Source organism: Arvicanthis niloticus, chromosome 9 (genome assembly GCF_011762505.2).
Source record: "Arvicanthis niloticus isolate mArvNil1 chromosome 9, mArvNil1.pat.X, whole genome shotgun sequence".
Lineage (NCBI taxonomy): Eukaryota > Metazoa > Chordata > Mammalia > Rodentia > Muridae > Arvicanthis > Arvicanthis niloticus.
The window spans coordinates 74,615,546-74,743,101 of NC_047666.1; the positions used below are offsets into that span (position 1 = coordinate 74,615,546).

Consider the following 127,556-nt stretch of genomic DNA (forward strand, 5'->3'; position numbering starts at 1 on the left):
CACACACACACACACACAGAGAAGGCCTGTATGCTCAAAAGACCCTTACTTCATTAAAATGATGCTTACACGGTGGTTTTGTTCTTCCACCCACCTGTTTAAAGACTTGTATTGAGATCAATGGAAGGGATAAAATAACCAGAAAGAGAGCTGATCCTGTATGATTTGCAAGGAGAAATGGGTCACCTTACACACGAGAATGTTATCCACCAAGTATTTAGAAAAATGTCTTTAAAATCCGCAACACTCAACACCCCACGGGCTGCTCGCAAACCTTCCTTCAGGGCATCCCACTCCAATCTCTTTCGTGTGCACGCTTCTCTTTGCCAATTAAACGTCTGCTTCAACTCTTGTTATCTCCTGATTCAATTCTCTATTTCGAAACGGTAAGAGCCAAGACGCAACCCCCTCCAGTGCAGTTTATTCAAATTAGTGAAAAAAAAAATAAGAAAAAACATAGTAACACCTGAGTTATACATGAATAAAGCAAAGAGTGACGGGTGGGCAGGCAAGAGGGCGCAGCCAAGCCTGACAACACAGTTCGATTCCGGGTTCCTCACGCTGTCCTGACTCCACCACCACACATGGAAGGTGTATGGTTGCTCCGGGCCTTGTGGGTGCTCGTGGACGCGAGTGGGAAGAGCTTTTGGACTCTGAGCATCCAGAGAGAACAGCAATTAGAGGATTCCGACTCTACAACAGGACCCTACAACGGCCGGACTCGGCGGCTCAAAACAAGACGCAGCCCGCGTGACGTCAGCAGCACGGGGCTCTGGACTCGCGCCTGCGCACTCAACTTCTCGTCGCGCTTCTGGGCGCTCCCGCCTTTCTGCCGTCCGTCACTTCCGGCTGACGCGACGCGTCGTGCGCCGTCACTTCCTGCCGCTACCGGTGTGGACCGTGAGTGGCGGTGGGCCGGCTCTCCGGCGTTCCCCTTCCCTTCTCCCTCCCTCCCTGTCCCTCCCTTGGCGGCCGCGGGTCGCAGGGACTCCCGACCCGGCCTCGGCTTGCGTGCGGGGGGGGCCCTTAAGCTGCCTGAGGCTCCGCGGCAGAGAAGGAGGACGACCGCGACCCTCGGTCCCCGCTCCGCGTCACCGCGCTCGCCGCCGCCATGGCCATGAGGCAGACGCCGCTCACTTGCTCGGGCCACACGCGGCCCGTGGTGGATTTGGCCTTCAGCGGCATCACGCCTTACGGCTACTTCCTGATCAGCGCTTGCAAAGGTGAGCTGAGCCCGCGACGGCCGCGGCTCCCGGGTGCCGAGGGGTGGGGTGGGTCGTAGCTGCGGGTTAAAACGACTGCGCTGCTGCAACAGCGGCTTCTGCTCGCCCCTGGCCAGGCTGTATGTGTTCCTCCTCACCACCGTTCTTAGTGCTCCCCAGCACTGCGCCTTTCTACACACACACAACTACAGGATTTGCGGGAAGGAGAAATTAGGCCAGGCCGAGAGGAGTGCCTTTTAGGTCTTCTCATTTGTCTTATTGTGTCAGCCTTTGTGGTGTGAGACTCATTTTTTTTTTTTTCAGATGAAAATGTACGTTAGGTTTATATGATGCAAAGTAAAAGCGTCCGTCTAGATCGTTTTGACACACGTCAGTGGCATCCAGCTTTACGGCTCTTAAAAAGTTTTTATCCATGTGTGCCCGTGTAGTGTCTGTTTTCATGCTTGAACATGTGTGAAGGGGGTGCCCGAAGAGGTTAGAAGGCGGCGTCAGATTGTCTAGAGCTGGAGTTACAGGCGGTTGTCAGCCTCGGTGTGGGTGCTGGGAATCGGAATCAGGTCCAGTGGAAGAGCATTTGCCAGTTTTTTACAGTTGTTTTGTAATCCGAGTTAGCAAAGGTAAGGGAGGCCTCTTATTCTGTCTCAGGATTGTTTATGCTTCCCAGGAAGAGTGACCACAATTCTTTTGTCCAGTCACTGGGACCAGACACACAATGCTTAATGGGAGTAGGTAGGACCAGAAAGAACAACAGTTTTCCAGTTTTCTGCTCAGGATTTGATACTATGTTGCATGCTTCTGAATCACATATGTCTTAAAATATTTTCTAGATGGTAAACCTATGCTCCGCCAGGGAGATACTGGAGACTGGATTGGAACATTTTTGGGTCATAAAGGTGCTGTTTGGGGTGCAACATTGAATAAGGATGCCACCAAAGCTGCTACTGCAGCTGCAGACTTCACAGCGTAAGTGTGACAAAAATGGCTAACTTTTTTCTGTGTGAATTATGTGATGACATCTCAGATTCTCCAACTTCACAGTTAGGCATAAAGTTCTGACTCATCTGGTGTTATAGAGAATACATGGTGTTTGATCTCACCAAGATTCTGTCCTGGTTCTCTGAGCATCCTGTCTTCACTAAGTTCTCGGGCTTGAGATGTTTCAATGACTGACCCTCTCACGGAGACCAGGAGTCTTGGTGATATATAGCTTGGATAATGGATATTGCTGATGTCCTTTACAGATATTTTTGTATATTTAGTGCTATATACTGATGTCTTCAGATACTTCTTCACTCAGTTTTATTAACTGGCTCTAGATACATTTAAAACCGGGCCTCAAACTTACTTTTTATTTCCTATGGTTTTAAAGATCATTGTCTGAAAGATTCTTGGTTTTCCTTAGATCTTCATTGTCTTAGTTAGTTTTCATTATTTCGAAGGGACAAAATGACCTAGGTAAAGGTAACTCTTACAGATTTAATTGGGGCTGGCTTACAGTTTCAGAGGTTCAGTTCATTATCATCATGGTGGGAAGCATGGCAGCTTACAGGCAGACATGGTGCTGGAGGAGCCAAGAGTTCTATATATATTGATCAGAAGGCAGCAGGAGACCGTCTTTGGCAGGCAGCCAGGAGGAGGGCCTGGATCACATTGGCCAGACTCGAGTCTTTGAATACGCACATGCACACGCACACGCGCACACACACACACACACACACACACACACACACACACAGAGACAGTCTTCCAACTACTGTAGTAATAAGTCACCTCATATTAGTTCACTTTTTTTTTTCTTTTGATACAGTCTGAGGTGGACTAAACTGTTGACATAATACACTTTACCTGTTTTTACTTTGGATTTTGTATATATTATCAAACTGACTTATAATGATTCTCTTTGCTCTTTTGAGGCATGTGTCATATTTTATATAATTTTTGATGTATAGTTATTAACCTGTGCTTGTAGTCACCCTTGTTTTTAAATCGATGAAGGTAACTTTTTTATTTACTCTTGTGAGCGTGTGCACACCATGGTTGGGTGGGGTCAGAAGACAATTTTGGGGGTATGGGTTGAGGGATCTGTTTCTAGTTGTCAGGCTTGTGTGCCCAGAAGAGCATCTTGCTGCCCCACAGGCAGTGTGAGAGCTGCTGTATGAGATGGTAGAGCAGAGCTTGGAGAGGGAGATGGCCTTAGTGCTTGCTTGTTTAAAAGAATTCCACACTTTGGAGCAGTTGTAAATGTGTCGCCATGTTTGATTTAAGCAAATTAAAAATAAATGGTTGTTGGATATAGTGGCACCTGCCTCTTTAATCCCTTTAAGCACTTAGGAGGTGGAGGCAGGAGGATCTCAAGGTAGAGACTAGTCTGGGAACATATCAGCTCCAAGCCAGGACTACATAGAGAGTTCCTGCCAAAGGAGAAATGAAACAGAACTAAAACAGATATAAAGAAAATAATTATTGAAAAAAGAAAATTGAGTAGAGATTAGCATTTGAAGTGAGTAGGCAAAGAACTTTGAGGACACAGACGTGTGGGAGCTGAAGAAAATGCACGGCCTGTCTGTGAGGGATGGGTCATAGTTAGAATCTTGGGTGGCTGGAATCAGAAATAAGAGGAGGTTGGGGCAGAGGGTTAAACTAGATTAGAAGAGACTGGAGTGGTTATAAGAGAAATATGGTGACATAATTCCTCTCAAGTATGCAATTAGGAATTGTATCACTAGTTCTGTTTCTTAGATTTGTAAATGTTACTTACACTGTTCATGCAGAATGCTTTGCGTTCCTGGCCCTTGGTGTACTTCTGCTTGCTCCTTTCAACCTGGCTTCTGTTTGGAATCTCAGACTTTTTGTCTGATAGGTTGTGTGCACACTCAGAGCCTTATGCACTTGGAGTGGGGAGATGGCTGGTTTGCTTTCACTTTATTTCTACTTATGTCTGTATTTTGAGCAAAGTTTTACTGTGTAATTAAGGCCAACCTAAACTCAGAATCCTGCCTCAGCACTGTAAAGTGTGTAGGGATATGCCCATTGGCACCTAACCTTCTACATCTTGATTTAAGCTTTATGTGATCTGTATCAAGGTCTAACGTTGTAAAAATTTAAAGTTGTTAAATTTGGAGAAGTTCTTTATATTTTTGCTCTGGCCTGTGGCTAGATAAAAGGATGACTTGGTGAATTGAATTGGTTAAAATATTTTGCAGATTTGGTTAAAAAAAAATTACAGCTCTAAGTTTAAAACTAGGCTAGGTTAACTCGTGAATCTTGCATGAATTATTCTTTTTCAATGCCAAAGAAAATTAAGAGTTAAAAAGGCCTATGGCAAAATTGTCTTTTAGGCTTTTGATAAATTAAGTATCCTAATAATTAGCACTATAGGACAGGCATAATAGGCTTATAAATATTATGCATATAATTATTTTATATTGATCAAAGTTACCATTATATTTAATTTTGTATTAATGTTACATAATATTTATCTATGTTTACATTTAGCAAAGTGTGGGATGCTGTCTCAGGAGATGAATTGATGACCCTGGCTCATAAGCACATTGTCAAGACTGTGGATTTCACACAGGTGTGAGAAAATGGAATTTTGGGTAGGGATGTAGTTCAGTGTGGTATACTGCTTGCATTGCACAAACAAAGGCCCTGAATATCATTTGAGATCAAAGAAGTCTTACTGGGCAATTCTTGTGCTACAGGGAGGGAAGGCGGGGCATCAGCAGAATAGCAGGCAGTTCCTGTGGTGCAGTAGAGGTGAGGGAAACGTGAGCTTGGTGATTCTCTAGGAAGTTCACAATCTCATAGATCCTAGAGGTAGTTGACTAGAGTTGTGTCTGTATTGGTAATTATATTACTGTTAAAGTGGTTACTCTAACATTTTTCTTTTTTGTTTTCAGGATAGCAATTACCTGTTAACTGGGGGACAGGATAAACTGCTCCGCATATATGACTTGAACAAACCTGAAGCAGGTCAGTGCAGCTTATGTATCACTTTGTGGTTTTCCTTTTCCTTTTAGTTCTTTAAAGGACTAAAGAACTCTAAAAATTTGAAAGTTAGGGTTTGGGTGGGTGTTTTCATCTACCTCTCACAGCTGTGCTTTGAAGGTGGTTTTTCCAGTGGCTCAGCAGTAGAAGGGATAGCGATCCATGGAGCTTGACTGTAAGACAGTATTAGTCACTCAGGTGTGTGTTTCTACTTGATCCTCAGACTATATGTAACAACTTCTATTGCCCCATTTTAAAGATAAATGAAATTTCTTTCATGAGAATTGCTTATGCTACTTTAAAATTTCCCTTTCTTTCCTCTACTTTCCTGTTGTATACATGCATGTGAGTGTGGGTTTGTTTGTTTCTTACCAGTAGTTATTACCAACAGTGACTTTGACAAAGGTCCTAGGGTTAAATTTAATGAGGATTAGATCAGTACATCCTTGTTCCTGGGCTCATGTTTTTATCCTTTAGTAGTATGTTTGTCTTAGTTAGGGCTTTACTGCTGTGAACAGACACCATAACCAAGGCAGCCTTTCTAAGGACAACATTTAATTGGGGCTGGCTTACAGGTTCAGAGGTTCAGTCCATCATTATCAAGGCTGGAACATGACAACATCCAGGCAGGCATGGTGCAGGAGGAACTGAGAGGTCTACATCTTCATCTGAAGGCCTCTCAGAGAATACTGACTTCCAGGCAGCTAGGATGAGGGTCTTAAAGCCCACACCCACAGTGACACATCTACTCCAAGAGGGCCACACCTTCTAATAGTGTCACTCCCTGCGTTTAGCATATACAATCACAGTGTTGTAACTTTCAATTGTTTTTGTATTGCTCAGTTTAGAAAGCCAAATATTTATTATTCATTTTAAATTGTTTCTTCTAAAGAACCTAAGGAAATTAGTGGTCACACTTCCGGTATTAAAAAGGCTCTGTGGTGCAGTGAAGATAAACAGATCCTTTCAGCTGATGATAAAACTGTTCGGTACGTCTATTTTTCTTCATTAACTGAAAGTTTGAAAAGTATCTTACCTTGTGGTTTATAAATACTTTTAATAATCATGTAGGAAAATGTGTAACAACGTTTAAGTCACTATAAGTCACAATGATGTGGAGTTACTGTTCTTATCATCACATGGAGTGGCATTCAGAAAGTCATTAAAACTGCTGCTGTGTGGCTGTGCCCAGTGTAGTCATGGACAGACAGAGGCTACGGGGATTCATGGTGCCTTTTACCCTTGTTAAGAACGGGGATATTTTGTGAAAAGATGCATAGCTATGAGATAGACCAGAACAACAGTTCAGATTGGATAAGGCAGAACTAGGTGTTTTATAACATAGTGTTGTTAAGGCATTAGGAAAATAGAAAGTTCATTTCACCTACAGCCTAACAGGTTTTTGTATTTCATTGAAACTCACAATTTAATTTGTAATGAAAATTACTTTGTTAAAATTGTAATCATTTTCTGATGGATTTCTGTGTAAATAAAAGAAGCTTTTTTTCTGGCTACTGAATAAATAATTTACTTATGCATTCATTCTTCATTCATTTATTTGCAGGCTCTGGGATCATGCCACAATGACAGAAGTGAAATCTCTAAATTTTAATATGTCTGTTAGCAGCATGGAATATATTCCTGAGGGAGAGATCTTGGTTATTACTTATGGACGATCTATTGCTTTTCATAGTGCAGTAAGGTATGTCCATCCAAGATATTTCTTCATTTATTTTGGTGGTAAAGAGGGGGAATTAGTTTACTTTAAATGAAGGGGCTGGAGAGCTGGCTCAGCTGGTGTGCCTCTTGTGGAGAGGGTTCGTTCTCAGCATCATCAGGTAGCTAGCTCACAGTCACCTGTAACTCCAGCCTTGGTATCCAGTGGTCTCCCAGGCTCCACATGTACATGCTCAGACACATACACATACACATACACATACACACATGTACATGCTCAGACACATACACATAGAATAATCTTGAAAAAGCTTGGAAGGCTTGTACCAAAATGTTGCATGATTCTTTTAAGGCAGATCCTTCCCTCTGCTGTGTAACTAGACAGAAGGAAGTGTTCCCATACCTTTACAACTCTCTCTTAGGTTGAGTACATTAATCAGGGATTAGCCAAATTTCAACCACCTAGGATTTTGTTAGCACATTTCAAAGGAACCATTGGCATAATGTTGTATACTTCTTACTATGTAGAAATCACTGTGATAATTGTTTTCTGTTTTCTAATTAAAATTTTAGAGAGGCAAGGCCTGGGGCTACAGCTCAGTGAGAGTGCTTGTCTCCTATCGATTGAGAACCTGGGTTTGCATCCCTGGGAGGTAAAGGCAATGAGGGAAGTAATGCAAGCCCATTCACTGTGTGTGTGTACATGCGTGTGCACACTTTGGTTTTCCCTTTTCATTATTAGGACTATGAATGCAGATAATCTTGGTTTTTTAATTAAAGATGTTTTTATCCATTAAGATACCTTTAAAACGTTTTTATTGGTTGTAGTGCATTAAATTGTAAGAGCTTATGTTCCAGTGTCCTGAGCACTGTAGCTGATATTGTGGTACATCTTTGTTCTCAGTACTGGAACCCTGTAAGTACAATGTTAAGTTCAGCTGTAGAAATGACTGTACAGTTCTTTAGCCTTGGTGCTTAGAGGGTTTCTGTCAAGATTAGACCACATTCCCCTCTGACAGCAGTCTTATGATATTGTCTTGAAGAATACTTGTGTTCAGCTTCATTGAACATAGGAGACAAAAACAATGCCATGGGAGTTCTAAAACGTGTAAGGGAGCTCCTATAAACACAGGGAAAGTTATAGTGGAATACTTTTACCCAGACTGAGATTGTACAACCATAACTGCTCATTTCTGGACCATGTATTCCTGCTATAGACTGTTGCCTCAGATCTCATTTGGTAGTAACCAGCCTGTTGAATATTTGAAAAACTGGGACCTAGTCTGTAATGATAGATACAGCACAGCTAACTTTAGAGTTTTTGTGTGTTTGGTTTTTTTTCAAGACAGGGTTTTTTTGTGTATCCTTGGCTGTCCTGAAACTGTGTAGACCAGGCTGGCCTTGAATTCAGATTTACCAGTCTCTGCCTCCTGAGTGCTAGGTGAGATTAAAGCTATCATCATGCCTGGCTATTTATATGTGGTGTGTTTTGGTTGATGGTCTGTGTTGAAGTAGTTTTCAGGATTGAACTGAAAAAGGGCTGGTAGGGAAACTAGGTGATTTTTTTTTTCTTTTTGGGGGGGTTAGTTGTATATTGATAAATACAGCTTTATTATAATGCAATTACTTAATCTCAGTTATTGCTGTGAAGATACACCATGGCCAAGGCAACTAATAAAAGGAAGCATTTAATTGGGAGCTAGCTTACATTTAATTGGGAGCTAGCTTACATTTTCAGAGGCAGGCAGATGTGGCATCAAAACAGTAGCTGAGAGCTTCTATCTGATCCATAGGCAGGAGATGGGCAGTGCTAACTAGACTGGATCTGCCATGGGCTCTTGAAACCTCAGTCCACCCCTCTCTCCCCCAGTGACACATCCTAATCCTTCAAATATCCTAAACCTTCTCAAAATAGTCTATTAACTGGGATCCAAGCAAAAGACTACCGGCTTCATTCTCATTCAAACTTTCACTCCCTAGTTACAAACAGCTGGTGATAATGGAAGCCTGAACTCTGAACAATTGAGAAAGCATTTAACATCTTTTTGTATTGTAGTAATTCCTACTGTAAAATGTCACTTTAGCTTTATGTTTTTATTTGCCTTTTTCAGTGTTGAGCCTTCAACCTGGGCTTTTATATGCTAGGCAAATGCTTATGTCCCCAACTTTTGCTTTTTTTTTTTTTTTTTAGCAGGGTTTCAAGGGTGCCCTTCATCATGTATCTCTGGCTGGGTTCTCTTTCCTTAGCCTCTTGAGTGCTGGTATGCTGATGTGTATGACCCTTGGCCTGTATGGCCCTTTTGTATTTACTAAAATAATCCATATTTGTAGAAAAATAGAGTGAATTTTTTCAAAAGAAAAATAAACTAATCTGGCATTGTCACTGCTAAGTGCGTGGGACTTGGGAGAATGGAACTGATTAAGGAGGCTGACTAAAGTCTTATGCAGTAGCCAACTTTATTCCGAGCACCAGACAATATATGTAGTCCTAGGATAAAGAAAGGTCGTATGGGTAAAGTTGTCTTTGAGTTCAAACTGTACAGTCATAAGGGTAGTGTAAACATGGGATTGAATGACAGCAAGCAATGATGAGTAATCTGAAGTAAGACACTCTATCCACTGCACCCGGGAGGAGCACAAACACATCCCAAGAACAATTCCATGTTTTAAAGAAACTGAAGTCATGAGACTCTAGTTTTCTTGGAGAGTTCTCACAAAACTCATTCCTGGACCATGTTCCAGCATATCTGTAAACCTGACCCCAGTGAGCAGCTCGGGCAAGGAAGATCTTGAGTTGAAGGCCTTCTGGACTCCATACGATTCTGTCTCAAAAACAATAAAAGGTCCCAAATTTGGTATGTCAGCCAAGACACTCATGTCCAGAAAGTGTCTCCTGCTCAGAATACAGAGTTCCCACTACTAAATGGCTTCCTGAGATGAAGTCCACTTGGATATAACAATCTTTGGAACTTTATTGCTCATTAGTTTTTTTTTTTTTTTAAAGCCATTTACATTTAACTTAATCTACATTTACTGTGCATTGGGTTTCGGAATTTAGGAATAATTTTAATGTGGCTAGATAGATTTTTATACAGTATTAACAATTTTATAGACATTTATGTTTTTGTGTTTTTTTCCTTCATAGTCTGGAGCCAATTAAATCTTTTGAAGCTCCTGCAACCATCAATTCTGCATCTCTTCATCCTGAGAAGGAGTTTCTTGTTGCGGGTGGAGAAGACTTTAAACTGTATAAGTACGACTATAATAGTGGAGAGGAATTAGGTGAGTCCCTGCTCTTCCCTTTAATCAGCAGTCTCCTCCCCCTGTGGGTCGGGACCCCTTTCAGGGGTTGCTTAAGACGGTTGGAAAGCACAGATATTTATACTATGATTCATAGCAGTAGCAAAATTACAGTTAAGTAGTAACAAAAATAATTTTATGGTTGGTGGAGGTCACCACACCACCACAACTGTGTCAATGGGTTGCAGCATTGGGAAGGTTGAGAACCACTGTCTTAAATAATTTACTCTCAAAATGTTATGAGTGTCTTGGGTATTAACCTGTGGTGTGTTGAACGTAAGGTTTCTAGCTAACTAAAACTCAAAACTCACATTCAAAACCAAAGGTGTTTTATCCATTTTGGATAGAAATATAGACTCTCAGACAAAATATACTGAATTCATTTCCTCTTGAGTTTTATTTTTATACTGATATTCTGTAGTTTACTGATTTTTGATGCTTTATTGAGATGGAATATTTGTATTTCAAGTCAAATATGAAACATATGTAAGGATATTTTGTTCTAAGGAGAGAACAGGTACAAAATCCTGTTCACCTGGCCTTCTTTCTTCAGGGAATTCCCAAGAGTCTAGAGAATGGTGGGATCACTGGTTTATTGAGGGTTTAGAAAAAGTATTATATATATCATTTACTATATATAATTTTTATTTTAATCTATTTCATACTTAAAATTAATTTGTAATACTAAAAAATATAACTTAGTAATATGTAAAATATTGAAATATGTTAGTTATATTGACATATATAATATATTATTAGTTTAATTTTTTGGAATTTTGCTATTTCCATAAGTTTCATAGTTGTTAAGAAGTAGAATGGTGACTTATGATTAATTTGAAGCAAACATGTCCTGAGTTTACATTGTGTATAGTAGTATGCTAGATAGGTCAAAGTGCAAGACTTTTAGTACCCGCTGACCCAGGCTGTGTGTCCAGAGGCGAGGGATGGGTAGATGTTGGATTTTGGATGCAGCCGTTGTCGTCTCAGTCTCTCTCTGTTCATGGAACTTGGTTGTGGGTGAGGGCTGAGTCCAGGAGGTTTGTGTATGGTAGACAAATATTCCATCCTAGTCCCTCTACTCAGACACTTTCATTCTCTGGCTAGTCAGAGAGGGAGGAAACTCCAGAATAAGCTTATGAGGCATAAGATTGTATATGGGAGATTTGTAAGTAAGAGTTTTCCTGCAGTAGAAAAACTTTCCTGATCTATGCATTCCTCATTAAAATGTAAGGCCAGCATTGAGCCTGTGTCTCAGCATTGTGGTGGAATTAGGAAGCCTGGATAGCCTGATTAGGGAATCAGGGATAGAGTCTGGAAAAGAGCTCCATCTGGTGGCCCTCTGTAGATATGGATGGAACTGGTTCCTCTAGTCTGTAGAATTTAGTTTGTTTGTCTTAACAGCTTCTCAATTTGCAGTGGGATATAAAACCTCATTTTCTGTTTTTGAAAGACAGTCTGTGTTGGAACATGGTCAAGAGTGATGTATAGTGACTAATACCTTAGGGAACCATGAGAAAGGCTGCAGGACACAAGGCAGAGGATGTTTTCCCTCAGTTGCATTTTGTTACCTGGATTGTTCTTAGATGTGATTTTGTTCCTCTGGTATTAAATGCTTACATTCAATTTATAAGACGTGTTTATTCTTGTTGGATGTCAGAGCATAGAGAAGATGCTGAGTGCTGACCTCAGTATGCCCTGAATCTGGATATAGTTTGTGCTTGCCCAGATATAACCTATAGTATGTACCAGGCAATTGGTCCTGAGCAAACTCTGGGAAAGGGCTGCTCTGTTAATGCTTAGTATATGCTGGGCTTATTGGTCTTTATTTACATGTTTTCTGATCATGTTTTTTTTGCACTCAAACAACCTTTCTTGGGTCATTGCTTTCTTTGTTACATTCATGTATAAAAGTCCTACACAGAAACTGCAGTAATGCTGTCCACAGCATCAGTGTAGTCCACCTCAGGTCTCTCTGATAAGATCTGTATGGATCACTGAGAGTTGACAAGTCTGTCTCTGACAGACTGGATTGGAAGGGCTAATTCTAGGGAAATGGTGGAGGTGAACTCCCCAGCAGTGTAGATAGTATGTTTTTAGTACATCAGTATTTACCCTAATAATTAGCTTTACATTTATCTAAATCTGATATCTGCTCTTCACTATTTTCAGAATCCTACAAAGGTCACTTTGGTCCCATTCACTGTGTGAGATTCAGTCCTGATGGTGAACTCTATGCCAGTGGTTCTGAAGATGGAACATTGAGATTGTGGCAAACTGTGGTAGGAAAGACCTATGGGCTGTGGAAATGTGTACTTCCTGGTAAGGACACCCCTCGAAAGTTGTCAAATTATAATGCATAGGTTTTGTATCATTTATTCTGTTTGACTGTGTCTGTTTCCTTTAGATTTTGAATTGTATAATATGGTATAAGCAAATTGAAGTCATGATTCTAACTGAGCAATGTCCTTTATGTGATGGATTGAATGACCTGAATTCAAAATTTATTACAAAGGAACTAGGGAGATGGCGCAGTGGTTTCAAGAGCATACATACAAAAATAAAAATGAAGCATGTTAGAAAAGGCAGTATGAAGAATTTATAAGTGTCTATCCAATTGTTTATAGTATTCCTTGATCCTTACCATTGAATACATGTTTTTGGTTTAAAAAAAAAAAAACAAACCCAAATACTTACTAATAATCCCAGAATGGCCTTTATACTAAAAGTGACTTTGAGATGTCTCTTGAGAATCCCAGTGACTGTTAACTATGCTGTGTGAGTTGTGGGAGCCTGTTCCACTTCATAGTCAGTCACCTCTGCTTTTCTCTTCATAGAGGAAGACAGTGGGGAGCTGGCAAAGCCAAAGATCGGATTTCCAGAAACAACAGAAGAAGAGCTGGGTAAATACAAATTAATTAACTTTTCTAAGAGCCCTGGGTATGTAAAAATTCAGTGTATGAGCATTTTGGTCTATGGCAAAAGAAATTTAGTGAATGTGAACACATCTGAAATACATTATAGGAAGCTAAGTGTGAGTGTGTAAGCATTAGCTCCAGAGTCCAGGCCTCATGTGCGTGTGGACATGGCTGGTGGGCTCCTCGCATACACTCAGAGACAGGGGTTTCAAAGCTCCCTAGATGCTTTATAGCCATGAAGTGAGGTAGATCGCTTCCTGTACAAGTGACATTTAACGTGGGAAGAGACCTCAGGATGGGCAGGGTGGCTGGTGAGGTTCTGAGGATGCGCTGTTGATGATGGACACGAGGGCTCAGCAGACAAGAGAATCAAGGGAACCAGCATGAAGAATGTCACTGTCCACCCTGAAAAGTAAGGGCAAAATGAGACAAGAGAAGCTAGGCCAGCCAGCACCTAGTGTGCTCTGTTACAGCCTTAAGAGTCTGTAAACTAGGAGAATGAAAAACCTTTGATCTATGTGGAGGACTAGGTGTAAATTTAGGAAACTGCCTTGGTGTATAGTGTGAAGAAAGGATTAGACTAGGGACAATAGATCTAGGTTAGGAGATACCAAGACAGAAGGAAGGTAGGTTGTCTTAGATGCATAATGGTTAGATTGGAAGATGGGCCATTGCTCATCTTGTAACTTGGGAGGTAAGAAAGGAAGAGTTGATCACAGACTGTAAGCTTAGCCCCCTGCTTTTGATACTATTAGAGACTGCCTCTCAGCAGCAGTGTTTAATGGTTATGGTTTTGAACTGCATGGCCTTAAATACTAGTATTTGATTACTAAAGGAAAGGATAGGACCCGCAAAAGCATGATTTAATTAAATGCTGATTGGGTAGTTGGAATCATTCAAAGCTTATCCTGAAGGGAGAGGGATGGGGGTTAAACAGGTGTGAAGACAACGAGTGAATGTCTGATCTCTGCTCGAGTGTTTGGTGGTCTGAGTCCTGGGATAATACCATGTTCAGTAGCTGTCTGTTTTCTTCTCCTCACCCAGCAGGTTTGAAAAGACCATATGTCATTTCCTCCCTGTGCAGAAATGTAGATTTCCTTCTTTCCTTTATTAAACTGACTATGGTTTTGTCTTTTAAATGCAGAAGAAATTGCTTCAGAGAATTCAGATTCCATCTATTCGTCAACTCCTGAAGTTAAGGCCTGAGCATCAAACATGTGCTGCAGATACTGTATAGTTCCTGGAGTAAACAAGCAGAGACAAGCGTCAGCCTTCAGAGTTACTCTCTGCCTGTGGCAAAGAGCAGAAAATATTGGGGCATATGAATTAGCTCCAGTGCACGAACAACTACTCAGTGTTGCCTGTGAGTGAGTGTCTGAGGTGCCGGCAGGAGGATTCTGTTCACATAGTGCACAGCCTGCTGTCTGGAGTGAAAAGCCAACTTTACAGTTTCCATTTTACACCTAAATTTCTTGTAGCTGTTTATGTTATGGAGAAGAAAAATATATTGGCCTACTTTTCTGAGTTTTCCCTTAAAGAAGAATGCCTTTTTTGTTTCTTTGCTTAGTTGTGAAGAAGAGGAAATACATGATAACGTAGCTGGTTTGATCTCTTTCGTTGTACACTGACTGCTTCTGAACATCTAATATTTTTTAGTTATCTAAATAAAATGCCTCTAAAACAATAATTTTCTGTTTCTTTGGGAAATTCTGATACATTTGAATATTAAAACTAAATATTCAAAGATTTCTATATCATACACAGCCAGCAATAGCAAAAGACAGTTTGGTTACAGAGTCTGAACTAAACATTTCCTAATTTTGAAATTTAATTATTTAAACTTGAAATTTTCATATCTTGCTGGGTGTTCATTTATATGCTTCCAGATGGATAGAGTTGCTTTTCTTGTCTCTTTAAACATGCATGTTAGTTACTACAAAGAAAAGCAATTAGGAAGAGCAGGTAAATACGTTGAAATCCAAGTTCTGAAAAACTACTGTATGTAGTCAAACATCTGCTTGGTTGTACAAATAGCCACATGATTTTATAAAACTGGGTTAATAATTAATTTGCAGTATTTATGATGTATCAGACTATCACATTTAAATTTGGGTCAGTTGAAAAAGCCAACCTTTAATAAATTGGATCAGTTGAATAAATTTATAGTTTACTATTTTATAATATGAAGAGATTAAATTAGTAATTTGGAAATACAGATGAACAGCTTGTATTAATTTGCTTTCTTGTAATTTATCTTTTGAGTAACCTTTAGTACTTTGATTAGAAGAAAAAAGTTTTAACTGGTTGTCACAACCAGAATGTGACACTACAGGCAGTGCTTGGGAGAGCCAGGGGAAGCCTGTCACAGACTTTGATGAGCCTCGGGCAATGTCGTTCCTGTGTCCATGTTTAACATGCTTGGTTTTCTGCTCTGTAGCAGTATTGTTAATGTATCAAGATTAGACTGAGAGTCTGACCCTAAATAAAATTGAATGCATCTTTTGTAACAGAAGTCGCTTGGATTCATGAAATTGATAAATTAAGGGCATTTCTTCTTTTGTGCCATTGGTTTCCTTTTGCTGCAGCAAGTTTGTAGCCTGAATCAGATGCTTATTAACAGATCACAGTATCCTGAGTCTCACTTGAATAAAGTCCAGGTGCTGCAAAGCTGCATTCTGTCTGCAGGCGCCAAGAGAAGCTTCCTCTGTCCTCAGCTGCTAGGAGTCACTGCAGCACTCGGCTGCCTTCAGCTAAACTGGTTTCTCAGCTTCTTTAGTGACTGATGCTACCTTAAATTCAGGTGTTCAAGTGAAAAGGCTTGGATGACCCTGCGTGTATGTTTGATTCCTACGTGTGGCCGTGTGCTTGTCTTGGGAGCTCTCCTAGATCTGCTCCTGGCCTCCCTTCTGTTACTCCCTCCTCAAGCTGCCCATGGTTCTTGGATGTTGCAGTCTACCATCTCCTGCCTTTGCCTGGTTCTCAGCCTTCAGCAATCTACACTGCAGGAAAGGCTTTAGAATTTGAACCAGGAGGTTGGGGCACTTGGTTTGGTTGCTGGTAGATTCCTTGACCATGTGCCAATTTTTTCATAGCCTGCTGAAACTTTTCAGTGGGGCTGAAACTTCCAAGTAAAAAAGTGTGGACTTGAGAGTCGGCCGAGTGAGTAAAGGGTGAGCTCTGCTGGTATGAACATCTGGGTTTGCCTCCCCAATAGCACATACAAACTTGGATATGGTGTGCACTTCTGAACATGCCCAGAACACACATGGGAGCTACGTATTAGTTAGGGTACAGGATTGCTTGGTCATTGTGGCTAGGGTAATTCTCTAGGTTTTTGTGTTGAGACATGAGTATTTTGGCCATGCATGATGTTGGCATTCTTGGTGATCTAGTGGGTTTCAGATAAACTCCAGGTTTGTAGTGCCTGCTCTAAGGTTTGCAAGGTTAAGTGAAAATAACAGTGGTATTATGAATACTATCTAGACACATCCAAAATATTTACAAGTAGCTACGTGTGGACCAGACTAGATGGCAGCTCTATAGGGGAATAAACAGGCTTCTGTCTAGCTGAGTAATTGTGTATCTGATGCTACCATTAATAACTTCCATTTATCATGTCCTTAGGTATTTATAAACCATACAACTTTGTATGCAAACACATTTTGATTACCCAGTTTTGCAAGTAGACTGTTACATCCTAGAGCCTTATAGTCACTAAGTAGAACTGAAATATGAATGGTTTTAGTTCATTATAGCCCTCTACCAGATTGCTGCGCAATTCTCAAATTTTGGGTCTCTGGGTATATGTACATCTCTGGCAGGACTTTCCTGAGATGAAAATGCTTTCATACTTCTGAAAATACTAGAGCAATTGATTCACTAGACACACTTGTACTTCAGACTTTTAGCTCAGCAGAGGTGGTTCTATGTGAGTACAGATAACAATGGCTAGCCCCCTGTGCTGTGAACCTGGAGTAATTCAGACAAACCAGGCTGAAAAAAAATCAGCATCACCAAGTCTCAACCTTAGAGAGCCAAGAAATTGTCGGGATCCATAAGGAAATGGTTCATAAGATAAGGAAAATGAAGTTCATAAAGGCCAGTAATGTGTCCTAGGTTACATAGTCACAGAACTAAGTTCAAAGAAATCTTTTCAGGGCTAAAGAGAGAACTCAGCAGTTGTTAGTGCTTATGCTCCTTAAGACTTAAGCATGGTTCGCAGCTTATGACTAACTCTTGGTCCAGAGGGTCCTGGTCTGGCCTTTGCAGGTACCTGTACACATGGGCTATGCATACATATGTGTGTGTATACACAAAAATGAAAATAACCATATTTTTTAAATGAAAGAAACCAAGCCTTTTATTGAATGTGGCATCCGCCATAATCCCAGCAGTGGAGAGTCTGGGCAGAGGATTCAACAAAGCAATCTCTGGGCCAGCCATGATCACAGTGAAATTTCTGTCTAAAAAAAACAAGGCAAAAGGGCTTGAGAGATGGCTCAGCCGTTAAGAGCACTGACTGCTCTTCCAGAGGTCCTGAGTTCGATTCCCAGCAACCACTTGATGGCTCACAACTATCTGTAATGGGATCTGATACCCTCTTTTGGTGTGTCTGAAGACAGCTACAGTGTGCTAGTATACTCATATATATTAAATAAATCATTAAAGCACAAAAACAAAAAAGAGAAACCAGATCTCCCCAAGCTTATGTCCTGGCTTCTTTTTCATTGAATCCAGACTAGAAATCCCAGCGTGTTCTAGGTCCTAGACTGCCTTGGCTGTTACCTGAGGGCTCTGGAACACCGCCCACAATTCGGGTCCAAGGCTACATTGCTCTGCCCATGCAAGGAATCCAATTCTGCCACTCACATGATCCTACAGCTAAACTCCCCAAGGCTCATTCTGTCTAGCTCATTCTGTCTAGCAATGTAAGCATTTTAAAATGGTCGGGAGACTTCTGGAGCTGGGACATGCTCACGTTGAGTGCCTGATCCGGAAGGACAAGGAGCAGGTAGTGTAATGTCCTGACTGGGCGCCCGGAAAGTAGTAGGGAAAAAAGGTGGAGTACAGGACTGAAGGGGCGTGGCTTTGGAAGGGTGCGGCTTAGGAGGTGCAGAAGGGGCGTGGCTCGGGGCGGGCTCTTGGCAGGAAGAAGGAAGGCCTGGCCTGTGTGGGGCCCTGGAACAAGAGTTGGCTTTCTGTGGTGGCCACGATGGGAGCGCACTGCCGGGGCACCGAGCTCGGTAAGAGCCGGCGGGTTGCGCTCCCCTTCGCCCGGTCGCGTGCTTGGTGGGTTGGGAGTGGGGGAGGAGGGGTTACTAAGGGCGGTCCACGGAGGGCGGAGACCCAAACTGAGACAGAACCTCGGGACTGCCCTGCCGCCATGCTCATTGCAGTCTTACTCTTTGAGTGGAAGCAAGGAAGGGTTAATTAGATCTTTCCACTTTGTAGCTCTGTGGTCGCAGAAAACAAACCCCGGCCAAAAGCCTGACGGAGTGCTTGTACCATTTACTGCCGGATTCACGTAGCCATTCCCAAAGTTGGCTGCGTTGGTGGAAGAGTGGTCTTGGCCTTCTGCTAAAAATGATTTTAGATGCTTACACAAAATGTTATTTTTAAAACTATTTTTCATCTTCTTGATACTAGTTCAGGTGTTACTGGGGAAAAAAATTTAGAAGTCTGTATGTAATTCAAACGTAGCAAAAACGTGACTGAAGCCAAATGTCAGTGATTTAACTTTGTATAATAGTTTGCTTTATATCCTAGACCCTCTTAGTAGTGTGATTTTGGGTAAATTAACTCACTTTGTGCTTACATCTGTAAAGTAGTTACTAGGAAGCTGCTTCTGTCCGAGGTGGTTTGGGTAGTGTGAGGAGTGGCTACCTGGAGCCTTGGGTAGAGTTCTCTGCACTTAGTTTTGATAACGAATGATAATAAGCCGATAAAGTTCTCTTCCTAGGGACTAGTTTTGAGTAGCTATAAGTGATACACATAGTTACTCTTTTCTCTTCAAAAGGGACTTGCTCTATGAATAAACAGTCTAGACTTTAAGAAGTGTTTAGAATTGCATGCTTCAGGTAGTTTCTGTACCAAGTTTCACATCAGTTTAGCGACTCCTTCCAACAGACGGTGGCTTACAACTTATCCCTGTAATGTAAACTTTAGGAGTGATCAAGCGTACCCTGGATTGGAATATCCTTGAAGATGGGGTCTAAGGGTTGGAGGTGAGAGGTGTCTGCATCTTTGTACGAGGTTGAGGATGTAACATAACTTCCCCTGAACACCTCTTTTAAAAGTTTCACAGTTTCCTTTCATGAGATGCAACTAAGCCATTTTTACTTTCTAACGTGTAAGTCCCAGGCTGGGTGCCGTTGCACACACCTGTAACCCCAGCATCAGGTGTGTGTCAGGTCAGCCTGGACTAGAAGAGCTTTTCTCAAAAAGCCGTCAAAACACTACCTGGAGTGTTGCAAAGTAACAGTGTAGAAACTAACTGCTATTTAGAATAATAGTAAGTGTGCGCTCACACCTGCATCTAAAGGTTATATTTTCCTTACAATTCTTGTCAAAATCAGGGAGATTTTAAGAGTCCTTATCTGCTGTGGTATTAACCCTTAGGAATGACAGCTGCAATCTAAATTGCTAAAGTAAATCCCATGAATTATATATGTACTATGAAAAAATTGCTCTGTATTAATTTCAACATTGCTTTAATTGGTGATTTTTTTGTGTTTTTCGCTGATTAAAGACATCTTAATGTTTTTAATGGACACTACTTTTTTGGGGAGGGGGGACACTACTTTTTTAAAAAGAAATTAGCTTTATCTAAACACATTTGTATTATGGAAATTTTAGGAAAACGCGGTTATCACCAGAGAGACTGTAGAATTCACTAGTCATTGTTATTTACATTTTTTTTTCCGTTTTATTTTTATTTTGTGTGAGTTTTGCCTGTACGTGTTTATTGCGCACATGCAATGCCTGTTGAGGCCAGAAGAGGGCATCCAATCCCCTGGGATTGGAGTTTCAGATGGTCTGTGGCTGCCGCGTGGGAATTGAACTCAGGTCCTCTCAAAGAGCTCTTAACTGCTGAGACATCTCATCAGCCTTTAATCCAGATTTAAAAAAAAGCAAATTTATTTGTCTACTCTGTGTGTGTGTGTGTGTGGGTGCGTGCGTGCATGTGAGAGTGTGTTGGTGTGTCAGGGTGTGTGTGTGTTGGTGTGCGTGTGTTGGGGTATGCGCATGCACACCTCTGGAGATCAGAGGGTAGCTTTCACAGTTGGCTCACCCTTCCCCTTTTGCCATCCAGGATTCAAATTCAGGATGTCCTATGTAGCAGTAAGCATCTTGCCCACTGAGCCACTGGCTGGCCCTGAACTTGATTTTTAGGATGAGAACTCTGCAAGGAACGTTTCTTCCCAGCAGGGCTTTCCAGATAGGGATGCTCTGACTGACTAGAAAATGGAGATCCGACCGTCTGGGGCCAGGTGGTTCTGAAGCACCCTCAGGGAACCGCCATGCTGGTCGATGGTCATTTGTTAATCTCCCCAGGCTCTGTCAATATGTTCTAGACTTTTCTGACTTTTCCATAAAATGTAGGTACCCATAAACATGTTTTTTTCTTTAGTTCCCCAAGTAACCTAGGCAGACAGAAGACTGTCACATGTGGAACTATGGAATACATTCTTGAACTACTGACTGTTTGGGGGAACCTGTCCATGCAGCTGGGTCCCGTGTGTGGACAGGAGCTATGAGGGCCATGCCTTTCTAGTTTTGAATCTCAGTCAAAGGCCACTTGATGACATCTGTTTTTAAAGGTATCTCACACTTATGAGGGTGGTGGACAGTGGTTTTGTCTTGGGATTTCTATAACTGATGAAACACTATGAACAAAAACAAGTTGAGGAGGCAGAGGCATACTTCCCTTTCTGTTCGTCTTTGAAGGAAGTCAGGGCAGGAACTCAACTAGGGCAGGGGGCAGGAGTCACAGAGGGGTGCAGTGCTGCTTACTGGCTGTTTCTCATGGCTTGCTCAGCTTCTTTTTTTTTTTTTCCTTATGGTGTCACAACTTCTAACATTTGAGATTTATTTAGCTACCTTGGTTACTTTTCTTCCAACATACTAATTTTTTGTTGTTGTTGTTTTTCTTTAGAACCCAGGACCACCAGCCCAGGACACCACCCACAATGGGCTGGGACCTCCCTCATCAATCACTGATTAAGAGAACGCCCCGAAGGGCCTGTCTATAGCCTGATCTTGTATAGGCTTTTTTTTTTTTTTTTTTTTTTTTTTCCCTCTGAGTTGTGGTTCCCTCTTCTCAGATGGCTCTAGCTACTGTCAAGTTGGCATGAAGCTAGCAAGCACAACTTCACTTCAAATTTGTGTATCATTAGAGGTATCTGGAAAGTGGGGAGTTTGGACTAGGGAACATTGTAGCAATGTTTTACTCTATGTCAGTCTGTTTCTGTTAAGGGAAAAGTTTCAAGCAAATCTTAATTGTGAGGAAACTGGGACGGTTCAGTGGACACTGTTATTAACAAGAGGCGGATATAGCTATGGTTGAGGGTGTTCAAAACAAAGAGTAGCCTTGGTGTAGCACCAAGGAACACAAGGACAAAGCCAGAGCAGCTCAAAGTTTACTGTTTCTGTAAGAAGGCTGTTCTTGAAGCCAAACCTTGCTAGCAGGCACCCTGGGCAGGAAGTTCAGATGGTGTTGTGTCTTTTCCCCATATGCTGTGGTCCAACTTCATAGTCTTCTGAGGTTGGCTGTTTTTGTTTTTATGCATATGAGTGGCTTATCTGCATATATGTCTGTATACCATGTACATTCTTGGTATCCTTGGAAGCTGAAAGATGTCATCACATCCCCTGGAGCTGGAGCTTCAGACAGTTGTGAGCTCTGGGTGCTGGGAATAGAATTTGAGTCTTCTGTAAGAGCAGGCAGTGCTCGTAAGCACTGAGCCATCTCAACCAGCCCAGTTCAAAATCCTTTTGAAAAAGATTATAAATGTGGTATCCATTCATCTTTTACCTTTGTACATTTGTGAAGTTAGATATATCTAGATTTTTTTTTTTTTGGTGTTTCTGGGATAGTAGTTTAAAATTCTTTTAATATTTATTTTACTTAATTTTATTTATTTTATGGGTATGGGTGCTTTGTCTGCATGTACATTTATGTACCATGTGGGTGCCTGGTGCCCTTGGCTCCCCTGGGACTGGTGTTACACATAGTTGTGAACTGGCATCTGGGTACTAAGACTTGAACTCAGGTTCGGAAGAGCAACCAGCTCTAACCACTGAGCTATTGCTCCCTGCAGTAGTCCCTGAAATGGTCTCATATATTCCAGTCTGGCTTAGAACTCTTTTAGTTGAGTGTGGCCTTGAGTCCTGATCCTCCTGCCTCCACCTCTCAAGGGCTAGGACTCTAAGGAGGCTGGCTGACTTTCTTACTTCGTTAGCCTGTTGGGTAAGTGAGCTGTGATAACAGGTGTTCTGGGTCCCCTTTGTCATCGTCTTTTATTTGTGTGTTTATAGGAGCTCGTGTAAGACTGGGAGCATGGGAAGCGCCTTTCTTCCTTCCTTCCTGTGTCTGGACTCTGGGCTGCTGTATTCTTGGCTGCCCTCCTTACTTGGCTGGTCTTGATTGCCCTACTCTGGACTTGAGGGTACCCTGTCCAAATGGAGTGGCTCAGAGGCCTGTCCTGTTCACCTCCTTCCCTGTCTTTATCCTGGTGGTTTAGGACGGTTGTCTAAGGAAGAGGGGAAAGGAACCAAAGTGCAGTTTACAAAAATGTGTTTATATGCACAGAAATTTGGGGAGTCCAGTGTGGAATGCCTCTTGTTTTGTGGCCCACGGTAGTGATCCCGGAGGTAGCCGACCTGTTCTGATCTCTAAGGGCACAGACTTCCCAGCCAGTCTGTATGTCTAGGACAGTAAATCCCTCAGGTGTCGGCTGAGCGCCGTTGCTGTTCAGGTGCTGTGATTTGATATCAGTACTAGGGCTTGGGGACAAGTGGCTTAACAATTTTCAGGCCAGCCTGGGATAAGCAAAACCACCAGGAAGGAAGAAATGGAATTTTATTTGAGGGGGCAGAGTAAGGAAACCCCCAACTTGACTGCTCCATTATTAAGGGGAAGGTTCTTATTCTGAAGAGTCTAGAGCAGAGAGAGAAGAAAGCAGACTGAACATGGCCCTGGCTGGGGAAGCAGGAGAGAATCGAGGGAGGTGGCAAGGGCTGGAGCTGGAGCACAGGAGAGAGCAAGAGACAGCATTGGGAGAGCCAACAGCAAGGGAGGGACCAGTGAGCGCAGCTGGATTCTAAGGAAGATGTGTGGCTGTGGCGAGGGAGTGGCGGGTGTGTGTGGCTAGGATGGTAGTGTGGAATTTGAAATGTATAACAGGTCCTTGTGATACTAAGGGAGGCTGGAGGCCAGCATGGGCTTTGATATGCTGAGAGCCATATGTCCCTTCACCAGAGGTCAGGGAAATGACTCCTTTGGGGGACAGAAAATCTGTTTCACAAGTTCCCGAGGAACGATGGCTTTTATCTGTCGAAAATCCTTCTATTGTCCAGCCTGAGACCATTTTTGGATATGTGAACTGCCTGAGACCTAACAAAAATGACCTCAGAAACACAGAAGGACAGGAAGAGATGGCGTCAAACCAGTCCAGGGGAGGCTTTCTTTCCTAATGCTGTTTCTCACCGGATAGTTTGTGCACAGGGATTGAGCAGAAGCAGCCTAGAAGGTTCCTTTAAACACAGTGTTCAGACTCTAGTGTAATCTTATTCTGCCGTAGTGGATATGACTAATATATTGAAGAAGATAGAATTATCTCACTCTGTGTATGGATCACACAGTCAGTATGGTGACTGTACATTTCTGTATTTGAAGTTGGGTGCCCTTTTATGAACACTTTTATTCTGCTTTTGATGTCTGCTATCTTTTGTTTATAAGCATACACATAAGGCGATCTTTTAGTATTCTGATACTGTTTTGATAAATAGAAAACTATAAAATAATAATCAGAGTTTGTTGTATAATTAAATCCTCTGTGGTCTCTGCTACGAGGAAACACTTTTTTTTTTTTTTTTTTTTTTTTTTTTTTTATAAAAGTATCCAAGCCCTGTGGATTTTAATTATTAGGAGGAAAGACAAGCGTCAAGCCTCCATTGAAAATGGGACGCCTCTGCCTGGAAAGAAAGACTACTAAATGAGACAGCAGACGGAGCCCTTGAGGACGCGATTGAAACGTGTCACTAGAAATGGTTTAAGTGGAGAGTTCTGGCCCTTTCAAAACACTGCCTGTCGCTTGAGGATTGGGTCACCTTGAAATGTGTTCGTCTTTGAATTAAAGGCATGAAAAGGCACTTTGAAAAATTTCAGTCGACTTTGGTGTGTGTTGCGAGCGTCTGTGGGTGTACCTCTCCTCTGCCGTCTCACTGAAACAGTCGGCTCCCTGGAAACCAAAGTGGTCGCAAGAGGAGGATAAATGTTTAATCTCTGCGCCACAACTGTACATAGTTTTTTAAAATGCCGAGCCTCTCGCATCCCGACTCCTCACTGTCTTTGTATACTTAGGCTTTCCCCTTCAAAGAGATGCCAGGCGGAGAACCAGTGCTGGTGATCGCTCTCTAAGAGGACTCCACGTGGCTGGTGCCAGGGTTGTCTTACACTCTAGTTAATGATGCCAAGTTGCACTCTTTAAAGAAAGGAAGACTACTGAAATTATCTCATCAGAATCCTGATTCCAACGAGTGTCTCTGTTGAACACCTCAGGGACATAGTTTTGTTCGTATAGTTCAGCGTCGGGATGTGTTTGTGTGTGTGAGTGTGCAGTTCGTTTAAGTGTCTACAGCCGGGTCGGGAAGTGGCTCAGTGACTGACAGTACTGGCCACACACCTCAAAGCTTGACTTCAGTCCTGGGATCCTCTATTAAAATCTCACAGGCATGCATGTATTTGTAATCCCATACTCCTACAGTAGGAGATGGAGACAGGGAAGTTACCCAGAAACTCTAGTGCCATCTGTCCTTAAAAATTCATCAGGGAGAAATAAGTACCTGTCTCAAGGGAAAACTCACTGCCCTCCACATATAAGCCACATCCATACCTACTGGTGTACATAGAATGATATACACGCAAGTCATTTAAAACATAAAAAGTGTCTATGCCTTAGCAGAGTCCCTATGTTTTGTTTAACTTTCACTAGCCGCACTGAAACCCGCCGTCTGCGAATGGTCATTAGAGACTCTCTGCTGGGCTCTGTGTGTTTTCCCAGAAGCACTGAAGTTTCTGAAGGATAAAGGTGGCTTTGACCTTGAACAGGGACTTCTGTGCCCTGGCTTGTCCTTTCCTGATCTGTAAGGTGGACTTCCCATGTGCTGCTGGTGAGGCGGATATTGATAACTCCGGAAGATATGCTTGTGTGGACGTGTGGGGCATCTTCGTGCCTCTTGCTGTTCTTGGAAATCTAAAGCTACTCTAAAGATTATGTTCGGAACAAAAGAAGCCGGTGTACAATCCCCGAGACCCTGAGGGTTCTTCCGGTTCTTTAGTTTGAGCCACGTGATCATTCAGTGGCCATTCATCATTCACGCGGCTATGCAGGCTAGCGTTCTTGGGTTTACCCTTTAGACTTCCCTCTTGCTGGTGGTGTGTCTCTCTGGCTTTGCAGACTGGTTAGTCTGTAGGTCTTGTCCCTCTCATGGACTGGATGTGACTAGATACTGACTACGTTGTCCTTTCCTCTAGATGCCTCAGATCTCAAAGTGGGGCGTCTTCCTTAGTTCCTCTCCGCCTCACCATTTCGGCTAGACTAGCGGCCGGCGAGATCCTGGGGGCCTCCTGCCTTCGCCTTGACTGGGGTCCCTCAGCGCTAGGATGATGTGTGCACCACAACACTCTTGTCTTTTAGGTGGAAGCTGAGAGTCTGGAATCAGGTCCTCTAACTTGCAACGCCAGTGCTTCACTGATCAAAGGAGCCGTCCCAGCACAGAGCCTGTATTTTGTATTCATCCCTCTGCCGACAGGCCCTGGTTATAGTCTTAGTGTTTGCTTCCATTAGAGATGTGAGGACTCACTCTGCCCTTCCTGCTCTTCCCAGGCATGTGATACATGGCATCGCTGTGAGGGCTCCAAGACTTCTGATCCACTCCAGGAAAAGCTTCATTCCACTGAGCTCCTTGTTCAAATAGAATAGATTGCATTTATTGTTTCAGATTTTTTTTTTTTAAATTTGGTTCCTGTACAATATCCTTCCGTTTCATGTAACACATATAATCTATGTGGAACTTTTTTTCAGTGTGTTTGTTTGTGAACACAAGTCCTGGTGCCCAATGAGACCAGAGGCATTGGTTCCCAGCGGAACTTGAGTTAGAGACAGTTCTGAGTCTTCTGACGTGGGTTCAGGGAATCAGGCTCTGGTTCTCTAGAACATATGCTTAACTCTCTCCAGCCCACTCTAGTGATTATGTATATGACCGTTGTTTTGATATAACTTAGCTTCAGCATCTAGTGGCCCGAGTATCCTTTGAAACTCGGCAGATACTGTGCGATCTTGAACATCTAATTGAGTGTCTGGGCTTCAGTGTCCTCAATCTGTAATTCCACCCTGGAAGACTGACTTGGATCACTGTCAACTTGATGAGTGATCACTGCCAGTCAAAAATTCTGGCTGCTTTTCTATTTTCCTCTGAAATATCAACTCTCATGACCTCTACTCCTCCCTGTAAGCACCCTTAGTCTCTTCCAGTCCCCTGAAGTGCTCTATCTCTCTGGTGCTGAGGTTGTGTGTGTGTGTGTGGTAGTGAAGTTTACCATCCTGGAGATGGGCTCTCTTTGCCAGGTTTCTATCTCTAATAGTGCTTACAATAATACCATTCATGACACAACTTTCTGCGTGTGCCCAGGCTCCCACGTATCCCAGATGGACCTCAAGCCCTGTATGTAGCTGCGAATGGCCTTGCAGTTCAGATCATCCCCCTTGCCTCCCGAGTGCTAGGATGTATATGTGCGGCACCACGTATGTGGTTTATATGATGCTGATGTCAAACCTGTGATTCCTGCATGGTAGCAAAGCACGTTAACAGCCACGTTGACAGCCCTCATCTCCCTCCACGGTCCTCTGGCTGGTCCGTATACCTAGATTTCCCTCTGTAGTGGGAATAGTAATACTGATTGGTAGTTCCCACGCTACTGCCAGCACTGGCAGGCCACATGACACCAGAGTTCCAAAATGTCTCCACCCAGCTCACTAAGTTCCCACTGGCGGGTCACTATCACGCCATCCCCGTGCTTCAAAACCCCTATGTCCTTTGTGGGGCACATCAGGCAAACCCACGCTTTGCCGTCGTACCTTTCTCTCTTGAACTCAGTCGAGTCGCTGCGAGAAGAAAAACACCAAACAAACTTAGTTTAGAAACAATTATAACTCAATCTCTGGGCACAACAACTGGAATGTTAATATTGTAAGCTATAGTAATTCTAAATAACCGGGAAGGCTCAGTAGCTACATTCCTCTTCTTCTATGGGTCATTGGGACCCACTTGGCTCCTCCTGGCTCCTCGATCCTCTCTCCTTTCTCCTCCTTCCTCCCTCACAGGGATTCTACTACTCAGGCTGTCATGGTCTCTGGCTTGACTTTGGGACTTGCTGCCACAGTTCAGAATGTCCAGGGACCTCATCAGCTCTCCTAGTAGAACCGTCACTGGCCTTAGAGGTCAAACTTAAAATCGTCACTTTGATGAACTTTTCTCCTGCCTTTCTCTTAGGCCGAGGAGGAACCCGGGACCTCCTGTGTGCGAGACGAACACCCTATCTAACCTATGTCCTTAGCCCTTGTGCAGAGACTCAAAGCCAGGAAACAGAAAATTGCTGTAAAATTCAGCCATTTTTGTACGTAGCTCTTTGATAATGTGTGTGTGTGTGTGGGGCATTCTATGGCCACACAAATGGGCCGCCCTGTTTGCATCTATCTTTTCAGGTTTGTTTTTAAAATTTGATTCCTGTATAATATCCTTCCAATATTGTACCCTATTCTGTATAATGTCTCTAACAGATAAGAGCTTTGATGTCAGCTGATGTCAAGAATGGCCCTCAGGAGGATTGTCGAGTTTTGCTTGTGGATGTGCCAGCCTCTTGTTATCATGGATTCTTCCGTCAGTAACGATGTGGGAAGGCAGTAGAATGTTCAGTTCTCTCTAAAGTTCGAAAGAGTGACAGCCTAAAGAAAGCCTTAAAAGGCCGCAAAAATGACACTTTAGTGGTACAGGTTAACATATTCAACTTAGGGGAATATGTGGAGGAGGGGACCCTGCCTGCTGTCTGTGGAACATGCCATTCTTGTTCTTACTGCCACTCTTCTCTGCAACCCCAATCTTAAGGGCTCCTCACCCACCCCCGGCCCCCACCGACTGCTTATCTTTCTGTTTTTCTGGCTGCGAAACCCTGCCCTGCAATGAAGCAGGTCTCTCTGAGTATGGAACAAAACTCAGCTTGTCATGTGGCTTCCACCCACCTTGGGGGTCACTAGGTCAGTGGGGCTGGCAGCACGGAGCCAGCATTCTTTCAGTTACTGTCACAGTAAGGCAGGAAACTTTTTAGTGGGCGTGGCTTTCTTTTGGAGGGGCTTTAAGGTTTTTTGATGATTGTCACCGAGCATCTGAAAGTGCTGGGGAAACCAGCCTGCCTTGTCACAAAGAACTTCCTCCTAAAGAGAGGTGGTGGGAGATCAGGTACTTTGGGAAACAGTGGTTTGAATCAGAGCCCAGCAGGTGGTGATTTCCACTGTAATTCAGTGCAGGAGCATACACTCCCAGCCTGGACTGTCCCTGCTCAGTAAGGCAACAGGGGCTGGTTTGCTTGTTGGGGGAAATAATATCCATTCAAGCCCTGTATGCTTATAGTCCGGATGTTAGCATTTGTTGGCTGCCCGCTGTTGGAGGGGTATGTCTACAGTCCTAGCTGCTTCTATCTATGAGTGTGCTGTATGTGTGTGTATGTGCACATGTATGTGTGTCTCTATGTGTGTATATGTATATGTGCATGCATATATGTGTGTGTGTATATATGTGTGTACATATGTCTCTGTGTGTACATATATGTGTGTCTGCATGTGTATGCATATATGTATGTGTGTGCATATGTGTATGTGTGCATGTATGTATATGTGTCTGTCAATGAGTGTGAATGTATATATGTATGTCTGTGTGTGCATATATATATGTGTGTAAAGTGATTATTAATATTCTATATGTATTGATTAAAGCTGGAAATTAATATGTCAGCAGTTATTCCTTGGCCAGCTAGCTCACCCAATTACCATACAGAGACCTTTTAATATTTCAAAGCTTAGGCTTTAGCTGGGCAGACCCTCAAATAGCTCATCTAAGTTAACCCAACCTCCTAGCCCCATTCAGCCACATGGCCAGCTATACCTTCTAAGCCCATAGTCATGTTTGTCTTCTTTGATGTCTACTGGCAAAAAGGCCTTTGTCTTTCTTCCCAGAGTTTCTTTCTCCCTCCCAAGAAGTCCTTCTTTCTCTACTGTCGAATCACAGGCTTTAGTCTTTTATTGACCAGTTAACTTAGGGAACAAGGTTTGTAAAACAGAAGCTGGTGCAAGTGAAAATTTACTCTTGGGGCAGACAGATCTAGGGGTACAGAATTTAGCATTTGAATAAATAGCAGCACCAAACAACCCAAACATTCCCCACCTCCTTTTTTTTTTTTTTGGTTTTTTTTTTTTTTTTTTTTTTTTTTGGTTTTTCGAGACAGGGTTTCTCTGTATAGCCCTGGCTGTCCTGGAACTCACTCTGTAGACCAGGCTGGCCTCGAACTCAGAAATCCGCCTGTATCTGCCTCCCAAGTGCTGGGATTAAAGGCGTGAGCCACCACCGCCTGGCTCCCCATTTTGTCTAATAAGACGGCCCTTTCTCTTACAATAAAAAGCAACATAAAGTAGGAACATAATGAAACATTCCAGAAAATTATTAGGTAAGAGTTACATTCATAAAGTCCATTCTGTTTGTATTTAGCAACTTTGGATAAAGAATTTTATCATATATCTTATCTTGGTGAATTTAGCATTTTGTATTTAAATAATTTTCTGTCATAACTTGCATTGTTAACCTAAAAACATTTTCTTAAATCCTAAACAACTTAAGCTTAATTGTGACACTATAACTATCTAGTCTTTAACTATATCAGAGACCTGAGAAGGAATAAATATTTCCTGAGTGTGCAGGAAGTGCATACAAGCAACTTCCAAAAACTATAGAAAAGATAGAGACAGCTGATTTCCTGGATAGCTAGGATATTCTCTATACTATTATAATTTTCCCTATAATATTGGAGCATCTATCTTCTCCCCCAGTATATCTGACAGACATATTAGTGAAGCAGAAATTACTAAGGGCTTGCTTACCTGATCTTGGCAGAGCTTGGCAGTTGATTTTGCCTATGTTCAAGGTTTGCCCATTTTGGACAGCATTCTGTCAGCAGATGGTGAAGTTAGGACATTAACTTGCCACAAATTAAGCCATCTCCAAATGGGGGGTCCTTTGATGCTCATCTCTTCCTCCAAGTGGCTTGGGGTGCTGCCTGGAGCTGACACGTCTCAATGTCAAAAAAAAAAAAAAAACCTTAAATTAATAAAAATATCTTTAAATGCCATATTTTATGAGTTGCTGGGCTTTTTGAAGATCATCTATCTATTTATAGTATATCTGAGCAAGCAAGAGTTGCTTATTTCAAGCTGTTTATTATCTGTTCAACCTAGGATGCATATTTCTGTGATAATATAGACTAGTATCTAACATGTCCATGAGTTTGACTGTCTATTAACTTGTATTTCTTAAATATCCTAAACAGATTTTAATAGCAGCCTTAAAAGGCCTGGAATTAAAAATTGCATTTTCAGATGAGTTGCAAATGTCCAATACCTTATACAAGAGTTGAATATAGGTATGCATAATAAGTTGTAACAAAAATAACCTTAAAATTTTTATCAATATACAAAGATTTGTACCAATAAAACCTTAAAACATGTATCAGTATACAATAATCCATATCAATGTAAGCAAAGATAACCTTATTTGAGAATAACAAGAGTTCTAAGTTGAAGAGTAAATTCAATAATCTATCCCTTTTCCCATTATTCCTGTAATATTCCTATATCACCCCCCCCCATTTCTTCTCAAGCCCCTTTCCTTTTCTATGTGTATGTGCATGCATACATGTGGTGAATGTGTTTCTGTGTGTCTGTGTGTGCATGCATGCGTCTCTCTCTCTCTCTCTCTCTCTCTCTCTCTTTCTCTCTTTCTTTCTGTGTGTATGTGTATATTTAAGCTTAGATCAAGGTATGCAAGAAAAGCACGAGACTGGTAAGTTGGTGTCTAGAGAACATTTGATTATTTCTTGTGTTCTTTTTGTTTGTTTTGTGGAGACAAGGTTTATCTGTATATCTTTGGCTGTCCTGGAACTTGCTCTGTAAACCAGGCAGGCTTCATACTCACAGAGATCCTCCTGTCTCTGCCTCCCAAGTGCTGGGATTAAAGGAGTGTGCCACCACTATACATCTCCTGATTACTTCTTGTAAATCAGTGTCGTGGATGACACAGACATGCCACGTGTAGTGGCTGTACAGCCTGTCCTTTGGCTTTCAGTTTGGTTTTGAAGGGCAGTCTCATATCCCAGTTTAAGAATTTGTTTGTGTGTTTGTAGACTACTCTGCTTAAACTTTTTTGTGAGTAAAATTGTTGGGGATTGGCTCTAATGCCTTGAATTAATCGGGAATCTGCACGTCCAAATGCTAAAAGTCCTTGTCCCCAATTGGTTTTTGATCAGTCAATAAAGAGCCAACGGCCAATGAGTGGGTTGAGAGAGAGGGGCAGAACTTCCAGATTGCACGAGCTAGGAACTGCAAGAGAGGAAGGGAGAATCTCCAGGTTTCTGAGAAAGACAGATCAGATTTAGAGCTGCAGAAGGAAAATCATCCAAAACAGCAATTTTGGGTAAATACCTTAACAGATATGATTTCAAAATGCAAATATATGAATTTCAGTTTAAAATAATAGTGATTCTCAATAGACCATTTAAAACCTATTTGCTGGAAATATCAGAGATAATAGGAAGTCACCAATTTTAGGAACTACAAGATAACATTCTCATAAGATCTTATTCATATAGGATACTTTCTTGGAGGTTAAACTTTGAAGTGGTTGTTCCTGAGAAAGGTTATGAATTACCCTGAATTCATGGTAAAGAATAATGGGGTTTTCCTGAAATGAGATTTTCATGGGGTAGTGTGTGGTCAGAACGGGCCATTCAGTACTAGGTGGTGGCCGTACATCTCGTGAAGAATTGGTGCAGACATTATGTCATCATTAATTTCCACCAACATGCTTCTGAATAGTTTCTAGGGGCTTAAAAAAATCAACCTAAATTGAGTTTATTATTATTCCTAATCCTATTCTGGAGCATTTAAATAGGAGTTATGATATTTTCACAGAATTAATTTTATGTAGGTCTGTTACAGCATGTAAATTAGCTCGCAGAGCTTGCCGCAGCTATGGCAGCTCCGTGAATGGTACACTTTGGCGGATCGCATTGGGGGAGGTGTCACAACTGTAATTTAGGAAGCTTCAGCAAGTTCCATTGTAGATTCTTTTATCAGGAGGGAAGTGTTAAAGAGGTTTTCTCTGAAGCTCAGGGCTTCTAGAATAATCCATCAAATCTTTTCAAAGGACTGAGTGTTGAATCTTTACCCAACCCGGTGCTAGAGTTACCCAGCCACTTGAATTTCTCTGTGGGCTAATGATAGATTCATTATCTCTCTGTCTCTCTGTCTCTGTCTCTGTCTCTCTCTCTCTGCCTCTCTCTCTATTCCTTCCTTCCTTCCTTCCTTCCTTCCTTCCTTCCTCCTTCCCTCCCTCCCTCCCTCTTTTTCTCCCTCCCTCCCTCCCTTCCTTTCTTTCCTTTTTTGATTTACGAGTCTCTCTGTATAGCCCTGGCCGTCCAGCTGGCGTCAGCTGGGATCTGCCTGGCCCTGCTTCCCTGGTGTTGGCTGATCCTTCCTGGCCATTCAGCTATTTAGGATCTCCAGGAAGTTCCTGTCAGTAGTTTTGTGGAGCACATTTGTTGGAAGGTTACATATTTAGGCTAGGGCTCTGGGTTCGTGGTAGAGCACTAGCCTAGCCTACCGGTCTGTAGCACCAAGGCAAGGCCACAGTAGCAGCAAATCCTACATGTGTGGAAACCCAAACTGGTGTGGGAATTCTGTTACTAACCCCTTCCCTGCTCCTTGGAATAGCTACATATAAAGATGAGCAATGTTTAAGTTGGTCACTTATCCAGATGGAGGTTGGACTTAGGAGTTATTATCTGCTAAAGATGTGTTAAGCTCTTTGGGCTCCAGCGTGCTGGAACAGGCAGGTTTTGAAGTAGCTCCCTTCCTTTTCAACACATTTCTGTAGTCACCGTTAGCCCTTTGCTTTCGGAGGTACACGCTTGTAAAATGTGGAAATCACAGATAATCAATCTTCCTGAGAAATGGAAATTTACAATTACATTAAATACACTTTTTGAGGCTGCTGGTGGGGGTGCGCGTGTGTATTTGACATTGGAAAGCCTGGCCTGAAGTAACTCATTACAGATTTACAGATGGATGAGTGGTAACAGCGTGGCCTTTAATCTGCAAGGAGTCACCGTCGTCCTCCTTCAGACTTCATGCTTTCACATCCTGCAGCCAGTCCTGCTTGACCCTGCTCGGTGCGGGTCACACCCCTTTGTCTCTTGGATGATTGGACTGCGGCCAGGACAAGCATTCAATGCTTCTCCTGTTGAGGCAGGGGTGGCATCCAGGGCAGCTGCTGTGACATCTTGTTTGGACAGCTGGTACAGGCTGGTATTGTTCTAGTTTGTTATTTATTTACAGACAAGGTCTCACGTACCTCAAGACCAGAGGAGGACCTTAAAGTCTTGACCCTCCTAGTCTGCCTCCACACTCCGAGTGCTGGGATGTCTCAGGCTTGTGCCACCATGTCTGGTTTTATGAGCTACTCAGATGGAACCTAGGCCTTCACACATGTTGAACAACATGAGATGTATCTCTGTCATGTCCTCGTTTGGGGCACTGGTGTTGACTGGCCCCTGTCTGTTTTCTTTGCTTGATCTTCCAGTCACTGCTCAGCTGTGAGCCATTAACACTCTAATCTTTCTGTTCCAGTCACCTAAGTAAGTTTTCATTATATATTTTCAAGTGAAAAAGTTCTAATAAAAGCCATGGAACCAATTGGGGAAATGCTGGTTGAATGCATTGATTTTCCCCGGGGTAAATTGTCTGATATTGTGCTTTTCCAGCCTTCTCACGTCTACAGTTTTCCTGTGTTTCTTTAGGATGGCGCACCCTTTTTATACCTTGTTAGGATGTGTTTCTCACGTCATTTACACGGTACCTGCACTCTGGATGTGCTAAATCAGTGGTTCTTAACCTTCCTAATGTTGTGAGGGACTTTAATACAGTTCCTCATGTTGTGGTGATCACCAACCATAAAATTATTTTCATTGCTACTTTATAACTGTAATTTTTCAACTGTTATGACTCATATTGTAAATATCCGTGTTTTTCGAAGGTCTTAGGCTCCCTCAGGTTGAGAACCGCTGTACTAAATGGAGAGATGGTAGGATCTGTTCACTGGCACTCATGTGTAATCCCCATCCTGCTAAGGAGCTGTGGTCCTATCTGTATAACCATTGCTGCTGCAGACTCTGGGGTGGTCACTGAATGAGCAATCCTGAGGATCCGGTGAACAACTGGACCTGAAATGGCCGACCCAAGAACTATACAGAAAATGCCAGAATAGGAGACCAGGCTTTTTCAGTGCTCAGATCACCCTCCTCTTAACAGCTGATGGATTAAATGGGCAGAGCAGCAACAGATGGGGGTGGCCAGGAGGATGAGGTCTCAGGGAGTGGAGGATTAAGTTCAAGACCTGATGCTGCCAGGCAGAGCATGGGGCAAGACTGGATATACCTTGTGATATGACCCCAGGCTAACTTCTGCTGGGATGATACTCTGAAAGTGTTAAAAACCCATCTAAGTACAGTTATAAAACACACCAGAAACGCCAACTTCATGGAAGAGGACAGACAAGATGGCTGAAGAGGCAGAGCTGGGAGATCAAGTCAGTCTTCATCTTGGTACTAACCGTCTAAGTCGTGATGGTTTGAAGGATATACAGATTTATTCCTCACCAGGTTTGGATTGACGTCTGAAGGTGAAATATTGAAATTTGAGGTTAGGTGCAAATCGCAGCAGGGGCCGTATTCTTAGAAATGTCCTCATGTGCTGCCTGGTTGTAGGGGTTTGTATTCATAACATCTGGATCCTTAGGACCAGATTGACAGGCAGAGGAGTGGCAGATCTGCCTAGTGCCAGAAAGTCCACAGATGCCATCGAACACCCGCCCTCAAATCTGAGAGGTGGGATGCTCTTGGAGGAAGGCTCCTGATGGATCTCACCTGCCCTCAGCTAAGGATGGGCCTCACAGGGCAGTTCCCATCTCTGTATTTTGGGGATAGAAACTAGGCAAGGTGACATCTTCTCATTTACTGTGGAAGCTGAATTTGACGTTAGCGGTAGCTTCCTGGTGTCTTTGTTTCTAGCCAGCCTTTTCCAAGGTGAAAGTCGTGATCATGATTAGACGTGATCATGAAATACTTTACCAGTTTCAGTGACTGATAACCACACTAGTCTGCCGGAGTAGAAACGATCCAAGCGTTTATTGGTGAGCTGTTTCTGAGTTGAACACCTGCACAGCTGGGAGGGCGTGGCTGGTTCCTGGGAGGATGCAAATTAGGCTTGAAAACAAACAATAGCAAAATAACAGACAGCTGGGTGAGTACCACTAGGAAGGGAACTTGGAAGCAGGAGCAAGTATTAAAATATGCAAGTGCACATCAGCAAGCAACGGGCTTGGAGACAGCACCAGAAACAGGTTGGGCAGAACAGTTAGAATTAAAAGAACATTGGAAATTTAGTATCTTATTTACTCCACTTTTGGAGAGTGCTGTGGCAAATAAGGTATCATGATTTATTTTTGACTCTTAGGAGCAAAGGCCAAATCTACATGTTTCTCATCCTGTCTGGTTGTTATTTCACACCACGGGGGTTAGGGATCATGTGATGGACCCCAGACAAACAGAAACAAAGTGCTGCTGAGGCTGAGGCTAGAGCATCCCTGTGTTCACTGAGACTCGAACCAGAAAAATAAAAATAAGAGACACGCATTTGAGAACAAACTAATAACTGACTGAGGGGCCTGAACGTCACCAGCGTGACAATCTGAAAAAGATAGTGGCGTTTTCTTCATCAGAGAGTATGCTGAGGAGCAGGGCTGCCTTCCAATTATGGTTTCATGTCTATTCTCCCCAAAGACGCGTGAACTTGAATCCCCTCTTGGCCTCTGAAGATTCTATGGTCCTGATGAGCGTGTGTGTATTAGACTCGTTTCTCCTGGCAAGGAGACGCTAAAGGGTACTTGAATGAAATATTAAAAGTTATGAAGGACATAACAAAGGCCAATCAGTCCTTTCTTTTCCCCAGACCCTATAATACGAGAACAAGGGTTATTTGACGAAATTAAAGAGTACCAAATGAAGTGCTAATAAAATGAGATAGTCACTTATATAATTCATTGCCATGGGAGGTCACAGAGGCAAATTCTGTGGCTGGATTAAATCTGGGGCTGGGTAATTTTATGACCATTAATGGTATTTTTAGCAGCCAAAGCTGATACGGGGAGAGGTAATTCCTCTTACATTCTCCGGTAGATGTTTCACAGGGACCTGTAGCAAGCGGCATCAGCCGTGTGAACACCAGCCTTGTGGGTCCCAACTTTAGCCACGGTGACTTGGAGGGTACTTTTTAAGGAGACTGGGCCCAGGCATCTATCTGGGTGCCCGTCATTTTTCTCTTCTGCAGATTCAAAGTCATTTTTGTCCTGGGGAGGAGAAGAGGGGAAGGCTTTGGACTTGGAGAAGCCCTCCTCTTACTTGAATGTCACCCAGTGTTCTGTTTGCATGAGATTCTAAAGACTGGTTGGAGGTACAACATGTTTCCCAAGTGAAGGGGTGGGACTGAAAGTAGCTGGCAAAGTCACCTTGAAGAACAGAGCACAGAGAATGTGCAGCGTGTAAACCTTAGGAAGGGTTCCCAGAGAAAGAGGCTGCCCCTCCTCCCCCCTTTCCTCCCCTCTGTTCCCCTTCCCTCCTCTTTTCTTTTCTTTTATGAGACAGGTCTCATGTAGCCCAGGCTAGCCTTGAATCTGCTGTTTTATCTGAGGATGATCTTGTACACTTCTGTTCTCCGAGTTCTAGAATTCCAAGTGTATGTACTGTGGCTAGTTTATATGGGCTTTGGCTTGCTAGTCAAGGACTTAGGCCACCTGAGCTATGTCCTCTGTTCCTGAAACGAGTCTCTGTGGGTGAGGGTTCATTGTTCATACAAGGTAAGGAAGGACCTTCTAGGTAGAAGGAAGAAACAGGACACAAGATCCAGAGACAACATAAAACACCAACTCAGGAAACTGCTGGTGGTTGAGGGACACTGGAGCCCGGTGTTTGAGGGAGGGAAAGGGCGGAAAGGCTTCCTAGGGGAAGCTGAGGGATTGGTTGGTGGACCTTGGGTTGTTTGAGGGCTCCCACCAACAGCAGAACTTGAGCACATCTGAGGAGTGGAGAGGAGCGAGGAACCTTGAGGGAAGAGCCCTGGGCTGGCTTCAGCTTAGCCATGAACCTTATGATTCTACACAACTCTCGGCTCCAGTAGCTTCAATCAGCCTACTGTCCCTACAACAGTCTTTACCATGAACGCAGTCACCTACAGTAGTGGTCAATTGACCAGGTGTTTTATTTTTTATTATTATTTTTATTAAGCCTCCGCTACATTTGGGTGGAGCTAGGTTTTCCAGGTGTTAAAAGTGTTACGTGCATCCCGGTCTCTATTTAATCCTCCTGTCCTGGACTCTGCCTTGAATCCACCTTCTCCTTGGTAGGAAGAAGGGGCAAGAGACTGCCTGACTCAGGCATCTCTTTTCTCTCCAGTTGGCTTCGCAAAGAATATATTCTAAGGGGCAGAACAGGTGGATGGGAATGTTAAAAATCCGTTTTATTAAATGATTTCAGCTAACAAAATAATTTAATCAGAAATGAAAAAACACCATCCGAGCATGGTTCCTACTTTAGTGATATTGAATACTTCTATAACTCATTCTTAACCAGATTTTGAGTTTCTACACCATTAATACTGATTCTTGTAGGAATCTACCAATTTGGAAATGGGGGGACAAAAGCAGATGAAGACCTACGAATCGTCCTGGTGGTCCCAGATCTCATCTCTGTGATGAGCAAATTGTTAAGGATTGTATTAGTAATTACTGTGATGCTCAGTTGTGGGTGTTAGTGCAATAAGATTGATAAAGAACAGCTGTGTACGGGTCTGTGCGAGTCTGTGCGGGTATCTCCAGAGGTAGGTAGATCATGAAGTCTCTGACCGAATGAATGAATGAATGAATGAACCCCTTGATAGACTCGTAAGTCATATGATGGAATTAATGATGGGTGGTAAACTGTAGCAGGTGGGTCTCCCTGGAGGAAGTCGGTCACTGGCAGCATAATATCCCTCTCTGGTCTCCCACTTTTTCTCTTCCTTTCTTTGACTGTGGTGTGTGTGTGAGTGTGTGTCCACATAGCTCTGTATAGAAGTCAGAGGACATATGCGTGTACCAGGGATGGACCTCTCTGGTTGTCAGGTTTCACAGCAAGCACATCCTTATCCTCCAAGCCATCGCAGCAATCTCTGGTCCTTTACTGAGTTTCTCTGTTTCCTGGTTGATGACAAGGTGAACACTTTTTCTTGTTACAAGTTCCTACTGAATTACTGTTAATTACAAATGCACAGAGACATGTGACCATGTGCCAAAGTAAATCCTTCTTCCCTTAGGTCCTTTCCAATAAGCAGTAGTTAGTCAGAAACAGTTGATGTGGCCATCCAGTCTGCATGCATCAGTTCTCATGCATCTCAGAGAGATATGGGACTGACACAGATTTCCTAATGGCTACACTCTGCCCACTATTGTCTTTTAAGACTCTTTTTAAAAACCATGAGGATCCTGGGGAGGGTCTGTGATGTAGAGATGAGGTCAGCAGGTAACTGGATGCACATCTAGCTTACCTGGAGGCCCCATGGGTGATGCTGATAGTCACGGGCACCAGACCCTGGACTCCCGATGGGAGACCATGACATACACTGAACTAAGTACGAGAAGCAGTTCCACCTTTATTCTGAAATCCCATCCATGTTGTATGGTAAAGATGCATCCAAATGCTATGTCTTCCGGAGAGCAAGCTGACTTTCCATGGAGGTCCACTTGCTATGTATAGCCAGGCTCAAACAAAATTGATAACACAGGAGGGGCCACACTGAAGCAGAAGTGCTAGAGATTATATCTCTTGCAGCTTTGGGTGGGATTTTATTTTTTCTTTCCTGGTTTTGAATGCCTGCTACACTGTTATTTGTAGCACATTTTGAAAAATTCTCTTTTGATGGGCTGTATCCTATCAGCATCTAGCAGATATTAATCTTGTCAGTAAGTGGGTAGTGATCAAAGATGCCTTTAAGTATTCACTAATTCACTTAAGTATTTATTAATCATTTGCTCTTCCTGGACTAGACACTCACAAATAAGTCTTCTCTGTCAGAGGTGAGATGTGCGTGCTCAGGGAGGAGGGCACACCCACTGCTGAGCCTATGTGTGTAATTAATCAATACAACGTCTCCTCGTTTTCAGATGCACTTGGTTTTGCACGAAGTATACCTTGTGATGACCGGGCTTTCTACGAGGTTGTGTATTTGTTATTGTCTGAAGAAGAAGCATGACTTTAAGAACGTATTTATTATTATTTTATGTATGTGTATGATGTTCGGGCTCATGCATGTCACAGTGTATGTGCAGGTCAAAGGGCAACTTTATGGAATTATTTCTGTCTTTCCACCAATATATTGGTCCTCGGGATTGAACTCAGGGTACTAGACATATGCAGCAGGTGCTTTAGTGACTGAGCCATTTTGCTGCTCCCAAGACCCATCTATATATTTTAAAAAATATTGAATGAAGCTATGTTCTTTCGCTAGAGATGACAGCGAGAATCTTAAAACTTACAAGTGTCACTCTTTCCTTTGTAGATCTTAGCTGGATCTCCAAAGTTCAAGTGAATCACGCGGCCGTGCTGAGGCGGGCTGAGCAGATCCAGGCCCGCAGAAGCGTGAAGAAGGAATGGCAGGTACGGGTGGGTCCTCATGAACATTCCATCCTGCACCTCACAATTCGAGCCTCTTCCCTCAAGGCCACAGTATTGAATTTCGCTCAAGATGCGTCTAGACTTAAAGGATTGCAGCTGTCCATAGCTTATTTTAATAATTCATTTATGATGATGATGGGTTGGAGAAAGATAACGCATTTATCCAAACAAGCTAAGAATCTTATCGCTCTTGAGTGGCCAAACCGCAAATGAATTTGAGGCATCTTTATTCATGAGTGAATTAGATGGCATGTCTCCTCAGCACACTTATTCAGCTTCCTAGACTGCCTTCTTAGGCTGTCTTCTATTTTAATTTTAAAGCCGTAAACCTCTACACCTGGTGTGGCCACTGTTGAGGACTGAGGTAGGAGAATTTACCTTACTATTTCGTTTCATAAATCACTTTTCAAAATTCCAAAAATGATGTTCATGGTGTTCTTCCAGTCAGCACATTCTTTAGTGCACCACAGTCACAGATGTGCAATGCAGTCCTAAAAGGACTTTGGGGTTCGTGCCACAGGAGAGGCAGAACGTGGTGATGGAGGTCTTTAAAGCAACATGTCCCATTTGCCCATCCTGGTTGAAAAGAGAAAAAGAAAATTTTTTAGAGCGTGTTAGAGAATATGAGGGTGTTTTTTTTTTTTTTTTTTTTTTTGGTTTTTTGAGACAGGGTTTCTCTGTGTAGCCCTGGCTGTCCTGGAACTCACTCTGTAGACCAGGCTGGCCTCAAACTCAGAAATCTGCCTGCCTCTGCCTCCAAGTGCTGCCTGACGAGGGTTGTTTTAATAGTGGAATTGGATTAGAGATTTCAGAAAATCCTGCATCATCTTGGATTCTGGGAAAGAAGGTAAACAGGCTGTGTCTCATGCCCTCACGTTTCCGGCTGGGTCTTTACAGATGAGCTGGAAAAGCGAGAAATAGCAGGGGGCTGGCGGAGGCTTTGGTTGGAGTTTCTGAGAAAAAAAGAGATCAAGTCTCCTCTTTTGTTCTCTTCTGGCTAATGTTCATCTTGCTTGCCATTCTTTTAAAAATGATTTAAAATTGAAATTGTTTCTGTGTGTCCACATGTGTGTGTGCGTGCTGTGTGTGTGTGTGTGCTGTGTGCCATGTGCACCCTGGAACATACATGGAAATAGATGACAACTTGTAAGAGTTGGTTCTCGCCTTCTATCATGTGTGCTCTGGGGATAGAACTCAGGTCTTCAGGCTTGGCAGCAAGCTCCTTTCCCTGCTGAGCCATCTTGCTGGCCTTTGTTGGTCATTTGTGAGCTCTGCTTATATCCTTTATCAGAAAACGCCTTACAGTAGCAGTGCCGCTGGCTGTTAACACTCCCATTTGTCCATGTTTCTCTCCTCTCTAACTGGGTTCAAGGTGAGTTTTCTTTTTGATTTCCCTTGCTTCTCCTTCTCTTCTAGGCTGCGTGGCTCCTGAAAGCTGTCACGTTTATAGACCTTACCACGCTTTCCGGCGATGACACTTTTTCCAACGTTCAACGGCTCTGTTATAAAGCCAAGTATCCAATCCGGGCTGACCTCTTAAAAGCTTTAAATATGGACGACAAAGGTGAGGCTGCCTGGGCTTACCTGGGCACAGCAGGAGCTCCTGGAGCTCGGGGACTTGATGGTTACTGCCGATGTGCTGTGGTGATCCCTGGTACATCTCTGCTTCTGTGTGTGCAGACAGGCCGCTGAGATTCCTCTTTCAAAAGCTAAAGAGACCCCAAGCCCTGTTTTCAGATCAGGTTTTGCATCTATGAGTTGAAGTTGCTGGTGGAGAATTTCCTCAGTTCTTCAGTTTGTGATCTTTTCTGTCTAGTGGCTCTGGAATACAGGCTCCGATTCCCTAGCCATGAGGGAGAAGGCCAGTTTTATAACTTAAGGAGCACATCACACACGAAGTCAAAGAAATGCATTTACAAATGAAATGCAAATGGGAAGCACTGTGTGTTAGGTTAGAATTTAAAACAAGTCAAAACAAAAACAAACAAACAAACCCAAAACTCCCATTACTCTCTTAGTGTACATGAGAGAAACTGTTGAGAAGCTGCCCTGAGGTGTGAGTTTTCAAATGTGAAACATGGCGGAGTTGGGGTGGTGGTGGGATGTCAGGTGGAGTGGCAGGGGTGATGGTTGTGTCTATTTTCTAAGTGAGAGAACCAAGACCTGGGGCACCAGGAGGTATTGCCAGGGCCACAGGTATAGTCACTTGCTGAGCCAGTTTTCGGAGGCAGACATACTCTGGATAGATACTTGCTTCCTGGTTCTGCCATGCCCGCGCTATATATGCACGAAGGGAAAGGTAGCCCGGCGCAGGGCTCACAGACAATCTTTGGGCTTTCAGTAGACTGAAGCAACTCCATGGCTTTTGAAAAGGATCATTTTCTTTCTTTCCAGTTGTCTCTGGAACATTACCTTAGAGCTAGAGAGGTGTTGACCGCTAAAGGCCCCGGTTTCCATCCCTAGGCTATAAAACAAAACACAAACACCTGTCTTTTCCCCTTGGCTGCAACCATGTGTGGCAAGCATTTGTCCCTGTCATTTGCTCTCTGCCAGTGTTGTCCCAGAAATAATAACTAAAGGCACAGTGTGGGAACCGAACTCCCCGTAAACTAGGCTGCTGTGCTTTCCCCTCCACAGACATCACCACAGCTGCAGTCTGTGTTTATCCTGCGCGGGTATGTGATGCTGTGAAGGCCCTGAAGGCTGCAGGCTGCAGCATCCCTGTGGCATCAGGTAAGACTTTTTACTCTTGTTACTTTTCAACATATCTGATGTTTTTTTCGCTCAGTTGGCATGAATTATCCCTCAAAAATGTATACTGTGATTGCATTAATTTCATAGATTTTGTTGTGTTGATTCGTGATTTTTAATGTGTGCTAAATTTATGTACTGAATTCATATAGATATTAGTGTAAGCATGATGTCACACATGTAGAGTCCTATCTCTTCAGGAGCTCAGGGGGAGGAACATTGAGTCAGATCTCAAAAACAGACAAAACTCACCAACCCTAAACCTTGACATATTCAGTTCTAAAAGTATAGAACCATGTCTTGGGGTTTATAACGAAATCCTGTTCTTATGAGGACCATCAGATTTATAGTCACAGTGTCAGTTGTATCATGCACACAAACACACACACACACACACACACACACACACATCTCTGCACTCTGTTGCATGTGTGTGGCATATGGTACTGAGCAGGGAATGCTTCCCTCAGCCAAGGCTGGGGCTGCACAGTGAGGATGCATCCCAGCACAGGTGATGGGTACACTGGGCATTGAGAAGTGAGGGGTAGACGACATCTGCTAAGGCAGGGAATGATAGTTACATGTTACTTCCTGAGCTGCCCCACGTTGGGCGTCAAAAATGTTGAGAACTGCTCTGGCCCACACTTGGGGGCCAAAATGTTGTGGTTCGCACTGACCCACGTTTGGGGGCCAAAATGTCAGGACTGCTCTGTCAGTGTTTGAACCTGCACTGCCAAAAGCCTTGGGGACTAAACTGTTAGAGCCCGCACTGCCCCAAGCTGCTCAGGTCTGTGGGTCAGGGTTCAGCAAGAGAGAGAGTGAGGATAGACACGAAGAATGGAGACCAGACAGAGTGTGATTCAATCCCGTTTATTCCTCAGTCTCTCTTCCTAGTCTAAGTCCCAAGTGTCTTTTTTTTTTTTTTTTTTTTTTTTTTATTTTTTTTTTTTTTTTTTTTGTTTTTCAAGACAGGGTTTCTCTGTGTAGTCCTGGCTGTCCTGGAATTCACTTTGTAGACCAGGCTGGCCTCGAACTCAGAAATTTGCCTGTCTCTGCCTCCCAAGTGCTGGGATTAAAGGCGTGTGCCACCACCGCCCAGCTTAAGTCCCAAGTCTTGAGTTTCTAGTCCCTAGTTCCTAATCCCTAGTGCCTCCAAGTTCCAAGTTACTTCTTCCAAGTGCTAAGTGCCTAATACCTAATTTCAAGTTCTTCCTCAATGTCTAATTCCTACTCCAAGTTGTACTGAACTCTTCTGTCTGCCTCTTGCCTTTTATATGTCTCACTTCTAAGTCACACCCTTACGTCACACCCTTAGGTCTATCTCTAAATCTGATCTCTAAGTCACGCCCTTAAGTCTCAGCTCTAAATCACACCTTTAAGTCTCACATACCCAAGGGAAGATCCTGAGTATCTAAAGCAAGATGTTATCAGAGTGTGCTCAGTTGTTGTAGGCTATTGTAATCAAGTCTCTGGTCAGGGTATATGGCTCAAGATGGCTGCAAGGATGATAGCCGCTTTCTGTTGGCTCCCCACAGTTACACGGGAACTAGCATAGGGGGGGCAGAGAAGCAGAGCAAGGAACAGAAAGGTTTCCAGTTGTGGACAGGCAGCCGTGGAGAAAGACTGGGCAGGACACTGATGGCTGGTGGCCTGGACTCTATTCTGTTGACAGTGTTAGCTTTGGATGGTATTAAACAGAGCGTGGTCCATTCAGCCTTAAGGTGGTAAGTTAACTGATGTCAAAAAACAAAAACAAGCCCAACAAACCTAGGAAGTACAGAATACATTAGGGTAAAAACCGGAGCCCTAAAATCCAGAAGGGCCACTAGTGAGATAAAGGTGCCCCTTGCCAAGGATGGCTACCTGAGTTGGATCTCTGAAGCCTACACAGTGGAAGGAGATAGCCAACTCCTCCTAGTTGTCTTCTCACCTCTTGTGTGTCACACACACACACACACACACACACATTAAATAAATAAATGAAAAATTGACTATTAAAAAAAAAAGCCTTTAAAGCTTGTATCTGTGGGTGAACAGATGGATGGATGGATACATGGTGGGAGACAGTATTAGACTCTGGTTTTTAAAAGGCTACAAGAATTTCCTGGTGCTTTAAATCAACAGTCTGAGCCAGGTGTGGTGGGACATCCTACAGTTTTAGCACTTAGGAGGCTGAGGGGAGGATTGCTGCTAGTTTAAGGCTAGCCTGGGCTACATGGAAAGACCATGTCTTGAAAAGAAAGGAAAGGAAAAGAAAAGAAAAGAAAGCAAAAGAGAAGAAAAGAGAAAGAAAAGAGAGTAGTGTATAAAGATCAGCTACTTATTTCATTAATGTACTATATCTTTTTTTCAATATTTATTTTTTATGCATGCATGTTTGTGGCTTGCATGGGTTCTGTATCAAGTCCTCTGAATGTGCACAGATGCCAGAAGAAGGTATTAGGACCTCCCTGTGGGTGCTAGCAGCCGAGGTTGGGTCCTTTACAAAAGCAGCCAGTGCTTTTAACCACTGAGCCATCTCTCCATGTACATGTCTGTAGATAGTCTCTCTGAGAGGGCTCCCAGCATATTTGAAGCTATGCCTATGTAGACCTTAGTTTTTTCACCGTCTCAGGACATTCAGCCTGTCACTTACATAACAGGACGATGTGTTTGGCCTACAGTAGCAGACCCGAGGAGATACCACTGTAGGAAAGGTCAACAGGTCCCTGTTGTGCAGAATCGGGGATGGTGTGAATGAAAAAGAAAGTTCTGGTTTTCAAACCCATAGGTGTGTGTTCTTTTTTTCTTTCATGTGTTCTTGGTCCTTTCCCGTAGTGACATGTGCATCCCCTCCTGCCTGGCTTCTCCCTGGTCTCAGCTGCCTTGCTGGTTGTTTTAAGAGACACTGGGAGGAACCTGGCTTACAACCTGGTTGCTCTAGTTCACTAAATCCATCATGAGTAAATGGAGATCAGATCAGGGCCAAATGGGTAAGTCAGGAAAGCCAACTTGAATCTTCCAGTGTCTGTCATTCAAAACCACACCAATGGTTTTATTCCTGTCAGCTGACATATTTAGTTAGTTGATAGTTACTAAGCATGCTATGCAAACTCCTCTGCAGCAAGGTAACCTCTGGTCTTTCAGAGAGAATGTCATGTCATCATTTCCTGGAAAACATATGCGCACTCACAGTCCGCCACTCCAACTTTGTCCTGTGTGGCCTGAGTCGTGTTTAAGTGCCCTTCATGTCTCATCTCTAAATGCAGTACTTACCAACTGACTGATTTAAATTTGTCCTGTTTTTCCCTCCATTGCTATCTCCCTCCCTGTTTTCTTCCTTTAAAATCTCTCCCAGTGGCCACCGGCTTTCCAGCTGGACAGACTCATTTAAAGACTCGGTTGGAAGAGGTCAGGCTGGCTGTGGAGGATGGAGCTACTGAAATCGATGTCGTCATTAACAGGACCTTGGTGCTGACTGGCCAGTGGGAAGGTGGGTGCAGCTCCTTGCTCCCAGGGAGACCCAGCCCTTTCTGGTGGTTCATGTGGGGATCTGAAAGGGACACAGCATGACTTAGGAATCAAGTTCCAGGTCACAAGTCAGTGGTCAGAGGAAGCATGGCTAAGAGCGCTCCTCCTCATTCCCTTATAAGTCTAGGCCCTTCTCTATCTGCGGGAACAGGTTACCCTCCTCTGTGTAGCTAGGTGCACAGTCAGCCTGTGCAGTAAATCCAGTTTAAAAATTATGAATTTGCTTCTCTTTTAGAAGAGTTCCTATGCCTCTGTACTGTTTCATTATTCGGCGCATAAATCACTCCAGGCAAGGCCTCTGAGCAAGGTTTGCTCTAGGATGTTGGAGGAAGTCACCCTCTCTCACATTAATCTTTGTGGACTTTGAGGACGTGTGCTGTTATTAAGCTTATTAAGTGCATTTTTGCTCCCTTAAATGCTATTGCATGCTCGTCTGGAGGGCCAGTGTCTCACCGTCATGCCAGGCTGTTCTAAGATAATGCCCATTCCAGTAGCACGATGCTGCTTACAGCGAGGTCTGAAACAATCAAGTGAACTTCACCTATTCCTAAATATATCTTATATCCCAAAATGAGGACATTAGTAACTAAAATAAACACAGTGCTCTCTGAAAAAAGCCACCGTGGCAAGTGATTTAACAGTTTAGATGAAACTAAGTTAATGCCAAGGTGACATGTTATTTCTTGATAGATATACACATCAAGTAAAATATATTACTTATAAAATATATTTTTAAGTATGGAGGGTCAGTGGATCACCTAATTTGTTTATTTGTGTGTACATGGAGGGAGGGACTTATACATGCCAGGGCTTGGCTGTGGAGGTCAGAGGACAACTTTTGGGAGTTGGTCTCCTTCCTCCATGTGTGTCCTGGGAATTAAACTCAGGTGACCAAGCTTGGCTGTTGGCGTTCTTAACCTGAGAGCCATCTTTCTGGCCACTGTGTATCACTGTTAGCTGAGATGTATCAATCTGATAACTGTGATGCCTTTAGTGACTCAGTAACAGTGTGGACAGCACAAGATTTCACCACAGCTGCCTTGTAAAACCTATGGATAGTTTATTTCCGGAACCTTCCATTTAGTACTTTCAGACCTTAAGTTGATCTCTGTTAACTGAGACTGCAGAGATTGAAACTAGGTGTAAGAGAAAAGACTTGATAGTGTGTATCTGTAAACCTTTTTCTGTCAAACCTATTCCACGGTTTGGCTCCTGTGAACTGTTTCTGTTTAGTTACAACTTAACAAAAATTCAGTCCATAGTCTAGTTACAGGGCACTCTGAGGGAAGTCCTTAGAGATGTGCTAGAGACCTGGACCGATTCCACCTTCCAATTCTGGAGTGTGTCCATCTACCACCACAGCAGGGACACTCTGTTGTCTAAGGTGGCTTTTGAAGATCCAGCCTTCACACATCCTCCCCAGGGGAAGGAAAGAAGGCTCGGCCCCATCCGAAAACCTCTGTATCCTGTTGAGTGCATCCTGCGGTCTTGAACTAAGTCACTTACATGGGCGCCATCACTGGCTGCAAGTGAAGCTGCATGCTTTTCAGCATGGAGAGTTAGCGGCATTTCATGGTGGTCTCCCATTTCCTCCCCTTTCCTGTGTATACTGCCGTTCTTGACAGCTCCAAATAGCTTTCTTGTGCTCATTTTGTATTGTTACTCGTGTGTGCTCTTGGCGTCCTTAATCTTTCTTGAAAGTCATACTTTTATATATATTCTTGTTCCTGTGTATTCTGCATATGTGCTTTTGGTCACAAATTTCAGTTAGAATTTCAGAGTTGTGGATAATGTAAATATGCATATTTTAAATAAATCCAGATGCACTTTCTTTATGTCTTTTCCAAGCAGTCGAAGACATAGACATGCAGTTTATATTATAACTTGTTTTCTTGTCTCTCAAGCTCTATTAATTGAAAAATAAAATCCAATAGGAGATGGGTTTTGATGTAATTGGCTGTCCTTAACAGAATTAGGAATGGCTGTTTTTGAGATAATAATTTCCCCAAAGTAGGCATTTTCACAAAATATAGTAACACATTTTTGTCCTACACCATACTTTTCCATTAACTTATTTTTATGGTGTTAATAACCTCTTGACCCAAACCAAATCGAAAAGGAACATTTAATGCTAGAAATTTATTTCTAAATAGAAGCCAGCAGTGACTTAAGCCTTTCCCCACTGCAGTAATTTGTCTTAATTTTGATTCTCAGCTTGATTATACATTGTGTTATTCAGTGTCCTGTTTTTATTTAAGGCCTTACTGATTAAGAGCCTCTTATTATTTCTGTGGGATGCGTTGGTGGGCGTGCCCAGCAGGCTGCTACATTTCCTGCCTTGGGACCCTCCCTCCCTCCATGAGTTTTGTGAGTGACTTTGGAGAGTATTTGCTTTTCTCATCACTGCAGCCCGATATCCAGGGAAAGACTTTTAAGGAAGAAAGGGTCTCTCTTGGCTCATCATGACAGAGAAATCACGGTAAAATCTAAAGTCAAGATTCAGGGGGAGATGACTGCAGTGTCCAGCTCACCCCAGAGGAGGGCTCCTGTTCCCCACATTCAAGGTGGATCTCCCTTCAGTAACCCAGTGTCAAGGTTCTCTCACACGTGTGCCCAGATGTTTGTTTCTAGAGTGATTCTAATTCCCAGCCAGTGGGCAGTAAAGAGTGCCTGTTCCACTTTGAAAAGCACATCGGAAGTAGACCTATGTGTGTCGCATGCCTCCTGACCACGACCCACAGCCCAGAAGCATATGAATCCATGTTGCTTGCTCCAGGCTCTGTGAGGAGACTGGATATGAGCTCCCTGGCTTAGTCATATTGCTGTGAAGAGACACTATGACCACAGCAACTCTTGTAAACAAAAGCTGGCTTCCAGTTTCAGAAGTTTAGTTCATCATGGCTGGACGAATGGTGGTGTGCAGATGGCCATGGTGCCAGGAGGATTACATCTAGAACCACAGGCAGCCGAAGGCAGAGCCACTGTACATGTATGGAACTTTTAAAACCTCAGAGCCCACCCCTAGTGACACATTTTCTCCAGCAAGGCCACACCTATCCCAATAAAGCCACACCTCTTGATCCTTTCAAATAGTGCCTGTCTCTTAGCATTTGGATATATGAATCCATGGGGGCCATTTTCATTTAAACTACCACATCCCCATTCTTATCTTCGAGTTCTTTTTATTTTATTTTTTTTTAAAAATCCATATCAATGTTTTTGTATTTGTATTTATCCTACAGTCCTGGTGCCCAAGGAGGCCAGAAGAAGGTCTCCTGGAACTAGAGTTACAGATGGTTGTGAGCCACCATGTTTCTGCAGGGAATAGAAGTCAGATCTTTCATAAGAGTATCCAGTGCTCTTAACCATTGAGCCATCTCCCCAACCTCATCTTCCATTTCCCTTTGAGGGACTGTTTCATGTCTCTACTTTGTCAGATGTCTGCCTCTTGCATAGTCCTTGTGACCTCAGACCTGCAGTCTTTGCTGCGTGGCTCTCGGTCCTTGCTGCATGGCCCCCACCCCTTGCATGCTCAGGTGCTTACTCTGCATCATCCTCTTCTCTCTCCTGTCTCCAGCCTCTCCCTCTCTGTTCTCACCTTTAAATGTTTCTGTTTGAAGTCAGCATTCCCCTTCATTAATGGCTACATCTCCCTTTTATCCTTATCACCGCTGAAATCCTTAAACAACCCATGCCTCTCTTTGGGTAGGCTCTAAGCCAGAGGACAATGGCCTCTCATTTCCCTGGGCCCCGGTATTCTTCCTTTGTTTGTTACTCGGTTCTGTTCAGTGTTTGACTTGGTGAACTTCCCTTTACTCATAGAACACTTGGTCATGACTGTATCTCACATTCCTGAGGTTCCATCTAACTTCTCAGTGTCCTCTTTTCTTAGTGCCAAGTTCCTGAATGTCCCCTGCCTTCCCTCAGGGGTTCTGTCCTGGCATCACTTCTCATTCTTAGAGAATGAAATTCTGCTATGTTGTCTCCCATGTCAGCTTCCCGAGCTCTGGGCACCAATATCTGTTTGGTATGTGTGTGAGCTCTGGGCACCAGCATCCTCATCTGCTTGATATATGTGTGAGCTCTGGGCACCAGCATCCTCATTTGCTTGGTACGTGTGTGAACACTGGGTACCAGCATCCTCATCTCCTTGATCCATCTGTGTGTTCTCGACTCCTGTCTACATTCCCACTCATCTCCATTGCTCATCACCATTTTCAGAGAACCAGAGACTCAGAATCAGAGTCCTTTTGATATCAGGGAATCTAGCCACAAGACAAAGACATGCATTAAAATAGTTACCTATCCTCCATTAACTTAAAAAAGCCGTAGTTAGATTTAATGCATTCTTGATTATTCAGGATACTTCTGTTGGTGGTCCTGTTATCTTGAGTGTGGTGAGGTGTTGAGGAGCTACTGAATCCCTGAGGTAACACACCCTATCTTGAGCACCATGGACTGCTGTAGACTCTGTTTCTATAGCGCCGTTTGTTCAGTCCTTGTAGGCTGGTCCTTTTCTGATAAGCCTTTTCCTGTCAGCCATGTTTAGCTCATTCATACTGCACTGTCCTGACATTAATTCACTGGCTCCTGTTCATGCAGACGGATGTATATCTGTTTGTCACCTGAGACAGAGTGAAGATGGTATTGTTGGCTCTCAGAATTACCTGACAAGTATTTCCTAGGTTCTTCATCCAGCTCTCTTCCCACACATTCCTGGCCTTGGATATGATCAGAGTGAGAGGCTTCTACGAGAATCTATTGAGGTCTCTGGCTTTCTTAGTGTCAGTAGTATTCCTGTACTATGGTTCACGTACTACTATGGGGTGTGTGTTTGTGTGTGCATGTGTGCACGTGCGTGTGTACATGGGCATGTGCGTGTATATGTGTGTTTTATGGTAGTGCTGATGCTGACACCTTTTAGTTTGCTTTTCTGAGAAAGGTTTTGGCACACGGGTCTCATCATCAGTATGCTCTGTGAGCAGACTTTGATAACTGCATGCCATCTGTAGCTAACATACATAGGGGCGGTGGTCTCATTTCTGCCTCACAGAGATGCCTACAGTATTTACCAGTGGCCCGCAGCAGTTCTCCAATCTGGACCTTACTTGTTACTCTACTTCTGTGAGCCTACCTCTGGAGCTGCCTTCACTGGGCCTGGGGACCAAGTGTCCACGGGATACCAATGGACAGGGCTCCTGGGAGGTTCAAACACTGACTTTTTCTGGTGCAGTGTGTTCAGTGAAGCAGTTGTGAGTGTTGTCTGTCTCCTGTGGCCACGTCCTTGTCCTCTCCACACTGTTCAGTTGCTCATCGTTGTTCTGTAAGCTTAGTTTGTAGCACGCACACCTAACACTGTCTGGTTCACTGCGAGAGAATGAAATTCCAAGGTACAGCCAGTGTGTCTTTCCTTTCCTCATCTGAACTGGATGCTAGGGACCTGACATCTGGTCAGTAATCAATCTGCTTTTTGTTATTTACTTATTTTTATGTTTTCACAGAAGAATGGGAATCCCTGAAAAGAACTTATTCTTGTTTCCTTTATAGAGCTATTAATAATAATAGCTCATCAGAAAAGCTATTTCTAAATTTATAGATACTTCTTAGGAGTAGAATCACATAATCCATAACCTGTAGTTTCTCTGCTCCCAGGTTGTTTACAACAGAGAGAGTCGGGAGATACAAGAGCCAGATGCTTTTATGCCTTTTGTTTTTACGCTATGATTCTTCGGCACCTCAATAGTGTTGGTAAAAATGTGTGTGTTTTATTTCTTCTGGGTTCTTTTACTGCTGGGTGATTTATTAAGCCCATCTCCATTTTACCCTTCCAAGTTTAATTAATTGCTCTGGCGAATGAAACCATGTTCTTGAACATTCTGTGACTTTTTTGGTATGAAAGGTTGCTGTGCAGTTTTATATTGAGTGTTTTACTGTACATATAATTATCTTAAGCATTATTTTCTGGGCATTTTTATGCAGTGTTGAACATCTCCCTGGCACTCAAAAATAATTGCTTAGATATGTTCAGCAGCAATTATTTTTTAAACTGCCTTTGAATAGCAGGAAACAAAAAGACACTGCTTTATGACTTTTAGGCAGGATTCACGCCATCTAAGACTTGGGGTCTTACCCAAATCGCGGTTTTACATGTGCAGGCTACACTAGGGTTGCTTTCTACAGTTTGAGCTATGCCTTTTGAGAAAATGCTGTGCATTCCCAGCTGCTGGAAGATTGACAATAGGAAAGAGAATGCCATAGTTCCTGGTGGCGGGGCCAGGGCAGGGGGAGCTGCATTGCCAAAATAGTCTGTCATCAGGCTGAAGGAAAGGTCCATCAGTGGTTAGGGAGTTAAGAGCTGGAAGCTGAGGAAGCTAGTGCATGGTAGGGAGCCTGCAGACAGCATTTATGTACTACATCTCCAAAAGCTAAAAGAAAAACATTTCCAGTGTTCTCCCTGCAAAGAAATGACAAGTGTCTGAGGACATAGATATGTCTGCATTGACATAAATATCAAACAAAACATGCATACATCGAAATATCTCATGACACCCCATTAACTGGTACAGTTTTTGTATTTTTATTTATCGGTTTGAAAAATAGATGTAAGAAAGAAAAAAAAACAAAAACAAAGTTGCATTGCAGCCTGACTCTCTGCCTTCTGTCTACCCCTGGACCCAAGCTATGGATGCACAGAGGCAGGCCTCTGACTAACTGTATGTTGATGCACAGAGGCAGGCCTCTGACTCTGACTGTGTGTTGGTGCACACTGGCCTCTGATTCTGACTTTGCCCACACAGCCTCACCTGTTCCTGGACCAGGAATGATGGGCAGAGGTTGGGTTCTGACTTCCACATCTCATCAGTGTGGTGGAGGTGGGAGGGAGTGCAGGGACAGGCTGCAGACAACTCCCGTGAGTTGTGCGACAATATTGATTAAGTACCCGCAGTGTTATATATCTTGGGCTTCTGGTACACCCCCTTCAAAATCCTGAAGGCCTCATTATAAGTCAGAACATTTCTTATGGGGTTTTATGTGACATCACTCTGCCAGCGCTTCTGGTATATGTGTTTTGTTAAATTTTGCATTATTCTGACTAATTTGCAGTCGGAGTGTTTGAATTCCATTTTCATTTGTCAGTCATCTTTTATAATGGCCTTCCAAATTATTATTTTTCTGGTACGTGGCAAGAATAGTTCTTTCTTCTTTTCTCTTTAAATGAGGAATTCTCAGTTTTGTAATGTTTGAATTTTTAACAATGAACATATTTTACTTGGAAGTGTATGAGCAGAACAAAATAATAAAGACTCTAGGGGATACCATGACGAGGTGTGCAAAGACCTTACTGTAGGGACATCACTGAAGGATTGCTTTTCACGGCCAAAAACCTGGAACCCTGGGCTTCTGAGGACAGGGGAATGATTGAGGAAAATTTTACATCTGTATAATGGAAGATTGTATAGCCATTAAAATATGTGTCATAGACATTATATCTATCTATCTATCTATTTATCATCTGTCTCTGTATATATGTACGTATATATATGCATGTATATACATACATATATATGCAGATTATAAAATATGTCCCATATAAAGCAATGTTTAAAAACTTTCAGCACCATAGATTAGTTGATGGTCACAAAAGCCTTCCTGTAAGAATAATACTTAGGTTCTATACAAGCCATAAAAAATACCAAATACACTGTGTTAAGTTTTAGTTTTGAGTAATTTTATTAAACTATATAGAAAAATCACAAAAGTAGTGTTTAGAGCTCAAGTGGACACATCAGCCAGCATCTCCTGTTCTCAGTCTTCTTGGTTTTTTGGCTTTTTTGTTTTGCTTTCTTTTTTTACGTGTGTGTGTGTGTGTGTGTGTGTGTGTGTGTGTGTGTGTGTGTATTAAGTATTTTTATGAAGTATTTGAGACAAATTTATATGCCTGTTGACTTATTACCCTTAAATACTTTACTGTGTATTCTCAAGAAGTGATGGCAAGGTCACACCACACCAGAGCACTCTTTCATGTCTGACATTAGATGCACGGGCTCTGTTCAGATTTTTCAGGCACCCAGTGGCATAGTTAGGTCTACATCAGTCATTGCATCTTTCTTTTGGTTTTCTTTATTGTGGGACAGCCCCCACCCCAGCTTTTTCTTGGTTTTAAGGAGTCCAGGCCTGTTATTAGTAATTTACAAGCTGTATTTCAGGGGCTCCAGATGTAGCTCAGTTGGTAAAATGGTTGTCTAGCATGTATAAAGCCCTTGCTTTGAGCCTGGTATCTCATAAAACATGGTGATTAGTCCCTGCAGTTGCAGCCCATGGGAGGTGGTTGGCAGAAGGATTGGGAGTTCAAGGACATCCTCAGCTATATAAACAAATTGGAGGTCAGCCTGGGCTACATGAGACTCTTTCAAACACATACACCCCGAAGTCAGACTTGCTTGGTGTTTTTTCCTTTGTTTTTTTTGTTTGCTTGTTTGTTTTGGTTTGGTTTTTTTGTTTGTTTGTTTTTGTTTTTCGAGACAGGGTTTCTCTGTGTAGTCCTGGCTGTCCTGGAACTCACTCTGTAGACCAGACTGGACTTGAACTCGGAAATCCGCCTGCCTCTGCCTCCCAAGTGCTGGGATTAAAGGAGTGCGCCACCACCGCCCGGCATGGTGTTTTTTTTTTTTTCTTATTAGGTTCAAGTTATGTATTCAGGAGTAAGTGCTGGAGATTTTCTCTCTTTTCTGAGAGTCACAAGATATTGATCTGTCTAGTTCTTGAGGATGTTAAGTTTTCCAGAGCTAGGACAACTTCTGCCAAGTTTCTACATCATAAATGAGCATTTTTCTTTTTAATAAGTAAATGTAGATGACGAATAGATTTCATCTCAGCCTATGTTAATATTCTACCTCTAATCCAGCTTTTATCCAGTATGTTACCATCCATTGATAATTATTCAGTTATTATTCTAGTAGTTGTCACCAAACGGCAATTCCCCAGTTGTGCCGTTCCTTCTACACTTGCCTTCCTCCTGCCTGCTTCCCTCCCTCCCTGCCTTGGTTTCTGTTCCCCTTCCTGTCCCTTCTCTCCTTCCTTTTCGTAAGAGCTCAAAGATTCCTTTTGAACTAGCTTTTACTAGCAGTAATCTTTTACTATCGTTTTTAAACCTCTTTTGTTTTAAAAATGTTTTTAATTGACATATATAATGCTGAGCATCAACTATGACATTGTCATAACACGTATATTCTATATTCACGCACAGTGAGCCCTCATTGGCTACTCCCTCCCTCGGTCTCTCTTCTGCTCTCAGAACATAGGTATGACTGCAGACACCCAGGTGACCTCCTCCCCTGCACTCTCCTCCATCCCTCTCTCCCTCCTCCCACTGTCTTCTTCCCATTTCCCTGCCATAATGCCGTTATCACTTCCATACTCAAGCTGTCTGATATTTGGCAGTGGAAGCTACTTCAAACTGGTTTCTGTGTCCTTTCAATGTTCCTCTCTTCTTCGGAACTTCTTGTTTATGTTATAAAAGATGATTCAGGCTCATCTTTGACTTTCTTTAAAGCCTTTAGCCTGGAAATAGTTGTTTTCCAAGGAGCTCGTGTTCTTTTATCTGGGGACCAGATACACTCACCACTGTTAAGATACTTTTGTTCTGTGTGCACTCAGTTGCCAGATCTAGTAACTGTATGAATATATTCATAGACACAATATTCATGAACAGATATCTATAGCAGTCATGTCTGCCTGCCTGCCTATTCCTATGTCCATCCATCCATCCATCCATCCATCCATCCATCCATCCGTCTATCTATCTTAGAGGCCTTTAGTTCACAGATAATCTATTATGATCTATACCTGAGGTATTATCCTCACACACAGCCCCTCCCATATTTATGTCCTTTCATGTTACAAGAAACCTAGATCCCATAAACTTCAGTATGGTTATCTGTTTGGTCAGTGTTCACATGGTCAGTTCCATTGTATATAACATTTTTGAAGCTCTTTGTACATCTCCCTGGCCTAATACTGCTGACCAAAGTCAACAAATCCTACCTGAGTTCCCAGCTCGCACTAGGTAGAGTGCCCATGACTCTCCACTCAGTCCCTCCTCGTCCTTCAAGGGTGTCTCACACCTGCTATGACATGCTAGTTTCCTGCCTGTCTCAGCTCTCCAGGCCTTGAGTAGTTGAGACTGCCTCATATCTCCACCATCTCTGCAGAGATCTGCCACAAGGCAGCTTCTGAGTTGTCTTTCCAAGTCAGTGGAGAGCCCAATGCTCTCAGTTCTAAGAGCTTAAGCTTTTAGAGTAAACCAGAGTTTAATCTTCATTTTCCATGTGCCTGTTATTGAAGGTGGATGTGAGAGAAGCATAATTAGTTGATTCCCCTCATAATCATCCAAACAATTACTTTTACATCTATTCTCAGAACTTGAACAATGGTTATGGAATGAAGAAAAATGGAGCCAGGGGGTATTCAGTAACTGTCAGGTGACATAACTGATTAGAGACACCGGGCCTGGAAAGGCCTGATTAAATAAACTCGAGTACTGCAGTGCATTTTTCTGCCAGAGGGCCAGCAGAGGGATTCATGATCTATCTGTTTCTCTGTCTCTCTCTCTCTCTCTCTCTCTGTCTCTCTCTGTCTCTCTCTGTCTCTCTCTCTCTCTCTCTCTCTCTCTCTCTCTCTCTCTCTCTCTCTCTCTGTGTGTGTTAGGGGACACATGTGAGTGAATTATGTGTGTATATGTGGAGACCAGAGTCCCAGGTGTATCTCTTCAGATGCCATCCACTTTATAGTTAAGACAGAGTCTCCCCCTGGCACTGTCTTGCTGATTCATCTCGGCTAGTTGGGCAGCCACCCAGGGACCCTCTAGTCTCTACCAGTGCTATGATGATTACTAAGGAAAGCCTCACCCATGGCTTGTTTTTTTCTTTCTTTTTTTAATGTGTATTCTGGAACTCAGTTCCTCATGCTTCTGTGGCGTACACTTTATCAACTGAGCTATCTCTCTTTAGCCCTCAAAAATGTTAATTTATGGAAGAATGTAAAAAAAAAAAAATAAGTATTTTATGTTCCTGAATGACCTTTAAAGTTTTCACACCCTGGAATGGAAGTTAGGACTTCAGTACCCAGCTGTAAAGTGAATACTGAACAACTCGATGAGGGCCAGCCTCTTCTTAGAGTCTGAGTTTGCTTGCTCTGTTACCTTGGGAAGTTCTTCAGGGTGTTTCTGGAAAATGAATTTCATTTGGGAATGCACTTGTGGTGTGCATGTGTGTGTGTACATGTGTACTGGGCTCTCTACTGGAAGTATTTGAGGAAGTACAATCTTTATTTTTTTAATTTTAATGTATATTAGTATCTTGGTTACATGTATGTCTGTTATATGCATGCCTGGCATCTATGGAGGTCAGGAGAGAACATCAGATCCTCTTATGAATGCTTGGGAACCACCATATGGATGCTGGGACACCATATGGGTGTTGGGTCCTTTGCAAGAGCATCCAGGACTCTTAACCACTGAGCCATTTCTTCAGCCTAAGAAATACAATCTTATTTAGAATATGAAGACACAATTTTCATCTGTCCCATTATGGACTAGTGATACGATTTTAAGATCGCTCTATATTTCACCAGTTATGGCCAGCTGTCATCCTTCGGTCATTCCAATGTTGCACAGGAAACAGGGATGATGCTTTTAAACCTAAGACTTTTTTTTTTTATTCTTTAATTAATCGTACCTCATGGAGAATCATATTGGAAGAAGCATCTCTTCTCCTTATTCGTTCATTGCATAACATTTTCTCAAATAGTCAAGTAACAATTACAGTAGACCCATACTCTACTCCTGTCCTTTCCTGATGGGGAGTGGCATAGGGAGGGTGCGTCTGTCTGTCTATCTATCTATCTATCTATCTATCTATCTATCTATCTATCTATCACTTTCTGCTTGTTGTACTCATTTGTATCTAGAGAATTAGTAATTGATGTACGAAATTTGCACATTGAGAATGAAGGGCACTGATGTTTAGGTGGCCTCTTCACATTCCTTCTGTTTGGGTTATGACTTAAAGAACACACCCTCTGGTGGGTCTTTCTTTCCCCGGGGGTCATTGACCACCAGCCTGTGAGGGCAGAAGTGGCGTCATGAGTATAACAGAAGGGAGACAGCTTCAGTGAGGTAGCTCTACCTTATTTTTCCAGGAGTCAAGTACATAGGGCTCTTAGGGGTATAGGGGGAAAGGCCTGATTGGCCATAACACAGCACCTAATTATCATGTGGGTGGGAGGCTAGAGCAGGCCTGAGTGCAGTACTTACAGAGAGCTCTGCATGGGGTCATTCTCCAAACAAGGTCAGGCATCCTCTCAGAGACTCTCTCCAACCAAGGCCAGGTAGAGAAAGGGAAGTCCCTCTGAGAAAGGGACGCAGAGAGCTATCCATACATGGTGAACTGTAACCTTAACAGCAGGATTCTCCAGCACCCTCCAGTTGGTGGCCATAAAGTCCATCTAGGTTTTCTGGTTTGTTTACAACAGGTAAATAAGTCCAATGGTTATTCAAAGAATTGTAGTGGTTTTTTTCCATAAACACGATCCTAATCAATGGTTTAAGAATTTGTTATTCAGATCAAAGTTCATTGTAACAAAAGCTGTGGTTAAATATTTTTAAAGATTTTTATCCATACAGCAGAATTCTTTGTCTCTTCAGGGGAATGGGTTAGGCTGGGAGATAGGATTTGATTTTTATCAGACATCATAAGATGGAAACTTATTTCACCAACATGCTACAATACTAAACTTCACACCACACACACAACTTCACACCACACACACACACACACACACACACACACACGCACACACACTGTTTAATCTTCATAATAACTATAAGGAACATAGTACTCTCTAAGGATAGGACCAAGACTGGACACAATGTTGTCTAAGTCCTACAGGAAGTGATGCAGCTACAGTCTTCAGCCCACCTCTGTCGGGCTGTGGAGCCCGGAGCCTGCTGTTACTTGCTTACCATAGAAGTTTAAGTCACAGGTTAACCCGGTTAGCATTCTTGGGTTTTTAGACCACAAGTCATTGTGTCCATTTCTCTTGAAGAACAATGTTCTCTTTAGATTCAGTGTTCAGAAAGATCCTTCTACTCTAGTGTCACCTTTCTGAGTGGAAAGGATGTAAATTGTTACTGCATGGTTGGGGGTTATGATTTAAGACACTCTAGTGTCATGGTGGGCACTTAGGTCAAAAGGCTTTCCCACAAGTGAGGTTAGGTGGGCAGGGGGAGGGAGGTAGACAGTGCTCTCACCTCCGAGCTTTTGTGGGGACAATCTGGTGATGACAATCCTTCATTCCTACTAGACATCCTTTGTTACTTGCTTCAGTCTGTGTGTAAAACAGCTTCCCCTACGACATATGCACAGATCACCTTGGTCGCCCTGGTAGATTTTCTGTTTCCTAAGTTTCGAACTTCAGATGGCCTTGACTCTTAAGTAGCTTCTGAAACACATTGGTTTTGTCTACTAACATTTTTGCTTCTTTACTAATATTTTTATTCTTTGTTTTACGTGTTTTTTTACTTTGTGTGTATTTTGTTTGTGTTTTGTTTGCTCTTCGGTTTTCACTTGCTTTGGTTTCCTCGAGCTGTGTGGCTTGCCTTGAGCTGCTCTCTTCAGTTTTATTTTGTCATATGTAGATACGCACATCTTTGGCTGTTTTGTCTACTTGTCTCTGTCTAGTCTACCTATCGGGCTGTTCCCAGGTACTGTTGGGAGCTCTGGAAGAGATCTAAGGGTTAGGTGATTGACAGCCACCTCAGCACACACCTGTACCATGAGCTTCCCTCACCCTGGTGCCAGGCCTGTCACTTCCTTGTAGGTATGTGCTCATGTGCTCCCTTCAGTAGTGGCAGCAGCCTGTGTATCGCTCATCTCTCAGGAAAGATCTGCTTTGTATGCTAACGAGAGAACCTGCTCCCTCTGAGTAGAAGGATGAATAGGAACCAGAGATTTCTTTTCCTTCTGGTATAGCAACTGTATGCTGTGTATATGGCAGAGAAATGTGCTTTTATCGTCTCCCTCAGGTCAGAATCACATGGAAAAAGGAGAAATTATTTATAATCTATGTGTCTTTATAATGGCATTTAAGAGGCTTTATGACCCTTGACCCCAGGCCCGGGGCTTAGGAACAGTTTTATGGTGGCAAACCAGGCATTCCTCGCAGCGGGATGTGAGCTGCTGCAAAATGCTCTAGGCGATAGTAAATTGGGGTGATGTTTAGTAAGTGACAAATGTTCTATGTTTCCTAAATCGGAAATGGGTTCTCCTGGCTCTAAAGAGTCACCATATCCCCGTCCCCCATCCCCTACCCCCCGTCCCCCGTCCCCTGTCCCCCGTCCCCTTGCCTGCTTTGTAACCGCCTCAATGGTTTTCCTCTGCAGCCCTCTACGATGAGATCACTCAGTTTCGAAAGGCCTGTGGGGAGGCCCATCTCAAAACCATCTTAGCTACTGGAGAACTTGGCTCTCTCACCAATGTCTACAAAGCCAGCCTGGTAGCCATGATGGCAGGTAAGCTTTGTGTATTCAGACACACTTCCCACTGGGTTGATGGTTTTAGGAGAAACAAGTAAAGGAAAGCGTTTGGATGCTATTGAAAGTGCTAACTTAACCCCTCTTTTCAGAGGGCCTCCGAGACGTTTTGTGAATACATACCCGTGAACTGGTCAGAGACTTTGGGCCTCTGTCCACCTTTTTGTTTGTGGCATTTTTTTTGCTGCGCTATCCCTATGAAGCAGTAGATGGCGCTCTTGTTAGCAAATTCCCTTTTGTGTTAGTTGATTATTTGTCTTCAATGTGTGCTGGAGAAGATTTCTTGGTGAGTTTGGCATTGAAATTTTTCTGAGATCTGTCTCTAGGTTTTCTGAAGTGACCCCTGCTTTTGTTCCTGCAAATGTAAGTAAGAATTGGTGTGGCATTTTTTTATACTTTCAGATGGAGGTTGACCTGTTGCTTTGCACAGAGCAGATGTACCTGCTCAGGTTTGAGTCCACTGTCCTCTCACCTCCACTGTACTAGGGATTCCTGAGTCTCCCTTGTGACCTGTTGCTTCTTTCCACGCTACAGAGCTGCTGCTGCTGCTGCTGCCCTGGGCAAGCCCTCCCGAATGGGTTACTTCCGCTCAGTTCTCTGTCCCTACTCTTGGCCCCTTCCAGTCTTCTCCCCTTTGAGCTGTTAAATGGTCTCTTCCATGCTGATTCGATTATGGCCTCACTTCTTTACAACCGCATCGATGGGTCCCTTCCAGATGGAGTATAACTTCCCGGCTCTCTGCCCGTGTCTTCTGCTGTCTCATTCCCCTTTACCCCTTGGAATCTGTTTCCTTTGTATCCTTGTACACACTGAGCGCCTGACTAGAGGCCTCTGTCAGAATCACCGTCCTCAGCGCGCTTGCCTTCAGCACAGCCACTCCAGTGGCCAGCACCACTTCCTTCTCCACTGCTTGATTCGTCTTCTCCGTGGGAACCCCATATCCTTTTGGTTAAGTCTCCATTAGATGACACGCCTCACTGAGCTGGGAGTGAGAGCTGATTTTAAGGTGCCCTACTAGGGGCCCTAACACTAGGATGAAGATGCCTGGCTTTCCTGGTTCAGGCCTTCCATTGTGGTCATGCTTTAGATGTTTATACTCTTGTGTGCCATTTGAATGCTCTGTCATGCCTAGTGGATGGTTCCCTGGAACTCTATTGAACATCAGCCTGGGCACTGAGGATACTGCAGCCTGCTCTCTGCTGCTGGGCGCTGTGGGGACTTGTCGCCGCTTGTGTCCTTTGAAGCCAAATCCCTAAAAAGGCTAACAGGGAATAGAGCACTTTGCACAGCAGCGGGTCACTGGGATGCTGGAATTCAATGGTCCACACTGGAAGGCTCATTGTATCCCAGGGGAACTGTGTAAAGGCTCTCAGTGTGTTAGCTAGACATGTGGTCCCCTTTTCTGTTCTTAGCCAAGGAAGAGAGTGTTAGTCTAGGCAACAAGCTAAAAGTTGAGGCCACTTGCCAGGAACTACAGCCAAACATGACAGCAGCCACTTGTGGGGCATCCCTGAGGGTGCTGCTGTCTCAGTGTACATACAAGGCTGAGACACTTGTTGGGGCCACAGCTGAGATGTCTCTTACCACAACCATAACACCATCAGGATGAAAGTATGGGTTTTCTGAAAGGTCAGGTGTGGGCCCTCTGCACGAGCTGCTCACAGAGGGAAGGTGGTGTTAGGCTGCCTTTGTCTACTCTGCCCCAGAGAAAATTGGCTAGAAGCTGCCACTGCCCTTGCTTTCTGTCCAGTTTACCCTCTGCTGTGTTTATGGCCTCTGTTTCACCATTTAACTGGCCTGTTGAGCCGATAGCTGTGGGGTACGTCCACAGATTCATTGTCAGTTTATTCTTCTTACCTTGATATTTTAGCTGGTGTAAAAAATAATGGACTTTGTGGTGAAGCTGCAGACACACGCTACCAATGGACTCCGTTCACATTGGCCCCCCTCACTCTCTTGTTCCTCCTCCCTGCTCACAGGGAGCTTCCCTCTGCCTTGTGTGTGTTCTATGTGCGAGAATTACTGTCTTTTCTTCTGACCTTCCCCTCCCCCACATTAATCGTTTCTCTTTTATCTGGGTAGGAGAAGCATATGATTCCACATAGGAGAGAAGGCATGTGGCTAAACTCACATTGCACATATATGCACTGCTTTCCCCGTTTTGTTTTTACATCTAGTCTGGCTCCATCCTCTGAGTAAGCGTGACCATGCTGGTGGCTCTGTCTGTGCTGACTTTGGTTTCTTTGGCTGTATACCCAGAAGTGATGGAGCTAGACTGCACAGTGGGTCTGTTTTCAGTTTCCTGGGACCCTTCTTTCTGGTCCATCTGGGCCACACTAAGTTTTCTGCTGTTCGTGTGCATGTGCTCCTGGGATTTCAAACTGTGCACCTGCTGCACAAGTGCTCTGCCACTGAGTCCTGTATCCCCATTGCTGACGAATAGTTTTAATGCCCCTTTTCACATCAGCCCGGGAGTTGATGGAGAAACCTGGAATTCACTGATTTTCTTAAGGTCGCAGAGCTCGTGTATGCCTGCAGTCCGCGTTTGACCTCTGGTTTGCTGGCGCCCACTGCAGTGCAGCTGTTTCTTAAGAAGTGCCAGCTGTCATGAAGGACCTAGTCTTTGGGAGCTTCAGTGTTTACAGCATCTAGCCCGGTTCACTATCTGTGTTTATCCTGCTGCTACGTATAAAGGAACTGAAGTAATTTTCAAAGTTAGTGGGTTTTTTTTTTTTTGTATTTTTGTTTTAGTTTTCTATATAATATGCAGAATAATCCCAAATAAAAATACTTCAGTTTTTCTGACTAAAAAAAAAAATCAATCAATCTCATTGAGTTAAGCTTATATTCATTGAAACGTGAGTGTTGAGTGTTGTGAAGGTGAGAGACGCTCAGACGGTGTGCATCCACCTGCTCTGACTGCTGCAATCCGGAAGTCAAACTTTGCTGTCATCCCGGTGGATTCTGAGTGACTCTTTTAGCTACTGTTCTAGTGCCGTGAGAAGATGCCATGACTGAGAGGTAATTCATAAAACGAAGCACTTACCTGGGGCTGGCTTACAGTTTCAGAGCGTGAGCCCGTTTCCCCCTTGGCTGGGAGTGTGGTGGCAGCCACGGAGGCACGGACCTAGAGCAGTAGCTGAGAGTTTAAGTCTTATCTGCAGGTGAGAGGCACAGAGGGAAAGCTGAGGTCTGGGCCTGACAAGGGCTCTGGAAACCTCAAAGCCCACATCCAGTCACACACCTCCTCTGTCAAGGTTGGACCTCCTGCTCCTTCCCATACTGTGATCAACACTCAGATCTATGAACCTGTGGGCGCTGTCCCCGTTCAAGGCAGCGTAGACCCTCTGCGGTCAGTTTTCTGTGCTTCCCCTGCTCCTCAGCTGCACCAGCACCGAGCCGGCCGTATCAACATCCACCGCCTTGTCGGTCTAGAGCATCCTGTAGCTCACATTTTATTTGCTGCTCCCCGAGATGAATAACTGAGGCTGAAGCTTTCTTACTGGTGCCCCGTTGCCGTACAAATGTGTTGAGCCACCAAGATTACAGTTGTGCAGCTGTTGATGACGTGGTCCTGGTCTGACGTCTGTAGGGTCTGTGGTCACAGCTCACTCTTCATCCTGATGGCTGCTTCTATTTTTACTTTTCTCCTCTCCCGATAGAGTCTTGCAGGTGTCTTGCCGATTTTGTTAGTCTTTTCAAAGGCCTTACTTTTTCTTTTTGGTCATTATGCATTAAAGTGTTCTCTAGTTTCCTTAGTAAGTTCTCTTGTCATTGGGAAAGCGTTTTAACGTGTCATTTAGCTTGAGATCTTTGATGTCTAAATTTTGAGTGCTTTTCTGGTAACTGAACTTGGGTCCTCTATGAGAGCAGTGTATGTGCCCAGCCACTGTGACTTATCCCCTGCCCCCAGAATTATTTTGTGAAATAATATCTGCCCCATGTTGTCTGTCTTTCCTTCAAGGATCCTAAGTATGTAAGTGTAAGACAGATTGATGTTGTCCCATAGGCTGCTCAAGTCTCATCTGTTTACTTTTCAATCACTACTGTCATCATCATCACCACCACTACAACCATCACCATCACCACCACTACCTGCACCACCATCATCACCATCACCACCACCACTACAACCATCACCATCACCACCGCCACCACCATCACCACCATCACCACCACTACAACCATCACCATCACCACCGCCACCACCATCACCATCACCACCATCACCACCACCACCACCACTACAACCATCACCACCACCACCGCCACCACCATCACCACCACCACTACAACCATCACCACCACTACAACCATCACCACCACTACAACCATCACCATCACCACCAACACCACCACCATCACCACCACTACAACCATCACCATCACCACCACCACCTGCACCACCATCATCACCATCACCACCACCACCATCACCACCACCACCATCACCACCACTACAACCACCACCATCACCACCAACACCACCACCATCACCACCACTGCAACCATCACCATCACCACCTGCACCACCATCATCACCATCACCACCATCACTAACACCACCATCACCACCAACACCACCATCATCACCACCTTTACCATCATCACAGTCATTATCACTGTTCTTAGTACTTTTGTTCTCCAAACAGAAAATTAGGAATTACAAAGGCATTAATGTGTTTATTTATTCATGCACCTTATCTTTTATTTTGTATCTCAAGTTTGCTTTTCAACCCACCAGGTAAAATTTATGCCAGTGAATATGTTGGGTTTTGGGGCTTTTTGTTGTTGTTGTTAATTTTGAGATTGTCATTTAATTACAACATTTTACTCTTAAACTGAGCCCTTGTCTTTAAACCCATTGAAATCGTGTTTCCTATTACGGCAGCTGACTTAAAGAACCTCTCTGTTAACCTGCATATCTGAATTATCTCAGGGTCTGTGTCTTCAGCTCCCAACTTTCCAGTGCCTGAACACTGTTCCTGCCATTTTCTAGCTATTAATAACTGGTATGCAAGTCCATCAGTATTCTGGTGTGTCTGGAATCCTCCATCAACACCTTTGTCCATTATTTTAAAATTAAATTGTTACAAGTCTGTGATTTACACCATGTAGGTTGTTTAGAAACAAGTCTGGACAAGTGGAAGTGTGTTAGTGCGCTGCTGTTTATAAATAATACCTCAGTTAGCCAAGGCATTTGCATGTGGCTCGGTGCAGCACCGACCTAAATGCCTACCCCCACATTTGGGCTGAGTTGGAACTCCTAGCTGCTAGTCTTAAGAGGTGGGACCTTTAAGAGGTTCTTACATTAGCCCTTATGTGTAGATTAATGCCATTTCCACAGGCATGAGCAGTCTGCTGTGTGTCTGACTGACTTTTGTTCTCTGTCTCTGTCTCCTGTGTGCTTTCTGCCTTGCTTGGAATCAGCACAGTAATCCTCACCCATGCTGTGTTCCTGGACTCTCCAGTCTCCAGACCTGCGAGCCAATATACCTAATAACTTGTATTTAATATGTGCTATGTGCAGTATCTCGTGCTAACCTCAGAAAGCAGACTGAGAGTCACCTAAGTGACTCATGTTCTACTTGTGTGTGAATCTTATTTATTATTCTCTCAGAATATTTCCAGCGAAGGAGTGCAGTCAGAGGAAGACCCCTCTGCATGACCCAACCTTGTACAATTAAATTAATGTGTTATCAAACAATTAAGATATGAGAATAAACTGTAAGCCAGTAACCTCACAAGCGATTGAATCTCAGCATGACTTCTACACTATCCTATTAGTAAGAAAGGGGACACAACTGAATCTTTCCACTAGGCTGCTGCAGGCGTTATGTAGAAGCTGTTGACTGTAGCTCTGGAGCTATGTGATGTTCAGCCATGCTTTTCCGTGCCCATCCCAGAGCTTTGAGGATTGATGAAAATGTTAGATATGAACTCATTAGAAAAGAGATCTATAAAATGAATCTGGTTACAAATTGCCATTAGTTATAATCCAGATTCCTGTGCTTGCAAACCTGTCACATCTTTTACTCTTCTGTACCTTAGAAGTTACAGAAGCCATGGGAGCTCTTCTGACCTGTAGCCAAATGAAACAGCACACAGCTCTAGGTTGTCCGGCAACTTGACTCCACCAGGCGCATGAGAGAGAAGTGGAAATGGATTTTTAAGAAGCAGGTGGAAGAACAGATCATTTACAGTTGCGCCTGAGGTTCTGCACCCATGTCTTTGTTGGGCCCAGCCCAAGCCTTGAGGATGAGAATTCAGGGTGCTTCTGGAGGGAGTGATGTGCGTGGGACTTTGATTGAATCAGTGGAAATCTGGGGAGAGAAATGGCAGTAAAGAGCTGGGGTGGGTGGAGGTAATATGAGAAGAATGAGGGTGGGGGAGGGGGAGCTACATTTGCTTTCATCAGGTCCCTAAAAGGTGACAAGATAGGAAGTGGCATGCTTAGAGAAAACAGACTCGGGAAGCAGGCCGGTGCACATATGCCAAGGGATGCTGCACAGTGCACACTTTAAGAAGGCGAAGATGTAGAACCGCCTTTATCTTCGGGAAGGTAGGGCCATCCGCACGCGGGCAACAGCTAACAAGCTCTCCTCCAGGTTATTCTAGACCTTATCTTCAGGAATAATACAGGCGTGATAAATAAGTGTAGAGTGGCGACGCACTACAGATGCAATCGAAAAGTCATCAGGCTTGAACTGCTGACGCGGATCTGTGAGGAGAAGCATTCGCAGAAATACAGGACCGGAGGAGAGTGCACCTCGACGGAATGTGGAATGAGTTTTGAACTCGGCCAGAATTTTGCAAGGTAGTGGGGTTGGAGAGAAGCAGGAGCCAGGGGTTAGCTGATTTGAAATTCAGCCTACTAAGAACAGAGTCATGCAGGGACATTGATATGAAGCAGAGAAATAGGAGAATAATGTATGTGAGGTCATTAAATGATAAAAGAACCGGGAAAGTCCTGGGAGACTCACTTTGACCACAAGAAACAAAAAAACAAAACCATGCAACGATTAAGAGCAAATTAATACCTAAAGCTTGAATATGATTCAAATAGCAAGTGACGCCAGAAGATTGTCACAAGCCACACTGAGCCCCCCTGTCATGTGCTGCAAGTCTTCCTTGCTCAAGGAGTACTGATACAGATGGTGCATTCTGATCCCCATGGTGTGCCAGCCTGGCTTTTTTTTTTTTTAAATGTCTTTTTAAAACAAGGTCGTGTGTTTCATAAGTAAAAGCATTTAACTTACGAAAAGAAGAACTATGACTAAGACTCCATCACTGTAGAAAGCATAAGAATATAGATGTGGCGGACTAAAACCCATGTGAAAAAGACTTCCGGTTTAAGGTTCAAGGAGGACACTGAGGCGGATTGCCCTTTCTGGTAAGAGATTTCTTAGAGCAGTTATTAGTGGTGTGGACAGACAGACAGCTTTGCAGGGGCTCACAGGACACATGTGCAGGCCCACATGGCAGGAGATAGGTTCCCTCCTTGTAGGTTTCAGAGGAAGAGTACAGTCTCTGTGTAGATCACGTGACTGATGAGTCGTTCACAGGGCAGACTGTGCCTAAAGCAGCTCTGTGGGTGGGGAAAAGAATCTAGACATAGTTACTTCATATAATCGTAATATAAGGCACTAAATTACTATAGTTCTGGCGATGGTCACAGTTCTGTTAAAATGGAGTGGCCTTACTAAATGGCATGGCCCTGGCTAGCAGCCTGTAACTGTGACCCAGAGGCTGCATCTCCAAGACGGTCTTGAGGCACTGCAAAGCAGTGGACTGTTGTGGAACTTTGTAAGACTTCACAGTTGGACTGAGAGGGGAGGGTGAGCAAGAGGGAAGAACTTTTGCTTTGGTTTTTTGATCGAAGGAAAAAGGCTCCAGCTGCTGTGCTGCTCAGGGGAGACAGTGAGAGAAGCTGTGCACACGGGCCCCACTGAAGTGTAACTTTGTTCACACTTCCTTAAACTAGGCCGGGGAGTTAAATCTCGCATAGGGTGAAAACTAACTTGCCATCCCATCTGGGGAGGAAATTTAAATTTAAATGCAGGCCTGCCATGTTTGCCCTGCCCCGCCATCCACTTTCACAGCAGACATTTCTGCAGGTTCAGACCCACTCACCCCCTCGATGTCTTTTGTAAACTACAAGCTCTCGAAGGAAAGATGTAAACTACAAGCTCCCGGAAGGAAAGAAGGTCCAGGTCTGCTTCCCTGGCCTGATGGGTTCACCGCTCCAACCGGAACCTCTGCCATCACATGGAGTCTTCTCTCTTCCACAGACTCCAGCCAGACAATGGATGCTTTACTCAGTGCGTTTCATCTTAACTGATTACAAACTCAATCGCCCCATTTCCAAATTAGCCCATATTCTGAGGAGGCCAAGGTTACAATTTTGACATCTTTTGTTTGGACATAATTCCACCCGTAGCAAAAGAAATAGGATTTCTTACTTCCGAGGAAAACATACGGAGTCAAACTAACAAACTTGAATTCAGGGAGCGAAGATTGATTTTTCTCCCCTTTAAGCAATATGTGTTGTGTGGAATGGGCAAATCTAGTAAACAGTAAATATTTTTATCTGCAGAAAGCATTTGGTAGGATTCTCAATGGGAGATTAATGGCTAAAATAAAGAAGGAGGCATTAGGAGATAAATTTGCTTATGAGCTAGCGACAGAGACTGACGGGGGAGGAAGTTCCTTCCAGATTGGAAATGAGTGACTGTACAGCCGCAGCCAGGAAGCAGTTTGGGGACCTGTGGGCTTTTCACTTTATTTTTATTGGACTTTGTAATAAAAATACAGGTCCTCAAACAGTCCAAGACAGAGTGAGTAATACTGCGAGCATCAGTAATCAAAAGTTATTCTCGATCATAAACTAAATGACTGGAAATAAATACTGACACGAGACTGCACCACGTGCCGTAATATTATAAAGCGGGGCAGAGACTCTCCTGTGCGCTCTTTTCTTCTGCATGGATGAATATTTCTTTATTTGATTTCAAAGAAAAAATATTTGAAGGTCTCTAGGTTTACTTCCTAAGAACAAATAAGTGAAAAAGGTGTATTTTTTTTCAAATATAGAAAGTTATGTTAACTGGAGGAAAAACTGGCTGACCAAGCAGAAGGTTATACTGCCATTTCTAGAATAAAGAAGAGAGAGACCCTCTGTGTTAAATTGCTCAGCAAGCCATTCAGTAAAAGACTTAGGTAAGGAATGGGCATTTTGGAAATCAACAGCTTAGTTCTGTGCCCCCCCCCATGGAAGTGAATACAAAAGAAGCCATTGTTAGCTGATTGAAGCTGCAAATTGGAGGGAGGAAAATACAGCGTAAGCCCCTATTCTTTTCAAATGTTAACATGGCTTTTAAAACGTCCATAAACTTCAGTGATCCCCTATGTAATTTTTGTCTTCCTGGGAACTTAGGCAAGCAGGAGATGGGATCTTGAAGCTGGAGTTAGAGCCTGCTGCCGTTTCTGTGTGTGAGCCACTAAAGAGATCTGTGCTTGTTCATTGGTTCGACTGTTATTTGCCAGTCAAAGAGTCTAAATGAAGGTTTGTACGTTGACGGTGGGGGCCTGGGGATGCAGCTCAGTGGTGGAGGGCCTGTCTGTCACATCCAAGGCTCTTGCAGAGGACACTTGCCCTGTTGCCAGCCTCCACATGGCAGTTTACAGCCATCTGTGGTTGCAGTTCCAGGGGACATGATACTGTTTTCTGACCTCCAAGGACACCAGGCAGGTGCATGGTATATAGATATCTAGCCATCTATCTATTCATGCACGTAAAATAAGAACGAATCTTTAAAATGGAAACATGTTTGCCTAAGTAATGTTTTTTGTTCATTTTAAAAGAGTTCATTGACCTCAAACCTCTCTTTCTACCATGAGAACACCTGAAATACAAAAGTGGCCAAACTCAGGAGGAACTAAAATATTAAGCCCATGTAGGCGGTAAAAGAACACTGCTGAGAGGACTGTCTAGGCCATCACTCTTCAACAAGAATTTTTAATGAGGATTTCCTGGAGAGCTTCGTAGTTATACTGTTGATAAATCCAACTGTCAGAGATTCAGGTGTCAGCTGGTCCTGAGTGGGTGTGGCAGTGGGGTGGTTTGTGCTTCCTTGGGTCTTGGGTGGACATGGTAGAGTGCTGGTGGTTACCTGGGTGGGCATGGAGAGTGCTGGTAGTTACCTGGGTGGATGTGGTGGGGTGGTGGTGGTTACCTGAGTGGGTGTGGTGGGGTGGTGGTGGTTATCTGAGTGGGTGTGGTGGGGTGGTGGTGGTTACCTGGGTGGCATGGCAGGGGGTGGTTAATGCTTTCTCAGAAGTAGGTAAAAACTGGCCCTGAGTGCTTCTGTGTAGCGGGCAGGACCCTGAACCTGAACCGCTGCTGATCAGGACAGGACTCTTCTAAATCCTGAAGTTCAACTGTCATTTAAAGAGTCTCAAGCTTGAAAGGGACTCTTGGTAGCCAGCAGAGAACAAATCCCTTGTTCCACAAGCTGCTTTTGTAAATTGTCTGCTTGTTAGGCTGAACCTGTTTTCCCTGAGAGGTCTGATCCCATGGGTCAGCTGTTCTCTAGGCCAGGCCAAGGGCTTGGCCGCATCAGCCGTTCTTATAGTCCAGAGTAGACTGAACAGCAAACTGGCGCTCGTTTTTATCCTGTTGCTGCTGTTTGTTAAGAGCGAATTCTCAATCTTTTAAAATCATTTGTTGTCCTTCACTGTAGGAAAGATAGACCATTGTTTCTTCCCCCATCTTCTACATGTTGGCTGCGGGATTTATTTGAGGTTCTGCCCCGTTCTGAGCTGTGTGGACTGAGAAGAAGGCTTATGAGACAGAAGGGAGACAGTAAATAAGTAAATGGAGACTGACCATGAGATGGTACGTGTCTCTCTCTCTCTCTCTCTCTCTCTCTTTACTTTATTAAAACACTGAGTTTATTTTACATGTATATTTGTCTCCCTACCATTTCCACATCTGACCACCATATTACTATCTGACCATATTACTACGTCCTATCATAACATTCCATACATAAAACCAAGTCAAGGGTGGAGTTCCATCCTTGAAAAGTTAACAGGCATTTTAGTCAACACATTCTTGACAATTGAACCTGGACAACATTTATCAAACACAGTAGGGAAAGTTCTCACTTTGCATTATAAAAAGGACAGCCAGATATCAGCTACTGCAGAAATGAAGTAAGGCGGAGCATTTCAAACCATTTAAACCGTTTTCTTAACGAGATGTCCTCCACTGCCAGGGATCTTGAATAGCCTCCTGGTCAGTCATCCGAAACAATTCCTCACATAATTAATGAACTTGGCTTCCCCTTTGGGAAGAGAACCACCTTTTTCTGTACCTGCTTGCATTTTTGCCTTAATGTCTTCCACAGAACTAAGTCCTTTTGGTGTTTTAGGAGTTTTTTTCCCTGTTTTTTGAAGGACTCTTAACCCTTTGATCTTGGTGTTGATGATTTTAAGTCTTTTCCATTTTGGTTTGATTTTTGTGCATTTTTGGCAGGGTTATCTCATACAGATGTTTTCACTGGAAACTTTTCTTCAGTTTCCTCTTCATCAAAATCGTCCTCATCATCTTCATCATCGTCCTCCTCATCTTCATCAAGTTTTACTTTTTCCTTTGGAATCTTGTTACCACCTCCAGGAGCAGATTGCTTTCCAGACAGGCCTAAGAGTTTTACATCCTCCTCATCTTCATCTTCTGACTCTGCATCTTTCTCTGCAGCTACTGTCCACTAATGTGCACAGGTCCGGAGCCACACTTGAACCTTAAGACCACAGATGGTGTCATTTCGAAGCCCCCCAAGGGAAACTGTTGGTTGTACAGACATTTTCAAAGTTGCCAGTGTTACTTTAATTGGACTGCTTTCATAGATCATTGCTTCTGCCTCTGCGACGTGTAATTTATCTTTTGTCCCTGCCCCTAAACTGATCGTTCTCAATGATAACTGGTGCTCATTTTGATCATTATGCACTTTAAAGTGATAGTCTTTGTCAGCCTTTAGTTCACAACCGAAAAGGTAGTTCTGAGGCCTAGGAGGGCTCATGTCTGTGTCCATCAAGTCTTCCATGAGGTGGAGGTGGGCGCTTCGGTGTGGAGAGAAGCCAGATGGAAAACAACTGCCTGCTGTTCCACAGAACAAACACGCAGGACGGAATTACGCCAAGGATACCCATCTCTTACGTCTTGTATACGAGTTAATAGCAGAGAACTTGGTTTGCTCTGTGGGAACGAAGGGACCACAGGGACATTGTTTCCATGCACATCTCCTTGCTAACCTCTGTGAGGGAGTCAGAAGAACTCACAAAGCTGTTGACTCTTATGAGTCTTGTTGGGCACAGATGTGAAGGAAGGCCTTTTGGATGGAAAGTTATGGGGTCTGTGTTGCAGGGATGTACAGAGGCAGCGTGTCCCAGAGAGTTACTCCAGTGTGTGTGGGGAAGAGGTGGAGCTATGGCTGGAGAGCAGAAGTTCAGTCAGAAAGTCGTTTAGAGCTTAGAACTACCTGAGGAGTGGAGGCTTCCTCAGAGTCGGGGCATGGAAAGCTTTTAGTCTGAGGACTGAGCACTGGACTAGCGAGTCATCCTTCCTCCATTCATTCTTTCAGCTAGTGGGATCTATGGGATGTCTTCCAGGCCCAGCACCCGGGACAAACAAAGACTTGATCCCCTAACTCCTGACTCCTCTTGATGGTGGTTCAGTGGTTGCATTGGCGTTTCGGCAGCATACCTACTGTGGTGTGCGTTTCTGCTGGAGATGGGAAATTTGGAGGAAATGGAGGTGACAGCGTGGCTGGCCAGGAGATGAAGCCAAGGAAGCCCTGCAGAGCAGGAGTGACTTGGAGCGTTGCCCTGGTTGTGTTTCTGTTGGTGTGATAAAATACCCTGACTGTGAACAACTGGGGCGAGAAGGGTTATGCAGTTTACAGTTCCAGGTTGCAGACTATCACAGTCAAGAGTAGAGTCAAATAAATGCATGCCAGCCCATGTGTTTACACTCCCCCTCCTGCAGTGTATCATCACCTGCCTAGCAATGGCGCTGCCCTCAGTGAGCTTAGGCTTCTCATATCAGTTAACAATCAAGACAGTCCCCATGAGGACATGCCCACAGGCCAGCCTGATCTAGACAGTTCCTTAAGAGTTTTTTCCCCAGGTGTTTTTGGGTTATGTCAAATTGACAGTTGAACACTAACCATCAAAAACACATTAGAAGCCAAAACAATAGTAGCTGGGAACGCCATATCCTGCATGAGGAGCAGAGGCAAGAGAGCAGGGAGTCATTTTGCTGGGACCTGAGATCTGGGTGAAACCAGATTGTTTGCAGTCTAAGAACTAAGGCCTCTGCTTCCTTATGTAAGACCCTCCACAGCCCACGCTGGTAGGGTTTATTACAGAACATGGCATAGGCTGGCTATCTTTTTACTTTTCTGTTTATGTAACAAGGGAAAACAGTACATTAAAAATTTCTAGCAAAAGCTACAAGGGTAAATAGGAGGCCATTTTTCTACTTAGAATACATGAATGAGGTTCAGCGTATAAATCCAAGAGGAGATCTGATGCCAGTGCTGATGGAGGAGGAGAGGCCGGACTTGCCTTGACTTCAGTTCTCGGGATGATGTTTTCTCACTGCTACCCAGGAATGAGTGTGCTCGTTTGCCTTTTGTGAAAAATTTATCACCAAGTGGGGCATGGGAAAGTCAGCTTCCTCTGCTTATAAGCTGCTAAATTGGGCAGGGACAACAGAGGAGGCTCCAAAGAGTCAACGTGTTGGGAGGGAATGTAGATCATGCTGCACTGAAGTGACAGAAATCTGTTGGTAGAATGTTCACTGTCATCACACTGGTTTGATATTAGCATCCTAGTGAATAATTAAAATATGCCTGTTTATTTTTTAATAAAAAGGAAAAGCATGCAAGTTACCTCTGCGTTTGCAATGGTCCCATCACTACATCCATCATATGCTGAGGCCTTTTCTTCGCTTGTACATCAAATGACGAGGAAACAGGAACCGTTATGCTTTATTCTGTAGTATTCACTATTATACTGCCGTTCCAAGCTGTAAAATAAAAATCTTTAAAAACTACCTTTAGGTATTTCCAGTAGGGTTGGCATGTCCTAAATTGAAAAGCTATTAAGTATATTTTTCTGCTGAAGTTATTTTTGAAGTTCATTTCTCATTTCTTGTTCTTGCCAACACCGTGCACCCAGGTGTCCTTATTGCTTATCCTGTTCCTGCCCTGATTTCAAACTCCACACTCCCAGGATGTGATCTGGTCCCTCCCTATAATCAAACATACTTTACCATTAATCTTGTTTGATCCTTCAAGGATGGAATGAAAACGTTCCATGACTTTTTTTTTTTTTTTATTGCTGCTGTTTGTTTTGTTTTTACAATTTATTTAGTCTAAGACAAATGGCTCAGAGAAAGAGCCGTTCATACAGAGGCTAGAAAAGAATTTGTACTTATGGACACAGAGGGAGATACACGTGATGTCATGTCGTAGCCACATGGTTTGATCCTCTTAAAGGACCCTGTTTGAGGAGCTCCAGTCATTTCTGAATGAACTGAGCCTGTTTGTAGTGCAGTAACAATAGGATTGTGCGTTTGGGAAGGAAGACAATGGGGTGGACAGACGGAAGTCTTAGAGGAAGAACTTCCTGAGACTAGTGAGGTAGTGAGCAGAGAGGGTGGGTCTCAAAGACCAAGTGTCCTGTTTCTTGTCCCCAGAGCCAGAAATGGCTTGCAGGTTGCAGAGGCAGAGGTATTTGTTTTGGGTGATGTAACCTGGGCTGGCCTTGACCTTGCCTCAGGCTCCCAGATGCTGGGATTAAAAATCTCAGCATGCCCCAGCCTCAGCCTTTTAGGAGATAGTGGCTTGTTGAGTGGCAGAGATGGCCTCTGCTGACATTCCTGTATCCTGAGTAAACTCTTCTTTATCCAAAGTTTACAGAGGCCTGAACATTTTGTAGGAGTAAAGCTTGGGTTCTGGGTTGCCTGGCATTTATTGCCAACCTCAATCTGGAGAAATACATTTTGATTTCAGCCAACCATGCATTTATGAGCTTTGGAATACAATCCATTTTTCGGTTGGAGAATTGCATTATTAAACTGTTCAATTTAATAATTAAAGAGAGAAAAATGCACTTGGTTTATCTGTGCTGTCAACTAGCAGTTTAACACATGCAGATAACTTGGATCTGAGTCTAAAACCAAATATCCAAAGATACAAATAGAGAAAAGATGAAAAAAAAAAAAACCAAACAAACAAAAAAAAACAAACCTCACTTAATTCCCCCAGAGACCTCACATAAGACGAAGAAGGGAGCCACTGCAGAAAACAAAGCAAAACCAAATAAAATCACAAAACTCTTTACTGCCTAGTGACAACCTAGTTCCCTCCAAATCTTATTTCCTTCCTTTACTTTATAAACCGAGATGTCTCTTGCTTCCTGGAACTATTATTAGGAGTTAGGGTAAATACTGGGGGTCCTCCATTTTTGTTAATACATTAAAAAGGGAACTTTGAGGCTTGCAAAGAGAGAAGCCGTCAGTGTCTCTGAACTAAGAAAGCAGAGGACCGTCTTCTTCCTCGGTCTTTATCTTTAGTCACTTTAACTTCGTCCACCATATCTGTTTTCCTTTAAAACAAGAGGATGTTTAAAAATGCATTCTGCTTGTGATAGCAACAAATAGTGGGGCTTCCCTTCATAAAAGTCTAATTTCAGAAAATCAAGGTGAATTATAGTGTAGGGTTTTTTTTTTTTTTCAAATTAAAGAAATGCTACTATCAAGGAAGATTGAGCTGCCTCTGGAGACTGTAGGATTGATATTTGAACCATTGATTTATAAGGGTCGTCTTCTAGTGTCTCTTAGTGCAGGGGTCCAGGGACTTTTGATAAGTTATTGGGATGCATGGAGCTGTTTTAAGACTTAGAGTCCATGGATAATTAGTTAAAGAACAAACAGAGGAGCTGAGAATTTGGTTTCCTACTCTACAGAGCTCAAGTTAAATTTGATGAAAAGACAGAGTTGAAGTTGAAATATCAATCAAGTTTTTTTCTTTTCATGCAGTCTACTTGAGAGCACGTTTTCATAAGCTTGTTATAATAAAGTCAACAGCATGTGTTTGGGATGCCCTAGGATTGGTCCTAGGAACACAGGAGGGTTGTCAGGAGTTTGAGGCCAGTCTGGACTGCAAAATTAGCTCCAGGCCAACCTTTGTTACAGTTGGAAAACTGACTCATAAAACAAGAACCCCTTAAATGGAAAGCCTGGGTTCTGCCCCTTCCTGCTTCCCGCCCCTTCTCCACCTATGAAGATAAGTTACAGCATTCATCCACCCAAAGTAAGAGCCTCGGCAACAGACATCACTTGTCTTTGCACTGACCATAGTCTGAACATTTGAGATAGCTTGGTAATGTTGGGAAAAGGAGAGAAGAAAAGATGTCCCCCAGGTGTGTTCAGTTCCATTGCCTGAAACCATGGTGAGGATGAGGACTGCGGAGTCAGAGCTGTGCTTGGTCTCTAAGTGAACAGCCCTGGCTGTGAGGGAGCTACCCGAGCCCTCTTCCGTCAAGAACCTGTCATGGTGTCCCCATGGTGTCTCCTGACTCCTCCTTTCCAGCTCTTTATGGCATGGCCAGTGCCCCTCACCCCTCTCCAGCCAGGCCTATTGATCATAGCTGAGCACACAGTTCAGGATGTAACAGCTCTTCACAAATCCTGCTAGCAAGGCAGAAAAGGTCATGACCTGTCCCCAATGCTGGGGATGCCCACCTGCTGCTGCCACCCAGGCTTTCTAGAAGTTCCTGCTTGACTATTTTAATCTTGAAATTCGACTTTTCCCTTGGGTGCTTACAGACATTTCTTGGAAGGTAGCCCTCAGTGCCCCGGGACTGCTTTTGTTGTTGTTTGAAGGTGTTTCAGATTACTTATAAAGCGTTTCAAGCAGGACTTGTCCCATAATGAATGCTGAATGTTTATTAAATCAAGTAATTAAACAAAAGCTCATGTTTATGGACGTGCACAGCCGGACCTGTGGAATATAGGTCAGGAAGTTGTGTCCCTTATGGCCATCCACTTTCTAAGCTGGCACACCATGTAAAGGTGTACCCTGTGACACTTTATTCTCTCCCATCGTACTGTCCTGTCGCCCACTCTTCCTAGTTCCTCTCCCCACGTCCCTCCTGCGTTCATAGTGCATGTTTTCCGTCACCCCTCCTCCAGACCTCTTTTCCTCTCAGACCCCTTTCTACTTTCAGGTCCTGAGTACACATATATATACACAAGCATGCACACACACATACATGTACACATATGGACTGACACATGTCCATGCACATGCTTGCACACACACACTTGTACACAAACAGAGACAGACACGTGCACACACATACGCGCACTCATACAGATATACACATGCACACGTACACACACGGACAGACAGACGCATGCATGGACACACATAACACACATGTGAGCACACGTGCACACACAGGTGTATAAATTCAAGTCTAGATACTGTGTGTGAACGAAGACACAGGATATTAGTTTTTCTAAGTCCAGCTTACTTGGCTTATGTAGTAATGATGGAGCCCTCCCTGTATGACTCATTTTGACTCTCCTTGTGAGTCATTGCTAAGGTCATTCTGTCCCTGGGCTCCTTGTGGTTCACAGCGGGGATGCTGGGTCACTAGCTTCCAAGTGTGAGGTGTCACTGTCTCCCAGCTCCTTCTGTTCTAGCATCTCCTCACTCGGCTTCTGCAGACTTGAATACACACTCTTCCTCTTCCTTTGGCTGATGCAAAGCCTAATATTCTCTCTTCATCAGCATCTCTGTTGTTCCAGAGGAGCTGCCCCCAAAGAGACAGGGTCCCTGTTGTCCTGGAGGAGCTGTCCAGATAGGGTTGCGGAAATGTTTGTACTCGACTCTCTAGTAGTTCCTTCGAGGGCCTGCTGCACCGTGGCTTCTGCCTGCTCGTTTCCCCAATGTTAACAGTTCTAACATCCTTTTGTCAGTGTTTCCTTCCACAGTATATTATTCAGCTGGACCTTGCTTCTTCTATGATTTCTCAGTGGAGACAGAGTGGGGAGTTGGGGGCCTGCATAGGCATAAGTGAGGCAGAATAGAACGTGTGTGTGTGTGTGTGTGTGTGTGTGTGTGTGTGTGTGAACACAGTTACAGAATGTGACACCCATTGCAAGTGAATAGATGTGGAGTGTCACTGAACTTCTGGATCTGTGGAAGAAAAGGAGACAGTCTCTTAGGGTTGGTGTTGCACAGATCTTGATGATAGCAGCTTCAGAGCTAGCCTGGAGATGCAGGCAGCCACTGGTGCTTGCCATGCTGGGTGTGGCGCTGCTATAACTCGGTAGGTAATTCCCTCATACTGTAAGTCGGCTGCCGTAGTTCTAATTCTCTGTGTGTGCTTCCAACAAGAGGAAAGCCATGGCAATGACAGTTGAGCTGGCCCAGGTAGAGTTCTGACAGGGAAGGGAGGACTAGAGGCAGAGGTGATCCGGTAGAGGTCATTTCTGCACAGCAGTGAGTTGTCTGGTTTAGGAAGCAGAAAGAACTATGGTATGACAAGCCTAGGTGTTGCATTAGAGAAGCCTCTGTTCAAATCTCACGATAAGGATGCGTTGTTCAGCTGCAGTGTTTGTAGATGCTGGCATCGTCATCAGTGATGGCTGCTAAGGTACCTCAAGGATTTAGTGATAGGTGTAGAACATGCGTAGGTGAAGCTTGGCTCTGGTGCAGCTCTCAGAAGAGGAACATGGTGTGCTCCTCCTACATATATGACCTTCATGTTGATATCTCTTGGTCACCACTATCAGAGCTAGCTAAGGTTTGTGATGCTTTTGTTAACAGCATGTAAGAACAGTCGGTTAGGTGGAATTCATATCTCAGACTGCGCAGACCCCAGGTGTGTGCCTGTGTGCGCACACGTGTATGTGTGCATATGTGTGTGTGTGTTCATGAGTGTGCATGCATCTGTGAGGGCGTGCATTTGTGTGAAGGCCAGACGTAAACCTCGAGTATCTTCCTCAGTCATTTCCACCATGTTCTTGTGCAGCAGTCTCTCACTTTTTACCTGGATCTTCCCAGTTCGGCTATGCTGGCTCCAGTGGGCCTCAGTGATCACTCTGCATGTCTCTGCTCTCGACACTGACCTGTGGGTGCCGGCCACCCACAGCTTACTTGTTAATATGGATGCTGAGGGGTGAAACTCAGGTCCCTGTGCCTACATGTGAGCACCTCGCTGCCTGAGCCACATCCCCAGCCATACAGCTGAAGGTTTTGCAATGACAAGGTCACAGTTGAACCACTTCTGTTTGTTCTTCTGATGCTCGTCAGATCTTCATGTTTTAAAAAGTTTGTAATCATTAACTTCCATGCATTAGATTAAAAACAAAAACAAAAACAAAACCCTGGACTACAGCAGCACAGAAAAGCTTCTCAAGACCTTTTGTTGGTGAAGAACATGTCCATGGGCTTCCAGATGTTGGGACATTACTGCTTGTCTGTCATCCCAGGTGTCTTTTTCCTTTATAGGTTATCGCTGCAAATCTTGCTTCCCATCTCAGTAATAAATTTAACAGTTGAGTTTCTATTTCTTCACTGGGCTTTGCATTTTTAAGTTCTCTGTGTATGCCCTTCAGGTCTTGACACTGCATACTTGTCATTTAAATACATGAAATGTATGCTTCGAATACATGTACCTTAGGGGAGAGATAATGCCTTTACTCAACAGCCGTCGTACAGGTAGTATTGACAATATTAAATACATAAAAAAAAAATTAACTGGAGGCTTAAAAAGAAGGGAGTATTGTATCCGCTGGAGCTGAAGTTACGGGTGGCTGTGAATTCCTTGACATGGGTGCTGGGAACTAATCTTGGGTCTTAGGCAAGGGCCACATGTATTCTGAACCACAGAGCCCTCTCTCCAGCCCTGTCTTCAGGCATTTCCGAATGATCCACCTGACACACTGTCATGACTTTCCCTTCCAGTGACCTTTTCTGATTGTACTCATCACTTGATGAGGTTTTCGGGGCCTTTCCCCTTCCTTCTTTACCTGCACGCCCCTCTTTTCTTGGAGAACCACAGTCGCTGGTGGTAGCTGAGTGGGAAGGGATGCAGATAAAATGGAGGTGTAACGAGCTGTAGCATAAGAGACACTGTTCTGCCTTGACGATAACTTGGGAATCAGCATTGTCTCTGTGAGTGCTTGGTGAACAGACCCGCAGCCGCTAGCCGCCAGGGAGCTCTTACAGTAAAGGCTTTACCCCTGGAGCTTCACAGGCTTCACCCATCTCCAGATCTGCTAATGGGAGACTGACCAGTTCTCTAGGTGCTTCAGAGCCATCGCCCAGAGATAAAGCTCCCCACAGAAAAATTAACACAGCTTCCTTTGTGAAAGGCAGGCCACTGTGCAAAGCAACTCTCCAGACTCATCATCAATTGTTGGGGGAAAAAAAGATTTATGATGACATTGAGGTATGATAATCTCAAATATGTAGTGCATTGTTTTTAAAAGCTTTGTGTTTAAAATTCATAGCACTTTCTAATCCTGATAAAGTAGCCTAATTTTCCAGCCGGCTTTGTTCAGTAAAATGTATTTCTAAATCCATTTTAAGCAGCTATTTCTTCAATTTGAGTAATTTTCTCTCGAGTTAATAGATTCCACACAAGCATACCTGACTTTTAATGTTAATAGATACTATACATTCCAGACTCACTCGTGACAGTCGCAAGCACAATCAAAATGAAGTTCAGCTGTTTAAAGCACACTGTACTTGTTAGTTTGTTAAAAGGGGCCTCTCTTTTACCCTTCTTTGCTGAAGTATAGTGATAACCTAGTGAGTTTTCCACCTCACGTGGGGGTTCCGTCTCCCTTTCCCCTCACCACAAACATGAGGGCAGAGAAACCATATGCTAGATACAGTCTTATCATTTTAAGATGTCTTCCATAGCATGCTGTCAGTGGGGGGTATCCCTGACCCAGTCAGTCCTCACGGCTGGAAGGTTCAGCTTGAGGGATGGCCGGAGACCAAGCATTTTGACTCGGATGCATTTTGCTCTCTGTAATTTGGTGTATGTAGATCAGTGCTTTTATTCTCTGATTGTGTAAAAACACTTTATGGTTTTTAAAGAATTCCTTTCTATGGTTAGTCATGTGTCTTTACAGGGGTGCATAGGCGTGTAGGTCCCGTCATAGCCAGAAGAGGGCATCGGCTTCCTTGGAGTTGACATCTCAGCAGGCAGTTGTGAGTGACAGTCACATACAGCTGCTGAGAACAGAACTCAGGTCCCCCAGAAGAGCAGTTGGAGTACTTAACTACTGAACCATCTCTCCAGCCCCCACACCTTGCTATGTCAGCCAGACTCTTACACCTTATATTATAAAGCTGTGGTTGTGGAGGCTTTTCCTTACAGTCATGGGGTACTGAGTTGATTACTGTGACTCTCATTGTCTCTTCCCTGCAATGCTATGGGCCCTTTGGGGGGAAAAAAAAAGGTAACATGACAGAGATAGATAACGATTCTTTGTAACCTATGTGGTTATTACAAGGGAAAAACCAACTTATATAACTGAGTCAGGATATATGCTAATAGACCCAAGTTCCATGAAGAAGCATTTGTGGGGCTGGCAAGATGGCTCAGGGGCTATAAGGCTTGCCTTGAAAACCTGAATTTTGTCTGGGAACCCATGGTGGAAAGAGACAAACAGCTCTCAGTGTTATCCACAAACCTACACACACGCACACGTACACATAAACAAAGTAAGTTTTCAAAAAAGAAGATGGCCTCTTTCAAAAAAAGAGATGACACAGCAGTTAAGAGCATACACTGCATTTGCAGAAGACATGAGTTCAATTCCCAGTACCCATGTTAGACAGCTCACACTCCTGTAACTCTAGTTCCAGGGGAATCCGACATGGGCCTCCCACCATGGGCACTTGCACTCATGTGTGTAAACCCCTTCACACATGTAATAAAAGTAAAAACAGGCCCTTTTTTGTCCTGACAATTTTCAGCAGTTTCCATGGCCTTATTGAGAAGAGAACCCAATTCTCAGACAGAGAGCATACTTAGATGCTGTCAGGGCCTCTTATTCTTCTATGTATAAATGTTTTCAAATTCTGACCCCTTTTTACCTGGAGAAAATGTTGTACAACTCCAAATATCTAGATCAGTAAAATAAATCAGTTACTGATTTTTCTAAAATAGAAATTTGTTTGATAAAACAACTTTTGGTCTGCATGGTTTATAACTCGTTTAATGCGAAGTCTCATTTGTGTATTAACTATACAGATGTGCTTTTTCCTTCTTTCATAAAGGATCACTTCTCGGCTGAATTAGTTGACATTATAGGACAGGAGTAGTCTACTGTTTTTCAGAGTGGACGTTGTTTTGATTTTATAACATGAAACTGCAGAAGACTGTTTATAGCCATTTCAGAAATACTTGGAAATTCTGTCCTAATCCCAAGCTAAAATTCACTTAATTTTTTTTTTTTTTTTTTGTGAATCCCAAATGACCAACTGAAACAACTTTTAAAATAAAACACTAATGCAAGATAATATAAAGATATGCGAAGTTGATAACTACATGCTAGTAATGAAGGCAGAAAAATGTGTCAAGTCTTTATTTTCTGTCATTAAGCCATGATTCGTCTCTTAAGAGTGGAAAACTTGATGCCGTCAGCAAAACCACTGCGGTTTGTAAGGCCCGTAGCCTCCCGTCTAAGCTGGGGTCGTCTGTGAAGTGTTGCTGGCGTTTTGTGGTGCAGCTCCATGCACGGTGGAGAGTGCACGTATTGCATGCACAACGCAACGTGCATGTATTGTGTGTTCAGACCTGAGGCTGCAGTGAAATCCCATGATGCACTGCAGGAGCACGCTGCTGGAAATACCGTAGCTTCATCACACAGTTTATTATAATTCACTTTTGCACATAGGACATTCAGACATCTTTTGTTGATAAAAAATTTTATTGACTTCTATATTTTATTACGTTTGGTTTCTTTCTCCAATGCCGTATGTCTGCATGGTTTTGTATGTGGATAGGTACGCATGCGTTGTGAGCACACACATCCGAAGGCCGAGGGTTGATGTTTCCCATCATCCTCCATTACTTTTTCATCTTATCCATTGAGCCAGGGTCTCCAGGTCAGAACAGAGCTCCCATGTATGGCCAGTGTAGCTAGCTGGCTTGCTCTGGAGATCCCCAGTCTCTGCCTTTGGGACAAGAATAACAGGTGAGCCGACCACACTTAACTGAACTTCCTCAGGGTTGCTGGGGGTTCGAACTCCAATTCTTACAATGGTGCCAAGCACTTTGTCCGCTGATGCGTCTCTTCACACCTCTTAACAAATTTAAGCCAATATTTAAAGGATTAAAGCAGCAGATTTTTAGCGTGCGGAAAGGAAACATGGGAACCTTCCTAAGGGACTTTACTCACGGCACTCACTCAGGAACTCACTGAATCCCTAGACTAGTGCTGGTTAACAGGGAGGGCAATTGCAACATTTTTTGTAGGGCCACTAATCAAATAAAAAGAAAGATGAAATTGTAATTATGAGACCTTATTTTATTTTTTCCAGTATTGCTATAGTTCTAAAATTTAAACAACCAAATTTTAAGTGAAAAGAAGCTTCTGAACCAATTCCCAGTCTTATTTTAGTGTGTAATCGATTTTTAACGTTTTTTGAGAAAAATTTTCAGTGTATTTCTTGTGCTAAATTCTCAAAGCCCTGTGGATGTTACACTTACTCCACATGTCAGTGTGGATAAACTTATTTCAAGGGCTAAGTAACCCTAGATGTGGCCCCATGGCCTGAGACAGTGTGGCCCCTTGGGTCACAGAAGAGTGGCAGGGACTCCCAGCCACCAGTCTTGAGCTGGCTTTGACAGGGTCTGTGACCACAGTTGACTGTCACAGGTTGAAGTCTCCACTGTTGACATCCTCCTGACAGGTCTTTCCCTGGGAGTGGCGGTTGTAAACTGTGTTGAAGTTTCTTTCTCCACAGGCAATGCTGTGGGTAGTTGAATGCCTGACTTTGAAGGCTGTTTCTTTGACTACCTCAACAACCAGGAACAGCATTAAAAACTGTATGCACTGATGTCCCTCATACAGTGACTAGGGAGGAGGCCTGCACTTCGGGTGTCTTACTTGGGCTCAGTAGGAAATTACAGAGAATACTAGACACAGTTTAAAATCTGAGATCAGATAACTGTATGTATCTCATTGTGAGTACTTCTCTTCTGTCAGACAGTGGATACATCCCAGCTCTTCCCTCCTTCCCTCCCTTTCCCTTCAGCAGATTCTCACACTGCATAACCCAGACTGGCCTCAAACATGCAGTCCTCCTGCCTCAGCCTCCTGAGTGCAAGGATCACAGGGCTGTGTAATCACATCTGGCTCTGCAGTTAGATTTTTGTTGTCTCCTCTTTCCTCCCTGTGAACTCGTTTTCTCTCTAGCCCACTGGCTGCCTACTGCAGGGCTCTTGTTCTTGTCACAGGTCTCCCTATGGTTCCCCTTCCTCAGCTTCACACAGGAGAGGGCAAGGAGAGGGCGAGACCCTAAAATGAGGTATGGGGTTTCCAACATTTGAGTTTGCAAACTCTTTGTAGATTTTTACACCTATTTTCTGGACAACTAACAATATATAAAAATATAAAAATAGAGACTGTGTACAGCAAAGTTTGAGACACTGGGCATTCACTGTTGTGATCCTTAGTGGAAAATGCAGAGCAAATCAAGTCGGCCACTTAGGTAAAGCATTTCTCTTTTGAAATTTGCAAACCAGCCATGACAATAAAACTTAGTGCTGTTTACAAGATTACACAGACGGCGTCCACTCTTAGGACTTACTTGCATTGGTTACTCACTTGTTTCCAGTATAGTCACAGTACTGAAATTTATTTTAAACAAACTTTTTTTTAAATTAAAAGAAACTTCTGGAGTATAAAACTATCACTGAAAGCCCCCACCCCCATGTGGGGCTGGACACTGAGATTTCATTAATGGCTGAAGTCAGAGAGGGCCTGCCCGTGATGCTCCTGGTCCACTGGGGCTACAAGTGTGCCCCTGGCCTGATGTGGTGCTGAGGATCAACCGTGCTAGGCAGTCACATGACCCGCTGAGCTACAAGCCCTGCCAGACTGTTGCTGGTGTGATTTAATCTCCCTGCCACGCTACTGCCAGTTACCGAGAAAGCTGCAGGCCGGGTCTCTACTCCACAGTGCATTGTGAATCATTTACTGTCTTGCATTATTCTAAGTGACCACATCTTTATTTTTATTTGGAGGAGACCAACTGCAAGGAACGTGGTTCCCGCGAGCCAAGCATACCCTTGGTGTTCCAGAGACATTTTAAACCCTGACATTGTAGTTGCTTTCTGATTGCCGTTCTGTTTGAATATGCCTGAGCCATACGATGGGCTGGGCTCAGGACTGGGCACAGGGCAGGGCGTCAGCACCGCTGTGTATGCAGAGAGAAAGAATGAACTGGAGAGAGAAGATCCTCCCCTCCCTTTCTTCTGCTCTCTTTCTCTTCCCCTCCTCTTCCTTCTTTCTCTGCCAGCCTACCTGCCGGCCTGTCTGTCCATCCGTCTGTCCGTCAGTCTGTCTTCCTGTCTGTCTGTCTTTGTCTCCAAACATTCCCCCCTTTTCTCTCACGGGAAGACAGTATATGGATCATATGCCCACATCTCGTGGAACGACTGTTCTTTGATTAAAGATTTGCATTCCATTGCTGCTTCCAACTTCCTTCTTTAGACATTTTTCAACCATGAAATTGGATCTTTATCTCTCACCCTAAATTATTTTTAGGCTCATATGGAACAAACGAGTCTAATAGGTTTTAATCTGGTGCCTCATATTTTTATACATCCTGTTTATTTTAAAAGTATCTCATTGTGGATTGTAAGTGTAAATCAGCGTTAAAAACCACCATTTAAAAAAAAAAAAAAAAAAAAAAACCCAAACCTCTCCCGCTACCTTTAATGGGTCATTTCTCAGGGAGTCATAGAAAACAGGAAGCTAATGAACAGTGTGCTCTGGAGCTCTTATTGTAGGGTCCATGCGACTTCACTCAGGGACAGGCTTTCTCCGGCAGTAGTTGAGTTTAAAGCCTATTTTTCATTAGTAAAGCACACACTGTTAATAACAGCTCCCACTGTGTCCCCCTGTGTGCATTGAAGCACATTTTCCACAGGCACCAAGCTTTCCGGTCTCACTAGAAACTGCCTGTATCATAAATAAGATTTGTTCAGGAAATAAAAATGTATGTTTTCCCATTGTTAGTTATACTTTAAAAAATAATCACATCTGAAGCTTATTATGCGGCAATAGCCCTAAGATATTATTTTTGTAAATGTACTACTTTGGTCTTAATACTAGTTTTTAATCTCTTCTTGTTTCTATGAAGTCTGAATGAGATTTTGAAAATTGAATAATAATTTGATCCGTTAATCTTTTGAAGCTAGTAATTTTATTTTCCTCTCTCTGCAGTCTCTGAGGCTTGCAAATGAATAGGGCTTCATTACTGCAGTCTGCATTTAATAACCATTATCCATTATCTTGTAATTAAGACTCCCTGTAACGAATCATGAGGACAATGCAAAAATACATAGTACATTTCTTTAATGAACTGGAAAATGTTCGTCTTGTTCTATTTAGTAATGAGTTGCTGAGTAGTCATTAAATCCACTGGAGAGTCGAGTTAGATGGATTTTGAAGACTGTCTTGAGTTTGTGGTTAATCTATTAGAATTAAAATTTCATCTTCTATTTTTATCAACAGCTGATTAGAAGTCATTGTCTTTGACCAAATTGATTAGAAGACCATATACAGGGGCAGCTGTTGTTTAATGGAAGTTTTTAATGAAACAGTACCATGGAGACTTGTAATTACAGGCCGCAGGAAAGCTTTGAGTAGCCTTAGACCACAAGAAGAGAATTGAGCTAAAGGTGCCAAATGAGGAAAATAAGAAATACAGTTTTATGTAAAGCAGTGCATTTATTATTAATTTTAATTTCAGCTACTCACAGTTGAATGCCGGTCCATTTATTGGACTACTTCTGACCGTCTCAGGCCTTTCCCACCTAGTTTTGGCATTAGCTCATTTCATTAAACTTGTGGACCAGTTGTCGGATAGCTTATGCTGGTGGGGAGGTATTGCCTCTTAAGGTTTTGGCTCCTAAGCTCAGCATGTGGGAGGTATGGTTGGCTGTTGCCAGATTCACACATGCTCTGAAGTAGGTTTGGCTATGGCTAAGTTCATACTCTCTCTGAGGCAGGGTTGGCTGTAGCTGGGTTCACATTCACTAAGATGCAGTGACTGTAGCTGGTTTCACACTCACTCTGAGGTAGGGTTGTCTGTGGCTGGGTTCACATGTGCTCTGAGGTGAGGTGATTGTGTTTGGGGCTTTTGATGATTCTGAAGGCAGCATGTATTTCTCTGAGGTAATTTTGTTTTAGCAAAGGGTAGGAGAAATGATATTAAAATGAGAAATGAAACAAAAGTGTGGCTCCCTAGTCTCACTGGAGAGTCCAGTGTTCTTCAGCAGTGATAAAGCACCGACAGAATGCATTTTCTAAAATACTCTGTGTAATCAAATCTTGTTTTTCTTCCTGAAATCTAATGAAAGCCAGTTTATAAATGCCTGAACTCTATGCTGTGTGATTCTCTGTCATCCTTCTTCCTAATTTCCAAAACAGACAGAAAATGCAGCATCTGAAAACCCTGGAGTCATGTGATCAGACCTCATGCTGCCCTAAGGACAGAAGCCAGATGTTTGCAGGTTCAAAACCCTCTATAGTGTTTTAATGTAAAAAACATTAACAGTAGCTTTGATGAAACCCAGGGCTTCACATATGTGGAGTTGTCCCTAGGCCAATAGTAGCATCACCTAAAACATATGTTTATACAATCACCACGTCCCCTAGCAGCTTACTTACGTGGAGGCCATGCCTTCTCTGCTGTGCTTTTGATGTTTTTGTTTGATGGCCAGGTTCTCCCATGTACCTTACCTTTCAGTTTTGTCTGAAACAAATTGCACTCATGTATCATCTCTGCATCCGTCTAGCTGAAGGGATTAATTTAAGCATTGCAGTTCTTTCTGACCATCATATTTATCTGACATATCCCACAGTATTCCTCATATATGCCATATGTGTTCTGATTTCAGTTCACATCTGATGTCTAGAAAGGAAGCACCTAGCATGGTCCTTAATACTTCCAGATCTTGCTTTTCCATGTGACTGTGACAACAGGTTGTTGGACACTTCTGAGACTAAAATGTAAAGAGACAGAGTGCTTAGGGAAGACAAAAGCTCCAAAAACATGGGAAGAATTTCAGAAGTTAAAACACTTGTGTAATTTCAATATCAGAAAGAGAATAGAGAAAGGGAGGAACTGTGTAGAGGGAGAATAATGGCCAGAAATGTCTCAAAATTAAGGACAGGCCATAAATCACAGATCTAAGAAAATTAGAGAGTGAAAAAGAAAATTGTTCCTAGTTGTGGCATATACAAATAGGAGGAAGCCAAAGGCAGACCAGCAACCTTGAAAAGAGAAAGAAAACACATTAGTTACCCAAGACATAGGAAATGACCTCAGTAGACATAAGAAATGACCTCAGTAGACATAGGAAATGACCCCAACAAACAAAGAAAATGACCTCAGCAGACAGGAAATGACCTCAGCAGACTTCTCATCAAAAATCAGATCAACAATGAGTGAGAGAAAGAAGTTCTTACAATGAAGCTCTGTAGCAGTGGTGTTGTCGTTCTTCACTCACTTCAACAATTTGTTGTTGTTGATCTTGAGCAAAAGCTGAGGTAGACAGTGCTAGATGATCTTCCCCACAGGGAGTGGTAAAGGAAGGCCTTTGGGGTGGAGGAAGACCAGAAACTTTGTAATGGGTAACAGCAGGACTTTGACAAACAGAAGAAACAATTTAGTAATCCTTTATTAAAAGGCAAAGGCACTGGCAGTACCTACATAGTAGTGTCGTGTTATTTGACGATGTACTGGGATGAAGTGTGTATTAAATACTCAGGGAAGCCTCTAGGTAGTATATGAGAGAAGTATCATTGCTATGATGAGAGGAAATGAAATGGAATCATGTAGAATGCTCAACTAAGTCAGAGAAGACCCAAAACGGGTATGAAAAGTAAACAAAAAAATGTAACAGATGGGAGAGTTATAAACGCAATAGATATTAATCCAACAGAATTAGTAATCATTTAAAATGTTAATGGTCTAAATATACCAATTAAAATAAGAGTCTTTAAAAACCACACTGAGCTCCTACTGAATGTTTGTAAGAAATCCACGATAAAGACTCAAAGGTTAAAAGTAAAGGGCTGGAAAAAGACACACCATGCTAACTAGGAGGAGTAGCTGTATTAATTCTATACAATGCAGACTTTGGGAGCATTATGAAGGCTTAAAGAAAGGTTTTTATATCTGTCAAGTGGACGGTTTGTTTGTTTTTAACAAGGCCCAAGAGTCTTTAATATGTCTGTACATAGGGCAAGATGTCTCAGTGAATAAGGGCACTTGCTTCAAGTCTAACTTCCTGAGTCCAGTCCTAGGAACCTGCATGATGGAGAGAGAGAATCAGTCCCCACAGGTTGTCTGTCTTCTGATTGTCACGTGTATTTTTAGAAAGTCTGTACCTAGCAACAGAGCATCAAAATATGAGAGTCAAACTTTTACACAACTCAAAATGTGTTTGCAGTGGGAGACTCAAAAAACTCTCCTTCAGGAAATGATAGCTTGAGCAGAAGAACAGCAAGGTGCGGTTGACCTGAATAGTGCTGTCCCTCTCTATGGCAGGCATGTGTCCATTCTTTCAGTTGGTTTGTAGCCTCAGAAAAAAAGGTGCATGATGACATTCTCCAGTTCATCGTTTACATGATATTTATGCATAGTGCTAGAGTATTTTTTACTTTTCTCATTGCTGTGACCAAATATCCAACAAATCAACTAAGAGAGGAAAGATGTTTCAACTCATGGTTTGAGGGTCAGCAGTCATGTTGGGCAAGGCATGATGGGAATCTGTTTTAGTTTTGGTGTTGGAAGCATTTGGCTGGAATTCCTCAGCTCTCACATCTTGGCAGAACAGGAAACAGACAAGACCGAGATACAAACCTTAAGTAGTAATGAAGATATAAACCTCAAGTTTTGTTCCTAGGAACCATATTCCTTCGATGAAGTTCAGTGCAGCTCTGCCTCTTCATGGTCCACAATCTTCCAAGACAGCACCTCCATCTAGGGAGAAAGCCTTCACCATGCTGCTCCTAGTTCCATAGACTCGTGGCCATCTTCATATAAAATACATTGAGCCCAACTTTGGAGATCTCCATAGTCTTACAGTTGCAACCCTGCTCAAAGACCCAAAGTGCTCTGAAACTCAAAGAAGTTCCTTAACTCTGAGTCCCGTAACATCAGAGAAGTTATAGGTGCCCAGAGTACACCAGGTACAAGTTCCCTTTTGAAAAGAAAGGAATGGTGATGGCAAGAAAAGACAAGACTGAAACCTAGCAGGGACAACACCAAATCCTGGCAGGTGCCGCACATGTGGTTTCTCTGTTGGGTTAGCTCTCCGTGGCAGATAGTCCATGTTCTTAGCATTTCTGTTACCTTGGGTTCTACACTGCTGTGTAATTACCTCTGTAGCTTCATGAGTAGCTCACTCAGGAGCTGCATGCAGAGCATCTGACCATGGCACATGTTGAGTGGCCCATGTAGCTTTCTAGAACCTAGGTGCAAGTCTCCAGGACCTATCTCTTGCATTCTTACATGTCTGCAAAACCAGGAGGACATGGATGTTAAGTAGACGAGTTGTCTCATCTACTGCCATCTTGAGGTGCCATCTGTTCCCCTTGCAACAGAGCTGTGGTTAAGTTCCATAGGTTAAGTGGCCTCTGTGACTTAACCTATGAAAACATTTCCCCAGTTGGGTTCCTGGAAGACACTTACCTTTCAACCCACTCTGCCTTTAGGTGAATTTGCATCACTGTACTCTGGGGCTCTTGATGATGGAAACTTGCCTTCAAAATACATTTCTTATTGTCCCAGGGCAAATCTTAGTGATATTTATAATTATGATAGCAGTGTCTGCACCTGACCTGTTCTCAGCTTTAACAGATTCAATCTTCTTCATTGCCAAGACTGTGTGTCTTTCCTTACCCCCCACTATACTTTCTTCTTCCCTTCTCACTGCAGATCTGAGGCAACACAGTGAACCACAGCCTTGCCACACTCTGCATGTTGTACTGGCTCAAGATTTCTTTCACCAGAAACATCAATCAGTTACTTTGGAATTCAAGTTTCCTTAGGCTTTCTAGACATAATTCCCAAGAGTCTTTGTGACCTCTAAAACCTCATGAACACAGTCTTTCCTGTCTAAATGTCTCTTAGCATTCTGGTTTTCAGAGCTCCCTTCTGAATGGCCCATAATCTCTGCTGCTTAGAGCATGATAGCGCTTCTGTGGGCCACTGCCCCAGACGCTAACACAGAGGCCCTCCTTACGTAACGTCATCTTTGGGTGTATATAGTCCTTGAGGGATTTGGGTGCTTTTACATATATTATTCCTTCTGACGCCTCATGTAACTCTCTGAAGCAGTAGGGATTTTCAGACGCATTCTAGAAAGGAGGAAGACTGAAGTTGCATGGCTGCCATGTGAACCAGAGTTGGACACCAGGCAGACTCCCAGCCTTTCATGTTATTCCTCCAGTGTTGCCATGGTTTTGGAGGGAAGCGTGCTTTTATGTTCTCCAGCATGTATAATAAAGATGTGTCTAATTGAGTCTTCAGTGTACAGAATAGCTCTGGAAGTATCTTTTCAAACCAACTATAACCGAAGATTTAGGTTGTTTCTTCGACAGACTCAGAGCGCCTCAAATTAATTTTAAGCATCGTCGCACAGATTCCTTGGACAGAGGTGTGAACTTGAACCTAAGTGTACCTGAGAACCGTGTATGTGTTTCTTTTTTTTCAAAACACTTTATTTATCAATATTTGTATAAACATGTATACTTACACACGTATACATATATAAACAATAATTAAATGATAAGATGTATTTAAAAAGTATGAGGGGGTTGGGAAAAGTGGGAGGAAGGAGAGAAAGGGGAAAATTATGCAAATACAGTGTTCATATATGAAATTCTCAAAAAGGAATCCAGTTTTTTAAAATATTCAACAGATCAACTAGCATTTTACAATACAAAAATAAATATGACCTATAATTATGTTAAAGGACATTTTAACTCACTAAAAACTTTGAAGTTTAAAATGAGATCAATAAAAATTATTTTACCCAGCATACTAACAAAAGCCACAATAATTATCTGACAGATAAGCTAAGGTAAACTGCTTTAGTTGAAATCACTCACACCCACCCACAGAGAATGTGGGAGAGAGAGAGAGAGAGAGAGAGAGAGAGAGAGAGAGAGAGAGAGAGAGAGAGAGAGAGACAGAGAGACAGAGACAGAGACAGAGAGAGGGAGAGACAGAGAGAGAGAGAGACAGGGAGACAGACAGACTTTGTGTCATGTGACTTCAAGGAAACTACTTAACTTCATGTCTCAGTGGCCTCTTAGAAGATAGCTCTTGTATCAGTACCTGGTGACAGTGTTAAGGCTCTCCTGTGCTCAGGGCACCCATGAAGCACCTGCTGCTGTTATTCTGTGTCTCCTGCTGTTCCTGTAAACTACACCAACAGGTTTAAGATTCAAGAGAAGGAAGTTGTTGAAACCATCTGCCAACTATGAAAGGGTAGCCTATCTTTTATGAAATTCTCATCTGCATGGGAGGTCTGCTGCTTCATTAATGCACCAGAAATCAGCTGGTGACAGTTCTGGGGCTGTCACACCTGTGCTGTGTGTGTGTTTTCCTCCAAGTGTGAGAACATGAGCAGGGAGTGAGTAAGCACGCCACAGTGCTGTGGGGAAGTGTCAAGATACATGGTAGTGAGCACAGGGCATAAAATTGTCTTTATTCATCTCAGTTATGCATTGAACAAACCAACTTTATTTTAATTGGCTGTGAAATATGGAGGCAAGAGTACCAGAATCCATTGAGTGGCTAATTTAATATATCTGGTGGTGAAAGACAAAATTTAACAGAATTTTTTCTTTTCATTTTATACACGTGTATGATGCATTATTACTTTTTCCCCACCCTTCCTATACCCTGCCCACCTCTTAAAACCCTCCCACCTTCCTATAGTCCCGCCCACCTTCCCATACTCCTGCCCACTTTTCTATACCCCACCCACCTCCTAAACCCTACCCACCCTTCTACTACCTCCTTCTAGCCCCCCACACACACACTCACACACCACACACACACACAGACACAGACACACACACAGACACACACACACACACACACACACACACACACACACACACACACACGGTCAACCATCTGTTTGTTGTTCCCTTTCATACATTGATATCTTTGTATTTTGTTTTGTGACCCATGAATTTTGACCAGGACCATGCAACTTGGGTTTCTAACTGTTCCTTGGAACCTGGTGGGCTCAGCCATGGGTATTAAACCAAAGACAATGACTGCCTGTCCCCAGAACCGACCAGTAGTAAGAAGTTTAGCAGTGAGGGTACGCCCCATCTATGACTGAGGAATGACGGCTTTGTCTTGTACAGGTCTGGTAGTGACAGCTTCTGCTGCTGAGGGGTATGATTGCAGTGGCTGTGTGTGCCCAGAAGACAGCAAATTACAAGCCTTCTCCCTTTCTTCCGGCTCTTACTTATAAACAGAGTTATTTTAAAGGGAGCTTTTAATTTTAGTATTTTCACGTAATTACCAAAGATTAAAGTGTTTCATGGGTTTGGGGAGGGGGGATTTCACACGATTCATTTCTTTCAGTGACTTAAGTGTAAAAAGTAAGTTCCTAATTAACCTGGGAGTTTTTCTTGCTTTTGTCTTAGGATCAGATTTTATTAAGACCTCGACTGGAAAAGAAACAGTGAACGCCACCTTCCCAGTGGCCATCGTAATGTTGCGGGCCATTAGAGATTTCTTCTGGAAAACTGGAAACAAGGTAGGTTATTGCTAGCAAACCTTCCTTCAAAGTGAAGAGGATGCTGCTATTTATAACCCTCCTCACAGCCCACAGGATAACCGGCTCCCCATGCAGAAGGTGTGAATGAGTCGCCTTTATTAAGATAAATGTTTAATTTACCTTTCATTCCAAAAGAACACATCGGTGGGGGAAGGCCTGCAACTATCGGAGTGAGTGTGAGTGTGGGCGCACTGTGTGATCCAGAGGTAAACTCACTCTGTGTCCTTTTATTAGCTGAAGACAGTTTCAGCACTGACAAGAGATTCCTAAATGGCTTCTTTAAGGAACTAATTGTGCAGCGACACAGAGGTTTTTCTGGCAAGGCGTTGGCCGGCGAAAACAGGTTAATATAGAGATTTAACTTCCTCCCGGAATGGAAAGAATCGCAGAGTAACATTTATTGAATGATAAGCTGTGGCGGCGATAGGAAAAGTAGGCAGGATAATGGGAAATCATCTTCTCCTGTCATTATTGAAGGACACACGTAAATTGGTTTTTCTGTTGGGAAACCCCCGGTCCAGAAAAACTTATTACTTTTAATAATATGAGGTGAAGAGAAAATTCTCGAGGAGATGAACTTATTAAACAGAATAATGAAATGCCGCGTAACAGCAGGGAAAAGCCAGCTTCTGTCCTATAGCTCTTGAATTAAATATCCATTTTTTTGTGTGTTTTATGGAAGGTGGATGTGCTGTTTGGAAGAGTGTCGAGCTGAGGAGGGTATATGCTACCTTTTGTCAGCTTTTCGAAGAATAACACAGAATTTTTTTTGAAATGTACAAAGTTAAAAGGAAAAGTGCATACGAGGTGTTTCTTAAAAACTGATTTTGGATTTTTCACTTGAAGTTGCTTGCCTAGTCACAAATTATCTAAGATTTTTTTTTCATAGTTGAATAGGTGTGTGTGTGTGTGTGTATTTAATATAATGAGATTTCTCTTCATGAGGGGCATCTTTTAAAAACCAGTATCTTGACTTCTGCCACCTAGAACTCCCTTCAAGCAGACTTTGAATGCTTTACCTGGTGGACGGAATGTCTTTATGGCTTTATAAGTGACTATAGCTTAGATTTATTTTGGAGTTAGAGACTTCCATGGAATGTGCTCCTTGTGAGAGGAAATCTCTTCTAGACCTTTCTCTAAAAGAACTCACAATGAATGTTAAGCACGGGTAGGAAAAATAGCTGTTGTTACCTATAGAGGATACGGATCCCACATGCATGCTACTTGGTGGTCTTTCTGCATTGATACAGATCCGCCAGTTTATTGAATGTTTTGTTATTGTTTTCAAAGAAAAGCTATATTCATCTTTCCCCTTCAGTTGTAACTGTCTCCACTGGTTAGGCCCATGGGACTCATTGCTAAGGTCGTTTAACAGACGATTTCTGCTGGGTCACAGAAGGTTTCTGAGAAAGCATTGGCCTAAAAACATCAAAATCAGATAGTCAGCTTGCCATGCGTGTGGATTCCCAGGCTCCCAGCCTTAGCGGGAGCCTTAGCGGCTGTGTATCTGGAAGATTCCCTTGGCATCCATGTTTCGTGAGCTCCATCATTAGAGGTAAAGGATGTTCCTGGAAACTGAAGGAATGCTTCTTTGAGTGGGTGCTCACGGGCGATGCTGACCTGTGGTAATTCTCAGGTGTAAGCATGACATGTCCCTTCCCAGGACAGCTTTCAGACAGCAAAGAACAGGTCGCAGAGAACAAGGCAAGTGCTCAGTGGTCCAGGCTGGAGTTTGGAGGGGTCTTTTGTTTGTCATTACATCCTTTCTTTATGGTCGTTCTTGCCCCCACTTAGTGTTAAGCAAAGGCCAAGCACTAGACACATCCTATTTACTTTGTAACATTCGGTATCCAGGAAGGAGAACCTGTATATGCGCCTGCAAGCCAGGCATGCATGGCCTTTTAAGTAGTTGACAGCAAGCCTAAGAGGCCATATCCCATGGTTCCTCCTTTACTGATGCAAGCCCTGTCCTATGGGACAAAAGCCTACCTTCCCAGACTGTGCTTGGTGCTGCCCCTAAGAAGCTACAGTTTAGTATTTCATGACTGACTTAATCACAGAGTTATGTTTTCTGTATTCTCTCCCTTAAACAATACTAACTTATATAGGAACTTCTTTTTGAAAACATGACTAAACAGAGTTGTTGACACTGAAATATATTTATAGAAAATCTCTATGGACACTGCCCAACCTGCAGAAAGGCTCCTCCGGTCGCCATACATGCTGCTGTGACTTCATTTGATTTGGTTGGTTGGTTGCCATTCATCAACAACGGCTAGATTGCCATACTGCTGAGCTAGCTGGTCCGTGTGTGACTGAGGCAGGGACCCACTCAGGAGTCCATTCATGACACTGCTCCATGTCAGTGGGCGGGTTCACAGCCAGGCTTCCCAGTGGGCGGGTTCGCAGGGAGGCTTCCCATTGCTCATTGGCCACTTTCTCTACGATGTTTGTAGTGCCTCCCACTACTGTGTTCTATCTGACAAAAGCCCCAGTGTGGTTTGGCAGCTTGTGGGTATAGATTTGTTTACTCTTTTGGATGGTTACATTCCTAGGACAAGCGAATCCAGGGGACCATGAGATTACTGTACATGAGACCTGGTCTTTTCAGACATGATGTAGAAACAACATATATTGGCGGATTTGAGCTTTGTCTTGTTGTTTTTTAAGGATTTATGTATGCATGCATGTCTGTGTGTCTGTATGCACCATGTATGTGTGGGTGCCTGAGGAAGCCAGAAAAGGGCACCAGAAGCCCTGGAGCTGGAGCCCCTGAACGTGAGTGCTGAGAACTGAACAAACGTCCTCTGAAAAAGCATGGGTCCAAGATCGCTCTCAGCCATGAATTGGGCTGGTTCATGGCCATCCCCCCTAGACCTTCTCCCATGCTTACACTAATGATCAGCCTGCTGTAGAGAACTCCACGTGTACAGCCTCAGAGAAGAAGCCTGCAACTCAGTTGATTAAGGCAACTTAATGATGGCTGCCGGTTTGATTTGGTTGACCTTGTGGCCACACTGGTTCCATCTTAAGTGCACTCACCCTGCACCTCAGGATGAAGGCTCATTGGAAACAGTGTAGACTGGACAGACACCTGTGGTGTGTTTTGTCTATTGACACGTCCCTTGGCTTCTTCAGATGTGAGGATTTAGTCTAGACAGTGGAGGTTTATGATGTGACAGGTACCCTCCCTCATTCTTGCCCCCTCAGAAGCAGTGGCCCAGTTCCCATTTGTCTAAAAGTTTGGTCAGGTAAGGCTCTGCTGAAATAGGTCCCTCTGCTGAGGTGAAGAAGACTAAGAAGCGTAGCGTGGCTCAAGACTGATTATTCACAGGGACACTTCTGAAATCTGGTGACAGTGGCTGCTCTTCTCTCCTCCTTAGGTAGGCTTTAAGCCTGCAGGAGGCATCCGCACTGCAAAGGAGTCCCTTGCGTGGCTCTCTCTGGTAAAGGAGGAACTAGGTGACGAGTGGCTGACTCCTGACCTCTTCCGGATAGGCGCCAGCTCCCTGCTTTCAGACATCGAGAGAGAGGTGAGTGAAAGTGCACTGTCCTTGGAAGGAGTGAGGCTGAGAAAGTCAGAACTGGGCCTGCACTTCCTGCAAGCAAAGCCGCACCTGTTACAGAGATGGGGTGTAAGTTCTGCTGAAAGGCGTGCTAATAGTGCCGAGTGAAGCTACTATTGTGTGATAGTGTGATTACTACTTAATGTGTCTGGTTGCCTAATTATTAATTAATGAAACTGGCTTTCCTCACAGATTTACCATCACGTGACTGGACGATACGCGGCCTATCATGATCTTCCAATGTCTTAGGTCAGCATCCAGCCCAGAAAAGCATCTTGCAACAAATTGTTCCAAAAAAAAATGTTTTTGCATAATTGCTAAGGTTATGTATTTTAGAACAGTTAACTGACTTCCCCCTACCCCATTAAAATCTCCCCTGAAATCAACTCAAAACAATAAAGGAAACAAACCAGTTGAATCTGAATGTGGATTCAGATCAAGAAAGATTGAAATGGTCTTCGTTACCAGGAGATCCACATTTATTAATTTTGTGGCGATTTCCTCTGGAAAACTCAGAATAAAATGTTTCTTATGGCCTGTACTGCAGAAAATTCTGAAGGGAAAATGAAGTTAAATTGCCTGAGACCTGAGATTTTAGGGCAGGCAGGGGTCTGGGAGGGAGGGTTGCTTGTTACCACACCAGGCACCCTGTTCCATCTCTCAGTAACTACAGTGTGGACAGGGAGAGCCGACTCCAAAGGTTGTCCTCTGACGTCCACACACCGATGTCCCCTACCTCTGACACATAATAAATACATTTTAAAATGTGATAAAAATGAAAATGGGTGCTATTGCAAAGGGAGGCTTTGGCCCCCTATGTTGCTTCCAGTGTGGAGCCCCGCCCCCCTGTGCTGCCTCCCAGTGTGCAGCCCTGCCCCCCTCCCAGTGAGAAGCCCCACCCCCTGTCCTGCCTCCCAGTGAGAAGCCCCACCCCCTGTCCTGCCTCCCAGTGTGGAGCCCCGCCCCCTGTTCTGCCTCCCAGTGTGGAGCCCCGCCCCCTGTTCTGCCTCCCAGTGTGGAGCCCTGCCCTGGGTGTCTACCTGACTGAGCTGAAGGGAACACTTTCATTAATTGTTTTGCTAATGAGATTGTGATGTTGTTGCAAGAAAATGTGACTATCACTGAATTTTTAAATACAAAAATCTCTATGCTTATTTTCTCATTTTGTTTACTTTCAGCGGCAGCCTGGGGGTGGGTGGTCTGGGCTGGAGCTTAAAAATATTTTCAGCAGGTGGAGGTGGTGGTGATGGTGGTACACATCTTTAATTCCAGAACCGAGGTGTAGAGGCAGGTGGATTACTATGAGTTCGAGGCCAGCCTGGTCTACACAGAGAAACTCGGTCTCCAAAAAGGAAAAAAAAAAATTCTGAGAGCATCTCTTGCCTGGCTCGGGAGCATCTCCTGCCTGGCTTGGTGGTCTTTGTTGTCTTTATCTCTTTAAGTTATTTCTTTTAATAAAGAAAAAGAAAAACTGGGCCTGGGACAGCATCTGCCTGTGACCCCAGCTCACACCAGGCATCTTCCTGTGCGGTGAGTCACAGGCTCTTGTCTAGAAACCAGGCAGATGGCCTCTGAGGAAGGACACAAAGGCTGGCCTCTGCTTTCCACACAGGCCTATGCATTTACCTGCACACGTGTGTGTGTGTGTGTGTGTGTGTGTGTGTGCGCGCGCACATATACAGGTAAGTCCCAGCTTGGAGAAGTAGCCATGGTATAGGGATGGCGTGCTTGTGGAGCCTGTGAGAGAGGCCTTGGACTTTGGTACCCAAGAGTAGAAAACTAAGTAAATGAGGAAGGCAATCAGCAAGCTAGATGGAAATCCAGCTGCTGCGCCTGCAGTTACTTTTGAGGGTCACCTTCATGCAGCTAGGGACCCACAATCAGAGCTGTGACATGTGACTGGCTTCATGTTCTGTATGTCCTGTGGCTCCTCCTTCCCTTCAGCTTCTGTCAGTTGTGACATCAGCTACCACCTGCAGAACCTGAGCCTTGCAAATGGTGCCTTTTATTGAGTCTCCTGGTGTCTCTCCCTCCCTCCCTCCCTCCCTCCCTCCCTCCCTCCCTCTCTCCCTCCCTCCTTCCCTCCCTTCTCTGAATACCTCTGCTGTTCTTCATGAGCAGAATCACTGGCCTGAGTCAGTCTTGTTCTTCGTCTGCTGCACTGGTGTCTAGCCCAGCCTCTGCTTCTCTCTAAAAGACCTCGGTCTAGTCTGTGTGCATCCTTTGACCTGTGTCTGCCTCTGTGAAGGGAAGGGATGAGGGCAGATGACATAATGGAGCTTTCAGACCCAAGATCATGTCACCCCCAAGGATAATTAGAACAAATCCAAGAAGATGTTTTATGGCTTGAAAGAGAAAGCACTTTGTACCGATCTAAATTAGAATTTGCCTCTCGGGAGTCAATTAAGCAATTCCCCCAAAGCACCTCACTAACTAAAGGAAACAACTAAAACAAGAACAGGAAAGAAGCCCTGCTTTCCCCAGCACCGGAGTGCTGATGCCTGGCTCGTGCCTTAGCTCTGAGTGCCTTATCCAACTTCGTAATGTTCCAGCCCTGGTGCTTGCCGGCACAGTGGCCAGTCACCTTTGGAGAAGAATCATTATGAAAAATAATTATACCCATCACCTTCGAAGCTATTCTAATTTCAGTGGGGTTTCTGTTTTCCTCCCATTAAACCCAGCTGGTCATTTTAGTGGATCAAGTGAACAGGCATCATTATCTTCAATTTTAATTTATATGAGGCATCCGCTGGAATTGACCCCTGTGGACAGTTATGATGCATGCAGGAAATTAAGACTGGTGAGTCTCTCAACCCTATTAGACGCTGTTGAGTATGGCCTGGTCCAAAGGTAAGTAATGTTATATTTTGAGGGACAGTTCGTCCTAAGGACTCTGGATCCTTCGTGAGGGATGCTTGACCCTTCTTACCTGACCGTTTACCTACATGTTGCCCAGATGACTTTAATGGGTCCTAGCTGATGGTGGTTGCTATTAAACACAGGAACAGGTTATTTCTAAGGTGACTGTGTTTTACTATGAGGAGATCTGTGTACTTCCGAGTACTGGGGAGAGATGGTTTACACAATCCAGGCATGAATGCCATGTTCTGTGTGAAAAGATTCAGTTTAATGAGGACAAGCCCTCTCTTCCCCCCAAATGGTCACAGTGTTGCAGTTAAACACTACAGGCCTAAACTTTACTCTTAAAGCACTCATATGAAATGGGGCTTAAAGGGACTTAGGGGGCATGTCTCAGTGACTTTGGGGCCATCCTGGTCTATGTGGAGACTACATGAAGCATTCCAGGTCAGTATGGGCTACTATCGACTACACACTGTTCTAAGAACAAAACAGTCGGAGCTGAAGCCAGAATCTACACCAGCACATCTTGAAGTATTTGACAGGACATGGTGAGGTTTTTCAAACTGAAATGCTCTTGCCTGCTGATTCACCCTACATTCAAACTCCTGATTGTATGGTAACTTGGGTCTCACTTAGTGTGTCTGAGGCCACCTCTGCCTAGCCATTTGATAACGTGGTTGAGTGTTTCTGTTGATCATAATGCCATAATTTTGGATAATCTGTAGTTCTACAAGTTTTTAAGAGATTATATTTGTTTTAAGAAAAATTATTTGAACTCTAATTTATGTATGTATGGGGAGAAAATGACTTGTGTAATCACAGAGTGGTTTTATAATTATGAATTCTTTGCTTGATTCTGGATCATTTGGACACTAATGAGAAATGCCAATGAATTAGCGTGCATGAGAAAACAGAAAGAGCTGTACAGAACCTGTTAGGGATATCTGGAAGTGTCCATTTGGTGCGAAGTTGTACGCAAGGTCTTGAGCGAGCCAACACATTCCCGTGTCGCGAACAGACAGCTTCCAGAAGCCAAATCAGTTCTTTGGGAAAGAGCAGAGTACAGTGGGAAGCTGATATTCACACTGACAGCTTTTATTTGTTTTCTGTTTCTGACACAATGTAAGCAGAATGCATAGATAGGAAGAAGGAAATTTTGAATCGATCTTTGCCTTCACAGATGCTGAGCTATTTATTTGGCTTAGTTTGTCACTGGAACAAGCAGACAAGAGTAAATCAATTTCATGTACTTTCCTGGTCATACTCAGGAGTTCTGTCTCCCAAAGGAAAATAAGTATTTTATAGCCTCCACAGAGTGATCTTTTCCAGAAATGACCACAGATAACATCTGGCTGATACATAAAATATGTAGTAAAAATAATCATATTTAATTGCTCAAAACCTGCTCAGGAGGGAAAGTGGAGGGATATCCATCTGGTCAGTTCTTATTTAATGGGACAAATGAGGACCAAATGCTTAATGCAGTATATGTGAAAGATGGTGACCTTAAAGCGAACTAAAACTTTTTCAAACAAAAAGCCATAAGAACAAAGAGGTGTCTGTAGAAAAGACAGGCCAAAATTTGATTTTTGGAAAATAAATCTTGGGGCTGGAGAGATGGCTTAACAGTTAAGAGCACTTGCTGTTCTTGAGAGGAGCCAGGTTTGATTTCCAACACCCACATGGTGGCTCTCAGCCACTTGTAACTCCAGTTCTAAGGTATCCGAGGCCCTCTTCTGGCTTCCATGGGTACCAGCTGCATACATGCACAGATACACATTAAGCAAAATGCCCTTACACATTAAATTTAAAACAAAACCAGCCCAAAACATTAGTTTTGTGGTACTCATTTCTCTGGAGGAAATTTGAGAAATGTTTTCAATTCATTTGAGCAGTAACAGGATGCTGTAGTAACATAACATTGTACTCTACTCTCATGACTGACAGGAATGAAGAAGCGCTCAGAAATTTGACTATATGTAAAAGAACTGAATATGTAGCCCAATTGGTACTGCACTTGCCTAGCAAGAATAAACCCTTGATTGGATTTCCAGTACCACACACACCAAGAATGGTGGTCCTAATACTATAGTCGTAATACTTGGTGAAGAAGAGGCAAGAGGAAGGTTATCCTTGGCTACGTATGGGGTTTAATCCCAGTCTGAATTATATGAGACTGTCTCAGAGTGAAGAAAAATCTATACGTTTTTAAACAAACAAACAAACAACAACAAAACCCTGGGATGACCCACATTTCCTTCACATCTGATGATCCCAGGAGACTTCTCTATTCAACTTAGCAAAGGGAAGTTAGGTGAATTGTGAACCAGAGCTCCTTCAGTCTTGAAATGTGCCATCAAGGGGGTGTTCCAAGCTGATCTGTGCCCTGAGTACATCACCCTTTGATTCGGGTGCTTTATACTGCCAACCTAAAGAGTCTGCAGTTTAAGACTGGAAATTGAGACCTTAGGTCAAGATACACAATAGGATACTGGAACCACACCTATGAACCACTGGTCCAGGAAGGCCTGTCCTCTACTCTGTGATGCCAAAGTCGTGAGTGCATCCTTGAGCCCGTCAAATGAACTGGCCACGGGGCTTTATCGTGCTACCCCGGGGGGAGTGTCGTGTGTTACTCTGGTCTTCGTATCCAAGAGTAAGAGTGAGAACCATGGTAACGATACCACCCCTTAATCCCTTCACAGTGGGCAGTGAACTTGATTCCACTCTGGGCTTTCAAAGCAAGCACTGGAGCCGAGAATAAACACTTTAGACATCTTTAGAATCATTACCCTTGAAATCTCCAAAGAATCCCAGCAAACAGTCGGAGTGAGATCGAGCTGCACTTCATTTTACCGATTTGGAATGCTTTAGCTTTTCATGATTCAAGTGTAGTCAGGGGCTCAAAGCCGAGCCTTATTTTAACAGACGCCATTCTTTAACTTACACTGGGGATAGATAACATGCTCCGGGGATGGCTCACTTCACAGACAGTTGGCTTTTTGTTTGAAGGTTCTGTGTAGGGAACCCCTAGGGCTTATGGAAATATTAGGTGCCAAGTGTGTTCGAGAGTTTTGCGTTTGTCTTGCTTTTTAAGCATGTGCTCTGCCAATACTGTTTGTAGCCAGGCATCCTACACAACAGTTTTCTACCCTAGTGCGTGTGTGTGTGTGTGTGTGTGTGTATGTGTGTGTGTGTATACACATATATATACATGTGTATGTACATATATATGTGTGTATATATATACATACACACATACATATACATGCAGAAAGGACACTTAATGTTTGCTAAGTCCCGTACAGAATGTTGGAAGTTTAGGCGGTCAGCTAAGAACACTGTTCAAACCACTCCTTAAAACGATAGTGCCTGCCTTGGGCACTTGGCCCTAGAACTTCTGCCATGATGGCAAAAGATGGCTTCCTCACACAGTTATGATGGGTACCAAGTTTCTGGGTAATCAGTCCAGTAGTTAGGGATTGAATCACCTGCCTGTATCCTGGCAACCCAGGAGCATGGGGAGGCACATCCTGGCTTCTTGGGGATGGAATACATTATATTTCTCATGTGGACTATCAACTGCAGTGTAGCTGGGCAAAGGCTTGCGCTTCCGGTGGTGAAGGGGTAAGTGTCACACAGTTGCAGTGTCACACAGTGCATTGGTGCTCCCTGAAGCAGAGCTCTCAGAGCTGCCCCTCATCTCTTGGCCCCATGCAGTGAGTTCAAAGACGGCTCGCAGAATCCTTTGAGAGGGTACTTCAGTCAGTGGTGTTTACAGTTTTATTTCTTTGCACGAGTATCTGTTGGCTTCTAATCAAGAGTAACAATTTTTTTTTCCCTGCAATTCCTTCCCCTCCCGCTCCTCTTGGTGATTCTATAGGTTTTACATTAAGTTCATTTAACTTTGACGTGAGCTTTAGCTAAACATCATGATTTCCCCTGATCGGAAATGATCTTATCACCCGTTCTTCCAGGTGCTGTTCGAGTCAGCACATCTAGCCATTGCCCTGTCTTCTTCCCCTCCTAACTTTTGCTACTATATTTCTGAACTATTATACCTTTAAAAAAAAAAAAACCTTGATGATGATGGTGATGATGGTGGTGGTGGTGGTGATGATGGTGGTGGTGATGATGATGATGGGACATGTGTGTGTGTGTATGTGTGTGTGTGTGATCCATTTGCGTAGGGTACCCATGGAGGCTAGCAGAGGCCATCAGATCCCCTGGGGCTGGAATTACTAATGATTACAAGTTACCTGATGCTGGTAACTGGACTTGTGTCTTCTGTAGGAGCAGTACGTGCTCTTAACCATTGAAACATCTCTCCAGCCCATGCAAGTCTTTTTTTTTTTTTTTTTAATCTCTCCCCTTTATTATTTTTTTGGGTAACCATTTGTTTTTTTCTATATCCGCTCCAGTTCCAGGATAACAACATGGAAGCTTATTTTTATTTACAATGCTTATGGCCTTAGCTTAGGCTCGCTCCCCAACTAGCTCTTAGCTGATATTAACCCGTTTATACTATTCTGTGTCAGTGGTTAGTTATCTCTCCTCAGTTCCTTATGTTCAACTTCCTCCACGTCTAGGTGATGAATCTTCCTGCTTCCGATGAGTTCTTCTCTCTCCCGGAAGTCCCGCCTATCCTCTCCTGCTTTGCTATTGGCCATTTAGCTCTTTATTGACAGGCGAATGCTCTTACACAGCACACAAGACATTATTCCATGCAGTAGGATTGTCCTTGATTGTCCTCGGCTCTTGTCTACCTGCTATGAGCTTTTGCTCTAAAAGTAAGGCAGCTTTATTTGGCTTTAGTTTTTAAGGTCATGTCAACATATTTGACGTATAATTTCATCTTCTGTATGAAGATGTCTTTTCTGATGAGTATTCTTTTCCCTTCTGTTAGTTTCTTATTTGCTTTTCTTGTGGTGGCTTTGCATAGATGCCCGGTTTTTGCCGGCTAGAAGTTTGTGTGTGGAATACATCTCATCCTAGTGGGGATTCTCCTGTACAGACACACTCCTGTGACACACAGTTGTGTGGTTTTGTACATCTCTTGCACCTTAGCTGTCCCCGGCTGCCAGAGAGCAGCTCATGACTACTTTCCAACTACCCAGCCATCCTCAGTAACTGGCTGCTTCCTGCATGTACAGCTTGCTAGATGATTCCCTGGTAGCTTCATGTCTCTCCTTTGATGCCAGTTTGATACAGGAAGTTTCCCTGTGCCATCCCTCACAGACCTATCTAAAGCAGGTCTGGCTCGTCTTCACAGTGCATGCCATTCACTGGGTTGTGCTGCCTTTCTGGCCAAGTAGTTGGAAACTGTGTGCAGCGTTTGAATAGGGAGAGGGTTTGTGTGTTACATGAATAGGATTCTAGTTCGATTTGGAATAGGGAAACAACAACAATTCCTAAGGCCAAACATGCTAAGAAATGGGGGTCAGAAGCTGCCGAGCCTGCGGCATCTATTTATTCAATATCTCACCCTCAGATAAAGCTTATCTTTCCCACTGAGATGTGGAGGAGAATAATAAAGTAAAACTGATCCTGGGGAGTTGGGAAATGCGTGGCATGATAAATTTCAGGCATTCCCCTGATCATCATAATACCACTTAAAAAAAAATAGGCTTTAAGCAATAAAAATCTCTTCTAAAAAATATTTTTGTTTGTGTATGTTTGTTTATGTGTGTGTGCATGTGTGTATGTGTGTGTTGCTTGTGCATGTGTGTGCATATGTGTGTGCACGCATGTGTGCATGTGTGTGCTTGTGTGTGCATGTGTATATGTGTGTGTGTGTGCGCATTTGTGTGTGCTTGTGTGTGTGTGTTTGTGTGTGTGTTCATAGGTGTCTGTGTGCAGGTGAAGGCCTGAGGTTGTTTTTGAGTAACTTTCTTAGTCTCTACATTATTTATTTGCTTTATGTATTTAAAGTCTGTTTTTTTTATTTATTTATTTATTTTTTTTTTAATTAAACCTGGAGGAGCTCACTGATTTCATTTGACTGGTCCTAAACCTCAGGGATATCGCCAACCCAGACTTAGCCAGTGCTAGGATTAAAGGTTCACACTGTACTGCTCTGCTTAGCTTTTTTTTTAAAAAAGCAAAACAGAAAACCAGACCCACTGGGAATTGAACTTGAGACTTCATGCTTGCACTGCAGCAGTTTGCCAACCTAGTCATGTTCCCAGCCCACAAATCAATTTACTTGTATATGTACACAGGTTCCTTCTCAGGTCCTACCTGCTAGGCCTCCTTTAATCTGTCATCCAAGCAGTACCAGAAAGGAAGGTTCAAAATCAAAAGGCATCTCTCATGTCTTAACACTATAGCCGCTGCTTATCATGATTCTTGTCATTCTTATAATAAAGTCATTGGCTTGTCTCTTCCTGAGTCCCCTTCATTAGCACACAGGTTGTAAAGCTACAGGAAGCAGGGTGGGGCAGCATCGGGCTTTATGGAGTAGTCTTCCTGGACGGATCTCTAAACCAGAAGACTGCAAGTCTAGGACTCTGTAGTTCAGTGGAGAGAACGGCCATCAGTAAGGGTGCTCTGCGCATGTGCATGCTTAGGAACATGCTTAGGGTGGCTACAGATATGTGGGAATCCAGGCTTGAAACTGGGCAGTCACAGAATCAGAACATGGTTGCCAATAGCAAGCAAAACAAGCAAGGCTGGGCAAGCCAGTGATCTGGGTGCCTTATGCTTTCTTCCTTCATGGGACACCATGTTAGACCTAGGCTCTAGGAAGCGCCTTTCTATTTGTGTGCCTTTTTTGACTATTCAGTGTGGGGAAAATACGGAGTTTGCCGTATTTTCGTTCTGAAGGGAGGATGGGGAAAATGGTCCATTTTACCATTGTCTTTTTTTTTTTTTTTACCCCCACTTGCTGGTCTTGCTAGGTGAATTGTAATATATTGAAAAAATGTTTGGGAAAACATTTGTATTCATTAAAGTTATTTATTTGGATGAACCAATAAAAGCACCTCTCTGTCTCTCTCTGTCTCTGTCTCTCTCAGTGTTGATTCTATGCTTTGAGTGACAGCAAAAGTAATTGTACATTTGAAATCTTTGGAATAAGTTCTAATGCTTTTGGAAAGACTTACCAGCTAATGTGTGAAATTCACTCCATTCCATGGCTGCCTGTTAGTTTCGCTTTCCAAGCTTTGTGGAACTTCTAAATGCTATTAGATTCTGTCTTTTAAACTACAGTCAGTCAGTCAGTATCTATCTGGTAGAGTGATTATAGCATTTGACACACCTGTAGCGAGGTTTTGCAAAGACAAGATATTACAGTTGTGTAAATGCTTGATTTGAGCTTTAAAAATTGACTATGACTATTTAAGGTATAATGTACTAGAATCATGCAAACTTTGTCTTATAATAAAATATTAGCTGGTAAGTTCAATCCATAAGTGTTTGGTATTTGTATACAGTTCTTAAAATGCCTTTCCAGTTGAACATGGCGGCTCATGCTCTTAATCCCAGAGTTTAGTGAGCAGAGTCAGGAGGATTGCAAATTTGAGGCCAGCCAGGGCTGCTTGTCTCCGAGGTGGGGATAGAAAGGTAGCACCTTTCTAGTTTGAAAATCATTTTGCGCAGGTGAGACAGTATTTAACAGGTTTGGATATGGTCCATAAAGTTAACACCCAACAGCAGTATCTAGCTCATTCTGACTGCCTATTAAATATGTATTTCCGGTTTCCTAGGGCCCATATTTTGCTTGGTAGCAACTGATAATTTATTGTGCGTGCGATGTATGGTAAGTACTGTTCCCTGGGGTTCATCTGTGTGAGTTAGTTGGTGCTACAGCAAACCTGTTAGGTCTGTGGATTATGATGCCACCAATGAGTTGAACGGAGACATTAAAGAGCCCTCAGGCCACCGCTGGAGTTTGGGGCCAGTTCCAGTGACAGTGATGTATGCGCCTTCACCTCATTTCACAGACTATCGGGCACTCACTGTGGCAAGTGGGCATTATATCATACTTCCAGGACTCACAGAAGGCAATAGCCATGCCCCAAGTCAGTCACCATAATCCAGCGGGTGAGCCTGTATTTAACTAAGAGGATGGAAACTGAGTCATTGGAACTGGAAGATAATCCTCCACGCCGTTGATCTGGCTGGATCCTGGTAGGAAGCAAGAGTTATTTAGACAGATATTAGAGTCCAAGATGAAGGCTAGGAGATGTGTGAAGGTCACAGATGTAGGCCAGTTTCAGGGATGAAGGGATTTTGTTGTGGTGGTTTGAATAAAAACAGCCCCTATAGGGTCATAGAGAGTGGCACTATTAGGAGGTGTGGTTTTGTTGGAGGAGGTGTGGCTTTGTTGGAGGAGGTGTGGCTTTGTTGGAGGAGGTGTGGCTTTGTTGGAGGAGGTGTGTCATTGGGGGAACGCCTTCTGAGTCAAAAATGCTCAAGCCATGTCTAGTGGACATACATTTCCTGCTGCCTACCAATCAGAATGTAGAACTCTCATCTACCTCTCCAGCACCATGCTTGCCTGCATGCTGCCATGCTTCCTGCCATAGCAATAATGCAGTAAGCCTCTGAAACTCTAAGCCAGCCCCAATCAAATGTTTTCCTTTATAAGAGTTGCTGTTGTCGTGGTGTCTCGTTGCATCAATAAAACCCTAAGACAGATGTGCATAAATTTTTCTACTGAAATCACGATCTTTGTGTGCCGGATGCTTCTAACTTTCCTGAAGGAAATGTGAGAAACAAAACCATAGATCTGTCACAGAAACCTTCCGAAGGCAAAAACAGCATCTAACTACTGTTTGTATTCTTGGTGTCTTGAGCGTGATGACCTTAATGTCACTTGAACATCTTTGATGTAAGAGGTGCCACAAGACAAGACAATAAGTTAGGAAACTGAATGGTTGATGCTTGAGTATAAGGAGAGGTTCCTTGGGCAGGGAGTGAGGGCTGTGTTGTATGTGTGGTTGGGGTACCAGGTAGAAAAAGAAGTAGGTCCGCCACCATGCCCTTTCCTATGAAGGGAAGCCATTACTTTACCACTGTTGGATCCTTTCCTCCTCTTCACGGAAGATGCAGGGATTTACCTTCTTTTGGATTGTGAAATGAGAATATAAATGTGAGCATTGGAGTAATGGCTCTTCCCCCTTAGGATTGGGGGGATTCTTACTCCACTATCAAAATTTAGCAGAGAGGTGGTAGATTCATTTGGGGAGGGCTGCCAGGACCTGGGCAGTGGATCTGTAGATTTCCCATGAATAGGATGTTGGAAAGCCCATTGTACCCTATAGGAAGCAACAATTCAAAACTCAGTGCTGTTCACAAGAAAGGTGATGTGTTCCACACTTTGTCTCCATATTTGCTCCCGTGAGTATTTTGTTACTCCCTCTAAGAAGGACCAAAGCACCCACACTTTGGTCTTCCTTCTTCATGAGCTTTGTGTTGTCTGTGAGTTGTATCTTGGGTACTGCAAGCTTTTGGGCTAATATCCACTTATCAGTGAGTGCATACCATGTATGTTCTTTTGTGATTGGGTTACCTCACTCAGGATGATATTTTCTAGTTCCATCCACTTGCCTAAGATTTTCATGAATTCATTGTTTTTAATAGCTGAGTAATATTCCATTGTGTAAATGTACTAGATTTTCTGTATCCATTCTTCCGTTGAAGGACATTTGGGTTGTTTCCAGCTTCTGGCTATTATAATTATAATTATATTATATATATATAATATATAATTATATTATAATTCTGGCTGCTATGAACATAGTGAAGCATATGTCCTTGTTAGATGTTGGAGCATCTTTTGGATATATGCCCAGGAGTGGTATAGCTGGGTCCTCAGGTAATGCTGTGCCCAATTTTCTGATTTTCAGAGTGGTTGTATCAGCAACAATGGAAAAATGTTCCTCTTTCTCCACATCCTCGCCAGCATCTGCTGTCATCTGCATCTTTGATCTTAGCCATTCTGACAGATATGAGGTGAAATCTCAGGGTTGTTTTCCCCACTTGGGTATACATCCCATGTGCCCTCATCAAAGGCAGACACTGTGGTAGATGCCAGGAAGTGAATGCTAATAGGGGCCTGATATAGCTGTCTCCTTAGAGGCTCTGCCAGAGCCTGACATATACAGAGGCAGATGCTCGTAGCTAACCACTGAACTGATCAAGGAGTTCCCAATGGAGGAATTAGAGAGAAGACTGGAAGGAGCTGAAGGGGGTTGCAGCCCCATGGGGAGAGCAACAATATCAGCCAACCAGAGCTCCCAGGGTCTAAATCACCAGCCTAGGAGCACATAGGGAGGGACCCATGACTGTAGCTGTATATGTAGGAGAGGATGGCCTTGTTGGGCATAGGTGAGAGAGGAAGTCCTTGGTCCCATGGAGGCTGGATGCCCCAGTGTGGGTGAATTTGAAGGCAGGGAGGTGGGAGTGGGTGGGTTTGTGGGTGGGGACACACCCTCATAGAAGCAAGAGGAAGGGAGATGGGATAAGGGTTGTCTGGGGGGATGGGGAAAGGGGACAACATCTGAAATGTAAATAAAATACCCAATAAAAAAAGAAAGGTGATATGTGGCTTCCTCCCCCTCCTCATTTTTTCCTCCTCTTTTCTTCTCCCGCCTCTTCCTTCATATTCTTCCTCTTGGTTCCTCCTACCCACCCAAGTTCACTTTGTCTCACTTTTACTCATGGGTTTGAGAAGGTTATTTCTTAGTGAGTTGCCCTTCAAGTTCTAGTAGAGCATGCTGGGACAGGCATTGTTGAAAGAGAAAATAGTACTTGGGAAACATATAGAGGTGAAATTTCTGTGCATTTGAGCAGGAGTGGGAATCTGCATGGCTTTAAGAAAAAAATATCTCTGGAAAGCTGAGGTATATCACATATAGGGTTGTCTCACCAAAGCTCATGATATGCTTAAGAGTCAAATTTCATTCTCAGGATCTGGTGTGTCTTAAAAGTCTAGATGTCACTATAAAACACAAAAATCCTGTGAGGGTACATGACTTATTTATTTTCCTTTATTCTCTCATGAATATGTGTGGAGCTTTCCAGCGGGTGCATGAAGCAATAGATTGAATGCAGTAGATACAAATGTTGTATAAAGTGTCTATTCACAAGACAGAATGTGAAAACGTTGCCAAAATGTGTTGTCAGGTGCCTCACTATTGTTTTTATAAATAGTTCCCTTCCAAAAAATTTTATGACATGAAGTAGATTTATTATTAATAAACTAAGTATCAAATTAATGATATTTTATAAATGTATACCACAATTTACAGCACATTAACTATGAATAAATAACAATGTGTTAAGATCTTTAAGAAGTCCTGATACCAAAATGTTTGGAAGATGGCTGTCATGGAGAAGAGAGAATCTTGGGAAATCTTTTAATAGGAATCAGCACAAGTCATGTTTCATACCTAATTCTTTAAATCTTACAGAGAATGCCTTTTATTACTGTCATACTTTCCCCTGAAGCCTGTGGTGAGTTTTGTCAGTTCTTGAGATGCCCTCAAGGCACCTTTTCTATTGTTTTAATGCAAAATGCTTTTCTATTTGTAAGGAATTGATCTTGCTAGAAAATATCTCCTCCTTGTCCACCGCTCAACAGATTCCTTTTCTACTAAACTACATGTGCTTTGCTCTGCTTCTTGTTCTCAGTTCTCGCTGTAAACGTGAATAAATGCAGCCACCAATAACCATGCCACAGCCTGGCTCTTTTACTTTCTTGAAATCTTCTCCACCAAATTAGTCTATTACATTTAAGGATTTGTTTATTTATAGTTCATTCATATGAATCTTTATATGGACATATGTGTACCTTGTATGTGCAGTGCCTGTAGATACCAAAAGATGACATCAGATTCCCTGGAACTGGAGTTATGAGCCGCCATGTGGATGCTATGAAACAAACCCAGGTCCTCTGCAAGCACAGCAAGTGCTCTTAGCTACTGAGTCATCTCTTCAACCATAATCTGTTACTTTGGGCTTGACTCAGATTTTCAGGACATGGGCAAAATATAGGCAGAGTTTTGGCTAGGCTCTACTAAGAATAGTTTCTTGTCCCATTCTCAATAAAGACTTTATGCCCATCTGAGCCTCATGTCTCTGTCGGCATTCTTGTTTTCTGAACTCCCACAAGAAGTGTCTACCAAGTCTACCGCATTCTAGGGTTCCTCTAGGTTGTACCTCTACCTGTGGAGACCAGCTTCTCAAGGTGTGCTCTACCTCCAAAGTTTCCAGAAATGACTTCCCTACAGGTAGTTTCAACAAATAGGGGCCAGACATCAAAAATATGAATTTGTGATTCACACCAAACAATAAGAATATGTGTGTGCTGATATAATGATTCTATCAGTGCATCTATCACATTGGGCTTCCTGTTTATAGAGAACAGAAACTGGACTTTGTGTCAAATTACTGCTCCTATCCAGAGATAAGAAAGGTAGTTACAGCTGTGCACTCAGACCTCATACCATCGAAGTCAGGACCCCATAGCATTGATACCAGACCTCTCTGTCATGGTCTTATCTCTATTTCCTGCTACTTCCTGGTATACCATCCTCCATAGGGTAAGTACTTTCTCTGTCTCCTGTCTTTGCGTCCTATCTTCTATCCTGTTAGGGCATCTGTAGTCATCTTTACCCATGCATTCTCCAGTACTTGGTTTTTGTCCTGCCTTATTCTTTTCATTGTCTAATTCAAACCGAATGTGTGTGTGTGTATGTGTGTGTGTGTATGCTCATGAAGATAAGAAAAAGGTGTTGTGTGTCCTGCTTTCTTATTCTTCCCATTCCGTCCTTAGAGGCAGGGTCTCTCATTGCATCAAAGCCAGTTTGGTGTCCTACAAGCCTCAGTGATCTTGTCTCTACCTCCTGCAATATTGAGGTGCCAGGGGACAGTGCCACCACACCAAGCTTTTTATGTGCTGCTCCTCAGCATGGAAAGTGTTCTTACTCGTCAGCATCTCTAGCTCCTAACTCATATTCCTGAGGGAAAATCTGATCATGTAAGCTAAGTGTCTGTTTCCTATATGAACTGTACCATCCTAGGGACTGTGTGACATTTGAATGGCTGTCTTTGATTGGCTACTTCCTCAAGTATGCATTCATCATCCATAAAAGTATATAAGGTATAGAAAACTGCTGTCTCCCCATGATGAATCACTTGGAGACAATTTCTTGAACAAGGGAGCGAGGACACAATACCTTGGAAGAGCAATGTAGGCACGTCATTCTGAGCCTCAGCCCATTCAGTAGAAATATTCTTCCCTCTGTACTTAAGAGTAGAGAGAACTACGGAAGACCATCTTCCAACATGACAGCAGCTGCAGCAGTTATCTTTAGGTTGAGTGATCACAAACATTTAAAAATCTTCCCTATTCCCACTTATTATTTATGATTTCTTTCCTTCAAGATTACATCTGTGAGATGTGTTTATGGTGGTGCATATCAAAAATTCACTCTTTTTTTTTTTTTTAAATAATTGTTGAGTAGGATCATATAGCAAAAGATCATTCATCTATACACTTATCTGTTACTGGAAATTTGAATTATTTCCAATGTTAAGATCTGAATAAAAATAAGGATACCAGTGTATATGCCTTTTGAAAATCATTATATTTGTGGGGGGGGGCATGCATGCATGCACATACATGTGCCTATAGAGGTTGAGGTCAACTTGAGGGGTCAGTTCTTTTCCTCCGCTATGTAGGTACTGGGGATTGAACTCTGGTCATTAGGTTTGGTGGCAAGTACGTGCTGAGCCACCTCACTAGCCCTAAAAGGCTGTATTTAGTGTGTATTATCATGTTTCTTGAGTAAATATTTTTAAATGGCACCATGAAATCATTGTGTGGGTTATGTTTAGCTTTGGAAGAACTCCCATTCTGAGTTTCAACTAGCTGTACCTGTTCACACTCCTATCAGCAATAAATCTGTGCTCCTGTTGCTTCATTAGTGCCAACTTTGGTGATGTCAGGCTTTTTAGTTGTATCTACTTGACAGTGTATAGTTATCTTGCCAATTTTGTGTTTTCTTCCTTGCTTGCTTTCTTCCTTGCTTCCTTCCTTGTTTCCTTCCTTCCTTCCTTCCTTCCATCCATCCACATATCCTTCCCCCCATTTTTCCTGTTTCTTGTTGGACAACTTGCCTTACTCACTTAACTCCATGAGCACAGTCAAATGGAGATGCTATTATTAAAACCAAGCACATCAAGAATGTCCCTGTACCTGCTCCCGACAGTTCGCACACTGAGTTACCTTTATCCCTATGCAGTTGCAAACACAATGGCAGACAGACTTCTACCACAGGATACTGTGTGAGTTTGTGTCTCGTCTGCATTTTTGTCTTCTATTATTTAGCTGGATTTAGCACCAAGTAACTACACTCTAGATAAAATCCTCCTGATAATTTATATGGTAATACAAAGTAGAGCCTATTTCAGATTGCTTAATGCTTTGTCTTTAGAGCATGTCTTTCTTCAGAAGTGCTTAAAGCCTTTGAAGTTAATATTCAGAACATCTTTGTGAAATGGGTAGGAAGCTATGGGAGAAGAGACTGGAATTCCAGAAAGCAGAAAGACTTATCCTAAATCTCAAAGTAGATCATCTCAGACTGTCACTTGAATCACAGCCGTTGCCCCAGACCATCTGTAAGTAAGCAAAGTGACTTACCTCTCATAGGGCAATAAAGGTTTCAAATAAAGTCAGGTTACTTCACAGGCTGATATAAAGTTAATACAGATCCCCGCCCCATCCTTCAGTGTAGGAAAGCTATCATGAGCCCAGCCGTGGAAAATCCCCATGGATGTGTGCACTGATGGTTGTAAAGAAAACCAGAGTCGTTCTGCCTGCAGAAAAAGATGTGTGAGAATTCAGTAATGTAAAAAGAGCAAATTTCAAAGAACAATGCACAGAATCTCTCCTCCTCTGCACACATAAATATTTCCAAATAAGAAGACTCCAGGTTTTGAGAAAAACAACAAAGGGAGAAATAAGACCCTTAGCAACAAAGAAATAAGACACCAGTGTTCCCGGCTGCTCTCTGCATCTGAACATAATGCATATTTAAAGAGCCGCTCTGAAGTGATACATCTGATGCTTAGCAACCGTGTCAGAACCCACACACCCAAATCGGTGCTTTAAGGCATCTTTGGGATATGGTACATCTACTTCAATGTCACTTTGTCACCAATAAAAATATCTGGGGGGAGAGGGAGGGTGGCTACTTTGAGTGTCTCCACAGTTTTAGGAAGATTCCCAATGTTTTCACAAGTTTGTCTGTCCGTGAACAATATTACCTCAATTAGTGTCTTGACATTCATTGCTTAGGTCTTGGCCTTGGTATCTTCAGCCTTCCTCTTACTCCACGTCTCTGCCCAATCTGGATGCTCAGGGTTATTAAAAAAAGTTTCATTTATTTTTTATTTGTATCCATGTGTGTATGTGTGACTCTGCCGTGTATGTGTAGGTGCCCAAGGAGGCCAGAAGAGGGCATGGAACCACACACGTCCCACCCCAGACCTGGAGTTACGGGTGGTTTTGAACTTCGGGACATGGGTTCTGGGAACCCAACTCAGAACACATAGAAGAGCAGCAACATACTCAGTGAAGCCATCTCACCAATCTACCCTGTGTTCTTATTTTTGTTTTGCATTGAACCATAGTACATGTGCATATTTATGCAGAAAAGTGTGATGATCCAATTCACGATCACAATTCATAATGATCAAATATAGTTATTTAAATTTCTATACCCTCAAATGTTTGTCATCTGCTGTCAGAATCTCCAATATCCTCCCTCAGTTCTTTATAAAACACACAATAAATTGTTGTAAACTAAACTACCCTTCTGTGTTCCAGAACACTGGCATTTGGACTTAAAAACTGTAGCTAGTTAGGGCTCGGGAGATGGTTTATTAGAGACAGTGCTTGCCTTATAAACTACAAGGTACTGAGTTTATGTCCCTGGAACTTATGTAAAAAGCTAGTCACTATAGCTTGGTATATGTGATCTCTGTGCTTAAACAAGGGCCAGAGATAGCAGAGTTTCTGAGGCTTGCTCCCAGCCATTCTAGCCAAATTGGTGAGCCCCAGTTTCAGTGAGAGAGCTTGTTTTAAAAAATAAGGTGGTGTGGTGGTTTGAATATGCTTGGCTCAAGGGAAGTGGCACTATTAGGAGATGTGGCCTTACTGGAGGCGTGGCCTTGTTGGAGGAAGTGTGTCATTGTGGAGGTGGGGCTTTGAGGTCTCATACCTATGCTCAAGGCTGGCCAGTGTGATCCAGAGCTTCCTCCTGGCTGCCCGTGGAAGACAGTCTCCTCCTGGCTATCTTTGGATCAAGATGAAGAACTCTCAGCTCCTCCAGCAGCATGTCTGCCCGCATGATGCCATGCTTTCTGCCATGATAACAATGGACTGAACCTCTGAAACTGTAAGCTAGCCCCAATTAAGTGGTTTTTTTTAGAGTTGCTTTGGTCACGATGTCCTTTCACAGCAATGAAACCCTAACTGAGACAGGTAGAAAGCAATTGAGGAAGGCGTCTGATATTCACCTGTGGTCCACCTGTATGCCTGCATACATGTGCACAGACACACAGTAGTTAGCCAGGTGTGGTGCTGCACACCTGGAATCCCAGCACAGTTAGGCAGGAAGATTAGCAGTTCAAGGCTATCCTTGGCTGCATAGAGAGTTTGAGGTTAGCCTGGACTGTACGTGCTTCTGTCTCAAAAAACAACAACAACAAAATCCCCAAACAAAACAAAACCAAAATACCCTCAGAAGCATCAGCACTATCACCACCACTAATAATAATGCGGTGAAAATTTTATTTTATATCTTTTGTATTCTTGATGTATCTCCAACAACTTTAAAGTATTTACATCATGAAAGAACAAGTAATAATGTTTGATAAATAAAAACACTAATGACTCTTGCCCACTTGTGGGGCTCTTGTCTTCCCACTGGGTTCCCCTGTCCAGCCTTGATGCGATGGTCATGACTGGTCTTACTGCAGCTTGTCATACTGCATTTGCTTAATGTCCCTAGGAGGCCTGTTCTTCTCTGAAGGGAAGAGGAGGGGGATGGATCTGGAGAAGAAGGGAGGATGTGGGTAGGTGGGGGTGGGCGGGTCTGGAAGGTAGACAGAGGGCTGGGAGGGGAAACTGTGATATAATATATGAGAGAAGAATTTTTGAAATTAAAAAAATAATGTATTTTTATTGATATTACAAATATTGGGACTTATCAATTTATTTCCCTGTTTGCTTTTTACCTGAATTAAAATAGAATAAATTTGTGTTTTCCAAGCAGGGGGAAACAGGTTATAGCAATGGTGAGAGCCGAGAATCTGACTGTTGTGACTGTCATTCACCGTGTCCTACCTATAGAACCCTTACGCAGTGTTCACAGGTTGGTTTAAGGCGAAACCCGAGGGCAACTTTTTCAAGGCTTCTCATGCAGGGTTCATGGAAAGGGTTGAGATAAAGAAACTGCTCAGGGTCACTTCCAGGGTTTAGAGGTGTGTTAGAGAATCTGGTAGTTTACCATGCGCTATTGGAAAGACAGTAAGATCAGACTGGATGCGGAGGACAAAGCAGCCCCGATGGAAGGGATCTGGAGGTCCAGTTGGCTCTGATTTTCTCTGCATCAATAAGGCCAGATCATAACCAGATGGTGGGACAAGGAGAAAGGAAAGACAGGGAGTTACATTGTACTTTTTCTTCCCTCGGTGCACTTAGCTCAGGCTTTCTCAATGGCAGGGAGAAAACAGAAAAGGCAATATGTCAAAGCGCTGTAGCTGTGTCCTGGAAATCTTATCAGGAAAGCCAATTTCAAAAGGCACGAGAAGGATTTATGACTTCAGGAACTTCCGTGAATCCTTATATTACACGGGCACATCACCTCTTTTCCATCTTTATGCTGACAACATTTGTCAGCCCCTTTTCTGGATTTTTTTTTCTTTTTGGTCAAAGTGGTCACCTGTATAATGAAGAGACAAGAGAGGCAGGAATGGGCTGGTTGGCTCATGACTACACCTGTACATTAGCAGCAATGCAATTCTGCTGAGGGCTTCTCTCATGAAGCCAGTGAAGGAGTGTTGGATTGCTTCTCACGACTCTATGTTCTGTAGGAGTTGAATTTGTCTTTTGACAGTCTTTGCCAGGGTGTAAATCAGCATCAGAATGTAATGGCAAAGGCATGCTTGCCTAAATAGTTCTACAAAAGTTATTTGAGGGGCTGGAGAGATGGCTCAGAGGTTAAGAGCACTGACTGCTTGCTCTTCCAGAGGTCTTGAGTTCAATTCCCAGCAACCACATAGTGGCTTACAACCATCTGTAACCTATGCCCTCATCTGGTGTGTCTGACAGCTACAGTGTACTCATATAAATTAAATAAATCTTTTTAAAAATGTTATTTGGATGCTGGGAGATGGCTCTGTGGACTCTGGCTTGGTCATCAAATCAGTAAATGGTGTAGGTCTTTTCAAGCCAAGTGGGTAGCCAGTATTTCATAGTCACTAACTTATGAATATGAAACTCTGGAGGAGCTGGTCCAGTGTTACCTGCTTTCCCTAATCTCACCAAGGGGGCCATCTCATCTGTATGCCATCAGAAACAGGCAAGAGGAGGGGGAACTTAGCTAGCCAGAACTCTGAATGACTTCAGGTATGCACGCGTGCATGCACGCCACATACACACACGCACACGCGCACACACACACACACACACACACACACAAACACCCTTCCCCAACAAAGCACTTAGTAATATAGACACTCATCTGCATTGAGCCACAAATGTACTCCCTCCTTTAAAAAAAGGCTGATGGTCACTCTGATCTATAGCGTCCTCTGGTGATTCGCCTTTTGTGGTCAAGGTATGTTAGTACATACCTTGGAATGAGGGGCCATGGGCTGATGTAGCCCAAGCTGATTTTGAGTGCATGCTCAGTAAGGTGAATTATATTCTCAAAATTAAATTTTCAGGAAAAAAACTATTTACCATTTTATGCCTATACATAATCAAGTATTCATACACTCAAAATCAAGTTCACCGTGGGAAAGGGCACACAGAATGAGCAGAGGTTGACATAAATGAAGCCTGTCCATCAGAATAGAAAACCACCCTGAGTAATCCGCTCACCTACCTCCAAACTTAAACTGGAAAACCTGGACATAGCACACGTGCTCCTGAGTACTCAGGACCCACTTACGACTTGGGATATATCTATTCTGAACTTCTGAGTAAAATTCTTTTCTACCCTGCATCTGTGTGCGCTTATTCAGTTCTCTGAACAAGTTACCATGCACCTATGATATCTAGTCCAGACAGAGATTACTGGCAATACAACAAGAGAAACAAAATTCAGAGTTGCAAAAATTTGGCAACTAGCAACTAGTCCAGCAGTTCTCAACCAGTGGGTCAAGACCCCTTTGGGGGTTGCATATCAGATAGCCTGCATATCAGATATTCACGTTATGATTCATGACTGTAGCAAAATTGCAGCTAGGGAGTATCAATTAAATCATTTTATGGTTGGGGGTCACCACAACATGAGGAACTGTATTAAAGTGTCACAGCGTTGGGAAGGTTGAGAACCACTGTCTAGTGGCATAGACTTGTCCAGTACATGAACTCACTGACTGCCTAAGGCTTAGGATGCATCCATTGTGGCAATCTGAGGCTCTGTGTAGTTTGATAAATTCTCAAGATCATACCACTGAAAGGAGTAGCCTAAGTATATTGGCACTGGGGGAAAATGCACACACCCAAGGACATATGAGCAGAGCAAAGAAGTCAGTGGTATCAGAGACTGCAGAAATGACTTGTCCGTTAAGGGCACTTGTTCTTGCAAAGGACCTGGGTTTGGTTCCCATTTTAAAATTTGTTTCTAAATGAGTGGTAGCAGAGCAGACGTTTGTACTTCGACTCAAAGTTCCTGCTTCTGCAAGAATAACTCTAACTTTATCACACTCTCAAAAGTATGTGCGTGCGTGTTCACATGTGCACATGCCACCATACATGTGTTGAGGTCAACAGACAATTTTTAGGAGTCAATTCTTTCACCATGTTGGTCCTGGGGATCGAACCCAGATCGTCATGCTTGGATGCAAGCTTCTTTATCAACTAAGGCTCCTGACCAGTTCTTTCTCTCCCTCTTAGTGACATATCGATAGTAGCCAATGTTTCCCAAGTGTCACACAAAACCACCATGGCCATTTTAAAAATTGTTATTTAACTTCATGTTCCACTCACATTTTCTGCCTTTGGATTCCTGATAGCTAAGAGAGGATGAAGAAGAGAAGCTTGGGTGTGGAAGGCCTCCCACAGCCTCCTGTATTTAAACACTTGGTCCCCAGATGGTGGCATGTTTTTTTAATGGCTTTAGAGTTTTGAAGAGGTAGAGCCTCACTGGGGGAAGTATGTCATTGATGGAGACCCTTGAGACCGTGAGACCCTGTCCCCTCTTCCTGTGTACTCTGCTTCCAGACTTCTGACACAATGGGATTGCCTGTTACATGTTTGCTTGATGCCAATCACCATGAAGGGCATTACCCTAAGTTTCTTCTTGCCAGGTATTTGGGCTTTATGATCAGAAAAGTAGCAGAAGTACCCACTTACTGGTTACAAATGTAATCTGCTTGCCCAGGGCTTGCTTTGCACTTACTGACCTCCCGATGGAATTAGAAGTTAATAGGGCTCTCCTATGGCCTGTTAAAGGATGTTGAGCTGTTGAGTTGAAGTGTATACTCGCTCTCTCTCTCTCTCTCTCTCTCTCTCCCTCTCTCTCTCTTCTCTGCTCAATGCAGGCTTCATTTAGATTGTCAGCTTGACTGAATTATTGAATTGAGAAATAGCTAGATTAGTAATTCATACCCTGGGTGTTCTGTGGGAGCAGCTCAGAGAAGATTGACTGAGGAGGAGAACCCAGTCCAGCCTGAATAGGCTCCATCTGATTGGACAGAGGCTCGCCTGGAGCTAAAGGGGACGGGAAGAAGCCAGTATGTGAAGGCACTCTCCTGGCCACCATAAGGTGGGCACTTGCACAGTTTCACTCTCCCATGCCTTCCCTCCGTGGAAGGCGCTGGCCCAGCCTGGGCTGAAACCTTTAGTTCTTTGAGCCCAAGTAAATTATTTCTCCTTATGTTGTTTGCACAGGCATTTTACCATGGTGATGAAAAACTAACTTACACACCAAAAAACGGAAGGTTAACAAAAAAAATGTAAAAAGACAATCTGAGCAAAGGTCCAGTCAAGATGAGACTCTGTGGCCACGTGGGAGTCAGTCCCTCACACTTCAGTCTGCACAGGAGGTTCTGATGGGGTCAGACAAAGCAAATGGAGTTTAGATAAAGGCAGATTAAAGGTATGTGAATTTGACCACCGGCCTGCTTTTCTCTCAGAATTCACCCTCCTTACTGTTCAGTGCAGTGATAAATCAGCCATTTGTAGCCATTGGTTATTTTAGTTATTTAAACATAACTACCAGGAACTGGAGAGATGGCCTGGGGCTTAAGAGCCGTGGCTGTTTCTATAGAGGATCCAGGTTTGATTCCCAGCACCTATATTGTGGCTCAGAGCTGTCTGTAACGTTAGTCCGAGGGAATCCAGCTTCCACTCCTACCACTCCTAACCTCTGCATTCAGGCACCAGACATGGTGATGCACAAGCAAATATGCAGGCAAAATACCCATACACATAAAATAATCTAAAAATAAAAAATATAAAAGTATCAATCGGTAGTTTATAGGACGTCAAAGTTCTCTCCCATATATATTCTCCTATGCTGATCTTGACTAACACACCTTTCATTATATTGTGCTGGTAGTTTTGGAAATACCTTCTTTTCCCAACCATTATTTCATTTGCTTATAGCCCCCATCTTAGAAAGACCTTAGGCATCGTCACTTGGTAGTGTGCTAGTCAGACTTGTGTCACTGTGGCCAAGGGCAGGAGGGAAACAGTTTGAAGGAGGAAGGATTTATGGGGGCTCAAAGTTCCAGAGCTCTCAGTAAACAGTCCTTGGTCCCATTGCATCTGTGTCCAGATTGAGAGGCCACTCACCTCATGTCAGCCAGGAATGGGGGTAAGAAGGTAAGAAGGAAAAGACAGACAGACAGACAGACAGACAGACAGACACACACACACACACACACACACACCACATATACACACAGAGACAGAGAGACAGAGACAGACAGACACACACCACATACACACAGAGAGACAGAGAGACAGAGACAGATAGACACACACACACCCCACATACACACACAGAGACAGAGATAGACAGACAGACAGAGAGACAGAAACAGACAGAGAGACAGAAACAGACAGAGAGAGAGCCTCTTCTATTCCAGCATGTGGAATGGTGCTGCCCACATTCAGAGCAAGTCTTCTTTAGTCAATCACCTCTAGACGACCCTCAGATAAACCCAGAAGTGTGTTGTTCTACAAGGCATGTTGGCTGGCACTCCTCAATCCCATCAAGTTGACAATCATCATGAACCGCTGCAGTTGATGATGTAATTGAACCTAGGGAGGTAGGAGGTGACTTATTCAGATCCATCTTTTTATGAGAGGGAAGAACGGGGTCAGAGTCCTTCCTTCTTGTGGGTACTGTGGTGTGAGTGCTTTCTCCAGAACACACAATTATATTTAATCAACAGTGTGACAGTATTAAAAGCCGGGGCTTCAGCGATGGCCCTGCCCTCATGAGTAAAACCATGACCTAATGAGAGAGGCAAACATGGAAGCCATCAGTGTCTTGATCCTGGACTTCCCAGCCGCCAGAGCTATGAGAAATAAAGTTCCATTGTGTATAAATCACCCAGTCTCTGGAATATTGTTACAGTTGCTTATCTTACTCCATTCTGTGACGTTAGGGAAGAATACCAGACACTGGGTAGTTTACAAAGAAAAGGCATTGGCTTGTTCAAGATCAGCTGGCTCCATCTCATTGGCTTCTGGTCAGGGCCAGTGTTTGTAGCACAGCATGGCAGAGGCACAGAACGAGAAGCAACTATGTGCAGAAAGGCCGGAGCTAGCCTTGGTTTGTTTGCTACAGCAATGGCCTTGGGTTCATAGACTATGGGTTCTTAAACGTTTTCCTTTCTCAACTCTGTCATGCAAGTAATTTGTATACAACACCAGGAATGTAAACATGTTAAATAGGTATGTAAGACATGGGTTTACTGTTGACAAATCATAAGGAAATCTATCTATCTATCTATCTATCTATCTATCTATCTATCATAAGCTACCACGTAAGTACTGGGAACTAAATTTGGCCCCTCTGTAAGAATAGCAAGTGCTCTTAATCGCTAAGTCATCTCTCTAGCCTCTCCCTGCCCCAAACTCTTATGTAATGAGTTTTCATAAAGCCTGAGGCAGCAATTCAAACAGCAATTTTGAAATCAAACATGATAGCACAATACAATCTAAGTATATGCTAATTTGATGCTTACATGCTGAGGAATGACAGTAGGAGAATATTAGAAGTCTTTGTTTTCTGTAATTAAGTCATTATGTTTTCATAAGAGCAGAGAACTTTCTACGTACAATAAAGATGTACCTCTTCAGGCTGAACCACAGTGTGTCAGGCTGCATTTGTTGGCGTTGTGTGGTGGGGGTAGGTCTGCATGCATAGTATAGCATGTGCATGTCGGATGATTAGAACCGAAGCATCAGTGACATTCCATGATACATGCATATGCACCGTCAGAGAATTCAGACTCATGACATACTTGCCTTTGGGTTCAGAAATATTTTACTGTTGCTCATTTTCCCCTGATCCCTAATACTTAGTCATATGACCCCATACAGATTTGCAACCACAGTCTAAAGATGTCTTATAGAGAACTGTATGGAATTAGGTTCATGGTCGTGGCATCACTCCTTTCTGAGGTTGATGCCCTTATGGTCCAACCATCTCCCAGGAAATTCTGTCACCCAAACTTCCTGCCGCCTCAGCACTAACTCATTGGAGAACAAGACTTTTGTCCATGAAGCCTTGGAGGACAAACCCTTTTAACCAGAGCCCAGAACAAATGGACTGAGACAACGAGCCACCTCTCAAGATGGAGCTAAATTAAGGAGTGTATAACTTACAGACAAACGATAAAGAATGAAGAATATTGAGTCATTAAGAAAAAATGAGTTTAAAAAGTGTTTATTCTATTTTCATGTACATATATATATGTAGTGTGTATATGTATATATGTGTATGCTTTGTGTGTATACATGTATGTGTTTGCATGTAGAGACTCAAAGTTAATGGAAGAATCATCCATTGCTCTCTACTTTATTCATTGTGACAGGGTCCCTCAATCAAACCCAGAGCTCACCGATAGGGCTAGTTTCATTAGTCAGATTGCTCTGGGCATTCACTGTCTTTCCCTGAAGCTGGAATTACAGAAGAACCACTCTACCCACCCAGCACTTAATGGGTTCTGGGAATCTAAATTCTAGTTCTCATGCATGCATGGCAAGCATGTGAACCACTTTAATCCTGGAAAAATGTTCTTTATTTGATAAGGGTCAAGATTCAGCGGTAAGAGTGTGTAATGAACACTGTTATTTTTTTAATTTATATACATTTTTCTTTTTTGTGCATTTGTACAGACACACTACAATGTTCATATGGAGGTCAAACAACAACTTCCAGAAGTTGGTTTTCTCCTTTTATCATGTGGGGGTCCCTGGGACTGAACTTAGCTCATAAGGTGTGGGGACAGACATTTCAATCTGCTGAGTCTGATACATTGATACAGCCCTGGTATTTTAATTGGGCAAAATGGACAACTTTTGTTTGAGTCTCAAAGTCTTCATGGACATCTGTGTTAAAGAAGAAAACATGTTGTGCCCAGCAACTGAGTTTCTCCGTCCCCATGGGTCCTTTAGGTGATTGAGAACTTAGCCCCCAGCCCCTGCTGCATAATGAGAATGCAGAATGAAGACAAACTGGAAGCATGACCATGCTCCAACCACACAGTGTGTCTGCTTCTGCTTCCATCACGACACGACCACAAGGAAGAGACACCATCAGGGGTGTTGATCAGTACAGAAATGATGTGCTAATACCCGCGGCTATGCAGCTCGGTCCTCACATAATTCCTTCAGAGATTCCATTGTAAAGTCATGTGAAAGCATGAACAAATGGGTAGCTTGGCCACAGTTAGTAGATTTGAAATCATTATTAATTTTTAGTCCCATAAAAACATTGATTTAGAGGAACCTTTAGAACATTGCAAGTGCATTGTATTTAGGAGTAATTAACATCCTTTAATTAGGAAGAATTGCCAAGCACTTTTCTCTCTTGGCTCTGTGAGAGCTAGTGCAGCTGCATGCAATTTAATCACAAAGGAAACAGCTTGTGTTTTATGTTGAATCTGCCTTTAATGGATTAAAAAATATTCTTTGGTATCCTATTTTATAATTAAAAGATACATTTGAGTCACTAGTGTTAGAAAACGTGATTAGCCCAAATGCCATTAACCTTATGGATCAGACCTTTCTCCTAGATGCACACATGCATACACACACATACACACACACACACACACACACACACAGACACACAGAGACACACAGAGACACACAGCCACACACACACAGCCACACAGCCATACACACACACATACAGACACACAAACACAGACACACAGAGACACACAGAT

At 43.3% G+C, this 127,556-nt stretch overlaps 2 protein-coding genes and 1 pseudogene across 2 annotated transcripts; 2 read left to right on the top strand and 1 right to left on the bottom strand.

The window, feature by feature from the left end:
• The first annotated feature begins 856 nt into the window (after positions 1-856).
• Strap (serine/threonine kinase receptor associated protein) lies at positions 857-15,617 on the top strand. The gene is made up of 10 exons (XM_034511979.2): positions 857-1,223; positions 2,051-2,186; positions 4,719-4,800; positions 5,126-5,198; positions 6,106-6,202; positions 6,778-6,915; positions 10,036-10,172; positions 12,360-12,509; positions 13,025-13,090; positions 14,250-15,617. Exons 1-10 carry the CDS (start codon positions 1,112-1,114, stop codon positions 14,309-14,311), a joined length of 1,053 nt encoding a protein of 350 aa, XP_034367870.1. The 5' UTR covers positions 857-1,111; the 3' UTR covers positions 14,312-15,617.
• A 2,612-nt stretch (positions 15,618-18,229) lies between these two features.
• Positions 18,230-100,192, top strand: Dera (deoxyribose-phosphate aldolase). Its single transcript, XM_034512570.2, has 9 exons — positions 18,230-18,348; positions 40,354-40,451; positions 41,886-42,033; positions 43,107-43,202; positions 46,558-46,692; positions 61,171-61,299; positions 95,339-95,451; positions 98,856-99,005; positions 99,231-100,192. The coding sequence occupies exons 1-9, from the start codon at positions 18,318-18,320 to the stop codon at positions 99,285-99,287; spliced, it is 957 nt and encodes a 318-aa protein (XP_034368461.1). The 5' UTR covers positions 18,230-18,317; the 3' UTR covers positions 99,288-100,192.
• On the bottom strand, positions 72,406-73,427 carry LOC117714933 (nucleophosmin pseudogene; annotated as a pseudogene).
• Positions 100,193-127,556: the final 27,364 nt, after the last annotated feature.

Coding starts and splice junctions, on each gene's coding strand:
- Strap (XM_034511979.2), top strand. CDS start 1,112: ATGGCCATGAGGCAGACGCCGCTCACTTGCTCGGGCCACACGCGGCCC. Junction 1,224..2,050: donor CCTGATCAGCGCTTGCAAAG/GTGAGCTGAGCC, acceptor AATATTTTCTAG/ATGGTAAACCTATGCTCCGC. Junction 2,187..4,718: donor GCAGCTGCAGACTTCACAGC/GTAAGTGTGACA, acceptor GTTTACATTTAG/CAAAGTGTGGGATGCTGTCT.
- Dera (XM_034512570.2), top strand. CDS start 18,318: ATGGGAGCGCACTGCCGGGGCACCGAGCTCG. Junction 61,300..95,338: donor CCTGGTAGCCATGATGGCAG/GTAAGCTTTGTG, acceptor CTTTTGTCTTAG/GATCAGATTTTATTAAGACC. Junction 99,006..99,230: donor TTTCAGACATCGAGAGAGAG/GTGAGTGAAAGT, acceptor CTTTCCTCACAG/ATTTACCATCACGTGACTGG.